Genomic DNA, 144,179 nt, shown 5'->3' on the forward strand with positions numbered 1-144,179 from the left:
ACTGCGATAGTCGAGCATGGAGCTCCGCTAGTCACCCTCCACCTCCAGCCACCTGTGTGCATGGGGCACTGGTACCCCTAGCTGCCTATGCTGCTGCCGGCCATATGTAGAGGGGGCTGCATGGGCCCCCTGCATCACAGGGCCCAGTTGCGGTCGCGACTGCTGCACCCCCTATAGTTATGCCCCTGACTTGTGTCTTTTTTCAAGCTGACTATGTATGTGTATGCTTATGCCCCGCCCCCTGCTGCCGTGTTACTGTAATTGGTAGACAGAAGGAGGAGCCAATGTTTCCTGCTGCCATCAATCTGTCCAATGAGGAGGAGACAGCAGCTGAAGCATTAAGGTGAAAAACCTTGAGACTTTACAACCACTTTAGGATAGCCAGCACAAGACTGGTAAGCTATAATATATTACATTTTTGTGATTGGGTTTAGTTATACTATATTTGTTTCTGCTATAAATGTAGCTGCTTGGCCAAAGTTCCACTGTTAAAGTGGTACTAACGATATCCTTATATAAAAAATATGAAGTTTCCATTGCTGACCTCCTTCTGAAATGGTAATTGCTTGGTTGTTATGTCGATTTGCTGGCTTCAGGGCATTCTGAAAATTAAAGTGACACTAAACTATATCATTATTCTCAAGAACAGATCCAAACACATCCACCATGTGATGGCCATGTCATCTATTTTACATGAAATTGTTTCTTACTCTTCTACCTCCTTGTAATGTCCTTTCCTTTTGCCCTTGACTTCTGTTTGGAATGAGTAGCGTTAATTTCAGTTATCTGCACTGCACTGGTCCATGCATACTACAAATTGCACGTGAATAAGAGAGGGTGCCTATGCTCCTACATACAGTGGGGCCATTAAACACAGACAAAGCCACACTCTGACAGGAAGTCAGATCACAGAAGCTGAATTTGGAGATTTGGAGAAGACTAGTGGCCGGTTTGCACTAGAACTAGGTGTGGGAAACCTGCATTCTGCACGCATTTAGGGCCGGAGCAACTAGAAGGGCAGTGTTTCACCACATATGGTGGCCCATCACAGTTGGTTACCCACTGGATTGCGCATGCGTGATGCTGCCATATGCGTTTCAGCCCTGAGTCCAAGTTCAAGCCCCACCATCCAAGTGGACATAGTGTTTGATTATATTTATACCGAGCGAAGCGAGGCCATGCCCGAAGTGTGGCGAGCGAAGCGAGGCCATGCCCGAAGTGTGGCGAGCGAAGCGAGGCCATGCCCGAAGTGTGGCGAGTGAAGCGAGGCCGTGCCAGAAGAAAGGCGAGCTCAAAGGCTCATGGGCAGAAAATGGCGTGTATGACGAATAGACCCTGGATGTCTTATAAAGTGATTCTGTCACCTATATGCTATCACATAGGAACTATTGGTCCCCTAGGTGATAGCAATAAAGTAATGAGTAGACAAAAATCCTTGGACCCGCTCAGGGCGCATTTGCCACCCCTCATTCGAAACACAGGTTGTATACAAACATTTTGGGCAGTCATTGCATTCCTGCGCGATTCATATGCAGGTCTGTGTGGTGCAATTTCAGCCCATTCATATTGAATGAAATTGCACTACACCACACCCAAAGTAGTGCATGCTCTACTTTTGGAAACTCACTGAAAACTATTCAGTGCAAGCAAATGCACTAAGTTTGTGACCTGTGTTTGGGGTGTCCCTAACCTAATATTGACACCTGCTACAGCCTGTAACTGCAGTGTGTTTTGAATATGATGTGGCAAATGTGCAAGGAACATAGGTTTACCACACCACCTTCAAGTGTGATCCAGCCCTAAGAGCAATAGTAGACATGTGCATTTCGTTTAGTTACGAATCGAAATTCGGATGAATTTTCATTATTCGGACATTCGGATGCATCCGAATTACAATGCTAACGAATTCAAACGAAATTCGAAAAATTACATTTTGCGACCCGAATTTGGGGCCATGTATCTCAGGGCCACTTATAGCTAGTATGCAAACACAGTAGAACTAGCACTACAACATATCCAAATTTGGGGTTTCTAGCTCCAAGTGACCCCGAGTTATGGGGCCCCAAAGTCGGGTCAAATTAGGTACGCAAACACAAAAGAGCTAGCACTACAACATATCCAATTTTGGGGTTGCTAGCTATAAGTGGCCCCGAGATACATGGCCCCAAAGTCGGGTCGCAAAATGTCATTATCTTCTGCAGAAAAGTAATATAAATTAAATAAGATGTGTGTGTTTTTTTGCACTGGTACACTGCAAGTATGAGAAGTTGATGTGACAAATATATATAAGTAACTAACCATCTTCAAAAATGTATAATTCAAATAGAAAAGATTAGAAAAAAATATAATTTAATAGAATAAAATAGAAAGAATATACAACCATCTTCTGAAATTCAAATTTCAAATAGAATAAATTTGTTTCGAATAGTATGAATTCAACATTTTTAATTAATTTATTTTAAATTTGGATAGAAAAGATTATAATAAAATAGAAAATAGACTAGAAAAATGATAGAACAGAACAGAATAGAATATATTACCGTATATACTCGAGTATAGGCCGACCCGAATATAAGCCGAGGCCCCCAATTTACCCCCAAAAAAACTGGCAAACTTATTGACTCGTGTATAAGCCGAGGGTGAGACATGCCTGTCCATCCCTGTGTGTGTGTCCGTCCATCCCTGTGTGTCCGTCCATCCCTGTGTGTCCGTCCATCCATCCCTGTGTGTGTGTGTCTCCATCCATCCATCCATCCCTGTGTGTGTCTCCATCCATCCACCCGTGTGTGTGTGTGTGTGTGTGTGTGTGTGTGTGTGTGTGTGTGTGTGTGTGTGTGTGTGTGTGTGTGTGTGTGTGTGTGTGTCCAGCCTACCTTTGTCCCGAGCCTCCGTCCCGTGCCTTGCCTCCTTGCCTCCGTTCCGTCCCGTGCCTTGCCTCCGTTCCGTTCCGTTCCGTCCCGTGCCTTGCCGTCGTGCCTTGCCTTGCCTTGCCTCCGTCCCGTCCCGTGCCGTGCCGTGCCTTGCCTTGCCTTGCCTTGCCTTGCCTTGCCTCCGTCCCGTGCCCTCTTCGGCGGCCATTGTAAAATTCAAAAGCCGCGCCTCCTCCTTCGCCTGTGATAGGCGGAACACTGAATTTCCCAGCAGCCTGTGTTCCGCCTATCACTGACGTCGTATCATCCTCGTCCGTAGTACGAGGATGATACGATGTCCGTGATAGGCGGAACACAGGCTGCTGGGAAATTCAGTGTTCCGCCTATCACAGGCGAAGGCGGAGCCGGAGGCGCGGCTTTTGAATAGAATGGCCGCTGTCTGTCTGCTCGACACGCTGATCGAGCGGGCAGACAGCGATGACTCGAGTATAAGCCGAGGGGGGCACTTTCAGCCTCAAAAAAGAGGCTGAAAATCTCGGCTTATACTCGAGTATATACGGTATATTTTATTCTGTTCTGTTCTATTTTTTTTCTAGTCTATTCTTTTATATTCTATTAAAATCTTTTCTATTAAAATCGAAATCATTATATACTAAATTCAAATTTCGGAAGATGGTGGTTTTATAATATATATATATTTCTTTCCAACATTCGAATGAATTCGAATTTGAATAAAAAAGACTAGAATGGAAATAGAGAATAGACTAGAAAAACAATAGAACAGAATAGAATAGAATATAGATACTATCTATTTCATTTTTAATTTCTTTTGCAGATTACTATTTGTTTCCATACGATCTCCTGCAGACTATTATCATCTATTTACATTTTTTGCAGATCTCCTGTAGACTATTAGTATCTATTTTGTTTTCTAACCAGATCTCCTGCAGACCATTAGCATACATTTTTTTAGCAGATCTCCTGTAGACTATTAACAGCCATTTCACTTTTTTTTTTTTTTTCAGATCTCATGCAGACTGTTAGAATCAATTTCATTTTTTTTTGGAGATTACTATTTATTGCCATCAGATTTCCTGCAGTATAATAACATATATTTCATTGTTTGCAGATCTCCTGCAGACTATTAGCATATATAGCTAAAGGAAATGGCTGTTCTAATGCAAAAAAAATAAAAAGAAAAATGAAATAGATGTCAATATACTGCTGAGATATGATGGAACTAAATGATGGATCTGATGGAAATAAATAGTAATCTGCAAAAAAAAAAGAAAAATGAAATTGATTCTAACAGTCTGCAGGAGATCTGCAAAAAAAAAGAAGTGAAATGGCTGTTAATAGTCTACATGAGATCTGCTAAAAATGAATAGATGCTAATAGTCTGCAGGAGATCTGCAAAAAATGAAATAGATGCTAATAGTCTGCAGGAGATCTTATTAAAACAAATGGTAATCTGCAAAAAAATTTAAAATGAAATAGATAGTATCTATATTCTATTCTGTTCTAGACTATTCTCTATTTCTATTCTAATCTTTTCTATTCAAATTCAAATTCATTTTATATGAAATTCAAATGTTGGAAATTATATATATATATATATATATATATATATAAAAACATCTTACGAAATTCGAATTTAGTATATAATTATTTAGATTTTAATAGAAAAGATTTTAATAGAATATAAAAGAATAGACTAGAAAAACAATAGAACAGAACAGAATAAAATATAATATATTATATTCTGTTCTGTTCTATCGTTTTTCTAGTCTATTTTCTATTTTATTATAATCTTTTCTATCCAAATTTTAAATTAATTCATTTAAAAATTTGAATTCGAAATTCGAAATTCAAATTTATTCTATTCAAATTTGAATTTCAGAAGATGGTTGTATATTCTATTTTATTCTATTAAATTATTTTTTTTCTATTCTGTTGTAATCTTTTCGATTTGAATTAGAAATTTTGGAAGATGGTTAGTTACTTATACTTACTTATATATATCTGTCACATCAACTTTTCATACTTGCAGTGTACCAGTGCAAAAAAAACACACACATCTTATTTCATTTATATTTATGGTATCAATGAAGTTGTCAGCATGCCTGATTGAAGAAGTCACGGATGTCAATTGCAAGGCAAGTGCATATGCTGTATGTCATTGTCCACTTGCCAAAAGTTGTGTATTGTATTTGTCCACTTGCCACAAGTTGTGTATTGTCCACTTGCCACGTCACCTGCCACAAGTTGTGTATTGTCCACTTGCCACGACACCTGCCACGAGTGCCACGTAACCGGCCACGAGTGCCAAATGGCCTGACACGAGTGCCACGTGACCTGACACGAGTGCCACGTGACCGGACACGAGTGCCATGTGACCAAGTTGTGGATTGTCCACTTGCCACGTCACCTGCCACCAAGTGACCCCAGATATGGGCAATATGAAAGTACTTTTCTGCAGCAGAGAATGACATTTTGTGACCCGAATTTGGGGCCACATATCTCGGGGTCACTTATAGCTAGAAACACCAAATTTGGTATGCAAACACAATAGAACTAGCACTAGATATAGATAATAGAATACAACATATTCAAATTTGGGGTTTCTAGCCCTAAGTGGCCCCGAGATACATGGCCCTAAAGTCAGGTCGCAAAATATTTTAGAATCCGGTTGAAATAGTTTCGAATGCGGTTGAAATAATTTCGAATCATGTTGAAATTATTTCAAATTCGGTAGAAATATTTTCGAATTTGGTTGAAATATTTTCGAATGTGACCGATTTTTCGAATTCGGCAGAAAACTAAACGAAATACGAAAACGAATTTAACTAATATAACTAAACAAAATTAATTAATTAACTAATTAAAACGAAACAAAACTAAACAAATTTTTTCCTTTTGCACATGTCTAAGCAACAGTAGGTATGGTTTGATTTAGAAATACATGCTTGAAAAAAAAAAAATAATATATATATATAATTATTATTTTTTTTTTTTTTACCAAAGTTTTGTATCCTTTTAAGGTTAAAGTGGATGTAAACCCCAAAAATGTTTATTTTATTTTTTTGTCTGGCACAATATAGAGTATGGGATTTCAGATCAGCTGTGCCCAGTCTTGCAATAAAGAGTTATTCCAGCTCTGAGCAATCCTTATATCTTTTTTCAGTGAAATAAAAAGGACAAACTGAAATCTTTGTCCATTCTTCCCCTTGCTGTGATTGACAGGTGATTTACATATCCTGTGCACTAGCCTAAGGCCGCGTACACACGGGCGGACTGTCTGGCCAACTAAGTCCGTCAGACAATCCGACAGACAGTCCGTCCTACTTTTGAATGAACGGACTTGACCACACACGATGAACAGACAGTCCGCTGAAAGCTTGCGCGATGACGTGTACAGCACGTACGACGGGACTAGAAATACGACGTCCAATACACTGCAATGCAACCTTCGGCCGTGTAAATCCTTTCTGAGCATGCGCCATACTTAGTCCGTCCAACTAGCCTACTCACGAGCGGGCTGTCCACTGAAACCAAAGTTGGACGGACAATATTACGGAAATTCCGAAAGACTTAGTCCGCCAGACTGTCCGCTGAAAAAGTCCGCTGAAGCCCACACACGAGCGGACTGTCCGCTGAAACACGTTTCAGCGGACCAAGTCCGTCAGACAGTCCGCCCGTGTGTACGCGGCCTAAGACATGCATTATTTTTTAATTCCCACCCCCACTCTTTTCTTCTGCTGCTCTGCAAGGATTGGCTGTTCACCACCTCAACATGATTTGGCATGCTCAAGTCATGTGGGAACTTTTATGGGTTTTGACTGGGTATTAGTGATCATAGCAGAAGTTCAGTGTAAGAAATACACAGGAGAAAATGCATGCTGATAAGGGGAGTGTAGAGGTGGGTGGGGAGTCTACTGACATCACGACTCCACCCACTGAGCCCTGGAAAACAGGCCCACCCACAAAATCTGCAGTTTTTCGGGTCTCATAGAAGACAGAGGGGAGATATTTGACAGATAAGTATACATGCAAGAGGCATATATATCCTAGATAACCAATATTGCAGTAGTTTAGAAAGGATGATTGTGGGTTTACATCCACTGTAATTTTCTACTGAAAGTGATTGCAAAGTATCTTTTTTTTTTTTTAGTAGAAAAATAACAAACATGTTATATTTACCTGCCATGTTGCAGTGGATTTGCACAAGGCAGCCTGGATCCTCCTCTTCTCTGGTCCCTCTTCAATGCTCCTAGCCCCTCCTTCCTGTCGAGTGCCCCCACAGCAAGCAGCTTGCTATGAGGGTACCCGAGCCGAGCTGCAGCTCTGCGTTTCCATTCAGACATGGAGCTGCAGTCGGCCCCCACCCCCTCTCTCTCCTGATTGGCTAACTGACTCCCATTGATAGCAGCGGGAGCCAATCAGAAGGGAGAGTCCATGGCGGACGATACTATCGGATCGGATACTGGATCGACCGATTATCGGTGCGGCCGATATTCACTTTTTTTAGAAGTGTCAGTCAAAAAACTGACTGATATTACTGCTATTGCTTCAAGGAGTTTTACTGGGGTGATGCATGCTGCTGCATGCACCACCCTGGTATCGTTCTTTAGAGCACACAGTCGGCTTTATTGTAATAACAACTGATGCAGCTCAGCAGCTGCTCGACTGTTACTACAAGCAGCGGGAAGGGACATCCCCCTCCCGCCGCTTTCCACCGCTCGCCCCACCGGCAGGCCCGAGCAACCAGATCCGCTGGCTGGCCAAAGACCCAAACAAAGCCGATGCTTCATTCGGGTCTCAGATCTAGTAATCTGGGAAGTGATGTCATGAGATCACTTCCCAGATTACTAGCATCTTAAAGGTGCCCGTTTTAAAAAATAAAGTATTCAAAAACTTTATTCCATGCATAAGAGGGTCAATGAGAGCTTCAGGCTTGCAGAGCTGAAGTTGTACCTCTGTGTGTCTGTGTAAGAACAACAGAATGCCTCAGTATCTGCTGCAAAATGCAGTCACTGGGGCTCCACTCTACACGGAAATCATGTGACCACCACTTCTTGTAGTATTGATTAATTTGTTGGTTGTTACATTAAAAACCACTTTGACCTACAGGTAAGCCTAGATTAAGGCTTACCTGTAGGTCCAAGCAATATCTCCTAAACCTATATTTGCACCATAGACAGCGGCGCGCAGGCGCACTGAGCGCGGTATTTCCAAGAATGGAACTGCCGCGCGTGTCGACTCCCGTGCGCATGTGCGGGAGTGACGTCATCGCGGCTTCGCCGAATGACAGCGGCAGAGCTGCGCGACCCCACCAACAAGATGGATGCGGCGGACTACAGGGGGCAGCGGCGACTTCGCTGGCTCCTGTGTCAGGTAAGTGACACATAATGGGCTACTATGCGATGCATAGTAGTCCATTATGCTTTGCCTTTGCAGGGAATGAAAGAGGAAGTAAACTCATCAGGGTTTACTTCCTCTTTAAGCCCCGGACCATTTTCCAGCTAAAGGACCAAGCCCCTTTTTGCGATTCGACACTGCGTCGTGGCTCCGAAAACAAAATTGACATCCTTTTTTTCCCAGAAATTGAGCTTTCTTTTGGTGGTATTTGATCACCTCTGCGGTTTTTATTTTTTGTGCTATAAACAAAAAAAAGAGCAACAATTTTGAAAATAATTTTTTACTAGTAATGGCAGCGATTGGCGATTTTTATTGTGACTGCGACATTATTGTGGACACATCGGACAATTTTGACATATTTTTGGGACCACTGGCATTAATACAGCAATCAGTGCAATTAAAAATGCACTGATTACTGTAAAAATGTCACTGGCAGTGAAGGGGTAAACCACTAAGAGGCGGTGTAGGGGGTTAAGTGTGTGTGTTTTTTTTTTAACTGTAGGGGGCATGGCTTGGCATCACTGATAGTCTTTCCCTATAACAGGAAACAGAAGATCAGTGACAGCCTCAGTAAGAAGCACGAGGAGAGGTTTGTTTACACTTACCTCTCCTCATTCTTCAGCTCTGTGACCCGATCGCAGGACACCGGCAGCGATCGGGGCCGCGGGTCCCGCGACCACGGAGCTGGGCAAGGCTGGGCACTTAAAAGGCAATGTACCTGTACGTGCTTGTGCTTATTAAAAATAAAAAAGGTGGAGTTGTGCAGGTCACAGGAAGTGAACAGACAGCAGCTTCAGCTGCCCACAGTTAAAATGGCTGCAGCCAAACTCAGTGGAGGGAGATTTCTGCAGCATATTTGGCAAGTACAGAATGCCAGTATATATGAAATAATATGCAAAGTGGTTGGAGGGAAGCTTCAAAAAGGCAAATATGTTTTTATTACAAATTATGTGAGCAGACTGCAGTCCCTATTTAAAGTAAAAGAAAATCCAAAATTTGGGGTTTTCCACAGAAAAATAATAGGAGGGGAAATCTTCCAATGGGGACATTTGTTTTGATGTCCTGGGGGTCTCCAAGGAATTCCCTTAATTTGAAGGGATTTCCTCTTACTTCCTTTTTGACTATGGGACAGGAAGTGAAGGGAAATCTCCACAATGGGACACAGATTGCGAAAAAATACCCGACAGGGGTTATAACCCTCCCTTCCTTTCTGCAAAATGAAAAAAAAAAGTTTTGCCTATAGTTCTACTTTAAGTAGAGTTGTAGTATTAAAAATTCACATATATTTAAAAACATTGCTATAGTTATTACGACCAACTGGTTGGGTGATGTGGGTTGGACTTCAAACAAATCTTTCTTCATCTCCATTACACAGTAGTTTACACAAGAAAGATAAGATTGTTTCGCTAACTGTTAAGCTCACAAGGGATACCACAGTTTTTTTCACTTGATGAAAATGTTCTGAAAAATGAAAACTAAAGTGCCAGAGCCAGCAGTGATCCTTGTATTGTGACGGCTGGGAAACCTCCCACATTAAGAATACAATAGCCCCGATTACCCCAGACGAAATCGAGAACGCAATAAAGGAAATGCCGAATGGGAAAAGCCCAGGACCAGACGGTTTTACCATCAGGTACTATAAAAAATTTAAGCAACAGCTGGTCCCAGAGTTATGTAAATTCTGGAATAAACTGGCAGATGAGGAGGTCCTGAGGAAAGAATCACTCTTGGCAAATATTACAGTTATCCCAAAACCCGGTAAAGATAGTTCTATCTGTTCCAACTATCGTCCAATAGCGCTATTGAACACTGATACCAAATTATATGCAAAGGTATTAGCGACGAGGATAAAAAAATCTACTCCCAGAATTGATCAATGGCGATCAAGTAGGATTTGTACCAGGTAGGGAAGGTCGAGATAATAGTCTCCGGACTCTGTTATTAATGGGGAAGGACAAAGAAACCAATCCCCCAATGATTTTAATTTCGATCGACGCCGAAAAGGCTTTCGATCGGGTGGATTGGTGCTTCATAATGGAAACTTTACAGAACGCAGGCCTAGGCCCAAAAATGTTGAAATGGATAAATAATCTATACACTCACCCATCAGCTAGAGTGGGGGTGAACGGGAGTACGTCGTCCGCATTTGACATGCTAAATGGTACAAGGCAGGGGTGTCCCCTCTCGCCCTTACTATATGTGATTGCTTTGGAGCCACTATTAGCAAAGATTCGTAATAATACTGATATAGGAGGAGTAAGATTGGGGGGATAAGAACATAAAGTGGCTGCATATGTGGACGACATACTCCTATACATGACCAATCCACGATCGTCGTTACCTGGTTTAATAAAAGAAATCAGAGAATATGATGCTCTTTCTAATTTTAAAATAAATCCAATTAAAACAGTTATTCTGAATGTAGGATTAGATATCCGGGAAGAGAAAAAGATACGACAAGAATTCCCCTTTACATGGGAAAAAAAAGAAATAACATATTTAGGGATTAAAATTACAAAGACACTTAGACACTTCAGGGGTTATATCAAGCTAACTATATTCCGCTCGTAAACAAAATCAAAACACTGCTAGGGAATATGAATAAAGGATCAATTACATGGATGGGACGAATTAACGTGTTGAAGATGGTGGTTTTACCAAAAATTACATATAAAATTCAAATGGTTCCGATAAATATTCCAAATAGTTTCTTTAAAATAATAAGAACTTTATTCTTAAAATTTATATTGCAAAATAAAAAACCTAGGATAAAATATAATTTATTAACTAGAAAAAAAAACAGGGGGGGGGGGGGGGATGGCACTACCAGACATCATATAGATACTATTTTGCAATTATTTTAGCGAGATTGGTGGAATGGACAAATACAAGCACTAAAAAGAAATGGGTAAAAATGGAGGAGACACTGAATGGTTCACAATTACAAAAAAATATTTGCATTCCACCAAAATTTAGATTAGTTAGTAGTAGGGCACATGAAATCACTTTAACGGCACTGAAAAAATGGGATATAATACAGCGGAAAAATAAATGGGTACATAATTCACCACTAATCCCTTTAGAGGGTACGTTTTTTTTCACTCCAGGATATGGTACACAATTAGGGAAACAAATGAAGGATTTACAAATAAAAAAGATATCACGCGGGACGGGAAATTAATGTCAAAACAAGACTTAATCAGGAAGCATAGTTGGCAAACTTTAAGGGATTGGGAATACCTACAGATTCAACATTTTATTAACTCTATCCCAAAACCAATAAGAAACGAAAATATGTTAACATCAATAGAAAAACTATGTACGGGGAAAACAGTAGTTAAACATTGTGTTTCACAGGTATATGATTGTCTCTCGGAAATAGAGGGCCAAGGTACTATACCACCCATAGTTAAATGGGAAAAAGATTTGGGCTTTAAAGTAGACGAGACCCAGATGATTAATTCCGTGCATAATTATGTATCAGACACAAGATCAATAGAGGCTAATCATAAATGCCTAATGAGATGGCATTTAACAGCAGATAAATTACACAGAATAGATCCCTCCAAATCCATGCTATGCTGGAGAGAATGCAAATTACCTGGAACAATATTCAATTTTTGGTGGGAATGCCCGGAGATAAAACAATACTGGCGAAATATAATAGATTATATAGAAATAATAACAGGGGAAAGAATACCTCTAGGCCCTGGGGAGTGTTTGTTCCAAGGGGCAGAAGAAAAAAACCAGCAAACAATTTTAAAAAAAGAATAAAAAATACGTTAGTTCCCGTTTTGCTCAACGCGACAAAAGCCATAATACCCAAAAACTGGTTACAGGTAAAAAAAAACCTATTAGAGAATGGATACAAAGAATAAAATACATCAATAATATGGAATATCTAAGTAAAATGGAGGAAAATAAAATGAAAAGATACTGGGTAATGTGGGAAAAGTGGAGAATATTTAAAAAGACGAAACATTATACACAAGCATTAACAGAATAAAAGGTAATGGATTCAGGGAGGGCCAACAGATTAGGGAGAAGAGGGGAGGAGGGGAGGGTTAAAACAAATAAATAAAATAGCCTAGTAAATATAAGGTATCTCAAATATAAATGTAAAAGCAATTAACGAGATGCCAGTTTTATTTTTTATTTTTTGTACGGCTTTTCTTTTTTGGATATGTAATAAACTTGGATAAGTAATGATAAAACAAAAAAAAAAAAAAAAGGAAAGAAAAAAGGGAAAAGAAAGACTGCCACAATGATGTTAAGTAAGAAGGATTCTGAGCGTCAAGCTGATTAGAATCAGTCAGTACAAAGTAACTTACTGAGATGGCAAAAAAAAAAAAAAAGAATACAATAGCCCCACCGAAGGGATTCCCCCTTCAACACAAAGTGTGAAAAAACTGCATCATCCATGGCCTGCTTAAAGCAAAAAGTGAACCTCTGCCTTTTAGACCCCCCCCCCCCTCCGGTGTCACCTTCAGATAACTGTATAATACAGGTATCTGCACCCACTTCTGGGAATAGACTCCTGCGAAGACCCCCCCCTGTCAGGAGAGCTGCCAATTGGCTCTCCTCTACTCGCGTCTGTCAGACTCGAGTGAGGAAAAGCCATTCAACGGCTTTTGCTGTTGACATTGTGATCAGCCGTGATTGGACACGGTTGATCACGTGGTAAAGAGCCTCCGTCGGAGGCTCTTTACCAAGATCGGTGTAGCGGTGTGTCAGACTGACACACTGCACCACCGATCGCCGCAATGCGCGCCTCCATGGGCGCGTGGTGGCTGTTATCCTGAAAGACGTCATATGACGCCTAGTCAGAATTGAACCACTTCCCGCCCGGCCTATAGCAAAATGACGGCCGGACGGGAAGTGGTTAAAGTGGTTGTAAATCGTGTTTTTTTTTTTTCATAAAAATAACAAACATGTCTATACTTGGATGCTTTGTGCAATCGTTTTGCAGCCCCAATCCTATACTTATAGGGTCCCCTTCCAGCGCTCCAGGCTCCTCTTCTTCATCAGATGCCCCCTCGGAAAGCCACTTTCCATTGGGGCTCACATGTATGCTTACTCCTGAGTCCCGCTGCTGCGTCCATCGACACAAACAGTGGGGCTCGGTGCTGCCCCCTGCTGCCATGTCACTGTAATTAGTTGACAGAAGCAGGAGCCAATGGCTATAAATCTGTCCAATGAGGAGGGAGACAGCGGCTGGAGCACCATCAAATCTATCAGAACTAAATGGAAATAATATGGCACAACCTGCCAAGAGACGGCCGCACACCAAAACTCACGGACTGGGCAAGTAGGGCATTAATCGTAGAGGCCGCACAGAGACCTAGGGTAACCCTGGAGGAGCTGCAGAGTTCCACAGCAGAGACTGGAGTATCTGTACATAGGATGACAATAAGCTGTATGCTCCATAGAGCTTTATGGCAGAGTGGCCAGAACAAAGCCATTACTTTCAGCAAAAAACAAAATGGCACATTTTGAGTTTGAGAAAAGGCATGTGGGAGACTCCCAAAATGTATGAAGGAAGGTGCTCTGGTCTGATGAGACATCAAAGAAAACACCATGTCTGGCGCAAACCCAACACCACCATTTTCAGCAGTCAGGACTGGGAAACTGGTCAGAGTTGAGGGAAAGATGGTGCTAAATACAGGGATATTCTTGAGGAAAACCTGTACCAACCTGTGTGTGATTTGATGCTAGGAGAGAGGTTCACCTTCCAGCAAGACAATGACCCCAAACACACTGCTAAAGCAACACTGGAGTGGTTTAAATGGAAACATGTAAATGTGTTAGAATGGGCTAGTCAAAGCCCAGACCTCAATCCAATAGAAAATCTGTGGTCAGACTTAAAGATTGCTGTTCACAAGCGCAAACAATTCAACTTAGTCACATAGTAGGTGAGGTTGAAAAAAGACACATGTCCAACCTGTGTGTGATTATATGTCAGTATTACATTGTATGAGACCACCGCCTGTACAAGGGAATTCCACATCCTTACTGCTCTTACAGTAAAGAACCCTCTATATCCGTGGTCATCAACCCTGTCCTCAGGGCCCAATAACAGGCCAGGTTTGCAAGATAACTGAAATACATCACAGGTGATATAATTTGCTGCTCAGTGACTGCAGTATTCTAGTCTGCATCTCCCCAAGGTAATACATAAAACCTGGCCTGTTAGTGGGCCCCGAGGACAGGGTTGATGATCATGACTCTATGCAGTTTAAGGTTAAATCTCTTTTCTTCTAATATTAATGAGTGGACACGTGTCTTCTTAAACTCTCTTTCACTAAAAAGTTGTATCACTATTGTGGGGGTCACCAGTATGGTATTTATAAATTTAAATAATATCCCCTCTCAAGCGTCTCTTCTCCAGAGAGAATAAGTGCAGTGCTTGCCAACTTTCTTCATAACTAATGTCCTCCAGACCATTAGCTTAGTTGCCCTTCTTTGTACTTGCTCCATTTCCAGTACATCCTTCCTGAGGACTGGTGTCCAGAACTGGACAGCATACTCTAGGTACGGCCGGACCAGAGTTTTGTAGAGCAGGAGAATGATCGTTTTATCTCTGGAGTTGATCCCCTTTTTAATGTATGCCAAATATTCTGTTTGCTGCGTTAGCACCAGCATGGCATTGCATGCCATTACTGAGCCTATCTTCTACTAGGACCCTCATTTGCCATGTAGTTGCCCACCCCATAAATTTGTTCCGATCTTTTTGCAAGGTTTCCACATCCTGCAGAGAAGTCATTGCCCTGCTTAGCTTAGTATTGTCCGCAAATACAGAGATTGAACAGTGTACCCCATCCTCCAGGTAGTTTATGAACAAAATAAATAGGATTGGTCCAAGCACAGAACCCTGGGGGACCCCACTACCCACCTCTGACTATTCAGCGTACTCCCCATTTATCACCACCCTCTGAACTCGCCCTTGTAGCCAGTTTTCAATCCATGTACTCACCCTATGGTCCATGCCAATGGACCTTATTTTGTACAGTAAACGTTTATGGGGAATGGTGTCAAATGCTTTTGAAAAAATAGGATTTTTGTACTCACTGTAAAATCCTTTTCCCTTCATTGACGGATACAGCTCCTTTAAATCTTGACCTTATGGTTACATCGCCACCTAGGCATGTAAAAACAGCAAAACTGCACAGCACTGCCCAGAGGGAGGTCCCACTGGATATAACCCCTCACTCTGCTTCTTGCAGCTCAGTTAGTCAAAAAGCAGTACAAACATAAATGGGGGGGGGGGGGGGGGGGGTGTGCGCTGTGTCCATAAAGGAACTTCAGAGTAAGGCCCCTTTCACACTAACGTCCCGTTCAGGCCCGCCTGTCAGTTTTTCAGGCGGACCTGAACGGGTGCTCCATAGAGCTCTATGGAGCGTCGGATGTCAGCGGTGACATGTCCGCTGACATCCGACCCGCTCCGATCCGAAAAAGTGTGACGGAGGAAAAAGCTATTTTTCCATCCGTCTGCGGATCGGATCGGGTGACGACGGGCACTGCGGTCCGTCGTCATCCGATCTCCCATAGGGGAGAGCGGCGCTGTGACAGGTCCGTCCCTGCGCAGTGTGCAGAGACGGAGCTGTCATCTCCCTGCTCAGCGGGGATCGGCGGAGTGATCCCCGCTGAGCAAACGGATATCCACGGGGCGGATCAGCACTGATCCGCCCCGTGTGAAAGGACCCTAAAGGATTTTACAGTGAGTACAAAAATCCTATTTTTCTCTTTTGTTCATTGATGGACACAGCTCCTTTAAATCTTGACCTTAGGGACATCCCCAAGCAATGTCAAAAAACGAGGGGTGGAAACAGCAATAAATAACTTTACCCACAACAAAGAGGAACGCCTCAACAGAGGAGTTGCCAACTTAAACAGCCTCCAGCAAAATCTGCGGCCAGCGTATGCATCTGAAGATGCGTTCACAACAACCTTGTAACTTAACCACCTCAATACAGTGCACTTACACCCCCTTCCTGACCTGACCAGACCAATTTTCAGCTTTCAGCGCTCTCACAGTTTGAATTACAATTACTCAGTCATGCAACACTGTACCCATATGAAACTTGCGTCCTTTTTTCCACACAAATAGAGCTTTAAGTGGTATTTATTCACTAGTGGGTTTATTTTTTGTGCTATAAATAAAACATAAATTTTGTGAAAAAAAAAACCTCTCTCTTTGTTTCTGTCATAAATTTTTGCCAATTAGTAATTTTTCTTCATACATTTTGGCCACAATTTATAGTGCTACATATCTTTGGTAAAAATAACCCACATTAGTGTATATTATTTGGTCTTTGTGAAAGTTATAGAGTCTACAAACTATGGTGCCAATCACTGAAAATTTATCACATCTGATCAGGCTTTCAGTACATCAGGTGTATCTCATTTCTTGAGACACTAGCAAGTCAGGAAAGTACAAATACCCCCCAAATTACCCCTTTTTACAAAGTAGACATTCCAAGGTATTAAGTAAGTAGCATGGTGAGCTTTTTTAAGTTGTAATTTTTTCCCACAATTCTTTGCAATAATTTTTTTTTTTTACAAAATTGTCATATTATCAGGTTATTTCTCACACACAGCATATGCATACAACAAATTACACCCCAAAATACATTCTGCTACACTTTCCAAGTACGGCGATACCACGTGTGAGACTTTTACACAGCCTGGCCACATACAGAGCACCAACATTGATGTAGTACCTTCAGACGTTCTACGAGCAAAAATGACGCATCTCATTTCTCAACCACCTATTACACATTGAAGGTCCTGGAGCACCAGGACAATGGAATTTCCCATAAAATGACCCCATTTTGGAAAGCAAACACCCCAACGTATAATCTGTGAGGCATAATGGGTCTTTTGAACAGTTCATTTTTTTCCAAAAGTTTTGGAATATGTGGAAAACAATGAAAACACATTTATTTTTATTTTTTTTTACACAAAGTTGTCAATTTTAAAAGATATTTCTGACACATAGCATGTATATAGCAAACATTACACCCCAAAACACATTCTGCTACTCCTCCCGAGTATGGCGATACCACATGTGTAGGACTTTTACACAGCCTGGTCACATAGAGAGGCCGAATATTGAAGTAGTACGTTCAGGCGTTCTAGGAGCATAAATGACACATCTCATTTCATTCCTACCTATCACACTTTTGAAGGTCCTGGACCAGTGAAATTACCCACAAAATGACCTAATTTTGGAAAGCAAACACCCCAACGTATATTCTATGAGGCATGGGCTGCAAATAGGTACTCGGGTACTCTGATGGGCTGCAGATAGGTACTCTGATGACCTGGTGACAGGTTCTCTGATGGCTTAGTGACTGGTATTTGGGTACTCTGAAGGGCGGGGACAGGTACTCAGGTACTCGGATGGAATGTGACGGGTACTCGGATGGACTGGGACGGGTACTCGGATGGACTGGCACAGGTACTCGGATGGACTGGCACAGGTACTCGGATGTGCCGTGACAGGTACTCGGATGTGCCGTGACAGGTACTCGGGTACTCTGATGGACTGTGACAGGTACTATGAGGGGTGGTAACAGGTCCTCTTTATTGGGGGGGGGGGGGCAATCAGTGTGATTGGTGTACACTGTAGGCGGTAACGAGATGTTACCACAATCCCCTCCTCACACACGATTGGTGTGAGGAGGAGAACCCGGTAACATCTCGTTACCGCGGTTTGTTTACATTTTAGCGATCGGTTGTGAAAGGATCACAGCCGATCACGTGGGTAAACAGCCAGCCAATGGCTGTTTAACAGCATCGGTGACGAGCAGTGTTCCCGGGGAACACGCCGCCACCGACGTGTTTGCGCGCACGTGCCGTGCACAATGGGGGTGTGACCATCTGTGATCAGCCGTGACTTCATCACGGCCGATCACGTGGTAAACAGCCATAACCAATGGCTGTTCACCCCCTCCGGTGGCGAGCGGTGTCTCTGACACGCAACAGGGATGCGTGCGTACGATCGCGCGCATTCCCTGTTTAAACAGGAGCCCATCATATGACGGCCTCCTGCCACAATAGGTGCGCCGCCTGCCTGTCATTTGACTGCCGGCGGTCAGAAAGTAGTTAAATGAAAGTGTGAATTACAACCTTACACAGCCACCTGCAAAAACTTGCGGCCAAAGCAAGCATCCGAAGATGCGCTCACGTCAACTTTGTAACATTTTGTGAAAGTGTAAACGGATGACCAAGTCGCCACCTTACACAACTGGGAGACAGACTGTTGATGTTGGAAAGCCCAGGAAGTTCCAATCGCTCTGGTGGAATGTGCCATGACGGGAAAGGCATAAGCCTGAACCACGATCTGTCTGATCCACCGAGAGATGGTGGTCGACGAGACCGCCATACCCTTGTTCGGACCAGCCACGGATACAGAGTCTGACCTCCGGAAAGGAGCAGTAGCAGACAGATAAACCCGTAGAGCCCGGACCACATCCAGGGAATGTAAGGCAACTTCCTTCAGATGTGTCGGCTTAGGACGCAGGGATGGCAGCACAATGTCCTCATTTAGATGAAAAACCGAAACCACCTTTGGAAGAAAAGAGGGCTGCAGACGTAGTACCAACTTATCCTTGTGGAGAACCAGGTATGGAGGCTTGCACGACAAGGCCGCCAATTCAGAAACTCTTCTGGCAGATGTAATTGCCACTAGAAATACTATTTTCTGAGAAAGAGTCAACAAGGGAATCTCCCTAATATTTTCAAAAGGCGGTTTCCGAAGAACCGATAGCACCAGATTCAGATCCCACGGAGGCAGAGGTGGTCAAACCGAAGGTGCTACGCGTGGAACCCCTTGCACAAATGTACTCACCAATGAACGAGTCACCAAGGGATGTTGAAAAAAAGACAGCCAAGGCTGATTTCTGCCCCTTGATGGTGCTTAACCACTTCAGCCCCGGAAGGATTTACCCCCTTTCTGACCAGAGCACTCTTTGTGATTCGGCACTGCATTGTTTTAACTGACAATTGCGCAGTCGTGCGACGCGGCTCCCAAACAAAATTGACGTCCATTTTTTCCCACAAATAGAGCTTTCTTTTGGTGGTATTTGATCGCCCCTGCAGTTTTTATTTTTTGCGCTATAAGCAAAAAAAAAAAAAAAGTGTAAATTTTGAAAAAAAATGCATTTTTTTTTACTTTTTGCTATAATAAATATCCCCCAAAAATATATATAAAAAAATATGCATAAATAAATTAATTTAAAAAAAAATTTTCTCCGCAGTTTAGGCCGATGCGTATTCTTCTACATATCACAATAAGCGATTGGTTTGCGCAAAAGTTATAGCAAAAGTTATAGCGTTTACAAAAATAGGGGATGGTTTTATGGCATTTTTTATTACTATTTTTTTTTTTAAATGGCAGCGATTAGCGATTTTTATTGTGACTGCGACATTATGGCGGACACATTGGACATTTTTGGAACCATTGTAAATGACACTGGTAGTGAAGGGGTTAACCACTAGGTGGCAGTGTAGCGGTTAAGTGTGTCCTAGGGGCGTATTTCTAACTGTGGGGGGGGGGGGGGGTGGCTATGTGTGACATGTCACTGATCTCTGCTCCGATCACAGGGAGCAGAAATTAGTGACACTGTCACTGGGCAGAATGGGGAGATGCTTGTATACATTAGCATCTCCCCATTCTTCCTCCCCGTGAGACGATCGCGGGTATCCCCGCGGCGATTGAGTCCGCGGGACACGCGACCCGACTCACGGAGCTTGCTATGCGCCCGCTGGCCCCCTCTTAAAGGGCAATGTACAGGTACACGATTCTGCCTGTATGGGCCCTTCTGCCGACGTATATCGGGGTGAGTCGGTCGGCAAGTGGTTAAAGCAAGTTTCTGATCCACTCCTCGCTGCAAAAACAGCAGGATCCTGGAAACGGAGTATGTGCGCGGACGCCACCGCATCTCCTCACACATGGAGATGTAGCCCTTCTATGTACGATGATAAATCTTCTGCGAAGATGAATTTCCTGCCCTCAGCATAGTGGAAATTACCGAGTCTGACAGACCTCGGTCCCTTATCACCTGGCTTTCAACAGCCATGCCGTTAAAACCAGTGACTGTAAAGTAGGATGGAGTATCGGACTTTGCGACAGAAGGTCCTCTTGCATTGGCAGCCGCCAAAGGAACCTCCACCACCAGTCATACTAGGTCGACGTACCAAGGACGCCGAGACCAATCCGGGGCAATCAGAATCACCAGAATACCCTCGGCCTCCACTCTGCGTAGCAGGCATGGCAGGAGTTTTAGTGGGAGGAGGCATAAATCAGCCGATAATGCCCCCATGGAGCCACCAACACATCTGACGCGTCAACCCAGTGGTCTCTTGTCCTGGACACAAACCTCAGCACCTTCCGATTGAGCCAGAGAGGCCAAAAGATCCACATCTGGTGTGCCCTACCTTAGACAAATGAGCCGAAATACATCTGGATGCAACAACCTTTCCCCTTGGTCCAGCATCTGACGACTTAGGTAGTCCGCCTGCCAGTTTTCTACGGCTGGAATGTATACGGCCGACACGTGCTGCTCTGCCCATTGTAGGATGTGAACGACCTCCCATGCTGCAGCCAAGCTCCTTGTTCATCCTTGATGGTTGACATACACCACCGACGTGGCGTTGTCCGACTGGATCCTGACTCTTTGACCATGTGGAGAGGCACCTCCTGATCGTCCAAAGCTTGAGCACATTGATCGGCAGGTGGGATTCCTCCCGCATCCAACACTCCCCCCAACCGGTCAGGCTGGTGTCTGTTGTGATCACCGCCCAATGGAGAGGTAGGAACGATGTTCCGGACCGAAAGGCCGGAGACCTCAGCCACCAGAGCAGGGAATCCCTGACTAACTGGCTCCGCCGAATTTGACAATCCAGGGATAACGGAGATTTGTCCCATTTTGACAAAATCTCTTTCTGCAAGACTCGAGTGTGAAATTGAGCGTACGGTACCGCCTCAAAAGTGGCTACCATGAGACCCAGGACTCGCATGCAGAAACACAGCGACGACCACCTGCAGTTCGCCAATAACCTCACCACAGCTTGAAGTATCAGCAGCTTGTCTGAAAGGAGAAAGACTCTCGCTTCTGAGGAGTCCAGTAGTAAGCCCAGGTACTCCACGTGTTGAGTCGGCACCAACACCGACTTTTTTAGGTTCAGTACCCAAACTCCTGAAGAGTTTGTATGGTGATCGCCACATCCTTCCTTAATTCTGAAGCTAAAGCTGCTCTCAGAAGGAGGTTGTCTAGGTAACACACGATTGCGATCCCACGTTGCCTTAACAATGCCAGAATTGGGGCTAACACCTTGGTGAAGACCCGGGGTGCTGACGCCAGGCCAAAAGGGAGAGCCACAAATTGGTAGTGCTCTTCCCCGACTGCAACTCTCAGAAACCTCTGATGCCTGAGGCATATGGGTACATGTAAGGCCGCGTACACACGCGGGGACTGTTCGCTCAACTTTGTCCGCTGAACAGTGTTTCGGCGGACAGTCCGCTCGTGTGTGGGCTTTCAGCGGACAGTTCCAGCGAACAGTCTGCTGAACAAAGTTTTTCGGAATTTCCGAAAAACTGTCCGCTGAAACTTTGTTTTAGCGAACAGTCCCCTCGTGTGTAGGCTTGTTCGTCAAACTAAGTTCCGCGCATGCTCAGAAAGGATTTACACGCCGAAGTTTGCATTGCAGTGTATAGGACGTCGTTTTCTAGTCCCGTCGTACGTGCCGTTCACGTCATCGCGCACGGTTTCAGCGGACTGTTCGTTCGTCGTGTGTGGGCAAGTCCGTCCATGCTAATTTTGAGCGGACTGTCCGCTGAAACTGTTTGACGGACAAAGTTGAGCGAACAGTCCCTGCGTGTGTACGCGGCCTAAGTATGCATCCTTGATGTCCAAGGACACCAGGAAGTCCCCCTGATCAAGTGCAGCGACCACTGAGTAAATTGATTCCATCCTGAACCTTTGCACTTTCACAAAGCTGTTGAGGGCCTTGAGGTCCAGGATTGGATAGACCCCCTTCCTTCTTTGGGACTACAAACAGATTTAAGTAGAATCCCTGAATCATTTCCAGCATCGGTACAGGTACTATTACCCCACGTAGTAGCAGGTCCTGTACTGCTCCAAAAAAGGCCCCCCGATGAGCCGGAAGCAGATGAAGGTTGGAGGGAAAGAATCCGTTTGGTGGATTTGCCATCACTTTCCACACCAGCATCCATTGTGAAGACACAATGTAGGGGAATCACTCGAACAGGAAAAATAAACTCAAACTGTACACCAAATATTTAAAAAAAAAATGTGGATTATCCGTGTCAAGGTGCTCGGAATGACAGGATAGATGGTGCCAGCGCACATAGCATTGGAATCCTACCAGGTCTCAAAATGTATGCATTTCAGGACAATAATCGTCTAATATACGTCTTGTCCAATGGGACAGTGTTCAAAAGGATCTTTGACTTACCAGTAAAATGTTTTCAGAGTACAGTACAACTTGGGTTATATACAGATACCTTGGCAACTGCACCCCCCCCCCCCCCCCAAAAAAAAAAAGAAAAAACAGGATTACAGCTTTCCTGTAAAATCCTCTGTTGTGTTTTTTCTTTTCATACATCAGGGGACACAGAGCCATAGTAGTTACTATGTGAGTTATAGGGCCACTGATAGGTAATGGACACTGGCACGCCCTAAGGCAAGACATGCACTCCCTATATAACCCCTCCCACTACCGGGAGTCCTCAGTTTTGTAGCCAAGCAATACAAGTGTATACCAGGAAGGGAGGGACCTCTGTGTCCCCTGATGTACATCAAAGAAAAGGATTTTACAGGTAAGCTGTATTAAAAATCCCGTTTTCTTTTCATACATCAGGGGACACAGAGCCATAGTAGTTACTATGTGGGATGTCCCATAGCAATGGCAACCGAAGGAAGGGAGACACAACAAAAGAGTAGGGCAAAAAGGAGACCAGAGTACACTGCACCCAAAGGCAATATCCTCATGACCTTTAACATTGATTCGATAAAATCTGGTAAATGTATGAACTGAAGACCAAGTTGTGGCCTTACAGATCTGAGCCATAGAGGCCTGATGATGCAACGCCCAAGAGGCACTAATCGCCCTGATTGAGTGTGCTTTAACATGAAAAGGAGGAATTTTCTTCTTTAAGCTGTAAGCTTGAACAATCACTTGACGAATCCATTTGAAAATAGTAGATTTTGGTGCCTGTCCCCTTTTTTGGGCCTTCTGGCAGCACAAACAAAACATCTGTTTTGCGAACCTGAGCGGTCGCCTTTAAATAGAGACTGATCACTCTTACTACATCAAGGGAATGTAGTGCCTTATTTTCCCTAGATTGAGGCACTGGGAAGAAAGAAGGAATAATAATATCTTGGTTTAAATTAAAACCTGTCACCACTTTTGGTAGGAATTCAGGATGAGGACGCAAAACCATCCTTATGCATGAACAAATATGGCTCTTTACAAGACAGAGCCGCTAGTTCCGATTTTCTTCTAGCAGAAGAAATGACAATCAAAGATTATCTTTCTTGTCAAAAGAACCAAGGGAATTTCCTGTAAATGCCCCTGTTGAAGACACTCTTTGTCGAAACGCGTCGGACCCGCATCTGGCACCCCACATTGCTTTTATCCTGTTCTTTTGTGATCACCAGTCATAACTTTTATCCATTTTTATGACCTTTTAATAAAACCTGATGGTTAATATTTTTTTGACCTGCACCATTTGGAGCTTTCTTTTTTCTTTGTCTTAATTTCTACAAACCCCCTCCCCCTTCATTTGGGGTTGGAATTCCAACTGAGCTACATCCGATTTGGATAACCTGAGGAACATTCCGAAGAACATCTTGAGAGACGCCCCCCAAGGTCCTCCGTCATTTGGAGTCTTCTTGATATCCGGTCTGACCACCACCAACCTACCATCTGGTCCTAGGTCTGGACCCTAAGCGCTTCCGACTCAACCGTCGTAAGACCGTGTGAGTCCAACATATCTGGTAAGAGTATTTTACCCACCTTCTAGATCTCTTCAGAAAAGTTGATATATTGGGTTGCACTCGACCAGTGAAACGTCTATTTCTTTTGAAGAAGTTTTATCACAATTCCTTGTGCACCAGTCACATTACAGAGGACTTTATTTACTATCATTTATGATTGTATACAGATTTTTTTTCTTGTGATTACACATTCACTTAAAGTAGCGCTACACTATTTGCTGTTCTAAATTGTTTTACTTTGTTTGTTTGAAGTGTTGGCAGCTGTTTTTTGCATGTTTTTTTTTGCTAGTTAGATACAGCGCGGTGTTTTCCATTTTTCTTTTTTCAATTTCCTGTAAAGGCTCAAAATGCTGATTCGGCAAAGCCGATAAGACCAAATTTAAATCCCAAGGATTTAGAGGTACCTTGATAAGCAGATTAATCCGTGTTATCCCCTGAATAAAGCTACGCACCAGAGAGTGGGAAGCAAGAGACTGTTGAAAAAACACAAGGCCGAGATCTGGCCATTGACAGTACTCAAGGCCAGCTTCATTTTTAATCCCATTTTCAGGAAATCAAGAATCCTACCTATGACATACTTCCTGGGGTGCCAACCCCTGGATCCACACCAAGCAACATATGCCTTTCAGACTCTATAATAAATGATTCTGGAAGCCGATTTCCTGGCATTAATCAAAGTAGACACTACCGAAGGAGATAACCTACGATCCTTTAGAATGTGGGTTTCAATAGCCAAACCTTCAAATTTATCATCCGTAAGGTAGGATGGAATACTGGACCTTGTGCGAGAAATTCTGGCCATAATGGCAGAGTCCAAGGGACTCCTACCGCCATCTTTATGATGTCAGCAAACCAAGATCTTCCGGGCCACCAGAATCGCCTCCTTTCATTCCTGCTAGATCCTGGGGAGAAGACGCGGAAGTAGCAGAACTGGAGGAAACGCATAGATCAGTGAAAACTGATCCCATGGGAAGACTAATGCATCTGATCCGCATGCTAGCGGATCCCTCATTCTCGACACAAAGTTGTCGACTTTGTTGTTGAATCTGGACGGGAATAGGCCCACGTCCGGAATACCCCATCTCTGACATATCTCTAGGAAGATGTCGGGGGTGAAGAGACCATTCCCCCCGGAAATAATGGTTGGCGACTCAAGTAATCCGCCTACCAATTTTCTATTCCTGGAATGAAAATTGCCAATAGGCAAGGAATGTTGTATTCTGCCCAAGCTAGAACACGATTCACTTCTTTTTGGGCTGCACAACTTCTCATACCCTCCTGGTGATTGATGTAAGCCACAGCTGTGGCATTATCGGACTGAATCCTGACAGGACAATCCCGTAGTCTGGCCGTCAAGATTCTAGGGTGATGTACTGCCCGAATATCCAAAATGTTGATAGGCAAGGTCCTTTCTGATTTTGACCATCTCCCCTGGACAGAATCTTCTTTCAGGACTGCTTCCCAGTCTAGAAGGCTGGCATCTGTTGTCACCACTTTCCAGGATACTGGCGGAAAGGATATCCCCTTTTGGAGGTTGCTGGATATCAACCACCAGTTTAGGTTCTGACGTACGTTGGGAGACAAGCATATTGGAAAATCCAAAGCCTGAATCTTTTTGTTCCAAACAGACAGGATGGTGTTTTGTAGCAGTCTTGAGTGAAACTGTGCGTAAGGGACGGCCTCGAAGGAGGCCACAATTTTCCCCAACAGTCTCATGCACAGCCGAATGGAAGGATTTTTCTTTGCTTTGACAAGTTGAATTAGTCCTATAATGAAACTCATTCTCGTCTGGGGTAAGAATACCTTCTTCTGTACGGCATCTATGACCAGCCAAAAGTACTGTAATCTCCTTGATGGTTTTAAGGAGGATTTTTCTAGGTTCAGTATCCAACCCAGAGATTCCAGGTAGTTTACAGCTGTGAACAGACTCTGGTTTAGACCTGAGACTGAATGATCTATTAACAGTAGATTGTCTAAATAAGCTAGGACCGTTATACCAGGATCTGCGAGAACACCTGTGGTGCTGTGGCTAGACCAAATGGCAGGGCCACAAGCTGAAAATTATGCTTTTCTATTTCGAAGCGCAGAAATATTGGCACGTGGAGATATGTATCTTTGATATCAATTGAAGCCCAAAACTCCCCTCCTTGCAGGATGGAAACAACCGATCGGATTGACTCCATGCGAAAGGATTGGATGTTTAAGTGCCGATTCAGATATTTGAAATCTAGAATGGGTCTTACCTCTCAGTTTGGTTTTGGAACCGTGAAAAGGTTTCAATAAAAACCTGTGCCCTGTTCCTCTAAGGGAACCTCTGATTTCACCAGCTGGGATAATAGATGATCCAGAGCTAGAAAGAGACTTCTTTTTCTTTGGATCCCTGGGAACATTTGATCTTAGAAAACGAGGAGACGGAAACTCTCAGAACTCTAGTTTGTAGCCTAGAGAAACCGAAGAAGCCACCCATCTGTCTTGACATTGTTCCTGCCAGATCTTTAAAAATTGCAGGAGCCTTCCCCCCACCCGAGCGAGCGGGGGCCCCCCTTCATAATGAGGCTTTAGCATTCTGCTTTGTGGGCTTTCTGCCCCAAGATCTCTTTTGACCCTGGTGCTGCCCTTGGGGTCTTCCCCTTGAACCTGGGGGTTGAGGCCATCGAGACTGCCTAGAGGCTGATGCCCCTGACACAGGTGAGGAAGCACGCTTAAAGGAGAAATGTTTGAACTTCTTTACTGGTAAAAGAGCTTTTTCCCCATTAGAGATCCTTTGGATGTATTTTATCCAGATAGTCTCTAAAATAGCCATTCACCATGAAGGGGGAACTGGCCAAGAGTTTTTTTTTTTTTTTTTTTACACGGTGCTTTGGCTAACCAATTTTTCAGCTACAGAACTCTGCGAGAATGCACTAATCCAAAGCATAAGCCATGAGGCTTTAATGATAGAATCTTCAAAACATCTACTGTGAAAACATAGTGCGTCTGATACACGAGCCCATTGCTGGGCCTGCTGATCAGGCAGAATCTTAAGTATCTCCACAAACTGTTCCTTAATGGACTGAGATAACCCAATTGCCACAAGAACCAGCTGCGCTACTGAACTTACTATATACATATTGGTTTTTGGGAAGAAGTTCCAACTTTTTATCAGTTGGATCCTTTAACATTAGCGCATTATCCACCGGACACGTGAGACTTTTGTTCACTGGGGCAATTGTAGCATCCATTGCTGGAACTCCCATTTCTTATAGAAATCCTCTTTCATAAGATTCAAGGTGGAGAATTTCTTAGGAGGATAAATATTGTTTATCCAGATGTTCCCATTCAGAATACATACTTTTTTTTTTAGCCATAAATGAATGGGAAAAGCATCCCCAGATGGGGGAGGTCTTAATGATTCCAAACCAGAGGTGGGTTCATCAAGAGCCTGGCTGCAGGCAGCAAAAAATATTTGAACGAACCAAACTAGTAAGAGTGCACAAGCAACCTGTCTTGTGATGCTACTTCCTCTATATTAGCATCTTCAGAGCTGGATATATTAGTATCTTCCAAATCTTTTGGAAGATCTTCCTGATCACCTGCCCCTTGAACCTCAATAAGAGGGTCCTGAGCACTGGATGGGGATCTGCTATGTTTAGACATTATAGCATCAATCTTTTCCAAATTACAAATGGTAGAAGAGAAAACCTCCTGTGTGACACATACAGGGACTGAAGTGTCTAGTGCAGCTGGAACAACAATCTCCCCTGACGGCTCAATCTCCCCGGCCACATCACATGAGGCCGTCATTCTTTTGGAAATGGATTTAGTTTATTGTGAAACCACTGACCCCTTAGAACCCATTAGAGGATTTCCTGGTCCCTTTTCCATTCATAGCCTGAAGCACAAAAACAGAGGCACTACCAAAAAGAATGTACACTGCTAGGTTATAGTCCAGCGCTATAAGCTGCCATTAATACCCAGCCTGGTAAAGTAATAATGAATCAAAGGGAAATGCCTGTGTCACCAACCTGAAGTAAGCCACCTCCTGCTCATGTGTCCCTACACGTCTAGCAGCAGCTACACACACACACACCGCGCTTTAAAAAAAAAAAAAAAAAAAAAAAACTTCCTCCACATGTAGCCAAGTTCTGACACCGCTAGCCCTGTGCTAATTTGCGTAAAAACCACCGCTGAGCGGCATCGCGTTTTTTTTTTTAAAGGATGCTTTTGCATATACAGTAGGTCGCCCAAAGGGGTTAATTTCAACATTGGGAGCGCAGGAGAACTAGTCTCTCCTTTTCTTACCGGAGGACTGCTTGTTGTGGCCGGAGGAGAGGAGGAAATAAAGGCTTCTGACAGCGCTGTTTCAATCATCAATACAGCCCCCAGTGGTGACACAGGCATGACAACATTATAACTTAAAAAGGAGAAATTCATAAGAAAATCTCCACTTACCTTTCTTCGCTGCAGGGTTATCTGAGATAAAAACCAATCTTCACCCTTCACGGTGGGCTCCGAAACCTTCAGGAACAGGGGAACCTACAGGTTACCCACAATCCTGGACCTGCAACAGCACCCTGCCAGTAAAACTTATGGCCTTACTACCAAAAATGACTGGATCCCAGGGTCCAGCACTCTAAAAAAAAAAGAATTCACAAGCAAAAGCTCGCTTCTTTGGACACGAGGCCCGGCTATCATTCCTTTGGCCCATGAAAGGACACTATGAACGGATCCGGTCAGCATTGCTAGACCCAGCAAGGATTGCTTCCAGTGGAGCTTTAGCACAGCACATCTTTACTCGTGACCAACACCTTAGACACTGGCAAAAAAACGGAGGACTCCCAGTAGTGGGAGGGGTTATATAGGGAGCGCACTTCTTGCCTTAGGGCGTGCCAATGTCCATCACCAATCAGTGGCCCTATAATCCACATAGTAATGACTATGGCTGTGTCCCCTGATGTATGAAAAGAAAAAAACACAATACTAACCTGTAAACTCCATATCATGGAGCACAGTACAGGTCACAGGCTGGATATTCACAGGTCCCGAGTTATATGCTGCTACCGTTCGGTGATCGGACACTGACAAAGCTTTATGTCAAAATGCTCAGAAGACGCCACGAATTGGCTGAAACGGGCAGGTAAAGATACTGGAGGAACCCTATCCATTATAATGTAAGCCCGACAATGAGTTGTCTTACCTATCCGATTTGGAAGCAGGGTGTTCCTTCCAAGACTCTATTGGCAAGATGAAAACTGTCCATTTACCAGAGAGGTCATAGCTTTCAGATAGACCGATAGCCATGACCACATTCAGACAAATGGAGAGCAATTTCTTTGGGATGCTTAGGAAGAAGGCATAAGGAAAGAATGACAAATGTCCTAACTGAAGTGGTAGGCCGATACCACCTTAGGTAGAAAAGTGGGTCCTGGATTAAAGATCAATTTGTCCTTGAAAGGATTTAGGAAGGGCTTATAAAAAGAGAAAGTCTCCAACTCTGAAACACATTAGACAGACCAGATAGCCACCAGGAAGGACACTTCCCTTGGCATTCCCCAATGGGCTCAAAGAATGGTTTCTGCAGGACAGAGAAAACCAAACTGAGATCTCACAGAAGCACAGGGTACTGTAATAGGGGTCTGATCCATTAGGCACATAAAAGGTTTTAACAAGTGAAGCAAAAGGTTTCTAAAATAGAGCGGACAAGGCCCAAGCCCATCCCCTAATAGTACTTAGAGGTAGTTGGTCTAGTGAAGTCTCTCTTGCAGGAAGGCCATAATACAAGTATTTTTCTGTCACTTCAGGGAATAAAAACTGGCACAACCCTTAGTAAAAGCATCTCACAGTGTACACAAACACTGGTTAGGCACACTTAACTCATTGATCGCCCTAAATGTTAACCCCTTCCCAGCCAGTGTCATTAGTACAGTAACAGTGCATATTTTGAGCACCGATCACTTTATTAGTGTCACTGGTTCCCACAGTGTGAAAAGTGTCAGTGCTAAAATTGCCCGCCACACTATCGCAATACCGCTATAAGTCGTTGATCTCTGCCATTACTAGTATTAAAAACAAAATAAAAATTTCAGTACACACACACACACACACACACACACTAGAGCTACACGATTCTGGCTAAAATGAGAACCACAATTTTTTTGCTTAGAAGATAGATCACAAGTCTCGTGGTGTACCATCATCATTTTTCACATTAAACAAAAAAAAAAAAAAACAAAAAAAAAAAAAAAAACACACACCTACACCACGACCTAACTTTACAGTTTAGTTTTCTTTTTAATTAATTGAAGTGTATTTTTTCCCCAAAAAATTGCGTTTGAAAGACCACTGTGCAAATACAGTGCGACATAAAATATTTTAACAATCGCCATTTTATTCCCTAGGGTCTCTACTAAAAAATAAATATATAATGTTTGGAGGTTCCAAGTAATTTTCTAGCAAAAAATACAGATTTTGACTTTGTAAGAAACAAGTGTCAGAAATCGGTTTAGACTTTAAAGCGGTTCTTCACCCTAAAGGGGAAGTTCCGCTAGTATTATCCCTCCCCCCCTCCGGTGCCACAATCGGCACCTTTCGGGGGGGAGGGGGGTGCAGTTTCCTGGATAATCCAGGTAACTGCACCCACTTCCGGCCAGACCGCCGCAGACCCCCGCATCGCTCCGCCCCCCCCCCCCCATTGTGTTCTGGGAAACACAGTTCCCAGAGACACAGCGGGGAACCAGCGCAGCGCGACTCGCGCATGCGCAGTAGGGAACCGGGCAGTGAAGCCCTCATGCTTCACTTCCCGATTCCCTGACAGAGGATGGCGGCGGTGGCTGCAGCGAGACGAGCGATCGCTCGTCATCTGCCGCCGACATCGCTGGAACCTGGGACAGGTAAGTGTGATATTATTAAAAGTCAGCAGCTGCAATATTAGTAGCTGCTGGCTTTTAATATTTTTTTTTTTAGGTGCAGCTCCTCTTTAAGTAGTTAAACTTCCTGCATTTACAAAGAAGTTTATCCCTTTGATCTAAGGAACCGTTACAATGTTATCTATTTGCGCAATGTTAAAAAAAACTTGGCAGACTGCCTGTTTTTTTTCTTTTGACAGCTGAGCAGAGAAGTCTGTTGCATGAAAGAATCAGGAAACTGCAATAGAGATCATGAGGAGGTTGAATCGAGATGAAGATTTTTTAACAATTGTGCAGCTCTAAACACACACAATTTTCTTGCAAAAAATCAATTTTTGGGATTTTTCCTACCAAAAATATGTAGCAGCATACCGTATTTATTGGTGTATAACACGCACTTTTCCCCCCTGAAAGGCGGGAAAAATCACGGGTGCGTGTTATACGCTGACAGCATACCTCAGAGGGGAATGAGTGCCGCCGGAAGTCAGAACTGTCAACTCCTCTCCACTCGGCTTTCACGTCACACCTCTGCCGCCGGCATTGGACTAGTGTTCATCTATCACAGGAGCTGGTCCAATGCCGATGGCAGAGGCGGGACTGTGCGATTGCTGACCGAGAGCCGAGTAAACAGATGACAACTGATTTCCTGCAAGGAGAGATGGTGAGCTGCATTGATGGGGGAGATGGGCGCAAATAAGGCTGCACTAAAGCTGCAGATGGACACTAATCAGGCTGGATTGATGCTCACTGACGATTTTGCTTCAAAGTGGTTTAAAAAAAAAAAAAAAAAAAAAAAATGTATATACACACACACATACACACACACATACATACACACACATATATACATTTTTTTTTTTTTTACCTGAAACTTTCCTTAAATTGGGGTGCGTGTTATACGCCGATAAATACGTTATTTGCCTAAATCTATGAAGTAATTTGACTTTAAAAATTTTTTATTGGATAGGTTTTATAGCAGAAAGTTAATTTTTTTTTGTTTTTTTTTCAAAATGAATGTCTTTTTGCGTTTATAGCAAAAAAAAAAAAAACAGGTGATTAAATACCACCAAAAGAAAGCTTTGTATGAAAAAAAAAAAAAAAATTATATAAAGTTCCATTTGGGTACAATGTTGAATATCCACGCAATTGTCAGTGAAAGTAACGCAGTGCCAAAAAGCAAAAAAAATATTGGCCTGGTCATGAAGAGGGGTAAATCTTCCCAAGCTGAAGTTGTTATTTAGGCCTCATGCAAACGGGACATTTAAAAAATGGAAAAGCTGCTGCCAGGAAAAAGCAGCATTAAAAACGCACGGTTAGTCATGTATTTGAATAGCACTTATGGGCATTAGTTTCCGTTAGCATTTTTTTAACTGAAAATACTCCCCATGATGTAAAAATGCCAAATGCGGCTAAACGCTTGTTACAGTGCTTAGCTGCATTTTTACAGCTCAACAGCCTCTACTCCTGGATGCACGGGCTGTCGTTTATTTAACAGCAGTTGTAAAAATGTCCTGCGTGTATGAGGCTTTAGGTTTGTCCAGTGCCAAGCTCTTCAATAGGGATCCGCAGTAAAAGCTTAACAGATGTTGTTGGTTTTCCTAGACACTATATAAATAAATGGTTTTAGCCAGTTTTTACACTTTTAACGACGGTAATTGGTGACATTTCAGTTGCAGCTAAATAGAAGTTTTCAGCCATCACTAGAGAATCACAAGTTTGTTTGAATTTAAAGAGGAAGTAAACCCTAATGGGTTTACTTCCTCTTTTTTTCCTGCAAAGGTAAAGCATAATGGACTACTATGCATCGCATAGTAGCTCATTATGTGTCACTTACCTGACACAGGAGCCAGCGAAGTCGCCGCTGATCCCTGTAGTCCGCCGCATCCATCTTGCTGGTGGCGTCTCGCAGCTCCGACCAATGACAGCGGCGCAACCGCGATGACGTCACTCCCGCGCATGCGCACGGGAGTCGCGCCTCGCAGCTCCGTTGCTGTCATACGGCGAAGCCGCGATGACGTCACTCCCGCGCATGCGCACGGGAGTCGACAAATTTGGCAAATCCATTCTTGGATTTGCCGCATTTAGTGCGCCTGCGCGCCGCTGTCTACGGCGCATGCGCCGTAGACAGCGGTGCCCATTTTCGGGCAAATATCTCCTAAACCATATAGGTTTAGGAGATATTGCTTGGACCTACAGGTAAGCCTTAATCTAGGCTTACCTATAGGTCCAAGTTGTTTGGAAGGGTTTACTTCCTCTTTAAAGCGGTGTTTCAGCTGTAAAAAAATTTTTTAAAGTCAGTAGATGCTAATAAGGAGACTTACCTTTCCAGGGAGCCTGCGATGTCCCTTGGCTCTCAGGTCCCAGCCCCACCATCCTCACTAAGGGAAACAGGGAGTGGAGCCTTGCAACACACAGTTCTCAGAACACAGCGTGCCCCATTACACAGAAGACAACACAGAAGACGAGAGAAGACGGAAGATCACTGCAGAGTAGGAAGGAGGCAGATCAGGAAGACTGCCTAGCAACAAGGATTTCTGGTAAGGTAAAAATTTTAATTTTTACACATTTTTTATTTTTTTAAGAATATTAATGCTCTTTTTTTTTAGGATGGCCTTCCACTTTAAACAAAATCCCATCCCATAATCATACTTATCTAGTTGGATGCGGCATCTGTCCTCCACTGTCTCTTCTCACCTCCCCGAGCAGAGAGCTGCCGCCCGTCAATCAGCAGCTCTCCGCTCTCACTGGAATGCTGAGCTGTGGAGGGGCTGGGAGCTGAGCCTCGCTGAGAGGCTGAGACAGTCAGTCAAGGCACCTGGCGGATCCAGACTCCCAGCGTCAGGATGACCCGGTGCCTGAACAGATTTCTGTGATGTCAGCAGAGAGTGGACTTCAGCCCACTCTGCTGAAAATAGGCCACAAGCTGGGTGAAAAGCTAAATTGCACTCCTGTGACCCATAGGAGAAGCCTAGCTGAATGAGCTCAGGCTGGACTTCTCCTTTAATATGTCTTTTGTACTGTATATCAAACATACTCAAATTTCCACTGGATATATGGTTGTCAAAATATTGAAATAGACCATTAAAAACCTGAAAAGTGCCATTTTCTCATGTTCATACTCATGATGGAGATATAACTGGAAGGTGTTACACTACAGTAAACAGGATAGAACTTTGGACAATGATCTGTTAAAACGATATCATACATTTACCTAGCGCTTGTCCATTGTGCTCAGGAAAACCCTTGAAAGGAATTAAAACCGTTATCTTTCAGCACACATTTATTAAATAAAAGTTTATTTGACATATTTCCCCAAAACAAAAAGGCAACTTCACATCTGTATAAAAAAAGACTTTCGCAACAACCTTTTGTGTAAATGGAGGTGAGAAATAGACTACCAAAATATTTGGAATCCAGTTTGGATGTGATAGCTTGTCTGGGAGATCTCAGTGACATAAATAAACAGTCTTGTCCATGGCTCTCAAGGAAAGGCTGTAGTTCATCGGAAACCAATGCAGTTTGTGTCCGGTTCTGCTTACTCCGCAGTGTTTGAACCAGCGTCTGAAAAAGAATCACAAGGTCACTGGTTACATTTAGTTCAACCCATGACAGCAGGTAGCGGCAAAAATCTACAATTGTACACTTAAAGTCCAGCTCTGGGAAAAAAGGGAAAGTTCTCTTGTGGTGAGGCAGCACAGGTTAGTTGCTTGTTTTGCCTAGAGACAGGAGAAACATTTAAGCTAAATAATAAAAAAAAAAAAAAAAGAGCGAAGATTTCTACATCCACACAAGCCAAGTGGCTGCAGAAATCCTCCCCATTGTGCTTGTATTCAAACATCAGGGACAGCTCCTCTGTCAAAGTAGACTGATCAGCGGCTGCAGACTGCTGATCAAGGAAGGTTTTCCAGCAGTGTGTACCTGGCTTTACTTGTGCCCCCGATGATGTAATTTATGGTGAACCGCGTAGGATGGAGCCGGAGGTTGTGACATTACCACGCATTCACGAACGCAAAAGGCATTGTGGGAACTGTAGTCTGGTTGATGCCAATTGTTGTACATGTTAGATCAGCATTCTAATAATAATAAAGAGTGTCAGTGAGGCGCATGTGAGTGGGGAGTGACAGATGATCCTTGTGTGCTGCTGTTGCAGGATCATAGCTGTACAAGTGCAATTTGACATATCTATCTAGATCTAGAGTCACACACACACACTGTGGTAAGCATATACATTTGTGCTCATAAGTATACATACCCTGTCAGAGACTTTGAATGAGAACAAAAACGTTTTTCACTTATTGCTAGTGTTTGGCTGAAGCCATTTATTAATCAACCGTGCTTACTCTTTTTAAATCATAATGGCAACAGAAACTAACCAAATGACCCTGATGAAAAGTTCACATACCCCTGTTCTTAAAACCGTGTATTGCCCCCTTTAACCTCAATGACAGCTTGAAGCCTTTTGTGGCATTTGTGGATGAGGCTCTTTATCTTCTCAGATGGAAAAGCTGCCCATTCCTCTTGGCAAAAAGGCTCCAGTTCCTGTAAATTCTTGGGCTGTCTTGCATGAACTGCACGTCTGAGATCTCCCCAGAGTTCCTCAATGATAACTGAGGTCAGGAGACTGAGATGGCCACTCCAGAACTTTCACTTTATTCTGCTGTAGCCAATGACAGGTCAACTTGGCCTTGTGTTTTGGATCATTGTAATGTTAGAATGTCCAAATATGTCCCATGTGCAGCTTTCTGGCTGATGAATGCAAATGTTCCTCCAGTATTTTTTGATAACATTGCATTGACCTTGCCATCAATTTTGACCAAATTTCCTGTGCCTTTGTAGCTCAGACATCCCCAAAACATCAGCGATCCACCTCAACGTTTCACAGTAGGAATGGTGTACCTGACGTCATAGGCCTTGTTGACTCCTCTCCAAATGTAGCATTTATGGTTGTGGCCAAAGCTCAATTTCGGTCTCATCACTCCAAATTACTTTGTGCCAGAAGGTTTGAGGCTGGTCTCTGTGCTGTATGGCGTACTGTAAGTGAAATACTTTGTGGCATTTGCGTAGGAATGGCTTTCTTTTGGCAACTCGACCATGCAGCCCATATTTCTTCATGTGCCTCTTGAAACAGTCACATCACGTTTTCAGAGAGTCTTGCATTTCACCTAAAGTTATTTGTGGGTTTTTCTTTGCATTTCAAACAATTTTCCTGGTAGTTGTGGCTAAAATTTTAGTTGGATTACCTGCCCGTGGTTTGGTTTCAACAGAATCCCTAATTTTCCACTTTTTGATTAGAGTTTGAACACTGCTGATTGGCATTCTCAATTCCTTGAATATCATTTTATACAGTTCAACTACCTTTTCCCACAGATCCTTTGACAATTCTTTTGCTTTCCCCATGACTCAGAATCCAGTGCAGCACTGGATGAAAGATGCAAGGGTCTGTCAGGAGTCCAGAAACTCATTGACCTTTTATATACACACACAAAATTACAAGCAGATCATAGGTGAGGATGGTTACCTTTAATAGCCATTCAAACCCCTTTGTGTCAACTTGTGTGCATGTTATCATCAGGCCAAAATCACCAGGGTATATCAACTTCTGATCAGGGTAATTTGGGTAGTTTCTGTTGCCATTACGATTTAAAAAGAGTAAAACGAAGTTGATTGATAATAAATGGCTTCAGCCAAACACTAACCATGAGTGAAAGAATGTTTTTGTGTTATTCATATTCTCTGAAAAATGGCCAAGAAATCAAATTCTGCCAGGGTATGTAAACTTATGAGAACAACTGTATGTGTGATGTTTGGTGTGGAATCTAAGAAGCAGATTTATGATCACAGAGATCTCAGTCTTGGCACATGAAGCTATTGGTGTTGAGACTATTCACTACAGTTGGTCTAAGAACTATTTTTAAGTTTTGTGGACTTATTTCTTTGCACAGTGTATTTACTTTAAACATTTTCTATATATATGCATATACTGTAGATCAGGGGTAATGAATTAAAATTAGAGGTCCGGTCGCCAAAATTTTCTTTGGGCCGAGGTCCGAATCTCAAGTCTGTGCTACGACTCAGAAATATTGTAGTAACTGTATATCTATCAAAAACATGAGAAATGTACAATTTCCTTAGCATTTCAACAATATTTATTGTCAAGTTACATCTGGTGATCCCAGATCAAGTTAAATCAGGTGTCCCCATCACAGTGCCCCTTTACATCAGGTGTCCCCATCACAGTGCCCCTTTACATCAGGTGTCCCCATCGCAGTGCTTCTTTAAATCAGGTGTCCCCATCACAGTGCCCCTTTAAATCAGGTGTCCCCATCACAGTGCCCCTTTAAATCAGGTGTCCCCATCACAGTGCCCCTTTACATCAGGTGTCCCCATCACAGTGCCCCTTTAAATCAGGTGTCCCCATCACAGTGCCCCTTTACATCAGGTGTCCCCATCGCAGTGCTTCTTTAAATCAGGTGTCCCCATCACAGTGCCCCTTTAAATCAGGTGTCCCCATCACAGTGCCCCTTTAAATCAGGTGTCCCCATCACAGTGCCCCTTTACATCAGGTGTCCCCATCACAGTGCCCCTTTACATCAGGTGTCCCCATCACAGTGCCCCTTTACATCAGGTGTCCCCCATCACAGTGCTTCTTTAAATCAGGTGTCCCCATCACAGTGCCCCTTTAAATCAGGTGTCCCCATCACAGTGCCCCTTTACATCAGGTGTCCCCATCACAGTGCTTCTTTAAATCAGGTGTCCCCATCACAGTGCCCCTTTACATCAGGTGTCCTCATCACAGTGCCCCTTTACATCAGGTGTCCCCATCACAGTGCCCCTTTACATCAGGTGTCCCCATCACAGTGCCCCTTTACATCAGGTGTCCCCATCACAGTGCCCCTTTACATCAGGTGTCCCCATCACAGTGCCCCTTTACATCAGGTGTCCCCATCACAGTGCCCCTTTACATCAGGTGTCCCCATCACAGTGCCCCTTTACATCAGGTGTCCCCATCACAGTGCCCCTTTACATCAGGTGTCCCCATCACAGTGCCCCTTTAAATCAGGTGTCCCCATCACAGTGCCCCTTTAAATCAGGTGTCCCCATCACAGTGCCCCTTTAAATCAGGTGTCCCCATCACAGTGCCCCTTTAAATCAGGTGTCCCCATCACAGTGCCCCTTTAAATCAGGTGTCCCCATCACAGTGCCCCTTTAAATCAGGTGTCCCCATCACAGTGCCCCTTTAAATCAGGTGTCCCCATCACAGTGCCCCTTTAAATCAGGTGTCCCCATCACAGTGCCCCTTTAAATCAGGTGTCCCCATCACAGTGCCCCTTTAAATCAGGTGTCCCCATCACAGTGCCCCTTTAAATCAGGTGTCCCCATCACAGTGCCCCTTTAAATCAGGTGTCCCCATCACAGTGCCCCTTTAAATCAGGTGTCCCCATCACAGTGCCCCTTTAAATCAGGTGTCCCCATCACAGTGCCCCTTTAAATCAGGTGTCCCCATCACAGTGCCCCTTTAAATCAGGTGTCCCCATCACAGTGCCCCTTTAAATCTGGTGTCCCCATCACAGTGCCCCTTTAAATCTGGTGTCCCCATCACAGTGCCCCTTTACATCAGGTGTCCCCATCACAGTGCCCCTTTACATCAGGTGTCCCCATCACAGTGCCCCTTTAAATCAGGTGTCCCCATCACAGTGCCCCTTTAAATCAGGTGTCCCCATCACAGTGCCCCTTTAAATCAGGTGTCCCCATCACAGTGCCCCTTTAAATCAGGTGTCCCCATCACAGTGCCCCTTTAAATCAGGTGTCCCCATCACAGTGCCCCTTTAAATCAGGTGTCCCCATCACAGTGCCCCTTTAAATCAGGTGTCCCCATCACAGTGCCCCTTTAAATCAGGTGTCCCCATCACAGTGCCCCTTTAAATCTGGTGTCCCCATCACAGTGCCCCTTTAAATCAGGTGTCCCCATCACAGTGCCCCTTTACATCAGGTGTCCCCATCACAGTGCCCCTTTACATCAGGTGTCCCCATCACAGTGCCCCTTTACATCAGGTGTCCCCATCACAGTGCCCCTTTACATCAGGTGTCCCCATCACAGTGCCCCTTAACATAAAATGTGCACATCAGGATTTCCCTTAACATAAAATAAGTGTCATGCTGATGGGCACATTTTATATTAAGGGGCACTCTAATGGACACAACAAAACATGCCCCTTAACTTAAAATTTGCCCATCAAAGTGCCCCTTTTAATATAAAATGTACCTATCAGTGTTGCTCTTAAAATAAAATCTGCCCATCAGCGTGCCCCTTAACATGAAATAAGGGTCACACTGATGGGCACCTATTATGTTAGGAGGCATTCTGATGGACAATTTTTATTTTAAGGGGCATGCTGATGAGTATATTTTTAATGTGCACATCGATGGGCATATTTTGTAGGGCACATTTTGTTGTACCCATCAGCGTGCCCCTTAACAAAATATGCCCATCGATGTGCACATTAAAAATATACCCATCAGCGTGCCCCGTAAAATAAAATTTGTCCATCGGATTACCCCTTAACATAAAAGGTGCCCATCAGCGTGACCCTTATTTTATGTTAAGGGGCACGTTGATGGGAAAATTTTATGTTAAATGGCACTCTGATGGGCACATTTTATTTTAAGGGGCACGCTGATGGGTATATTTTTAATGTGCACATCAATGGGCATATTTTGTTAAGGGGCACCTTAACAAAACATGCCCATCAGTGTGCACATAAAAAATATATCCATCAGCGTGCCCCTTAAAATAAAATGTGCCCATCAGAGTGTCCTTTAACATAAAATTTTCCCATCAGCGTGCCCTTTACAAAAAAAAGCCCCTTAAAATATGCCCAACAGTGTGCACAACACTGATCACTAATAGATAACTAATGTGCCCACATACCTTAACTGCAGGAGTGTGGGCACAACTGAAGCTGCCTCGCGCTGAGATCCAGGACCCGGGAACCGCGGGCAGCAGGGGGGCGGGGCGCGCACGTGACGTCACACCCCTACTGCCCGTGTCTCTTCAGCTCCGAGAGACGCGGCCAGGAGCAGGGGGCGGGCGCATGCGCGCAGCGTCACTGGTTGCTGGGGAAACCCGCGGTCCCAGCAAACCAGTGATTGCTGTCGCTTGCTACACTGGCGGCATGACGGTCCGGGCAGAAGCGCTGCTCGGTCCGGACTCGGACCGCGGGCCGCCATTTAGTGACGGCTGCTGTAGATATTAAAATTGGTCATATAAGATATATATATTATTGTGCGGCATATCCTTTAAAACATTATTTTGCTGTGTATTTTATCCTTCACATTTGCTGCTGCTTTGTGGTAGGCATGTTAGATAACCATTGGCATGGTATTTACATTACAGATTGGAATACTCAGCTTTACTTACCTGATCCTCCACTCCCCTGACAGATGGAGCTTCCCCACACTGTGGTGGTGTACTGTCCCCTGGAGTCCACAAATGCAATGCAGGGTTATGTATCCTGCATTGGTCTTGATGAAATCCGGACCTTCAGTGGCTGAAGCACGAAGGAGAAGAAGCTGCAGGTCCATAATTAATTTTATTCCCCCAGGACCTAAACAAGCAATTAACCCTTAGAGTACAGGCACTGGCCCACTGCAAGTAATGCTCTTTTAGTTGCATGGAACTGGGCTTTAAAGTGTACATAAAAAAATAGAAGTGGAAAAACAACCGAAAGCAGAAATATGCTTAGGTTATGAATACGTTACAAGATATAGCAGAAGGAATTTAAACAGTTCCGTCTTTGCAGATGACACCAAGCTATGCAGTGGAACAACGTCCTTGCAGGAGGTCTCCAATTTACAAGCCAACCTCAATGCACTGTCTAATTGGGCGACTATGTGGCAGATGAGGTTTAATGTTGAGAAATGTAAAGTTATGCACTTGGGGGCTAAGAATATGCATGCATCATACATCTTTTGGGGGGGGATCCATAGTGGAGAAGGATCTGGGGGTTTTGGTAGACCATAAGCTCAATAATAGCATGCAATGCCAAGCTGCGTTTTCCAAAGCGAGCAAAATCCTTTCCTGTATTAAGACAGGTATAGACTCAAGAGAGAGAGAGATCACTTTGCCCCTGTACAAATCATTAGTAAGACCTCATCTGGAATATGCAGTTCAGTTTTGGGCACCAGTTCTCAAAAAGGATATCGGGGAACTGAAGAAAGTGCAGAGAAGGGCAACCAAACTGATAAGAGGCATGAAGGAACTCAGCTATGAGGAAAGATTAGAGGAACTGAATTTATTTACTCTTGAGAACAGGAGATTAAGGGGGGATATGATCAACATGTACAAATATATTAAGGGGTCCAGATAGTAAACTTGGTGTTGAGTTATTCACTTTACAGTCAACAAAGAGGACAAGGGGGCACTCTTTACGTCTAGAGGAAAAGAGATTTCATCTCCAAATACAGAAAGGTTTCTTCACAGTAAGAGCTGTGAAAATATGAAATAGACTCCCTGCAGAGATGGTTCTGGCCAGCTCAGTGGATTGCTTTAAGAAAGGCCTGGATTATTTCCTAAGTGTACATAATATAACTGGGTACTAACATTTATAGGTAAAGTTGATCCGGGGAAAATCCGATTGCCTCTCGGGGGATCGGGAAGGAATTTTTTCCCCTGCTTTAGAAATTGGATCATGCTCTGCTCTGGTTTTTTGCCTTCCTCTGGATCAACTGTGGGTATAGAATTGGGTATATGGAATTGTATGATATTATAATTTTTTTTTGTGGTTGAACTAGATGGACTTGTGTCTTTTTTTCAACCCGACTATTACTATTACACGAGTCCCTCAACTGACTGACAAAGTGCAGAATTGAAATTTGTGTTACATGAAAACCATGCTCCTGCTTACTCAGTTATTTGGAGAGTGTGTTTTGGCAACAAAACAATTTGGCAACAGCCTAAAACAGGTTCTTAATTTCACATACCCCAAGCAGGCAGTAAGGTTACAATAGGTCAAAATTGGATGAAGGTGATTGGAAGAAAGGCCACACAGTGCATTGAAACAAGCACAAAGAATATAATCTATTCTATATCCATCTCATGTTTTTTCCAATTCCGCCAAAAAGGGTGTGGAAAGCTACCTAAGCCAAGCTGGCAAATTATAGCAGAAAGCTCAAGGTGCCTTTAAGACAAGTCAGTTATCCATAGCTCAGACCCAGACCGCTCAAAACGTGTACGTTATAAGCTTCATGGGCCGAGAGCCCTGATCCAACTCCTAAACCTTAGTGCTTGTCTGTCACCAACTCCACCTGTCAAAAAAAAAAAAAAAAAAAAAAGGAAGAAGAAGAAAGCACACAAACAGGAGGAAGGGGGCCCATGTCCCAACTCTGGAAGCTGGATTCACTTTTGCATATTGATGGAATGATTCCATACTGTATTATTGCCAAGGCTTAACTGAGCAAGCTGAAGTTAGAAGCTATGGTTACGATGCATAGATGCACCAGATTCTGCATGCACTTGTTTTAGTAAAGCTCCCTCACTGTGTGACTGCTTGCTCTCATGTGCTGGATGGAGTCTGGTAGGGAGGCGGACTTCAGGAGGCATCTGTCATTGTCCCCCAACTGCGCTCTGTGCCTTTAGGCTGGAGGAGGAGAGCAGTTGGATGCAGTAGCGTTGTTCTATAACAGCCGTCACTAAATGGCGGCCCGCGGTCCGAGTCCGGACCGAGCAGCGCTTCTGCCCGGACCGCCATGCCGCCAGTGTAGCAAGCGACAGCAATCACTGGTTTGCTGGGACCGCGGGTTTCCCCAGCAACCAGTGACGCTGCGCGCATGCGCCCGCCCCCTGCTCCTGGCCGCGTCTCTCGGAGCTGAAGAGACACGGGCAGTAGGGGTGTGACGTCACGTGCGCGCCCCGCCCCCCTGCTGCCCGCGGTTCCCGGGTCCTGGATCTCAGCGCGAGGCAGCTTCAGTTGTGCCCACACTCCTGCAGTTAAGGTATGTGGGCACATTAGTTATCTATTAGTGATCAGTGTTGTGCACACTGTTGGGCATATTTTAAGGGGCTTTTTTTTGTAAAGGGCACGCTGATGGGAAAATTTTATGTTAAATGGCACTCTGATGGGCACATTTTATTTTAAGGGGCATGCTGATGGATATATTTTTTATGTGCACACTGATGGGCATGTTTTGTCAAGGTGCCCCTTAACAAAATATGCCCATTGATGTGCACATTAAAAATATACCCATCAGCGTGCCCCTTAAAATAAAATGTGCCCATCAGAGTGCCATTTAACATAAAATTTTTCCATCAACGTGCCCCTTAACATAAAATAAGGGTCACGCTGATGGGCACCTTTTATGTTAAGGGGTAATCCGATGGACAAATTTTATTTTACGGGGCACGCTGATGGGTATATTTTTAATGTGCACATCGATGGGCATATTTTGTTAAGGGGCACGCTGATGGGTACAACAAAATGTGCCCTACAAAATATGCCCATCGATGTGCACATTAAAAATATACTCATCAGCATGCCCCTTAAAATAAAAATTGTCCATCAGAATGCCTCCTAACATAATAGGTGCCCATCAGTGTGACCCTTATTTCATGTTAAGGGGCACGCTGATGGGCAGATTTTATTTTAAGAGCAACACTGATAGGTACATTTTATATTAAAAGGGGCACTTTGATGGGCAAATTTTAAGTTAAGGGGCATGTTTTGTTGTGTCCATCAGAGTGCCCTTTAATATAAAATGTGCCCATCAGCATGACACTTATTTTATGTTAAGGGAAATCCTGATGTGCACATTTTATGTTAAGGGGCACTGTGATGGGGACACCTGATTTAAAGGGGCACTGTGATGGGGACACCTGATTTAAAGGGGCACTGTGATGGGGACACCTGATTTAAAGGGGCACTGTGATGGGGACACCTGATTTAAAGGGGCACTGTGATGGGGACACCTGATTTAAAGGGGCACTGTGATGGGGACACCTGATTTAAAGGGGCACTGTGATGGGGACACCTGATTTAAAGGGGCACTGTGATGGGGACACCTGATTTAAAGGGGCACTGTGATGGGGACACCTGATTTAAAGGGGCACTGTGATGGGGACACCTGATTTAAAGGGGCACTGTGATGGGGACACCTGATTTAAAGGGGCACTGTGATGGGGACACCTGATTTAAAGGGGCACTGTGATGGGGACACCTGATTTAAAGGGGCACTGTGATGGGGACACCTGATTTAAAGGGGCACTGTGATGGGGACACCTGATTTAAAGGGGCACTGTGATGGGGACACCTGATTTAAAGGGGCACTGTGATGGGGACACCTGATTTAAAGGGGCACTGTGATGGGGACACCTGATTTAAAGGGGCACTGTGATGGGGACACCTGATTTAAAGGGGCACTGTGATGGGGACACCTGATTTAAAGGGGCACTGTGATGGGGACACCTGATTTAAAGGGGCACTGTGATGGGGACACCTGATTTAAAGGGGCACTGTGATGGGGACACCTGATTTAAAGGGGCACTGTGATGGGGACACCTGATTTAAAGGGGCACTGTGATGGGGACACCTGATTTAAAGGGGCACTGTGATGGGGACACCTGATTTAAAGGGGCACTGTGATGGGGACACCTGATTTAAAGGGGCACTGTGATGGGGACACCTGATTTAAAGGGGCACTGTGATGGGGACACCTGATTTAAAGGGGCACTGTGATGGGGACACCTGATTTAAAGGGGCACTGTGATGGGGACACCTGATTTAAAGGGGCACTGTGATGGGGACACCTGATTTAAAGGGGCACTGTGATGGGGACACCTGATTTAAAGGGGCACTGTGATGGGGACACCTGATTTAAAGGGGCACTGTGATGGGGACACCTGATTTAAAGGGGCACTGTGATGGGGACACCTGATTTAAAGGGGCACTGTGATGGGGACATCTGATTTAAAGGGACACTGATGGGGACACCTGATGTAAAGGGGCACTGTGATGGGGACATCTGATTTAAAGAAGCACTGTGATGGGGACACCTGATTTAAAGGGGCACTGCGATGGGGACACCTGATTTAAAGGAGCACTGTGATGGGGACACCTGATTTAAAGAAGCACTGTGATGGGGACACCTGATTTAAAGGGGCACTGTGATGGGGACACCTGATTTAAAGGGGCACTGCGATGGGGACACCTGATTTAAAGGAGCACTGTGATGGGGACACCTGATGTAAAGGGGCACTGTGATGGGGACACCTGATTTAAAGAAGCACTGTGATGGGGACACCTGATTTAAAGGGGCACTGTGATGGGGACACCTGATTTAAAGGGGCACTGCGATGGGGACACCTGATTTAAAGGAGCACTGTGATGGGGACACCTGATGTAAAGGGGCACTGTGATGGGGACACCTGATTTAAAGAAGCACTGCGATGGGGACACCTGATTTAAAGGGGCACTGTGATGGGGACACCTGATGTAAAGGGGCACTGTGATGGGGACACCTGATGTAAAGGGGCACTGTGATGGGGACACCTGATTTAACTTGATCTGGGATCACCAGATGTAACTTGACAATAAATATTGTTGAAATGCTAAGGAAATTGTACATTTCTCATGTTTTTGATAGATATACAGTTACTACAATATTTCTGAGTCGTAGCACAGACTTGAGATTCGGACCTCGGCCCAAAGAAAATTTTGGCGACCGGACCTCCTTTAATTTTAATTCATTACCCCTGTTCTATAACATTAAGGCCCCTTTCACACTGACGATCCGTTCAGGCCCGCCTGTCAGTTTTTCAGGCGGACCTGAACGGATGCTCCATAGACCTCTATGGAGCATCGGATGTCAGCGGTGACATGTCCGCTGACATCCGACCCGCTCCGATCCGAAAAAGTGTAACGGAGGAAAAAACTATTTTTCAATACGTCTGCGGATCGGATGACGACGGACACTGGGGCCCGTCGTCATCCGATCTCCCATAAGGGAGAGCGGTGCTGTGACAGGTCTGTCCCTGCGCACTGTGCAGAGACGGACCCGTCATCTTCCTGCTCAGCGGGGATCGACGGAGTGATCCCCGCTGAGCAAACTGATATCAACGAGGCGGATCAGCACCGTGTGAAAGGACCGTTATAGTCCAACAGTCTCTTACTCTCTTTCTCTCCCATAACCATAGGTTCAAGACCACAGCTTGGAAAAAAACTTGTCAGCAGCGTGAAAGTGGTTGTAAACCCTTACAAACCACTTTGACCTACAAGCAAGCCTAGACTAAGGCTTACCTGTAGGTCCAAGAAATAGACGGTTTAGGAGATGTTTACCTGAAGACATGCGCCATAGACAGCGGCGCGCAGGCGCACTGGGTAAGCCGCAGATTGCGGCGATATTGCGCGAGTGTCGGCTCCCTGCGCATGCGCGGGAGTGACGTCATCGCTGCTCTGGCGATTCACAGCGCCGGAGCAGCAAGACCCACCAAGAAGATGGATGCTCGGAACTACAGGGGACAGCGGTGACTTCGCTGGCTCCTGTGTCAGGTAAGTGACACATAATGGACTACTATGCGATGCATAGTAATCCATTATGCTTTACCTTTGCAGGGAATGAAAGAGGAAGTAAACCCATCAGGGTTTACTTCCTCTTGAAATGGCACCCATGGTGCATTAATCATGGTTGCAATGCTTTCCAGGCTTGGAAAATAATAATAATAATAATAAATAATAATAATAATAATAATAATAATAATAATAATAATAAATATATTATATATATATATAAACACGTAATCAAGGATATTTTTGGGTTTTTACATTACTGTGGGTTCATTACAAAACAGCCCTGACCCATCAAGGCCACTAGAGCTCTGAGTGTATGATATGGTGTCTGATAAAGCCACAAGTCCTGTAAGCTACAAGATAGGGCCTTCATGGATTGGACTTGTTTTTCCAGCACATCCCACAGATGCTCGACTGCAGGGGTAGGCAACCTCGGCCCTCCAGCTGTGGTGAAACTACAAATCCCATTGTGCCTCTAGGAGTCATGACTGATTTTTAGGGTCTTGCAATGTCTCATGGGACTTGTAGTTTCAAAACAGCTGGAGGGCCGAGATTGCCTACCCCTGCTCAACTTGCTTGAGATCCAGAGAATTTAAAGGCCAAGTCAACACCTCAAACTCATGTTTCTCAAACCATTCTTGCAGTGTGGCAGGTTGCATTATTTTGCTGAACTGCCATCAAGGAATATTGTTTTCATGAAGGGGGTGTGCTTAGTCAGCAATGATATTAATGTAGGTGGTACTTGTCAAATCAACACCCACATTAATGGCAAGACCATTCTGCGCACCAAACTGCGATGCGATTTCAATACATCAACTACATGTTAACTTGCTGCTTAATGTATCCCACCCACCTTCAGATGCCTTTGATTGTAACGATACTCAATGTTATTCATTTAGCCTGTCAGTTCTAAAAATTATGGCTGATCGGTGTATACAGTGCTGGGAAAAAGTATTTTCACCCTTCGATTTTTTTTTTTGCATAGTTATCAGACTTAAAAGGATTCAGAGCATCAAATAAATTTAACTACTACAAAAAGATAACCCGAGTAAATACAAAATGCAGTTTTTAAATGAGGATTTGATAAGGGGAAAAATAAAAAAAAAAAAAGGAAGAAGAAGGGCTGTCCAAACCTTCCTGGCCCCAAGGGAAAAGGTAATTGCCCCTAAACCTAATAACTGGTTGTGCCACCCTTGGAGGCAACAACTGCAATCAAACATTTGCAATAACTAGCTATGAGTTTCACATTGCTGTGAAGGAATTTTGACCCACTCTTTGAAGAATTGTTTTAATTCCGCCACAGTGGAGGATAAACGGCCTGTTTAAAGGTCATGCCACCACATCGCAATTCGATTTTTTTAGGCCACACCAAAACCTTAAGGTTGGGGGGGGATGGGGGAGGGGGGTGTTTGAGCCAGAGGTGGGACTTGCTGGTGTGTGTTTCGGATCATTGTGCCGTCACATAAACCAAGTGAGCTTGAGTTCATAAACTGATGGCCGGACATTCTCCTTCAGGATTTTCTGGTAGAGGCCAGAATTCATGGTTCCATCAATTATGGCAAGTCATCCAGCGGCAAAGCAGCCCCAGACCAATCACACTACCATGTCGGACTGTTGGTATGATGTTATTTTTATGAAATGCGGTGTTCGTGTGATGCCAGATGTAACATACACCTTCCAAAAAGTTCTACTTTTGTCTCATCAGTCCACAGAATACTTGCCCAAAAGTCTTGGGGATAGTTAAGATTTTTTTTGGCACATGATATAAGCCTGTGTGTTCTTTTTGGACAACAGCGGCTTTCACCTTGGAACTCTCTCATGGATGCCATTTCTGCCCAGTCTCTTATTGTTGAATCATGAACACCAATCTTAACCAAGCCAAGTGAAGCCTTCAGTTCTTCAGATGTTTTTTTTTTTTTTTTTTTTTTTTTTAGGACCTCCTGGATGAGTCGTCATTGTGCTCCAAGACCCACACTTTCACACTAAAAGGCGTTTTTCAGGCGCTTTGGCGCTAAAATTAGCACCTGTAGCGTGCCTGAAAAATGCCTCATCTGCAGTCCCAGTGTGAAAGCCCGAAGTGCTTTGATTGGGGCTCAACCTCCCCTGCTCAATAGGAATGCATGGGCCGTGCTGCCGAAGTGCCTGTATACACGCTTTTATCCCCTTCTAGTGTGTTAAATACGCCCCACTTCCACCCGAACAGCAGCGCTAAAACTAGTGGTGTTTTACAGCTCCCCCCAAGTGTGAAAGGGCTCTTGGAGACCTCTTGGTAGGCCGGCTACTCCCCCCTGGCCCTATGTGCTTTTTCACATGGCCAGGGAGGTTTTTTTACAGCTTTCTTCCCTTCAACATTTAACCACTTGCCGACCGCCGCACGACGATGTACGGTCGACAGAATGGCACGGGCAGGCATAAGGGCTTACATGTACGTCCTTGCCTGCCCGCGGGTCGGGGGCCCGATCGGGCCCCCGCCCGGTGCCTGCGGCGGTCGGTATTCGTTCGGGAGCGATCCCGGATGAGGGGACGGCCATTCATTCATGGCCACCCCCTCGCGATCGCTCCCGACGAATGAAAATGTCCCGTGACATCACTTCCTCTCCTGTAATGTAAACACAGGAGAGGAAGTGATGTATTCTCTCCTCCGTGTCGGTATTTTTCGTTCCGGCACCGAGGAGAGAGCATCGGTGAGTTGCACAAGCACTACACTACACAGTAGAACATGCCAGGCACACTCACACCCCCCCTTTACCCCCCGATCACCCCCCAATTACCCCTGCCCCCCCAGTCACAGTGACACCAATTGCTTTTTTTTTTTTTTTGCATTGGTGTCATTTGTGACTGTAATAACTGTTAGGGCAGTTAGGGTTAGCCCCCTTTAGTTCTAAGGTACCCCCCTAACCCCCCCAATAAAGGTTTAACCCCGTGATCACCCCCCGTCGCCAGTGTCACTAAGGCTGGGTTCACATTGCAGCGGTTTATGAGAACGGATGTGATTCGCACCGCACTGCAGTGCAAATCACATCCGATCTCTGTGCGATTCGAGTTCAGCCATACAGATAGTATGGCTGAATTCGTGTCGCACCCGCCGCAAACTCGCACGGGACCCTTTTTTTGGTCCGCAGCAGAATCGGATCGCATGGGTGTTCACACCATGCGATCCGAGTTTGCAGATCGCACTGCGATATGCGAACTGATCTGGGGGTGTCATTAACATTTCACTGACACTCCCAGCAGTTCGCATAGGGCAGTGTGAACTGCCGCCGGGAGGCATGTGATGCGGGAACCCGCCGCGCATTCGTGGCGTTCCCACATCGCTCCAGTGTGAACCCAGCCTAATAAGCGATCGTTTTTCTGATCGCTGTATTAGTGTCACAGGTGATGCTAGTTAGGCAGGTAGGTATTTAGGTTCGCCGCAGCTTTTTATAGCGCCAGGGACCCCCATATACTACCGCATAAAGCCCCCTGATTGCCCCCTAGTTAACCCTTTCACCAGTGATCACCATATAACTGTTACAGGTGACGCTGGTTGGTTAGTTATTTTTTTTATAGTTTCAGGGCACCCGCCATTTATTACCTAGTCTCACTAGTGTACCCCTAAATTTAGGGGTGTCTACTTTCCAAAATGGGGTCATTTGGGGGGGGGGTTTGTGCCATCTTGGCATTTTATGGCCTTCAAAACTGTAACGCCCTTAGAAAGCCTGAAGGCGGTGCTTGGTTTTCGGGGCCCCGTACGCGGCTAGGCTCCCAAAAAGTCCTACATATGTGGTATCCCCGTACTCAGGAGAAGCAGCAGAATTTATTTTGGGGTGTCATTTCACATATGCCCATGGCATGCGTGAGCAATATATCATTTAGTGACAACTTTGTGAAAAAAAAAAAAAAAAAAAAAAAGTTTGTAATTTTCCCACAACTTGTGGCAAAATATAAAATATTCCATGGACTCAACATGCCTCTCAGCAAATAGCTTGGGGTGTCTACTTTCTAAAATGGGGTCATTTGTGGGGGTTTTGTGCCATCTTGGCATTTTATGGCCTTCAAAACTGTAATAGGTAGTGAGGAGTGAAGTCAAATATTTACGCCCTTAGAAAACCTGAAGGCGGTTCTTGGTTTTCGGGGCCTCGTACGCGGCTAGGCTCCCAAAAAGTCCCACATATGTGGTATCCCCGTACTCAGGAGAAGCAGCAGAATTTTGGGGTGTCATTTCACATATGCCCATAGCATGTGTGAGCAATATATCATTTAGTGACAACTTTGTGTAAAAAAAAAAAAAATAATTATTTTTTGTCATTATTCAATCGCTTGAGGCAAAAAAATAAAATATTCAATGGGCTCAACATGCCACTTATCAATTTCCTTAGGGTGTCTACTTTCCAAAATGGGGTCATTTGGGGGGGGTTTTGTACTGCCCTGCCATTTTAGCACCTCAAGAAATGAGATAGGCAGTCGTAAACTAAAAGCTGCGTGAATTCCAGAAAACGTACCTTAGTTTGTAGATGTGACAACTTTTGCGCAAACCAATAAATATACAATTATTGACTTTTTTTTTACCAAAGACATGTGGCTGAATACATTTTGGCCTAAATGTATGACTAAAATTGAGTTTATTGGATTTTTCTAATAACAAAAAGTAGAAAATATCATTTTTTTTCAAAATTTGCGGTCTTTTTACGTTTATATCGCAAAAAATAAAAATCGCAGAGGCAATCAAATACCATCAAAAGAAAGCTCTATTTGTGGGAAGAAAAGGACGCAAATTTTGTTTGGGTACAACATTGCATGACCGCGCAATTACCAGTTAAAGCAGCGCAGTGCCAAATTGTAAAAAGACCTCTGGTCATTTACCAGCAAAATGGTCCGGTCTGAAGGTGGTTAAAACATGCATTTTGAATTTACTCTGGTTACCTTTGTGTAATAAAATGTGTTTGATGAATGACTCATTTAAAATGTGATGAATATGAAATATTTATTTATATATTCCCCCCCCCCCCCCCCCCCACACACACATATATATATATATATATATATATATATATATATGCAAATACTTTCAATTTTGTGTATATATAATTTTTTAATTTGGAAGTCTAAAGTGTATATTTTAAGTTTTAAAATAAGAGCCTCATAATTTAAGTAAAAAAAAAAAATTAAAAAATTGCACTATTATAAACGTACTTTTCCCATCGCAGGCTACAATTTTTACTTTATCCACCTTCACCAGGTCAGTCACTTCTCTGAACTCGACATCATTTAGAACAAAGGTCCAGACGTTATCACAAAACCGATATGTATTTAATGATCCCTTAACAAAAAGGAAAAAAGATAAAAATTAATTGTCAGACATATTTTGCTAAACGTAAATGGACAGACTTAACTGTGAAAACACAGAAACAAAAGTGTACAGAAAAGCAGTGCTCTCAGCATACTGTTAATTGTATGCCACGTCCACAGCTCTGGCATGAACCAACAATTGATAATGGTGCCTAGAATGTGTAATAACCAAATGCATCTTGCATCATAAGTGGCAAAAGGTAAAAAAAAAAAAAAAAATTTTTATGAAATTCTATAGATTTAAAAAGCAGTCTTCCTAGAGAGTTATGCAAAGAGAAATTTTTCTAAACTTCTATGGTGTTCTACATATTAGGGAAACCCAAATGCATCATCCTCACTGCCTAAAACTGGGTGCTTTTTTACCCAGTTTTAACTCGCATGTGCTTCCTTAAATATTTTTAAGACGTAACGTGTAACTTATGAATTATCTCTGCAACTACAGTGGATATAAAAAGTCTACACACCCCTGTTAAAAATGGCAGGTTTCTGTGAAATTATTTCAGAACTTTTTCCCCCATCTAAAAGGATTTGTTAACCCATCGATCTAAAACTATGCGAATATATGCCAGCCCCTCTATTGGAGGCTGGCATAGCACACCATATCAGTGGTTTAAAAAAAAAAAAAAAAACCTGAGTGTTCCAAATACCCAATTTCAGCTGACTTCAGGCCTGTCACATGACTGGCGGACGCTTTATAGCTCCGATGAAACGGGCAGATCACATGGCCGGCCTGAAGATGGCTCAAATTAGGTATTTATTTATTTTTTTAACTACTGACATAGTGTGCTGTGCCAGCCTGTAGTAGAGAGGCTGGCAGTGATAATTTAAAGTTTTTATGTTAGAATACCCCCGGCGGGCGGGGGAGACAGGGTAAGGCCAGAGACAGACACAGAGGGAGATGACAGTCAGGAAGGAGGAGGTAAGGGGGGAGAGAGAAGAGAGCAGAGGGGACAGATACGCATGACAGAGGGACATACTTTGACCACGGTGATCAGCCCTGATTTTTGTGGTCTGTTCAGAGGGCACAAAGGAAGTGCCAGGTTCAAGTGTTTTTTTTGTTTTTGTTTTTTTAGTTTAAAGGGGGGGGGTAGCAGATTACACAGCACAAGCACTACGCAGTGTAATCTGCTTTAAGGGACCAGGAGTTGTATATATTTTGTGGGTTAACACTTTAAGATCCCTTTCACGCACCTTCAGGCTTTTTAGCGCAAAACATAGCGCCTGTAAAGTGCCTCTCAAGCCTGCCTAGTGTGAAAGCCCGAGTGCTTTCAGGCTGGGGCTGTGCACTTGCGGGACGGAAAGAAAGTCTTGCAAGCAGCATCTTTGGGCAGTGTGGGAGCGGTGTATACAACACCCCTAAACCGACCCTGCCATTGAAATCCATGGGCAGCGCTGCCAAAGTGCCTGCAAAGCGATGCGGCAGTGGCGCTTTAACCCTTTCTTTGGGGTTAAAAGTGCCCTGCTCCCGCCCGCACAGCTCCGCTAAAACTAGTGGCGCTTTACCACCAACGCTCGGGTGGTCCGACTGTGAAAGTAGCCTTAATGTGACCTATAAACTGTACAACTGAAATCTTTTAGGTGAAGGGAAGTAAAAATAAAAAATATAATTGCATAAGTGTGCACACCCTTACATTAATATTTTGTTGAAGCATCTTTTGATTTTATTACAACACTCATAACCAAAAACACTGAGTCTATCAGCATGGCACATCTTGACTTTGCAATATTTGCCCACTCTACTTTGCAAAAACACTCCAAATCTGTCAGATTGTGAGGGCATCTCCTGTGCACAGACCTCTTCAGATCGCCCCAAAGATTTTCAATCTGATTCAGGTCTAGGCCATTCAAAAACATTAATCTTCTGGTGAAGCCATTCCTTTGTTGATTTGGATGTATGCTTTGGGTCGTCCTCTTCACGTTCAGCTTTCTATCAGAAGCCTGACAGTTGTACGCCAATATTGACTGGTATTTAGAACTGTTCATAATTCCCTCTACCTTGACTAAGGCCCCTGTTCCAGCTTAAGGAAAACAGCCCCAAATCATGATGCTGCCACCTCCATGCTTCACGGTGGGTATGGTGTTCTATTGGTGATGCACAGTGTTTTTGTGCTAAATATATCTTTTGGAATGAATTATGGCCAAAAGGTTCAACCTTGGTTTCATAAGACCAAAACACATTTTCCCCACCTGGTTTTGGGAGACTTCAGACGTGTTTTTGCAAAATTTAGCCAGGCTTGGATGTTTTTTTTTTTTTTTTTTTTTTTAAATGAAGAAAAGGGGCTTCTGTCTTGCCACTCTACCCCATAGCCCAGACATATGAAGAATAATACGGGAGATTGTTGTCGCATATATCACACAGCCAGTACTTACCAGATATGCCTGCAGCTTAGAGCTGCACGATTCTGGCCAATTTTTTTGCTTAGAATAAAAAGATCACGATTCTTGTAAAATCTTTCAGATTATAAAATAAATAAAAAAATAAAATGGGCTAACTACGTTTTTTTTTTGTTAAAGTAATTATTTTAAAAACAAATGCATTTGAAAGACCACTGCGCAAATATAGCGTGATGGCGGTTCCAAGTAATTTTCTAGCAAAAAATAAATAAAATTATTTTAATTTGAACCCAACAAAATGTCAGCAAAAGGTGTTTAAGTGGTTAAACTTTTTTTTCCCTTCACACAAATCTATTCCATTGACAAATTGTTACAATGATTATACTTAAGTTCAGCTGATAAAGAATCTTTTGATTCTTGGCAGACTGCCCAGTTTTTCTCTTCCTTTCTTTTGAAGGCTGTGGCTTCAGAAGGGCAGAGAGTATTCTTTGCATAGAAAGAATTGTGAAACGTTTTAGTCAAGATCGTGAAAACTATTCTTGACAATTAATTGTACAGTTCTACTGCAGATCCTTTAATGTTGCTGTAGGCATCTTGGCAGCTTCCCTGAGCAGTTTTCTTCCTGTCTTTTCTTCAATTTTGGAGAGACGTCCAGTGCTTAGGCTGCTTTCACACTGGGGCGGTATTCAGGCGTTACAGCCTGTGTAGCACCTGAAAAAACCCGGCCCCTTTCACTCCAGTGTGAAAGCCAGAGGGCTTTCACACTGGAGCGGTGCGCTGGCAGGACAGTGAAAAAAGTCCTGCTAGCCGCATCTTTGGAGCGGTGAAGGAGCGGTGTATTCACCGCTCCTACCCATTGAAATCAATGGGACAGCGTGGCAATACCGCCGGCATAGCCCTTTTTCGACCGCTAGCGGGGGTTAAAACCACCCCGCTAGCGCCCGCAGACCGCCGCTAAAACAACGGTAAAGCGCCGCTAAAAATAGTGGCGCTTTAACGCCAACGCCCGCACCGCCCCAGTGTGAAAGGGGCCTTAGTAATGTCACTGTTGTGCCATATTTTCTCCACTTGATGATGACCGTCTTCACTGTGTTCCATGGTATATCTAATGCCTTGGAAATTCTTTTGTACCCTTTTCCTGACCGATACCTTTTAACAATGAGATCCCTCTGATGCTTTGGAAACTCTCTGCGGACAATGGCTTTTGCTGTAAAAAATGTGACTGAGAAAATGTCAGGAAACCTACTAGAACAGCTGAACTTTATTTGGGGTTAATCAGAGGCACTTTATAGGATGGCAGGCGTGTACTGACTCCTATTTAACATGAGTTTGCATGCGACTGCTTAATTCTGAGCACAGCTACGTCCCCAATTATAAAAGAGGGTGTGCACACTTATTAACCAGTTCCCTACCAACATATTGTAAAATGACAGCAGCAGGAACCATTCCTCCCTTCGGTTGGGCATCATATGACATCCTCGGCTTCCCGGCATTGCGGAGAGCGCACACTCGCTGCATCACTGGGGACCCGATGAGTGTTTTTCAGGTTGGGCTTGGCTCCTTAGTGTCAGTGACGGGAACCCTTAAGGTGTTGGCATACCAAGACATTTTGGACAAATGCCTGGTGGCCGCGATGTCCACCGGGCACCCGTGATTGCTCATCACAGAGCAGGGATGTGGATCTGTGTGTGTAAACACACAGATCCATGTCCTGTTAGGGGGAGAGGAGAATGGATCGTATGTTCTTTGTACAGAGGAATACCGATTGGTCTCCTACCCCACAATTAGAATCACTCCCTAGGACACACACATAACCCCTGCAGCATCCCCTAGTGTTAACCCCTTCCCTGCCAGTCACATTTATACAGTAATCAGTGCATTTTTTTATAGCACCGATCTCTATGTGAATGTCCCAAAATAGTGTCGAATCAAAAGTGTCCGATATATCATGTCGCAGTCATGATATATAATAAAAAAAAATAAAAAATGTACGCAGATCGCCATTAGTAGTAGTAGAAAAAAAAAAAAAAAAAAAAAAACACCACACAAAATCGAATGCCCATTTTGTAGGCGCTATAACTTTTGCGCAAACCAATCAATATACCCTTATTGGAACAAACTTGGTAGGAGCATAACATTTTCCAAAATGTCTTGGTATGCCAACATCTTAAGAGTTCCCTTCACTGGAACCAAGGGGCCGAGCCCAACCCCTGAAAAACAACCCACACCATAATCCCCTCTCCATCAAATGATTTGGACCAGTGCACAAAGCAAGATCCATGAAGACATGGATGAGCGAGTTTGGGGTGGAGGAACTTGACCGGCCTGCACAGAGTCCTGTGCCTCAACCCCCATAGAACATCTTTGTGTTGAATTAGGCTACTTTCACAATGAGATGATTTTACGGGCCCTACAGCGCCAAAAAAAAAAAAAATAATAAAAAAATAAAAAATAAAAAAAAAAAAAAAAAAAAAAAACGGCTCTCCTGTGCCCGAGGGCTTTCACACTGGAGCGGTGCGCTTGCAGGACGGTACAAAAAGTCCTGTATTCACTCCTGAAGTGCCCCTTCCCATTGAAAACAATGGGGCAGCGCTATGCCAGCAGTTTTAACCCTTTTTTGGCCACTAGTGGGGGTTAAAACTGCCCAGCAAGCGGCTGAATTGTGCCGCTAAATATAGCGCCGCTTTACCGCCGACGCCCACAAAGCCCCAATCTGAAAGTAGCCTTAGAGCAGAGACTGCGAGCCAGGCCTTCTAGTCCACATCAATGCCTGACCTCACAATTGTGCTTCTGGAACAATAGTTAAACATTCCCATAAACACCCTCCTAAACCTTGTGGACAGCTTTCCCAGAGTAATTGAAGCTCTTATAGCTGAAAAGGGTGGGCCAACTCAATATTGAACCCTACGGACTTTGGATAGGCTATACATAACGCAATTTTGTACAGTTAACTTTTCACGGATAGCCTACTCAAACTATGTATAGACTAGTCATTCATAAAGACTATGGCGTATTCAAGGATTTATTTATAGGACATGTTAAGAGACAAACCTTTGTATGGCTTATGTAAAAGGTCTGCCTTTCACTCAGTTTTAACTCGCATGCACTTCCAAAGATATTTATAGGACGTAACATGCCCAACTTGTAACTTATTCCTGCAACTATTTTGTATAGGCTATATATGACGCAATTTTGAACGGTTAACTCATCATGAATAGCCCATGTAATTCATAGACCTTGTATAGATTGGTTGTTCATAAAGACCATTTAGTATTCAAGGGTTTATCTAGATAACAAGCATCTAAAAGAGACAAACCATTGTATGTGGTATTAAACCCTAAAATCAAAAATGTATTATATTGCAGCTTACCAATCATTAGATGTGGCGGCTGTATTCATCTCTCCCCCCTCAGGTTTTCCCCTGGTGATCTCACCAGGAAGACACCTCCTGTATTATACAGACACCACTCTGGATGAATGAGCACAGGGGTAACATTCTGACAGCAGTATTGTCTGCCAGGGAGAAGGGAGCTTTAGGCCAGCCATAGACAGATCCAGCCGAATTTAGATCGGTCTATTTGCAGGCTGGTTGTACTGAAGTCGATTCATCGTACAATTTTCTTGCTTAATTACCCCATCAGCAGAGTCAAAGAGTGTTGATTGGGGAATCCCTCCAGCTGCGCCATTATATTCTGACAGAAGGTTTTCCAGTCATTAGAATACAATGGTCAACAACGAAATACACTGATTGACGTCAGTACAACCAGCTAGTTTTTTTTTCGTACGATCACTGCAGTCGGCTATAGCCTCCACCCATGATCATCATATTCTAACAGATGGGAAACCTGCCGCTGTCAGAATATAATGGCACAGCTAGAGGGATTCCCTCAACACTCTTCGGCTCTGTTGATGGGGTAGTTGAGCAAGAAAATTGTAAAATGTATGTTTTGCTTTAGAAGTAGAAAAAGGTTTAAATACAGCAAAAGTTGAACTCCATCTAATACTTTATAATCAGTTACAGAAAACTGTTTTTTACCTTTTAGGATAAAGGATTTACATTGATTTAAAAGCGGAGTTCCACCCAAAAAAGTGGAACCCTGACACCACAAGCCATATATATATATATAAAAAAAAATATATATATATATATAATGCGTTTCAAAATCAAACCAGAGACTGATGAAGCAATGAATAAACCACATAAAGACTTGTGTAGCAAACATGCGCCATCTACTGGCACAATTCCTAAATTAACAGTTTACACATTCTAAAATTAAATCTGCTGGCAAAGTCACTTTATCAATTTCCATTAGTTAAAGAGGAGGTCCAGCCTGGGTGGAAAAAAATAAATAAATAAAAAATTTAGTATGCATCGTGTGAAACTTACCTAAGAACAAAGCCCTCCAGCAGCATGCTGTCACCGCTGAAGGAGCTTCCATCTTCACCCGGTCTTCCTTCCATGGTTCGCAAACTCAGGCTGTGGGAGTGGCCGGAGCCCTGATGTCACTCCAGCGCATGTGTGTAGGAGCCTCTGTTTACAACACAGGACGCTGAAGGAAAAGTCACAGGTATGCCGTTCCTTCAGAAAGTATGCGCCAGTGACGTCACTGACTGCATCTACATAAATATCGCCTAAAATGGTGCAAGTTTCGGAGATATTTACAATACCTATAAGCAAGCCAGATATAAGGCTTACCTATAGGTAAAAATCATGCATGGGAGTTTACTCTAGAGGTCGACCGATATGGGTTTTTCTCTGGCCGATGCCGATATTTAGAAACCATGGCAGCCGATGTAGGATGCCGATTTTTTTGGGCCGACACATTAGGCCGATTTTTTTCTCTCTTTTTTTTTTAATCCCCCTTCATCTCATAAAATCTAACACACCTTTCCCACTGGGGCGTTTTTTTTTTTTTTTCAATAATGTTTTATTCGATTTTGTCAGATATACAATATAGATAACAGTATATTAATATAAACAAATGATTGAAAGCAGATTGGAAAACGTAGATCTTTACAAATAGCAATCTACGAAGTTGTAAAACAAAATAATTAAGTCTAACTTTGAAGTAAACGTTATGCTAAAATGTAACATTCAATATCAAGAGTTACAAAACAAAATAAATTGAGAGAAGAGAAGAGAAAAAAATAAAAAATAAATAGCATATATATATATATAAATACATATATATATACACATAAATATATATGAAAGAGCTTATTGTGAAAAAAAAATAAGTATCCAGTCACCCCAAATGGGAACTCACTGTGACCGGATACTATAATATAGCATAGGATCAAAGTGTATGAAAAGTTGGTCAAAGGAATAGTGTGTAGGTATGAAGTTAGGATTGGAAAGTAACTACATAAAGTAAACAGAAATTGTAACAAAACAATGTGTCTATCATAAGGATCTATCTGAGAGAGGGAAGGATAGTATCGTAGGAGAGAAGGTTTCTTGGAAGGAGAGTAAAATCCAGGAGTGTTGGCAGATATCAACAGGTGTAAATATGGTATGAGACTCCCTAAGGAGCTAAGTGTAAATACAACCGTTGTTTTCTAAAGTAAGGAAATACAATTATATATATTCAAACATAAAAAAGGTTAATAGAGGTGTGAAAAGGATTCAAGCATATTCATGACTTGGTAAAATCCATTTAAATGATGAATTAAATTATCTTCATCCATTAAGCAAAGCGTGATATTCTTGTGTGGTGGTAAAGTGTTGCCAACAAGACCATGTATGTATAAATTTGGAAGGGGTGTCTCTTGCTTGATGGATCAATTCTTCCATTTCAGCAGTTTTTTGGATGCGCTCTAACCAATCTTTTATTAATGGTGGGGTAGATGAGCGCCACTTTCTAGGGATACACATGTTAGCTGCCATGATCATGTGCATAGTCAATGAGTGCAGGTAGGTACGTTTTGGTTTTGCAGGATAGTGTAAAAGAAATTGTGCTGGTGTGTAGTCTAGTTTGTATGTGGTGATGGTTTGTATTAAAGCATGAACTTTCTTCCAGAAAGGTTGGATCTTGCTGCAAGACCACCATATGTGTAATAAAGAGCCTTGTTCATTTCCACAGCGCCAGCATTGTGAGGATACAGAAGGAAAAATATGATGGAGTTTGAGAGGGGTTCTATACCATCTGGTAATGAGTTTATAAGCATTTTCTTGTGCGTAAACATTCAGAGACCCTTTGTGTACAATTGTGTATATTGTTTCCCAGGCGTTTTTAACGTGCTTTTGGGCAAAAAATAGCACCTGTAAAATGGCTCCCCTGCAGTCTGTGTGAAAGACAGAGTGCTTTCACATGGAGGTAATGCGCTGGCAGGATGTTAAAAAAAAAAAAAAAAAGTCCTGCAAGCAGCACGTTTGGAGTGATGTATACCGCTCCTCCACCACTCCTGCCCATTGATATGAATGGGCACCACTGCTGAAGCGCAATGCAATGCGATTTGGCAGCGGTGCTTCACGGGCAAATTTAACCCCTTCTTCGGCCGCTAGCTGGGTTATATGTGCCCCACTAGCAGCCGAATAGCACCGCTAAAATGATGGTAAAGAGCCCCTAAAACTAGCAGCGTTTCACCATCAGCGCCTGCCTACTCCAGTGTGAAAGCAGCCTTCATAAGTGATGCAGAAAATTTCTTACATTTAAACATTTATTAACAAAACAAACCTCCAGTTTACTTATGTATGATTTAGATAAAAAAAAAAAAAATAAAAAAAAAAAAAAACACAAACAAACTATATATTAAATAAAAACAGGTAGTCAAAACTTTTGGACGAATTTTTTTTTTAAAATAGGCCAACTTTACTGTTTTAGTTTATTTATTTATTTTTAAATCATTCGTGTATTTTTTTCTCCCAAAAAACTGCATTTGAAAGACCTCTGTGCAAATGCCGTGACATAAAATATTGCAACAAGCATCTTTTTGCTCTTTTCTTGGCAGACTGCCCAGAGAGGAGGAAAGTCGCTTCTATGAAGACTCAGGCAACTTGCACTGACTTCTATTACAGAAGTCATTTGCAAGTCATGCTGTAGTTCTAAATCTGCCTTTTTATCAGCACAATCGGCCGATGCCGATTAAAGAGGAAGTAAACCCTGATGAGTTTACTTCCTCTTTCATTCCCTGCAAAGGTAAAGCATAATGGACTACTATGCATCGCATAGTAGTCCATTATGTGTCACTTACCTGACACAGGAGCCAGCAAAGTCACCGCTGTCCCCTGTAGTCCACCGCATCCATCTTCTTGGTGGGTCTCGCTGCCCCGCCGCTGTCATTCGGCGAAGCCGCGATGACGTCACTCCCGCGCATTCGCACGGGATCCGCCACTCGCGGCATATCGCCGTTGACTGTGGCGCGCTCAGTGCGCCTGCACGCCACTGTCTACGGCGCATGCGCCGCAGACAGCGGTGCCTGTCTTTCGGCAAATATCTCCTAAACCGTGTAGGTTTAGGAGATCTTTCTTGGACCTACAGATAAGCCTTAATCTAGGCGTACCTCTAGGTCAAAGTGTGTTGCAAGGGTTTACAACCACTTTAATTAAAAAACGGCAAATATCAAGCCAATACATCGGTCGACCTCTAGTACTCCCACTTTAAACGGCACAAAGATGCACTGTGGGTGATAAAGCAATACATATTCAGGAAAAAGCCTCCAAAATGTGTTGCTCACTACCTTATTTGACTAAAATGCCTGTTGCTGGTCTATATTTAAAATGTTGATGCTATTACATATGCGAGTTAGCAAGTTTGGTATAAACCAAAACGCTGCCGATACCTGGTCGTGTATGGTAGAGACACAATGGTAAAAATGCTTAACAGAGATGCAGATAATTATTATTATTATTGCTGACAAGTATAAGGATTGCTGCAGGTTAGAATAGATCAGTGGCATGGTCATTAAAGGAAAGGCAGAAGGTTTTTTTTATTTTTATCTTAATGCATTTCTATGCATTAGAATAAAGAGAAACTTGTGTACAGCAGCCCCCTGATACATACCTGAGCCCCCTCTCTATCCAGCGATTTACACAAGTGCCTCAGCCGCCTGGGACTCTCCCTCCTGATTGGCCAAGACGCAGCAGCGCCATTGGCTCGTGCTGCTGTCAAAGTCAGTTAGCCAATCAGGAGAGAGAAGGGGCGTGGCCAAACTGCAGCTCTGTGTCTGAATGGACACAGCAGTGGCTCCGCTGCCCCAATGGCAAGCTGCTTGCTGTGAGGCCATTTGACAGAAGGGAGGGGCCAGAGGAATCCGAGAAGAGGAGAACCCAGGCTGCTCTGTGCAAAACCATTACACAGAGCAGGTAAGTATAACATGTTTGTTATTCTTAAAGAAAAACACAAGACTTTAGGATCACTTTAAATGCAGAGTCCAGAACCTTTAGACATCTATAGGGCTAGGAAATGGATCAAAGTTGAGGATTTGGGATGACTGATCCATTTCCACACATCGCATAGCCAGCAGAGCACAAAACAAAACTATTAGCTCCCCAATCACACTATTCCTTTCAATTTCGGTGTGTTATGCATACACATTAATGTGCAGTATTGTGCACTGAAGCAGCCAGTTCATTAAGAATAGGTGGCCAATGCATGCCAATAGAAGATAAACAAGACTCTTTAAATGCAGTACACCACAATGCAACAATTGACATGTGTCATGTGTTACTGTGTGTTCTTGGTATAACATGATTACTACTGCAATACATAGATTTGCAGGCCAACCTTACTTTGAATATTAACTCTGCACCCGTTTCTTAAAGTGGGGTACCCCCTAAAAAAAAAAAAAAATTAAAAGTCAGCAGCTACAAATACTGCAGCTGCTGGCTTTTAATAATCGGACACTTACCTGCCCCAGGGTCCAGCGATGCGGGGGAACGAAGCCCCCCCCGCGCTCCCCGCTCCGCTCGCGGCGCCGTCATGCATACTGTGGGCACCCGGCTGTGGCTTCACAGCCGGGCACCCACTGCGCATGCGCGAGCGGCGCAGGGCGCCGTGATACGCCGTACAGTCACCTGGGACACATGACAGGTCCCAGGTGAATGTGCGGCGCGAGGGAAAGTGATGTCACCAGCCTGGGCAATGAGGAAGGCAGATTACGAGGGACCCCCTAGCAACCGGTATTTAGAGGTGAGTAAAAAATTTTTTTTTTGCCAATTATTTTTTTTTATTTTTTTAACGAATTTTAAGCACTTTTAATTTTTTTGGTGGCAACACCACTTTAACCTCCCAGTACCCCATGCCACTGTACCATCACTTTACCTTTCTGCCAGCCATTTCTTTCGGTCAATGCCTCTGCACAAACACACTTGTTCATTCGCAGCCACTGCACTCAAATGCATTTCTATATAAAAGCTCATTTAAAGAATAGGCATACTTTTGTTAGTATAAAATCTATTCCACCATTCACTCTCTATTTTATCAATACAAAGTGAATATTTTATGGAATAGTTTCCTATACATATATTTATACCATGATATGCATTACACAACCAATCATACAGATTTGGTGATACTATGGTAATTTATAGCTTTTTTAGCAGGTTAGCCAGATTTTTACCATTTATATTACACATTGATATTATGATTTTATTGATTATGACTTCTACATAAATTAGTACAAACATAATCCATAATTAAAAAACTTTCAAGGGGGCGTGGCCTGGCACCGGAGCGAGATGGCAGCTTAGGAGAAGAGCTCCGTCCTCCGTTTCTCCTAGAAGCCCTTGCATACGCTGAGTCCTCTCCTGAACAGCACTGAAAATGACGGGGAGAAGCCGCTCTACCTCCCGGTCTCAACAAGACCCGGCTGCGCCGCATAATAGGAACATACCGGCGATGTTCCGCTCGCAGACGGCCGAATCACAGGCCGCATCGCAGGCCGCAATGGCGGCCGCTTCCCAGGCCGCACCGCAGACAGCGGAGCAGAGTGGACACCTCCTGGCAGACCCGGAGCACTCGGCCAGCCACCAGTCAGGTAGGGGAGCTTCCCACATCTCACCCCTTCTATGCCTGGCTGACCTCCAACAAGTGGCAGCTGACATCAAATGTTCACTGACTGCAGCAGTCTCAGACTTGAAGGCAGAGATTAGAGCAGTAGCTGGCAGGCTGGATCAAGTTGAATCACACACAGCAACACATGGGGCGGCCATTCACCAACTGCAGCATGCATCCACTGTACAGGCACAGCACCTTATTGACATGCATAGACATATGGAGGACCTTGACAATAGGGGCCGCAGGCGCAACCTCCGCATCAGAGGGATCCCAGAAACAGTGGAAAGCCCCCATCTACAAGCTGCAGTTTGGGCGATTTTTAACACGCTTTTGGGCAGACCGCCGGACGCCCCAGTAGAGATGGAGAGGTGTCATAGAGCGCTAAGACCAAGAGGCAGAGATACTGATCCGCCTAGAGATGCTGTATGTTGCTTGGTCAACTTCGCACAGAAAGAAGAAATTCTGCGACTTGCACGTACCCATGCTAACCTAGAACATGAAGGTGCACGTATCCAGATATACCAAGATCTGTCCACTATTACCCTACAACACAGAAGGGACCTTCGGCCGCTTCTCCAGGTGCTCAGAGAACATCGCATTCCCTACCGCTGGAAATTTCCATTCTGCTTGCAAGCTACGGTTGGAAATCGCACAGCGATGTTGAGGACACCAGGTGACCTCCGGCAATTCTGTGATATTCTTAACATACCGTATGTGGAAGTGCCAGACTGGTATGGCACTTTTATGCAACCGGAACCCTGGATCTCCTCCCGGCAGGAAGTAACACCTCGAACCCAAAGGAGCAGACGACGAAGAAGATCCTCGTCCATTACCCCACCAAGACGACGGGGTGACATGGAGACGGAAGAGAGTCCACGTGCCTCACCATCTTCAGTACGGCGTAGAACTGACCGGCTGTAACACCAGGACTGGTTTGGTAAGCTGCTTCCCTGACTAGCTTGACTGAGCCCTTGTTCCTCATTGCCTCACTTTCACTCCCTCATCCTCCGGTATCCCTGGGCCCAGGGATTATACCTGAACTGATCTCTCCATCTGATAACTATCTACTTGGGGTTACGAGTTTACATTGATTAAAGTTCTTGGAGACTTACCGGGATTTTACTACACGGTCATGCCAAGATTTCGCTCTAGGTGGGGAAGGGGGAAAAGTCACTCAGCCCATGTACCAGATGTCACTGAGGTCAGGCGGCTTCAAGGAAGGAGACTTCTATGGGCGGCCGCTGCATCGCTGCGGATATGAAGTGTGCGTTCACTTCGCAGGCTCCCAGGCGTTTTTATCATCCTTTTGCCTTAGGAGTGACTTTTTTTTTAATGTTTGGTACGATGCAGAGCCATATCTGGTAGATGGGGGGGAATGCGATCCCCCCCCCTAAAGATCTGACCCGGCTACGGCCTATGCCCTTTTCATATGCAACACGATATGCTTATCGTTGAACCCCCACCCCCCCACCCCCCGATGTTCTGGACTTGGACTTCGTACAGTGACTATTCCTGGCTTTGTTCCCATTCACCCCTTTTCCCCTTTGCCTTTTTATATATATGTAAGCGTATAATTTTCTTTGCTTGTGTTGTTTTTTTAATATGCTGCTTTGTACATTACTATCTTTATCCCCTGGGATTACCAGGGACTTATACACCACATTGGGAAAATCAGTCATAAGTGAAGGCACCCCTCCAATTTAGGGCCGAGGCAGCGGGGAACGAGGGTCCATGTCGAATAGGTGAGGGGTAGATATAGTGGTAATCTGACAGGTTCACAGGGAAAATTAGCTGAAAAAGTTCTTCTCGTGTTTTAACAATAGCAATAGTACCTTACTAGCCTGCATAGTGTGAGGGTTGAGGCACACGCTGGATCACAATAAGAAATGGTATCCCGTCCCTTTACTAGAGTAGTTCCTAGACCCTTTAGTGGGGGGAACTACAGCATACGTCCTTGCTAACTAAATGGCTTTATGTTGTGGAGTAGGGTGCCGATGACGCTGAGTTGGAAGCTGGAAACCGTTAAGGAGCAGCTGTGAAATTCTGGTTACAGGTTAAATAAGCTACTGGATTGAGTGCTTGGGTTTATTGATTTTATTTGTATTGTTTTTGACAATATTCTACTTATGTTTTTCTTTTTTGTTGTTACCTCTCACATACACATGATTTTGGATGCCCTGAATTTGTGCTTTCCGATCTCCTGGAGCCCCCTCCCCATGGTTGGGGCTTCGGGACACCGGACGGCTGAGATGCCAGCCACAATGTATTATTCATCGAGGTGTGTATTGAACAGTCGGAAGTCGTATGCTCGCGGCTTCCACTGGACGAATCTGAAGATGGTTGGGCGCTCGCTGTCGGGACTCACCCCCCTGACTGGGGGTGGGTTGTGATGGTGGGTCCCACACATTCTTGGCGGGCCAATGCAGGGGACTCTCCTTTGGGAATTCACCATGCTTTATGGAGAGACGGGGGAAGGGCGTTAATACTGGTTCTGGTGTTAGACTTTCTCCCCTAGCCAGAGTAGGCTGGTTCCCCCTCTGGAAAGTTCCGGTTGGGACGCGTAACATCACTGTCCCGCAGGGATACCCTGCCTAGACAGCCTAGCAGGCTGAGGCTGTCTCCGGTTATCACCTCTCTAGTCCGAGTAGGTGTACTTTTGGTAGGAGAACTGTGCCCCGTATTTCTTCCTTGTGGAATACGGCGTCACCTCAGATCTTGGATTGGGGTCCACAAACCCCTGCCCGGATCTCTGTTTAAGTTCACATTATCTTCCCTACCCACCTGTCCCTCTTCCCCCCCTCCTTCCCTTTTCTACCCTCACCCCCCTTTTTTCACCCACCCCTATCCTCCCCCCCCTTCTGCCTCAGGCCCCCTCCGTCTGCCATTGGCGGGAACGCTTTCTAGTTTATAGTGTGGTACTCGAATACCCTTTGAGATGCAGTCCTCAGCTCCCCTGTCCCTCAAAGTGTACTCTCTAAATACAAAAGGTCTTAACGTTCCAGAAAAACGCAGTAGTTTATTAAATGAGGTGCAGAGGCAGAAAGCCCACGTTGTATTTATTCAGGAATCCCACTTCAAAACAGGGTCTGTGCCCCGGCTTTCTAATCATCATTACCCAACAGTGCACCATGCAACTTGTGCTGACTCAAAGACCAAAGGGGTAGCTATCTTATTGGCTAAGACGTTTGATTTTATTGCCACGGATAAGTTGGTAGACTGAGGGCAGATTCCTTTTTTTGAAAGGTACATGGAAAGGCAAGCCACTGACCTTGGCAAACATCTATTGTCCGAACACGAAACAATTACGCTTTCTGAAAGAAACCTTACTGAAATTGACCACGTTTATGTCAGGCCTTGTGATTCTGGGGGGAGACTTTAACATGGCACTCAATCCACTTTTAGATACTTCCACAGGCACATCGTCTATACCATTTTCAACTTCAAGACAGGCGAAGATACAACTTGCTTCCCTGGCGCTCCATGACACTTGGCGTACCCTAAATCCGACGGGGAAAGACTTTACGTTCTTCTCGGCCTCTCATAATCGTTATTCGCGCCTAGATTATCTATTCGTGGGCCAGAGAGACCTGGGTTACCTACACAAAGCTACCATAGAGCCCATGGTGATCTCGGACCACCATCCGGTCACCTTGATCCTCAGGTTCCCCCAAAGGGTTACATATTCAAAAACTTGGAGACTGGATGCATCCCTTCTCACAGATGTAGGAGATGTGGCAACAATTAAACAAGCCATAAGCGATTTTTTCCGACATAATGAAACGCCAGACGTTTCCCCTATGGTTCAATGGGAGGCACACAAATGCGTGGTACGTGGGCATTTCTTGGCTCTCGCTGCACAAAAAAAAACGGGCTCAACAAGCCCGAATTTTGGAGCCGACAGCCAAAATCTCACAGCTGGAAGCGCAGCATAAACGCTCGGGGGCAACTAAAGTTGCGGCTGAACTGGACGCAACTCGGATGCTCCTACGAGAGGAATTATATAAAAGAGCACGGAAACAGCATTTGAGATCGCAGAAGTTCTTTTATGAAAATAGCAACAAACCAGGTAGGCTCCTGGCACGTTGCATACAGAAACGCATTCTGTCTCATACCGTTCATCATATTGTTGATCATAAAGGGAAGGCTCATACGAAAAACGAGGAGATAACACGTCAGTTTCAGGAGTATTACAAAGGTCTCTATAACATACAGCAAACGGAAGATACTCTAGGCCAGAGAGGAGAGAGGGCGAACCTGATTGAAGATTTTCTTCGACAACACGGTCCCCCAACCCTATCGTATGAGGACCAACAAGCTCTGGAAGCCCCTTTTTCCTCAGAAGAATGGGTGGCGGCCCTAAAAGCCACGAAACCGGGGAAAAGCCCGGGGCCAGATGGCTACTCCTCGCAATACTTTAAATGCTTCCCAGACCTTCTTGGCCCACATTTCTTAAAGGCTTTTAACACTATGACAGACACAGTAGACCCCCCGCATAGCCTGTTGGCTGCTCACATTGCGGTAATTCCGAAAGATGGCAAAGACCTTACTAACGTTGCTAATTACCGACCGATTTCGCTCTTAAATGTAGACGTAAAAATTTTCTCCAAAATGATAGCTAACAGGCTTTCGTATCATGTGCCAGCATGGGTGGGATTGGACCAGGTGGGTTTTGTCCCTGGCAGAGAAGCCAGGGACAACACCATTAAGGCTCTAAACCTACACCATTGGTTGACTTCCACACGTAATGCAGGTTTTTTCCTTTCTATGGATGCGGAGAAGGCCTTTGACCGGGTGGCCTGGGATTATATGGACGCGGTCCTGGTGAGATTGGGCTTGGGCTCGCGCATGCGAGCTTATATTATGTCTTTGTATACAAATCCAAATGCCAGGGTCCGCGTTAACGGCCACCTGTCAGAGGCCTTCTCCATCCAGAATGGCACCAGACAGGGCTGCCCGCTGTCCCCCTTACTTTACATACTTACACTTGAACCCTTTTTGAGATCCATTCGAGCAAACCCGGACGTAAAAGGTATTGAGATTAATAACAGGGAATTTAAAGTGGCGGCGTTTGCAGATGACGTCCTGCTCTTCCTCTCTTCTCCCTTAACGACCCTACCGAATTTAATGCACATACTGACACAATTCCGATCTATTTCCAATTTAAAGATCAACTTTTCAAAATCGTTTGCTCTAAATATTACCCTTCCACCTGACGTTGTCACTCATTGCCAGAAGAACTTCCCCTTTGCTTGGAAAACTGACACTATCACTTATCTGGGTATTCAATTACCAAGTAAATGGGAAGACCTCTACAACCTAAACTTTCTGCCTGAACTCAGGAAGTTGAGTTTGGACTTAATTAAATGGGATGTGCCTGGTATCTCCTGGTTTGGACGTGCGGCGATCTTAAAGATGACGGTGCTCCCGCGTATCTTATCCAAAATGCAGACAATTCCAATCGGCTTACCATTTTCCTTTTTTGCGACATATAAAAAAACTCTGTAGAACCTTTCTGTGGGGAACTAAAGGGACGAGAATTCAGTGGGCTAAACTGGTACTACCAAAGTCCGAAGGTGGCATCGGGCTACCGGATTTACAGAGGTATCACTGGGCTACGCAGTTAGCCCGAATTGTGGACTGGAGAGTTCACATCAAATGTAAGGGCTGGGTGTGCCTGGAGCACCTAATGGTCGACTCTGACCTTAAGGTGATTCCGTGGCTAGCCAATACACATAGACCGACCGCTGTGCGTTCTCATCCTCTAGTTAAAGCGACCCTGGAGGTATTTGATCGGGTGTGCAAAGTACATGCAGTCTCAAACATAAACTGCGCCCTCACCCCTCTCAGAGGAAACCCTGCCTTCACCCCAGGGGTGGAAGGGGGGTTTCTCTCTCGGGAATGGCCACATGAGGAGATGCAAGCCAGGCATTTCTTCTCGAGAGGTAGACTCCTTAACCAAAGAGAACTGGCAGCGCAGTCGCCCAATAAATCTTTTCCCCTATGGCCTTATCTCCAACTCAAACATTACTTAACTAGTTCAGGCGCCAAGGGAAGTTTCACAAAATCTCCGACGACATTTGAAACAATGTGTATGGAGCTCTCCCCCCAGAGACACGTTATATCAGTACTTTATGCTTCCATGTTTCAAGAAGCACAGAGTATTCTAAAACCTGAACATGATTTTTGGGAAAAGCAATTAAATACCGAAATCTCACATACAAACTGGGAACGAATCCACCTTTATATCCATAAAGGCTCGCTAAATGTCCACACTCAGGAGAATGGATATAAAATCAGGACAAGGTGGTACAAAACGCCAGAGATTCTCCATAAATTCTTACCATCGGTCACTGACCGATGCTGGAGATGTGGCCAAGGTCAAGGCACTTTTTTTACACATATGGTGGAGCTGTCCTCGGATCCAATCATATTGGCAAAAAGTTCACGAAGTAACGTCTTCAGTATCTCTGCTCCCCTTGGAATTTACCCCAGCACAATACCTCCTTCATCACTCAAAAATAAGGAAAAAAAAATATTTCAAATCAAGTGCAATGCATATGATTAATGCGGCCAGGCTTTGCCTGCCGGTTCATTGGAAGTCCGTGTCGGTCCCCACATTGACTGAATGGATTTCGCGCATTGACCATATTGCAGGGATAGAGGAGCTGATATTTTCTTCTCAGGATAAAATCACCAAATACACGGCAATTTGGGAAGACTGGCACAAATTCCGTAAATCACAGGAATTCCAACAGCTAATAGCTCGCGATGATAGCAAACGTTAACGACTAAAGACCTTAATATGTACTTCTTGCTTTGTCCTTAACAAGGGGGCATGAGCTTGTTATTTGGTAAGGCGGAGGGGACAGGAGGCTACGTCCCCTCAACCTTCCCCCCCCCCACGTTCCCAATCTTTCCTTCCACCTTCCCCATCACCCCCCCTACCCACCCCAATTTAATTTTCTGAGCCCCATATCATCTATTTTTTTTTGATGTTGGGTTATACCTAATAGGGGGGGCTGAGTGCGGATCCCAATGTGAGTGGGACCGGCGGTCAGCACCCCCCTATGCGAGAAAGGGACAACTCAAGGTGAGGCTCTTCTTTGAGCCCACATGATTATCTCTACTTCATTGGGTGTACCCTAAATACCATAGATTTGTCTTTTATGAATGAAGGGCTTGTACATACAGCACAACAGTTGTACTTCTGAAATTACGTGCAAATTCTGCTTGTACTCTGACTGAAAATGAAGTTTTATGCTCTCTTCTGTAATGATGACATTATTCGCTTGTCTGTTGCGTTCTTGTAAAGTTTTATTCATGTCTTGTTTACCATTTTCTTAAATAAAAGAAAAATTGTTAAATTAAAAAAAAATAAAAAATAAAAAAAAAACTTTCAATATCATTATTTACCATAATGATAGCAATGTTTTAGCTGTATATTTACATTTGGGCATTTTTTATTATTATTAAAAACTCTAAATACAATAACATATTGGCATAAAACATAACAATTCCTTTACTTTGTGTTTTAAACTATGTACATTCTCACCAGATAGAACAAGTATAAAAAGGTTTCTCTTACCCTAAAGTTGACTCTGTTTCGGACTCGCTGTGCCAGTGCAGAATTTATCGCCTTGTCAAACTGAAGCAGTACTTGTAGTGCCAGCTGAGGGTTAATCTGCTGAGACTGGAGGAAAAAAAAAAAAATAAATATCAAAAACTTTATTGCAGCACGTATGCCGTATGCCTTTCTATTAACGCAAACAAGGATTTAAGACTCCAGACCTGCTTTTCACTACTTAAAATCTGACAAGTGTATTTTAAAAGGCTAAAAAAGGACTTGTAGGTCTCATGGGCTAAGAGTGCCTGTACCTCTGTACAGCTTTCTAACTAAAAGCCGTACAGAGGTACAGGCAGAGAGCTGGAGACAGTGTGCAGGAGCCTGACATTGCATCTGTGATCTGCGGATCGTCAGTGCAATGCTATGCAGGCTCATGAGGGGGAAAAAAAAAAAAAAAATAGGATTTTTGTACTCACAGTAAAATTCTTTTCTCTGAAGTTCACTGACTGACACAGCTCTATTAATCTTGACTGTAGGGTTATTACACCACCTTCAGAAGAGATGCCAAGGGTCATTGGAAAACACAGCCAAAGCTGATATTTGTCCCTTAATGGTGCTTAAAGACAATTTCTGGTCTACTAGCTGTAAAGAACAGCAGGATCCTGGAAATGGAATAGGTGCACAGACGCCACCCTTTCTCCTCACACATTGAGATGTAAGCCTTCCAGGTACGATGGTATATCTTCTGAGAAGATTTGTGCCCACAATATACCGTATTTTCCGGCGTATAAGATGACCTTTTACACTTAAAAAAACTGGGCAAAAAGCAGGGGTCGTCTTATACGCCGGGTCAGCTGCTGGGATGCCTTCTGGATGTCCGGTAATACTGTATGTAGCTTCGGCTGCATACAGTATGTACCACTGAGCCAATCCCAGTGAGCGATGTATTCAAATGAATACAGAGCCTGCTCGGATTGGAGTAGCAATCTCTGCCAATCCGAGCAGGCTACACACAGTAGCCTGCTCCGATTGGCTTTGAGAGTGAGAGAGGCGCGGGCTGATGATGTTACAACCTCCGCCAATCCCAGCAGGCTTTGTATTCATTAATAGAATACATTGCTCGCCGTGATTGGCTCCAGCACCATAAGGAGGAAGAAGGAAATGGCTCCAGCAAGAACGAAGAAGAGGGATATGAAGCGTCGGAAGCCTCGGAATGGGGGTCGTCTTAAACGGTGAGTACGGGCAAAACATTTTTAAAACCTGTACAGTTAGGGGGCCGTCTTATATGCCGGGTCGTCTTATACATCGGCAAATACGGTAGTTGAAATCACTGAATCTGACAGGCCCCGGTTCTTTAGCACATGGCTCTCAATAGCCATGCCGTTAAATCCAGTAATGGTAAAGCAGGATGGAGAATCGGACCTTGACACAGGTCTTGCAACTGTAGTCACCAGAGAGCGTCCGCAACCAGGCGTACTAGGTCAGGTACCAGGGACACCGAGGCCATCTGGGGCAATCAGTATCACTGGAATCCCCTCTGCCTCCACTCTGCGGAGCAGGCGTGATAATAGTTTTAGCGGAGGAAAAGCGTAGAACAGTTGGTACTGATCCCATGAAGCCACCAGCGCGTCTGAATCGTTTGCCCAAGGATCTCTTGTCCTGAATACGAATCTCGGCACCTTCCGATTGAGACGGGAGGCCAGGAGATCCACGTCTGGTGTTGTCCCACCACAGGCACAGTAGCCTGAACACCTCCGGATGCAACGCCCATTCTCCTGGGTCCAGCATCTGGCGACTTAGGTAGTCCGCCTGCCAGTTTTCTACTCCCGGGATGTAAATGGCCGACAAGGCCGGTACATGTCGCTCTGCCCACTGAAGTACGCGATCGACCTCCCGTGCTGCAGCCAAGCTTCTTGCTCCTCCTTGATGGTTGACATATGCCACCGCCGTGGCGCTGTCTGACTGGATCCTGATCAGACGCCCTCATAGTCTCATCAACCATGTGGAGAGGCATAGCCTGATCGATCGGAGCTTGAGCACATTGGTCGGGGGAGGAATCCAAATCGGCGATCAGAGGCCCTGGGTGGACTGTACTTCCAGCACTCCACCCCAGCCGATCAGGCTGGCGTCTGTTGTGATCACTGTCCAAGGTAGAAACGACTTCCCAGACCGGGCACAGGGACCTCAGCCACCAGAGCAGGGAGTCCCTGACTGACTGGCTCACCCGAATCTGCCGATCCAGGGATAACAGATTTGTCCCATTTTGTCAATATCTCCTTCTGAAAGACTGGTGTTAAACTGAGTGTACAGTACCGCCTCGGAGGCCACCATGAGGCCCAGGACCCGCATGCAGATGCACAGCGACGACCACCAGGTAGGGGGAAGGGAGAAAAGCTCTCGCTTCCATGGAATCCAGCAGTAAGCCTAGGTAAGAGCACCAACTTTTTTTATGTTAAACAGCCACCCAAATTCCTGCAGGGTTTGCATGATGATCACCACATGCTCCTTTAATTCTAAGGCAGAAGCTGCTCTCAGGAGGCGATCATCTAGGTAACCTACGATTGCGATCCCGCAGTGTCGCGACAATGACAAAACTGGAGGTGAAAAAGCCTCTTTTGAGTGGAAAATGAGGGCCCTTGCCTGTGGCGTGGCTCCTTAGTCTTCCTTGCCGGTGGGAGCAAGGTACTCTTCCCACCTGTGACATTCTTAATAATGTCATCCGAGGCTCCAAAGAGCCGCTCACCAAGGAAGGTTAGAGTCCTCAAGGCTTTTTTTTTTTTATTATTATTATAAAGATGCCTGGTCCGCAAACCAGCATTTTAGCCAAATCAGGTGCCGCAGCACCACTGCTGACACTGAAGCCCTGGACAGTAAAGGAAGCGTATCCAGGCCGCGTCACAAACGTACTTAAAGGCCGTACACTAACTGGTCTGCTAGTTCCACGCAGACGGGAGTAGCCTGCTGCTTCTCCAATTCGTGGTGCAAGTTTTGCCCATTCAGTAAGTGTCTGCGACACAAGTGCTGTGGCCAGTACTGGACGTATTGCTGACCCCACAACCGTAAAAAGGAACAGGCCACTGCCTCGGCCTTCCTGTCAGTAGGGTCCTTAAATGCAGGATTCCCCTCTACCGGAATCGTGGTTACTTTGTTTAACCTGGATACTGGGGTGTCCATGACCGGAGGAGCCGACCATTTTTTAAGAAGGCTCTCCTCAAAGGGTAGGCGCACCGCTATTCTTTTGGGGACCGAAAAAGGTCTGTTGCGGGCTTCCCCATTCCTTGTATATGAACTTATCGAAATAAATCAGTCAGATACGGAAACACCTTATGTGTACGGGCTGCCTTACGGAACCCAAAGGGGGCCGCTACTTCAGCAGAGGAACCTGCTGTATCCTGAATTTTCAGGGCATCACGCACAGCTGTGATAAGTGCTCCAACTAGTGTTTAGTCTTGCGCGGACCCGGACGGAGACTCATCCACACTGTCCGATCGGTCCTGGTCAGCGTCATCTGAAGCAACAGAGCAGGGGCCTCCAGTCTCAGTGGGGCACGAGTCTGTGCCAGAGCTCTCCACAGAGGGTGTGGGGGGCAGGGGCAGCTTTTTACCACCTTTGTGCCCACACACCGCCTCCACCCTGGCAACAAATGTTTCAAGGACTGCCGACAAAGCTTCCAAAAGGCACCACACTGAGCCGGTTGCAATTGCAGACAGTTCTGGGGAAGAGACACCAGTTTCTGAAGCCATGCTGACCCACCCTGTCTGCCACCCTTGGGGACTTAGGACAGGTGCACAATCCCACCCTCCTAGCTGCTGCAGACTGAGTCTCACCACCCCGACCGAGTGCTGTGCCATTCAGTTAGAGGTGCCTGTGTCCAGTATCAGCTCCTAGGTGTCCCAAGTGAAAAAAAAAAAAAAAAAAAAAAACTTGCTGTTCTGAGCAGCAGGGACCAGCGCTGAGAATAAAAACCACGCTTGGCTACAACAAAATGACAGCCGGCCTCCATGTATAAAGGACATAATCACAGAGAAAATGGCCTCTTACCATGCTTTCCACTGAGGCACACTAAAAATGTCTGACAAACAACTGTGCACAGTGAATGGACAGAGAATATGGCGACAGAACAGCGTTATGGCGATCAGCACATGCAGACCTCCAGACACCCAGCGGGGAGACCACAGACACCCAACGCAGCCCCCAATCTAAGGAGAGAGCCCCCCAGGGGAAACCTGGCTAAAGGGACACACACCGCTCAGCAGCCCATCATGCAGCATAGGGACAGGGAGAGGAGAGGGAGGAGAGAGACCCCCTAATCGACCTCCCAGGGAATGCCCAGCTGCTCAGGGAGCTGTACTTACCATCCGGACGAGCTGGGGACATCCCATCACAGACCCACTCTCCGAGCAGTACGGGGTGGGTGCTGGTCACGGCACACTGACAAGGACATCGGTAGTCCGGTCATAAGTTTATTACTAAAATCACATTGTGTATATATGGGAATCTCTTCTGCAATGGTTACTGGGCTGCTTTCAAACTGATTTGAAGGTGCAGCGCAGAACACCGGTGGGTTACTGGCATTGAGCCATAGACTTCTGTTATTACCTGCAGGTGTGGGAAGCTTTCAGAAAGTGCACCACACCTGCAGGATATAATAGAAGTCTAAGTGCAGCTAACCCGCAAGAAAGCCACAGGTGTACTGCACTGCACCTGCAGTGCAGGTAATCCACAGCATGTCAGTGTGAAAGCTGCATTAGGCCCCTTTGGCATGATCGGTCCAACCCAATCAGACCCTCCATTCACCTCTATTGAGTCGCAGATGTAAAACGGACTTGTGGCCGTATACACCCACCTACCTCCAATCCGGTCCACTAAAAAAAAAAAAAAAAAAAAAAAAAAAAAAACAGAAGGGGGATCCGTCCCATTCCATCATGGCAGATCAGATCGGATGGACCATAGAGTAGAGAAAGCCCTGTCTGTGTCTGCTCTGCATATGCAGGGTGGACATGGACTTGTCATCCACCCACTCCACCCATTGTGGGCCGCAACTGGTTACCAAGTGGCTTAAGTGGTCCTCTCTCTTTAAAAGGTTGGGCACCCCTGATCTAGATTATCCAGCCTGTCACCCAGCCGGCTGTTGATAGATCACAGGATCTTAACATCTTGCGCAAAGGCAAACATTCAGCAAAAAAATCCCAAGAACGATGGTCCCGCAGGGAGTTCTAGTCCAACTCCATCACTAAGCAGAAAAAAAACTGAGCTGCAGGAAGCAGGCTAAGGAGGTTATTACTAGAGGGACTGCCCCCTAGGCGGAACTGTAAAGTTTTGTTTTTTTCACATGTATAACATGTTCTGCCTTATCCTCTCCTGAAGGTAGCGTAATAAGCTTACAGTCAAGAGTAATGGAGCTGTGTCAGTCAGTGAACGAAATAATTTATTTATTTTTTTCAGGAGGGAAAAAAATAAATAAAAAAGTATGCGTGTTTATTTCTTTACAATCAGCCTTTAACCACTTGCTTACTGGGCACTTAAACACCATTCTGCCCAGACCAATTTTCAGCTTTCGGTGCTCTCACACTTTGAATGACAATTACTCAGTCATGCAACACTGTACCCAAATGAATTTTTTGTCCTTTTTTTCCCACAAATAGAGCTTTCTTTTGGTGGTATTTGATCACCTCTGGGGTTTATTTTTTGAACTATAAATGAAAAAAAGACCGAAAATTTTGAAAAAAAAAACGCATATTTCTTTGTTTCTGTGACAGAATTATGCAAATTATTAATTTTTCTTCATAAATTTTGGCCACAATTTATACTGCTACATATCTTTGGTAAAAATAACCGAAATTAGTGGATATTTGGTCTTTGTGAAAGTTAGAGAGTCTACAAGCTGTGGTGCGAATCGCACAAAATTGATCACATCTGATGTACTGGTGGCCTATCTCGCTTCTTGTGACCCGAACAAGTCAGGAAAGTACACATTCCAAGGTATTTAGTAAGAGGCATAGTGAGCTTTTTGATGTCATATTTTTCCCACAATTCTTTGCAAAATTAAGATTTTTCATTTTTTTTTTCTCCACAAAATTGTCATTGTAATAGGTTATTTCTCTCACATGGCATGTGTATACCACAAATGACACCCCCCCAAAAATTCTGCTACTCCTCCTGAGTATTACAATACCACATGTGTGGGACTTTTTCACAGCCTGGCCACAGAGAGGCCCAACATGCAGGTAGCGCCATCATGTGTTCTAGGAACATAAATTACACATCTAACTTGTTGACTATTTATTACACTTTTGAAGCACCAGGACAGATTCAACTCTTCTGGGAAGGCTGTCCACAATGTTTAGGAGTGTGTCTATAGGAATGTTTGACCATTTCCTCCAGAAGCACATTTGGGAGGTCAGGCACTGATGTGGACGAGAAGGCCTGGCTCAGTCTCCGATTCAATTAATCCCAAAGGTGTTTTAATCGGGTTGAGGTCAGGACTTCATATAGGCCAGTCAAGTTCCTCCACCCCAAACTTGTTCATCCATGTCTTTATGGACTTCGCTTTGTGCACTGGTCCAAATCATTTGGTGGAGAAGAGATTATGGGGGGGGGGGGTGTTGTTTTTCAGGGGTTGGGCTAGGCCCCTTAGTTCCAGTGAAATAAGTGTTTGCCTAATAAAAAAAAAAAAAAATATATATATATATATATATATATATATATATATAATGTGTGTAGGGGCTAGGTGTAAGGAATTCTGATAAATAAAAAGTGTGTGGTACTGTTAGTGTGAAAGAAAAACCATTCAGCTGGCTCTGTGTTATGGCTATCCTCCCCCCTCCCCCCTCCCCCGTTCAATGCATTCACACCCTTATTCATATTAGGCTTCCTTCAGCAGGAACAAATTCCAATTTTTTCCCTTTTTCCGGCCTCCCCCCTCTTTTTCTTTCACGCTAACAGTACCACATACTTTTTATTTACCATCAGAATTCCTTACACCTAGCCCTTACACACTTGTTATTTATATATTTTTTTTTTTTATTAGGGAAACACTTATCCATCACCACACCTTCACTCCAGAAGTTCCCTGGATGCCCCGGTCTCCGCTTGTGTTGCACCCCGTGGACTCTATTGCCGCCTGATGTGCCGCCTGATGTGCCTCCTCAGCTCCCATGCCGATGGTTGGGGTGGCTGCCGATCCTTTAAATCATGCTCTCGACTGCATGGCCACATACCAGTCACGTGCTCTCTCCTGATGAGCGGCACTAAGATGCGAAACGCGTTGAGCTATCAGCTGCCGTGTACTTTGGTACCCTGGTTTTTATATCACTTACTAAACAAATACAAATACAATTCATAACATATGGTCATGCAATTGCCATATTGTATTAATTATTCATTCTGTTCTTATTTCTGATGATTTTTGTATCTATAAGATGTGTATTTATAATCATGTTGTCATCAGCCATTACAGTTGTAAAAATCTGTATGATCAACAATATGTATTCTTTAATCATGTTTCCATAGAGAAATTAAAAATATTTTTATAATAGCTACTAGTGTGCATTATTTTAATCCTGTGCTTCATTTAAAGTCCCGAAAAACCTTCTGTTTATCCCCTATTTTGTAATTTATTTATTTTTTTACTAGTAATGGCGGCGATCAGCGATTTTTATTGTGACTGCGACATTATGGCGGACACAGCGGACATTTTTGACACATTTTAGGGTTCATTGTCATTTATACAGCAATCAATGCTATACAAATGCACCGATTCCTGTGTAAATGACAGTGGCAGTGAAGGGTTTAACCACTAGGTGGCAGTGTAGGGGTTAAGTGTGTCCTAGGGGCATGTTGCCAACTGTGGGGGGGCGTGGCTGTGTTTTACACATACTGATCTCTGCTCCAATCACAGGGAGCACAGATCAGTGTCACTGATGCTAGGCAGACTAGGGAGATGCTTGTTTACTTTAGAATCTCCCCGTTCGACGATCGCAGGTATCCCCACAGCGATGGAGTCCGCTGGACCCGCGATCAGACTCACGGAGGTCCTGACCAGTGCGCACTGGCAGCGGTGTGCACCCGATGGCATGGCGGCAAATTTAAAGGGATGTACCTGTACGCCCATTTTCCTGTCCATGCCATTCTGCTGACATACATCGGCATGCACCAGTCGAGAAGTGGTTAAAAAGAACATTTATTGTGGAGATCCACTTTAAATTTGGCCCATTAAAGTAACTCTGTTGTACCCTGTGCATATGAAAAAAAAAAAAAAAAAAAACACCACACCATCTTTTTTGCAGAGCAGCCTGTATTTCTCCTGAGGTTACCTATGAGTTCCTCTGTATCCCAAACAATTCCTGGGGCAGAAATCTTTCTTGAGCTACCCGACCTTGGTTTCAAGAGATACCCAAATTTTCCACTTCTTATTAAATGATTGAACAGTACTGACTGGCATATTCAAGGCTTTGGAAATCTTTATAAAGTTTCATTACCATGTTACGCAGGTCTTTTGACTGTTCTTTTCTGCTTAGCGTGGCTTAGTATCTAGCCTGCTTAGGAGTAGGACATCCATGTGAGAGCTAACAAACTCATTGACTGTTTATACACAGACACTAACTGCAATTTAAAAAGCCACAAATATGGATAATTAAACTTTAATAGCCATTTTAACCTGTGTGTGCTACCTTCTGTATCCGTACCAAGGCCAAACATTCCAGGGCATGTAAACTTTTGACCAGGGCCATTAGGGCAATTTCTGTTATGATTTTAACTCACCAGGTCGCATTTGTAAAAAGAATTTGCGTCCTGGCGCAACACAGCTGGGGTATCCCGTCTCTGTGTGGACCCCGAACTCCGCCGTGCGATTGCATTGGGCCGCGCCGGCCAGCAATTGAGGCCACGGCTTTGCGGCCTTCTAAAGTCTTTCCGTAGTCTGGCGCCATCTTGTGGTGGATGTTGAAATTACAACCCATCCAATAATGCTAATCCTAATGGAGCCTGTTTTTCACTGCCCGCCCATTTCCTTCCCAAAGTGAAGAGAAGGAAGTGATTGCGGGCGTCATCTTTGCCCAACGGTGAGTGTGGTAGCTGGTAAATAGCGAATATATAAAATTGTATTTTATTTTTAATAATAGCTTTTAATTTTTATTTATTTTTTAAAAGTAAAAAAAATTCATTTTAACCACTTGAGGACCGCCGTATTGCCATTGTACGTCAGCACAATGGCACAGGCAGGCATAATCACGTACATCTACGTGATTGCCTTCCAGCGGGTGGGGGGTCCGATCGGACCCCCTCCCGCTGGTTACGGCGGTCCGATTCGGTCCAGGAGCGCTCCGTGATGAGGGGATGGCCGTTGGTTTTCGGCCACCCCCTCTGGATCGCTCCTGGCCAATGAGAAGCTTCCTCCCCTGTGTATTGTTTACACAGGAAGGAGGAAGTGATGTCATTCTCCTCGGGGCGGTCTTTTTGACCGGACTACGAGGAGAACAGTAAAAGTAAGTGTGCACCAACACTACACTGACATGTAGGTACACACAGGCACACAAACCCCCCCCGATCCCCCCCCCGATCGCCCCCGGATCCCCCCCCCGCCCCCCCTCCCCCCCAGTCACAGTGTCACTGATTGCATTGATCATTTCTTTACTGATCAATGCATTCAGTGTCAGTTGTGACAGTAAAAACTGTCAGGACAGTTAGTGTTAGGTCCAGGGTAGCCCCCTATCACCCCCCAATAAAGATTTAACCCCCTGATTGCCCCTAGAGTTAACCCTTTCACCCCCTTTTGCCAGTGTCACTAAGCGATCATTTTTCTGATCGCTGCATGTGTCGCTAGTGTCGCTAGGTAGCTAGTTATTTTTTTAGGTTCACCGCCAGGTTTTTATATCGCTAGGTACCCCGATATACTACCCAATAATGTTTTTAACCCCCTGATTGCCGCTAGTTAACCCTTTCACCCCCTTTTGCCAGTGTCACTAAGCGATCGTTTTTCTGATCGCTGCATTAGTGTCGCTACAGTCGCTAGGTAGCTAGTTATTTTTTTAGGTTCACCGCCAGGTTTTTATAGCGCTAGGTACCCCGATATACTACCCAATAATGTTTTTAACCCCCTGATTGCCGCTAGTTAACCCTTTCACCCCCTTTTGCCAGTGTCACTAAGCGATCATTTTTCTGATCGCTGCATGTGTCGCTAGGTAGCTAGTTATTTTTTTAGGTTCACCGCCAGGTTTTTATATCGCTAGGTACCCCGATATACTACCCAATAATGTTTTTAACCCCCTGATTGCCGCTAGTTAACCCTTTCACCCCCTTTTGCCAGTGTCACTAAGCGATCGTTTTTCTGATCGCTGCATTAGTGTCGCTACAGTCGCTAGGTAGCTAGTTATTTTTTTAGGTTCACCGCCAGGTTTTTATAGCGCTAGGTACCCCGATATACTACCCAATAATGGTTTTAACCCCCTGATTTCCGCTAGTTAACCCTTTCACCCCTTTTGCCAGTGTCACTAAGCGATAATTTTTCTGAACGCTGCATCAGTGTCGCTAGTGTCGCTAGGTAGCTAGTTATTTTTTTAGGTTCACCGCCAGGTTTTTATAGCGCTAGGTACCCCGATATACTACCCAATAATGGTTTTAACCCCCTGATTGCTGCTAGTTAACCCTTTCACCCCCTTTCACCAGCGATCACAGTATAAGTGTCACTGGTGACGCTGGTTAGCCAGTTAGTTATTTAGGTTCCCCGTCAGGTTTTTATATAGCGCCAGGGACCCCCATATACTACCTAATAAAAATTTGAACCACCTGATTGCCCCTAGTTAACCCTTTCACCACTGATCACCGTATAAGTGTTACGGGTGACTCTGGTTAGTTTGTTTTTTATAGCATTTTATATTCAAATCCGGAAGGCAGTGCTTGGTTTTCGGGGTCCCGTACGTGGCTAGGCTCCCAAAAAGTCCCCCACATGTGGTATCCCCGTACTCGGGAGAAGCAGCAGAATTTATTTTGGGGTGTAATTTGACTTCTGCCCATAGCATGTGTGAGCAATATATCATTTAGTGACAACTTTGTGCAAAAAAAAAAAAGTTTGTAATATTCCCGCAACTTTTGGCAAAATATAAAATATTCCATGGACTCAACATGCCTCTCAGTAAATAGCTTGGGGTGTCTACTTTCCAAAATGGGGTCATTTGGGGGGGTTTTGTGCTATTTTGGCATTTTATGGCCTTCGAAACTGTGATAGGTAGTGAGGAGTTAAATCAAAAATTTGCACCCTTAGAAATCCTGAAGGTGGTGATTGGTTTTCGGGGTGCCGTGCGCGACTAGACTCCCAAAAAGTCCCACACATGTGGTATCCCCGTACTCGGGAGAAGCAGCAGAATGTATTTTGGGGTGCAATTCCACATATAACCATGGCATGTGTGAGCAATATATCATTTAGTGACAACTTTTTGTAAAAAAAATTTTTTTTTTTTTTTTTTGTCATTATTCAATCCCTTAGGACAAAAAAAATAAATATTCAATGGGCTCAACATACCCATCAGCAATTTCCTTGGGGTGTCTACTTTCCAAAATGGGGTCATTTGGGGGGGGATTTGTACTGCCCTGCCATTTTAGCACCTCAAGAAATGAGATCGGCAGTCATAAATTAAAAGCTGTGTAAATTCCAGAAAATGTACTCTAGTTTGTAGACGCTATAACTTTTGCGCAAACCAAAAAATATTCGCTTATTGACATTTTTTTTACTAAAGACATGTGGCTGAATAAATTTTGCCCTCAATGTATGACTAAAATTTAGTTTATTCGATTTTTCTTATAACAAAAAGAAGAAAATATCTTTTTTTTTCAAAATTTTCGCTCTTTTTCCCATTTATATCGCAAAAAAAAAAAAAATCGCAGAGGCAATCAAATACCATCAAAAGAAAGCTCTATTTGTGGGAAGAAAAGGACGCAAATTTCGTTTGGGTGCAATATTGCATGACCGCGCAATTACCAGTTAAAGCAGCGCAGTGCGAAATTGCAAAAAGACCTCTGGTCCTTAAGGTATTTATTGGTCCGAGGCTGAAGTGGTTAATTAGGGAAAAAAATTATTATTATTTGTAATCCTACCTGCTTGGCCCCTTTCACAAGGGCTGTCTGATCAGGTTCACCTGTCAGTTTTTCAGGCGGACCTGATCGAACCCCTAGCAGGGATATGGCAGTAAATAAGCGGGAATATGGCGGAAATAAAATAAGTCACATTCTTTTGTTAACCACTTCGTGCCCAGTGCGAACAATGTCTACAGCGCGGACACCAATTGCCGGGAGGGCGTCCCTGGACATCATCCTGTTTACTTCCCCTCTGCACGCCGCCATGGGCGCGCATCGGGGAAGTTCTGTGTTGGCCGTGTCCCTTGGATACAGCCAATCACAGATCATGCTAAATGGTCAATCACAGCAGCCATTTAGCACTTGAGCGGTGTGTCCAATGAGAGGTGATCTCATATGTAAACATATGAGATCATCTCTCATCGCCGGCTCTCCCTCCTCACACAGAGACAGCTTGTGAGGAGGGAGAGCTTTCATGCTGCAGCGTCAGTGAAACATGAGTGAACACTAACACAGTGAAACACACAACACACATGCCCACCTGTCCCCAGTGCCACCTGCCTTCTGTTATCAGTATCACGTGTCATCAGTGCCATGTATCAGTGCCATCTGTCATTAGTGTCAGCTGTCATCTGTGCCATGTATTACCATGTAAAATTCATGAAGAAAAATTAATAATTTGCAAAATGTTATCACAGAAACAAAGAAAATGTGTTTTTTTTTTTAGAAAATTCAGACTTTTTTCATTTATAGTGCAAAAAAAAAGGAAAAAAAAAAAAAAAAAAAAAGGTGACCAAATACCACCAAAAGAAAGCTCTATTTGTATTAAAAAAAGGACAAAAAAAATCATTTGGGTACAGTATTACATGACTGAGTAATTGTCATTCAAAGCAAGCACTGAAAGCTGAAAATTGGTCTGGGCAGGAGGGGGGTTTAAGTGCCCAGTAGGCAAGTGGTTAAAAGCACCACATAGTAAACAAACTCTACTAAGAACATAGTTAACCCTTTGATTGCCCTTGGTGTTAACCCCTTCCTACCCAGTGTCATTATTACAGTGACAGTGTATATTATCACTGATCACTGTATTAGTGTCACTTGAGATGTCAGTAGCATCTGTAAAGATACACATCAGGGCTACATAAGACAGGGCTCGACAAAACCCGGGAGCCAGGTCGCATTTGCGACTAGAATTAGCGACCTGGCGTCTGGGGCAGCACAGCTGGGGGTATCCTGTCTCTGTGGACCCCCCCGGCGTGATCGCGTTGGGCTGCGCCGTTGGCGGCCGGTAATTGAGCCCACGGCTTTGAGGCCTTCTGCGATCCTATGGTTCCTTCTGGAATCTGGAGCCCTCTTGTGGTGGCCGTTGAAATGACAACCAGCAATGCTAATGGAGCTTCCCCTGCCTGCCAGCCTATCTCCTTCCCTTTACTTAGAACCCCTAAACATTATATACATTTTTTATTCTAACACCCTAGAGAATAGAATGGTGGTCGTTGCAATACTGTCTGTCACACCGTATTTGCACAGCGGACTGACAAGCGCACTTTTTTTGGGGAAAAAAATAATAATTTTTTTTTTCACTGTTCTTTAAAAAAAAAAAAAAAATCCTTGTAATAGAAAAAAGCATGACAGGTCTTCTTGTATATGAGATCTAGGGTCAGAGAGACCTCACATCTCAAATTTACACTAAATGCAATTTAAAAAAAAATTGTCATTTGAAAAAAATTTAAAATAAAAATGTCCCTCTAAGAGCTATGGGCAATGACTTGGAGACAGGTGGAGGGCTGGGGGCTATCTTCCCCATGTCAGGCCAGGGACAGGTCCAGATCGCCGTCACGGACCTGGCTCCTAGATTCCAAGCAAATTTGTCAACCCCTGTTTTAAGCACTTCGGGCCCGTGCTATAGCCAAGAGACGGCTACAGCGCGGACGCTAACTGCCGGGAGGGGGGTCCCTGGACGTCATCCTGTTTACTTCCCCTCTGTGCGCCACCACGCATCGGAGAAATATATATATATATATATATATATATATATATATATATATATATATATATATATATATATATATATATATATATATATATATATATATATATATATATATATATATATATATATATATATATATATATATCCTCGGGAGGGAGGAGGCGGGACAAGTGCCATGCACACAGGAGTAGTATTTCCTGTTTACAGGCAACCTCTGTAATAGGAAGTCCCATCTCCGGCGCTGCCATTGGACAACTGTTCTGTCCATCAAAGGAGGAGGGACTTTCTCTTAAAGAGGCCGCTGTGTAAATGGGAGATTCTCCTGTAGGATGTCTTTGGGCTCATCCTGCCCCCTCCAAGGCTGCACTGATGGAAATGATAGGGCTGCATTCCTGGCAACAGTGGGGCCACATTCCTGGCACTGACCCTTATTTTTCTTCACAGTTCTTTATTTAAAATGTTACGGTTTTTTTCCTGAAACTTCCCTCTTGAATTGAAAGGGGCGTGCTATACGCCAATAAATACAGTATATCAAAATAATACACCTGAGTTCATCTCTTCACCACACACAACCACAAAGGCAAGAGAATTCTTGTTGGGCAGTGTATTAGTGCTCGAACAAACAAACACAGTTAGACCGAAATGTAATGGTTCAAAGAATGTCAGGCAAAATGGTCGGCCCTCAGACATGTTCACTTCATCAAATCTGGCCCTCTTTGAAAAAAGTTTGGACACCCCTGTCCTAGACACTACAACTGGGCATCCTCTAGCAAACACACTGGGCCATTCAAAGTGCATGTCTGCACAGAATGCTCGTTCCTTCTCTAGCTGCAGAGGCTGAGCTCATCCAGAGAAGAAGAATGCGCACTATGCATGCAGTTTGAACAGCTCAGAACGGCCACTACTAAGATTATCCAGAGAAGGAGAGCGCTCCCTGTGCAAGCATGTAGTCTGAATAGCCCAGAGCAGCTGCAAGGGAGACACACAAATGGAGTGTCCAGCCTAACCATTAAACAGCAGAATGCAGATCTAACAAGAGGCCTGTGTGTGTAATGGGAGGATGAGCAGCATTTGAAACAGAGCTGGCATGTACTAACCAGAGGATATGGAAATATATAGCTGGATTTTTGGAAACATGGCTGACAGTGAACTTACACTTTTAAAAAATATGTAATAAGCAGAAACTAAAACCAGCAAGCAGTTTTAATTTACCATATCAAATGTAAAAAAAAAAAATAATATATAAAAAATAAAATTCAAAGAAGAGGAAGACATGCAAATGTTAATAGACAAGTAAAATAATTTGCATAAGATTATCCAACCACCTGCCAGACACAAGGAAGAGCTCAGCAGATAGCATCTAAACTCAATGACAGCAGGCATTCTTCCATAAAACAGTAAAAATTTCACACAGCAATTAACTGAAAGTGGTTGTAAAGTCTCAAGGTTTTTCACCTGAATCATTTCAGCCCTGGAAGGTTTTAACCCCTTTCAGACCAGAGCACTTTTTACAATTTGGCACTGCATCGCTTTAACTGGTAACTGCGCGGTCATGCAATGCTGCACCCAAATTAAATTTGCGGCTTTTTTTTTCCCACACAAAGAGAGCTTTCTTTTGGTGATATTTAATCACCTCTTATTTTCTGCGCTATACACAAATAAAAAGAGCGACAATTTAAAAAAAAAAAAAAAAAAAAAACTTATTTTGCTATAATAAATATCCCCAAAAATGACATTTCTTCGTCAGTTTTGGCCAATATATATTCTTCTACATATTTTTGGTTAAGAAAATAAAGCGTATATAGATTGGTTTGCTTACATTTATAGCATCTAAAAACTATGGGAAAGATTTATGGCATTTTTTTTATAATTTTTTTTTTTTTTTTTACTAGTAATGGCGGTGATCCGCGATTTTTAGTGGTAGTGCGATGGACAACACATTTTTGGGACCATTGACATTTATAGAGATCAGAGCTACACAAATGCACAGATTACTGTGTAAATGACACTGGTAGGGAAAGTGTTAACACTAGGGGGCGATCAAGGGGGTTAAATGTGTGTTCCCTCAGTGTGTTCTAACTGTATGGAGATAGGACTGAGTAGGAGGGGAGACATTTTGCTGTTCCTACTTACTAGGAACAAACAACATGTCTCCTCTCCTCTGACAGCACAGGGATTTGTGCGTGTACACACACACACACACACACACACACACACACACACACACACACACACACACACCCCCGTGCTGGCACTTGTGCACGCGACCGCACTTGACCGCGGGCGATCACGTGCAGAGGGCGCGCGCCCTCCAAGGAGAGATAACACACAATATATATTTTACACATACATATTTTTTCACCTCCTTGTATTGTACAATACGAGAGCTCAAACCTCTCCTTTTCCCTTCATCTTTGTTTGAAGTGAACAGTGCAAGTTTGTTGCAGTCATTTGCACTGCTCTAGACACTCCCATAGTCCCTAGTCCATCTCAGGAGAGAGCAAGAAAGGGTGACTAGGTTCCTACATACAGTGGGACCCTGGAGAACAATCACCACCAACAGGTAGTCAGGTCACAGCAGCAAAAGTAAATTAATTTGGAGAAAGCTTGAGGGCAATAGAAGGTACTTTTTAAAGTTAAAGGGGTTGTAAAGCTTTGTTTTTTATTTTCTAAATAGGCTCCTTTAAGCTAGTGCATTGTTGGTTCGCTTACCTTTTCTTTCAATTTCCATTTGTCTCAATTTCTCACTTCCGGTTTCTCCTCAGTAAACTTCACACCATCATCCGAGTGGTGTTTAGTCAGCCAGAACAGCTTACTGAGAAGGAACAGGAAGTGAGAAATTCAAAGAAAAAAACAAAAAAAAACAAACACATTTAGAAAGGAAATCGAAGGAAAAGGGTAAGTGAACCAACAATGCACTAGCTTAAATGAACCTATTTAGAAAATAAAAAAAAATGAACCTTTACAACCCCTTCAAAGCAGAACTTTACCCTCTAAATCAACATGAACAGTTTTTAATCCATCTCCTGCTAGTCTCAGTAAATAGATAGAAAGGGGTTTATTATACTTGTTTAAAGCCTCGCATTCCAGGAGTCTTCATAGCCTTTCCTGTTTCTTTGATCTGGAGAAGGGGGAGGGCATGCTTTGCTTTCTCAGCTAAGCATGCCCCCCCCCCCCCCCCATCTGTCTGAGCTAAGGCAGATGGATTCCAGGAAGTAAATGCTACATGAATTATCTGCACTTAAAGAGGAAGTAAACCCTTCCAAACAACTTGGACCTATAGGTAAGCCTAGATTAAGGCTTACCTGTAGGTCCAAGCAATATCTCCTAAACCTATATGGTTTAGGAGATATTTGCCCGAAAATGGGCACCGCTGTCTACGGCGCATGCGCCGTAGACAGCGGCGCGCAGGCGCACTAAATGCGGCAAATCCAAGAATGGATTTGCCAAATTTGTCGACTCCTGTGCGCATGCGCGGGAGTGACGTCATCGCGGCTTCGCCGTATGACAGCGGCGGAGCTGCGAGGCGCGACTCCCGTGCGCATGCGCGGGAGTGACGTCATCGCGGTTGCGCCGCTGTCATTGGTCGGAGCTGCGAGACGCCACCAGCAAGATGGACGCGGCGGACTACAGGGATCAGCGGCGACTTCGCTGGCTCCTGTGTCAGGTAAGTAACACATAATGAGCTACTATGCGATGCATAGTAGTCCATTATGCTTTACCTTTGCAGGGAAAAAAAGAGGAAGTAAACCCATCAGGGTTTACTTCCTCTTTAAGATGGTTGGGGCTACAAACGCTAGAGGTTTTTTTAAAGTGATTTTATCCACTTAAAGAGGAAGTAAACCCTGATGAGTTTACTTCCTCTTTCATTCCCTGCAAAGGCAAAGCATAATGGACTACTATACATCGCATAGTAGCCCATTATGTGTCACTTACCTGACACAGGAGCCAGCGAAGTCACCACTGTCCCCTGTAGTTCCGAGCGTCCATCTTCTTGGTGGGTCTCGCTGCTCCGGCGCTGTGATTTGCCGGAGCAGCGATGACGTCACTCCCGCGCATGCGCACGGGAGCCGAGACGCATGGCATTTTCGTCATCGATGATGCCACGCTCAGTGCGCATGCGCCGTAGACAGCTGTGCCCGTCTTCGGGAAAATATCTCCTAAACCGTATAGGTTTGGGAGATATTTCTTGGACCTACAGGTAAGCTTAATCTAGGCTTACCTGTAGGTCAAAGTGGTTTGTAAGGGTTTACAACCACTTTAAGGACCAGGCCTTTTTTTCAGATTCGCCATTTACATGTTTAAAAAAAATTTAATTTTTTGCTAGAAAATTACTTCGAACCCCCAAACATTATATTTTGTTTTTTTCTAACACCCTAGAGCAGTGAACCTTGGCACCCCAGATGTTTTGGAACTACATTTCCCATGATGCTCAAACTACCACTACAGAGTGCATGAGCATCATGGGAAATGTAGTTCCAAAACATCTGGGGTGCCAATGTTCGCCATCACTGCCCTAGAGAATAAAATGGCGGTCATTGCAATACTTTTTTTTTTCACACCATATTTGCACAGCGATCTTACAAGCGCACTTTTTTTTGGGGGAAAAATTCACTTTTTTGAACAAAAAAAATAAAAAAATAAAATAAAAACAGTAAAATTAGCCCAATTTTTTTTTTGTATGTTGTGAAAGAATGTTACGGCAAGTAAATTGATACCCAACATGTCATGCTTCAAAATTGCGCCTGCTCGTGGAATTGCGTCAAACTTTTACCCTCAAAAATCTCCATAAGTGAAATTTAAAAAATTCTACAGGTTGCATGTTTGGGGTTAGAGGAGGTCTAGGGCTAGAATTATTGCTCTACCAATCGCGGCGATACCTCACATGTGTGGTTTGCTCGTTTTCATATGCGGGCGCTACTCACGTATGCGTTTGCTTCTGTGCGCGAGCTCGTCAGGATGGGGGGGGGTATTAAAATTTTTTATTTTTTTTATTATTTATTTTACTTGATTTCATTTATTTTTACACAAAAAAAAAAAAAAGGAATGAAAACACCCCTTGTAATAGAAAACACACACACACACACACACACACACACACAAACACACACACACACACACTAAAAAAATAAAAAACACACACACAATTAAAAATCATCAACTCAAAGTGGCCTGGGCAGGAAGGGGTTAAGAGTGTCCAGTATTAAAGTAGTTAAAAGGAATCAAAATATCCCAGGTAGTACCCTCCAGCCGAAAAAAGACCTTGAACTTTGAAACCTGCAGCATAAGGTGGTTAGTAGTTTAGCGGCCTAAGATGACCAAGTTGGTATCTTATCTGCGCAGCTTGTATCTCAAAAAGTGGACAGCAGCCCCCCCCAAGACACTAAACTCTACTAATAAGACTTGGGAACATTGTGTATGTATTTTTAAAGTATTTTAACCACTTCGCGACCAGCGCATGACAATGTACGTCCCTTTTTTGGTCGTGGGTAGCCGCGAGATCACCGTTATCGGCGGTGGGAGAGTTGGAGAGGCGAGCGGAATCTGTCTTGTCTGTGGTAAGTGAGTCTAATATGGCCCCCACCCGTCTCTATACCATAGCAGATCTCTCATTTAAGAGGACCTTGTCATGCTTTTCTCTATTACAAGGGATGTTTACTTTCCTTGTAATAGGAATAAAAAAGTGATCCAAAAAAAATTTTTTTTTTTTTTTTTTAAACAGTGTAAAAATAAAATAAGAATATATATATATTTTTTTTTTTAAACACCCTGTCCCGACGAGCTCGCTCGCAGAAGCGAAGACATAAGTGAGTAGTGCCCGCATATGAAAATGGTAGTAATTCTACCCCTAGACCTCCTCTAAAGGAAAACATGTAGAAATTTTTTTTTTATGTCGCTTATGGAGATTTTTGAAGATAAAAGTTTGGCGCCATTCCACGAGAAGGTGCAATTTTGAAGCGTGACATGTTGGGTATCAATTTACTCGGCGTAACATTATCTTTCACAATATAAAAAAAAAAATATAATAATAATATTATATATAACTAAATTTTAGTATTTTTTTTTTTTTATTCCAAAAAAGTCCGCTTGTAAGACCGCTGCACAAATACGGTGTAAAAAAAAAAAAAAAAAAAAAATTTGCAATGACCGCCATTTTATTCTCTAGGGTGTTAGAAAAAAAAATAAAAAAAAAACAATATATAATGTTTGGGGGTTCTAAGTAATTTTCTAGCAAAAAAAAAAATGGTTTTAAACATGCGAGTCTGAAAAAGAGGCTCATCCTTAAGTGGTTAATGAGGAATGTCACCCTTATCCTAAAAGTTATAACAAATGTACCTTTATAAATGTTTACTATTGACTAGAGATGTGAAGGCCCAGGATAAAAAAAAATTTAAAAAAATAAAACACCCTTTTCCACTTTTTTCCTGAAGGTTTTGTTTTTTCCCCCCGAAAATTGAAAAAATAAAAAATAAAAAAAAATTTGTGGAATATTTTATTTTAACCACTACAGCCCCGGACCAATAAACACCTTAAGGACCAGAGGTCTTTTTCCAATTTCGCACTGCGCTGCTTTAACTGGTAATTGCGCGGTCATGCAATATTGCACCCAAACGAAATTTGCGTCCTTTTCTTCCCACAAATAGAGCTTTCTTTTGATGGTATTTGATTGCCTCTGCGATTTTTTTTTTTTGCGATATAAATGGAAAAAGAGCAAAAATTTTGAAAAAAAAAGATATTTTCTTCTTTTTGTTATAAGAAAAATCGAATAAACTAAATTTTAGTCATACATTGAGGGCAAAATTTATTCAGCCACATGTCTTTAGTAAAAAAAATGTCAATAAGCGTATATTTTTTGGTTTGCGCAAAAGTTATAGCGTCTACAAACTAGAGTACATTTTCTGGAATTTACACAGCTTTTAATTTATGACTGCCGATCTCATTTCTTGAGGTGCTAAAATGGCAGGGCAGTACAAATCCCCCCCAAATGACCCCATTTTGGAAAGTAGACACCCCAAGGAAATTGCTGATGGGTATGTTGAGCCCATTGAATATTTTTATTTTTTTTGTCCTAAGGGATTGAATAATGACAAAAAAAAAAATAAAAAATTTTTTTTTACAAAAAGTTGTCACTAAATGATATATTGCTCACACATGCCATGGTTATATGTGGAATTGCACCCCAAAATATATTCCGCTACTTCTCCCGAGTATGGGGATACCACGTGTGTGGGACTTTTTGGGAGTCTAGTCGCGCACGGCACCCCGAAAACCAACCACCACCTTCAGGATTTCTAAGGGTGCAAATTTTTGATTTAACTCCTCACTACCTATCACAGTTTCGAAGGCCATAAAATGCCAAAATAGCACAAAACCCCCCAAAATGACCCCATTTTGGAAAGTAGACACCCCAAGCTATTTACTGAGAGGCATGTTGAGTCCATGGAATATTTAATATTTTGCCACAAGTTGCGGGAATATTACAAACTTTTTTTTTTTTTGCACCAAGTTGTCACTAAATGATATATTGCTCACACATGCTATGGGCATATGTGAAATGACACCCCAAAATACATTCTGCTGCTTCTCCTGAGTACGGGGATACCACATGTGTGGGACTTTTTGGGAGTCTAGTCGCGCACGGCACCCCGAAAACCAATCACCACCTTCAGGATTTCTAAGGGTGCAAATTTTTGATTTAACTCCTCACTACCTATCACAGTTTCGAAGGCCATAAAATGCCAAAATAGCACAAAACCCCCCCAAATGACCCCATTTTGGAAAGTAGACACCCCAAGCTATTTACTGAGAGGCATGTTGAGTCCATGGAATATTTTATATTTTGCCAAAAGTTGCGGGAATATTACAAACTTTTTTTTTTTTTGCACAAAGTTGTCACTAAATGATATATTGCTCACACATGCTATGGGCATAAGTCAAATTACACCCCAAAATAAATTCTGCTGCTTCTCCCGAGTACGGGGATACCACATGTGGGGGACTTTTTGGGAGCCTAGCCACGTACGGGACCCCGAAAACCAAGCACTGCCTTCCGGATTTGAATATAAAATGCTATAAAAAACAAACTAACCAGAGTCACCCGTAACACTTATACGGTGATCAGTGGTGAAAGGGTTAACTAGGGGCAATCAGGGGGTTCAAATTTTTATTAGGTAGTATATGGGGGTCCCTGGCGCTATATAAAAACCTGACGGGGAACCTAAATAACTAACTGGCTAACCAGCGTCACCAGTGACACTTATACTGTGATCGCTGGTGAAAGGGGGTGAAAGGGTTAACTAGCAGCAATCAGGGGGTTAAAACCATTATTGGGTAGTATATCGGGGTACCTAGCGCTATAAAAACCTGGCGGTGAACCTAAAAAAATAACTAGCTACCTAGCGACTGTAGCGACACTAATGCAGCGATCAGAAAAACGATCGCTTAGTGACACTGGCAAAAGGGGGTGAAAGGGTTAACTAGCGGCAATCAGGGGGTTAAAACCATTATTGGGTAGTATATCGGGGTACCTAGCGATATAAAAACCTGGCGGTGAACCTAAAAAAATAACTAGCTACCTAGCGACACATGCAGCGATCAGAAAAATGATCGCTTAGTGACACTGGCAAAAGGGGGTGAAAGGGTTAACTCTAGGGGCAATCAGGGGGTTAAATCTTTATTGGGGGGTGATAGGGGGCTACCCTGGACCTAACACTAACTGCCCTGACAGTTTTAACTGTTACAACTGACACTGAATGCATTGATCAGTAAAGAAATGATCAATGCAATCAGTGACACTGTGACTGGGGGGGGAGGGGGGGCGGGGGGCGATCGGGGGGGGTTTGTGTGCCTGTGTGTACCTACATGTCAGTGTAGTGTTGGTGCACACTTACTTTTACTCTTCTCCTCGTAGTCCGGTCAAAAAGACCGCCCCGAGGAGAATGACATCACTTCCTCCTTCCTGTGTAAACAATACACAGGGGAGGAAGCTTCTCATTGGCCAGGAGCGATCCAGAGGGGGTGGCCGAAAACCAACGGCCATCCCCTCATCACGGAGCGCTCCTGGACCGAATCGGACCGCCGTAAACAGCGGGAGGGGGTCCGATCGGACCCCCCACCCGCTGGAAGGCAATCACGTAGATGTACGTGATTGTGCCTGCCTGTGCCATTGTGCTGACGTACAATGGCAATACGGCGGTCCTTAAGTGGTTAAACAGTGTAAAAATAAAATAAGAATATATATATATATATATATATATATATATATATATATATATATATATATATATATATATATATATATATATATTTTTTTTTTTTTAAACACCCTGTCCCGACGAGCTCGCTCGCAGAAGCGAAGACATAAGTGAGTAGTGCCCGCATATGAAAATGGTAGTAATTCTACCCCTAGACCTCCTCTAAAGGAAAACATGCAACCTGTAGAATTTTTTTTTATGTCGCTTATGGAGATTTTTGAAGCTAAAAGTTTGGCGCCATTCCACGAGAAGGTGCAATTTTGAAGCGTGACATGTTGAGTATTAATTTACTCGGCGTAACATTATCTTTCACAATATAAAAAAAAAAAAAAAAAAAAATAATAATAATAATATTATATATAACTAAATTTTAGTATTTTTTTTTTTTATTCCAAAAAAGTCCGCTTGTAAGACCGCTGCACAAATACGGTGTAAAAAAAAAAAAAAAAAATTTGCAATGACCGCCATTTTATTCTCTAGGGTGTTAGAAAAAAAAAAAAAAAAAAAAAACAACAACAATATATAATGTTTGGGGGTTCTAAGTAATTTTCTAGCAAAAAAAAAAAAAACGGTTTTAAACATGTGAGTCTGAAAAAGAGGCTCATCCTTAAGTGGTTAATGAGGAATGTCACCCTTATCCTAAAAGTTATAACAAATGTACCTTTATAAATGTTTACTATTGACTAGAGATGTGAAGGCCCAGGATAAAAAAAAATTAAAAAAAATAAAACACCCTTTTCCACTTTTTTCCTGAAGGTTTTGTTTTTTCCCCCCGAAAATTGAAAAAAAATAAAAATAAAAAAAAATTTGTGGAATATTTTATTTTAACCACTACAGCCCCGGACCAATAAACACCTTAAGGACCAGAGGTCTTTTTCCAATTTCGCACTGCGCTGCTTTAACTGGTAATTGCGCGGTCATGCAATATTGCACCCAAACGAAATTTGCGTCCTTTTCTTCCCACAAATAAAGCTTTCTTTTGATGGTATTTGATTGCCTCTGCGATTTTTATTTTTTGCGATATAAATGGAAAAAAAAGAGCGAAAATTTTGAAAAAAAAAGATATTTTCTTCTTTTTGTTCTAAGAAAAATCGAATAAACTAAATTTTAGTCATACATTGAGGGCAACATTTATTCAGCCACATGTCTTTAGTAAAAAAATGTCAATAAGCGTATTTTTTTGGTTTGCGCAAAAGTTATAGTGTCTACAAACTAGAGTACATTTTCTGGAATTTACACAGCTTTTAATTTATGACTGCCTATCTCATTTCTTGAGGTGCTAAAATGGCAGGGCAGTACAAACCCCCCCCCAAATGACCCCATTTTGGAAAGTAGACACCCGAAGGAAATTGCTGATGGGTATGTTGAGCCCATTGAATATTTATTTTTTTTGTCCTAAGGGATTGAATAATGACAAAAAATAAATAAAAAATTTACAAAAAGTTGTCACTAAATGATATATTGCTCACACATGCCATGGTTATATGTGGAATTGCACCCCAAAATATATTCCGCTACTTCTCCCGAGTATGGGGATACCACATGTGTGGGACTTTTTGGGAGCCTAGCCGCGTACGGGACCCCGAAATCCAAGCACCGCCTTCAGGATTTCTAAGGGCATAAATTTTTTATTTTACTCCTCACTACGTATCACAGTTTTGAAGGCCATAAAATGCCAAGATGGCACAAAACCCCCCCAAATGACCATATTTTGGAAAGTAGACACCCCAAGCTATTTGCTGAGGGCCATGTTGAGACCATTGAATATTTTTTTTTGTCCCAAGGGATTGAATAATGACAAAAAATAAAAATAATTTTTTTTTTTTTTTTTTACAAAAAGTTGTCACTAAATGATATATTGCTCACACATGCCATGGTTATATGTGGTATTGCACCCCAAAATATATTCCGCTACTTCTCCCGAGTATGGGGATACCGCGTGTGTGGGACTTTTTGGGAGTCTAGTCGCGCACGGCACCCCGAAAACCAATCACCACCTTCAGGATTTCTAAGGGTGCAAATTTTTGATTTGACTCCTCACTACCCATCACAGTTTCGAAGGCCATAAAATGGCAAAATAGCACAAAACCCCCCAAAATGACCCCATTTTGGAAAGTAGACACCCCATGCTATTTACTGAGAGGCATGTTGAGTCCATGGAATATTTTATATTTTGCCACAAGTTGCGGGAATATTACAAACTTTTTTTTTTTTTTGCACAAAGTTGTCACTAAATGATATATTGCTCACACATGCTATGGGCATAAGTCAAATTACACCCCAAAATAAATTCTGCTGCTTCTCCCGAGTACGGGGATACCACATGTGGCAGACTTTTTGGGAGCCTAGCTACGTACGGGACCCCAAAAACCAAGCACTGCCTTCCGGATTTAAATATAAAATGCTACCAAAAAAACTGTTAGCGATCGCAGGGATCAGGCCTGACTCTGCGATCGCTGCAGTTATGTGTTTAGTGTTTTGTAAGTGACAGTGATCGATCGATACTGCACTTGGGTGGGCTGGGCAGAGGGGCAAAATGCAGGTGCTAGCAGGTATCTGGGCTGATCCTGCTAGCAATGCTTTTTTTGGAACCCTGAACTGCTGGGGACGCTAGTATAGATCTGATCAGATATTGATCTGTTCAGATTCTATACCACTACAGGAGGTTTATGCTTTGCGTGTGGGTGTTAGCGGTACTGGCACTAACCTAGCGCTGCCTGGGGCGACGCAGACCCTGACCCTAAAACCTAATTGATATCACCCGCCGGGTGATCAGGGGGTTAAACCTTTATTGGGTAATAAATGGTGGGTGCCCCGATGCTATAAAAAGCAAACTAACCAGAGTCACCCGTAACACTTATACGGTGATCAGTGGTGAAAGGGTTACCTAGGGGCAATCAGGGGGTTCAAATTTTTATTAGGTAGTATATGGGGGTCCCTGGCACTATATAAAAACCTGACGGGGAACCTAAATAACTAACTGGCTAACCAGCGTCACCAGTGACACTTATACTGTGATCGCTGGTGAAAGGGTTAACTAGGGGCAATCAGGGGGTTAAAATCATTATTGGGTAGTATATGGGGGTACCTAACGCTATAAAAACCTGGCGGTGAACCTAAAAAAATAACTAGCTACCCAACGACACTAGTGACACTAATGCAGCGATCAGAAAAACGATCGCTTAGTAACACTGGCAAAAGGGGGTGAAAGGGTTAACTAGGGGCAATCAGGGGGTTAAAACCATTATTGGGTAGTATATCGGGGTACCTAGCGCTATAAAAACCTGGCGGTGAACCTAAAAAAAAAAAAAAAAAAAAAAAAAACTAGCTACCTAGCGACACTAATGCAGCGATCAGAAAAATTATCACTTAGTGACAGTGGCAAAAGGGGGTTAAAGGGTTAACTAGGGGCAATCAGGGGGTTAAAACCATTATTGGGTAGTATATCGGGGTACCTAGCGATATAAAAACCTGGCGGTGAACCTAAAAAAAATAACTAGCTACCTAGCGACAGTAGCGACACTAATGCAGCGATCAGAAAAATGATCGCTTAGTGACACTGGCAAAAGGGGGTGAAAGGGTTAACTCTAGGGGCAATCAGGGGGTTAAATCTTTATTGGGGGGTGATAGGGGGCTACCCTGGACCTAACACTAACTGCCCTGACAGTTTTAACTGTTACAACTGACACTGAATGCATTGATCAGTAAAGAAATGATCAATGCAATCAGTGACACTGTGACTGGGGGGGGGGGGGAGGGGGGGTTTGTGTACCTATGTGTACCTATGTGTCAGTGTAGTGTTTTGGTGCACTTACTTTTAGTCTTCTCCTCGTAGTCCGGTCAAAAAGACCGCCCCGAGGAGAATGACATCACTTCCTTCTTCCTGTGTAAACGATACACAGTGGGAGGAAGTTAGTCATTGGTCAGGAGCGATCCAGAGGGGGTGGCCAGAAACCAATGGCCATCCCCTCATCACGGATCACTCCTGGAGGGAAACGGACCGCCGTATCCAGCGGGAGGGAGTCCGATCGGACCCCCCACCCGCTGGAAGGCAGGCACGTACATCTACGTGCTTGTGCCTGCCTGTGCCATTGTGATGACGTACAATGGCAATACAGCGGTCCTTAAGTGGTTAACATGATGAATAAACTATTTTAAAAAGTGGTTCTGCACCTTAAAAAAAATATTAAAAGCCAGCAGCTACAAATATTGCAGCTGCTGACTTTTAATAAGTTGACACTTACCTGTCCCAGGGTCCAGCGATGGCGGCGGCAGATGACGAGCAACCGCTCGTCTCTCTGCTGCCCCCGCTCCCATCCTCTGTCAGGGAATCGGGAAGTGAAGCGTTGCGGCTTCACTGCCCGGTTCCCTACTGCGCATGCGGGAGTCGCGCTGCGTGTCTCTGCTGGTCCCCGCTGTGTCCCAGAACACAACGGGGGGGTGGCCCCACCATCTGCGGCGGTCTGTCCCAGAAGTGGGTGCAGATACCTGGATTATCCAGGTAACTGCACCCCCCTCCCCTCTGAAAGGTGCCGATTGTGGCACCGGAGGGGGGGGGGGGGGGGAGGAGGGATCAGATTAGCGGAACTTCTGCTTTAAGACAGGGTGTTCAATTATTTTCCAAATCATTTTGAAAAAGAAGAAAAATAAAAAAAATGTACGATATCAGATTATTCTAATTTCTGTGCACCGAGTGAGGACAAGCAAGTCCGAGGCAGTTCTTCCTTTAGGAGGTGCTGTGCTGCTATTGTAACAAGAAAAAGGTTTCAGTTTTCCTTTTTGCATGTTAGTGGGTGCGTTTGGCTTGTTCTGTCCTCCTCATTATGCCTCAAAAGCATTGGAAGAAAATACAGAGCAACAAAAAGGACCTGAAAGTATATACTTAATTTAAAAAAAAAGGTACATTTATCTGATTCTGAATCCAGAAAACTGAATCATTTAGCTACATTAGTTTATTTTATTAAACTTTTGTGTAAATAATAATTGAATTACCAGTAATCTGGTTCTTCCCCCACCTCCAGCCATAGATTCGTGTATACGTGCAAAGTAGTCATTTTTTCATTTCCTACACCCCTCAGAAAAAATGGCGAGACCAACATCTAGCATATGGAGACATTTTCACATTACAAGCTCTTCTGAAAAGAAAAACGTAATTTGCAAATATGGTCAGATGAAATATGCATTTCCAAATGCTACCAGGATGACAAAACACATTCTTGTATGTAACAAGTGTCCTGTAGATATTAAAAAATCCTTCACGGATCAAAGTGAAGAGGACAATGATGACAATGCACATAGTTTCTCTCAACGTTCTCTTAACAGAAGGACTTTCAATCTTAACCACTTGCCGACCGGCGCACGCCGATGTACGTCGGCAGAATGACTTGGACAGGCAAATGGGCGTACAGGTACGTCCCTTTAAAATTTGCCGCTGTGCAGTTGCGCGCGCTGGTCGGAACCTCCGTGAGTCCGATCACAGGTCCCAGGGACTATCTCCACGGGGATACTCGCGATCGCCTCACGGGGAGGAAGAACGGGGAGATGCAAAAGTAAACAAAGTATCTCCCCGCTCTGCCTAGCAACAGTGTCACTGATCTCTGCTCCGTGTGATCAGAGCAGAGATCAGTGACGTGTCAGACAGCCACGCCCCCCCCCCCCCCCCAGTTATAAACAAGACCCTAGGAGACACTTAACCCCTTCACTGCCCGTGTCATTTACACAGGAATCAGTGCATTTGTATTGCACTGATTGCTGTATAAATGACAATGGTCCCAAAAATGTGTCAAAAATATCCAATGTGTCCACCATAATGTCGCAGTCACAATAAAAATCTCTGATCGCCGCCATTACTAGTAAATTAAAAGAAAAAGCCATAAAAAAAAGTCTCCTATTTTGTAAACACTAACTTTTGCGCAAACCACTCGCTTATTGCGATTTTTTTTTTTTTTTACCAAAAATATGTAGAAGAATACTTATCGACCAAAACAGAAAAAAAAAAATTTTAAATATATTTTTGGGGGATATTTATTATAGCAAAATAGAATGCTTTTATTTTTCAAAATTGTCACCATTTTTTTTGTTTATAGCGCAAAAAATAAAAACTGCAGGGGTGATCAAATACCACCAAAAGAAAACAATTTGTGGGGGAAAAAAAAAAAAAAAATGGATGTTAATTTTGTTTGGGAGCCACGTTGCACGACTGCGCAATTGTCAGTTAAAGCGACGCAGTGCCGAATCGCAAAAAGTGGTCTGGTCTTTAGCCTGCAAAATGGTCCGGGGCTTTAGTGGTTAAAAAGACAAAAAAAAAGCGCTAATGTAGCACTACTACTGACAGGCAGTAATTTAAAAAATAATTCTTTGCTTATCTTATTTTTTCCCCTCCCTATTAGTCTCACAGTGACCCCCCCCCCCAGGCCCCTTTCACACATGCAGATCCATTATACGAATTCCACTTGCTCAGCAGGGATCGATCCGTTGATCCCCGCGGAGCCGGCAGATGACAGGTCCGTCTCCGCTCATTGTGCACAGATGGACCCGTCAGATTTCCACTCTCCCTTTATGGGGAGAGTGGATTAAAACGGACCACCATCCGTCTGGATTTAGTGGAGCGGATGTACGCGGACATGACGCTTCATAGAGATGCATGGAGTGTACGCTTAGGTCCGCCGAAAAAACAAACAAAACTGGCAGCCGGACCTGAACAGTCCCCATGTGTGAAAGAGGCCTAAGGCTACGCATTCCACTAGTGTGGCTTGGGACTGAAAAGTCGCATGACAAGTCGTACCCCACGATTTCCAATTAGTACCGTTCAAATCTGTGTGACTTCAAAGTAGTCCCTGCACCACTTTGGTCTGACTGACGCAGCTTGAGGTCCACAGATCTCAAGAATACACACCGCAAAAGGTCTAGGGAACAATAAAAGATCAAAAAAAACACACACTGAAGTGAATTTTAGGACAAGCAAGAAATGCAATAAAATACCCAAATTTTTGCAAAATATAAAAAAGAGGTTGCACCGAGTAAATAGATAACCAACATGTCAAACCTTAAAGTGGATGTAAACCCGTAAATTTTTTCTTTTAATTTTTTTGATGTCATAATGTAGAGTATAAGCTTTCCTATCATTTGAGCCCAGTCTTGCCACAGTTAATCCAGCACTGAGCAATCCTCTTATTGTTCAGTGAGATAAATCTTGACAAACAGAGAAAAACTTTGTCAACTCTTCCCCCTTGGTGTGAGTGACAGGTGATTTACATATCTCGTGCACTAGCCTAAGAGACATGCATTATTTTTTAATTCCCTCCCACTCCTTTCTTCTGCTGCTCTGCCAGGATTGGATGTTCCATATCTCAGCATAATTGGGCATGCTGAAGTCATGTCGTTACTTTCCTGCCTTTTCACTGCACGTTAGTGATCATAGCAGAAGTTCAGTGTAAGAAATACACAGAATATGCATATTGACAAGGGAAGTGTAGAGGTTGGCGGGGAGTCTACTGACATCACGACTCCACCCACCGATCTCCAGACAACACACCCACCCACAGAATCTGCAGTTTTTCAGGTCTCAGACAGAGGGGAAGACATTTGACAGGTAAAGATACATGCAGGAGGCATGTATATCCTTATAGATAACACCTATGGCAGTAGTTTAGAAAGGATAACATTGGGTTTACATCCACTTTAAAGTTGTGTGCACCCATGAAATGGCAACAAAACTTCAATACCCTATATTTTTTTTTATAGAGAACGCTTCAAAAGCCCCTCTATAGGTATTGGGTTAGTGTTACGGAGGTGGTCTTGTGTTATAATTATTGCTCTCACACCGGTGTGCGCACGACGATCTGTAACGTGTATTGCAATTGACGTTTCCACATTCTAACACAATGTAGGAATTCTAAAGAATATAGAAACCTGAAGACAGAAGATATACATGCAAAACTCATGTAGGGAGATTTGTTTCATCCCTGTGTATCAGGCTGTTCACTTCACTGGGTATAGGAGAGGGTTTACATTCTCCCCCCCCCCCCCCCAATTACATACTTTTTCCCTATGTGATTATTTAGGAGACAGGTTTTCCTTTGGGCTCAACTTAATGTTTTGCAATGCAGATCATTGCAAAACATCTTTACATCTTTTACCGGCTAAGCTATCCGGAGACATGAAAAGGCTGACCCGGAAGTGACGTCATACATGTCGCTTTCCAGCTCACAAGAAGAAGGGGAGGAGAGCAGACAAGTGTCTGCTCCTCTCCAGCTGCCGGCACCCACCATGTCACTCCCAGTCCCACAGATGGGCAAGCAGAGCCCGCAAAGTATGGGCAGGCACAGCGGCACTAATACCAGAGGTGTTTGTGTGAGCATTCTGACAGCAGCACTGCCGCCTAAATGCCTTCACCTGTTAGGCAGGAGTCTGCCTGCCAGTTGAAACCCCCCCGTCAGGTCCGTATGATATACAGACCTGGCAGAGAAAGGGTTAAAATGGTAAAACCTGGGAAATAGTGCCAAATTATAGTACCTAAAAATGTCCATAGGTGGGGCTTTAAAAGCCTTTATAGGTTGTCAGTTTAGAGTTAGTGTTTGTAAAGTCACATAGTGAATTTACTGGTATCTCCTTTGGATTACACTGTCATTAACTATAGTGCATAGGTTTATTTTATTTTTTTTAAATGAAAAGGCTAAATACCTTTTATCCCTCCGCTGAACGTGACCAATTCATGTGAATAGAGCCGAACAACTGCCCCGAAACCACGTGCAATTCTTACAGTTGCAGACCAGTGGTTCATCTTTTTCAGGGTTAAAACGAGCGGTAAGAAGACATTTCCCAGCCGCCTGCCAACCGCCCTCTGAATAACGATCTACTGAAAACCACTCTCAGAAGGGCAGCAAGGGCCCTTTACTGGGCAAAGTTTAAACCTTTATAGTGGAACTAAATTCCAGTGTCACAAGCTGTAAGCAGGTAGACTCTCAACCTTCAATGTCTCTTCTGCAATTTAAAAAATAAAATAAAAAAAACAACACACACACACACACACACACACACCCTGCTTGCTGCATGCGCAGCTCAGCTTACATTGCTGACTTGGTCGCCTTGTGCCGGGATGACCGACTCCTGTGCAGGAATGATGTGAACCCTGCTGTGGCCAATAAAGATAACCGAGGACCGACACCCAGGAGACACAGTGGACTGTACCTGTGTAATGCGAGTTGAAACAGCCACTTCTTGTCCTCGTTATAAGCCTGTGTGCACAGTGGCAATGACTGGGGGATGAGAACACATCGCTGTCACCCTATAACAGGCAGGATCACCAGACATCAAGTTAATGAAATGTGCAGTTTTTATGGAATTACACTGTCATGTTTCAGGCTGTATACAGCTCTGTTCAGATCTGCACACATTGCAGGTATGTCAGTCCATGTATTTTAATGAGCTGCCCTATGGGAGAGAAACACAGGAACAGAAGTCCCTCACCCTTTGTTTTACCTTTTTTAAATTGCACTGCACCAAGTGAAAATGTACTACAGATGCCAATAAAGTGATTGCAGATAATCAGATATAACTTTTTTTTTTTAATATATTTACCTGCTCTGTGTAATGGTTTTTTACAGAGCAGTCTCAATCCTTCTCTTTTGGGGTCCCCTGCACTGATGTAATGCTTATAGGGATGGAGGAGTCGTAGTTGGTGATGTCATCCCACAGCCATTTAATTTTATATGGAGATTGTAATGACCAGATAGCCCGCACTGCTTGAGTGTCTCATTTGTGAGTACCTTGAATGTGTTTTTTATTGGAGAAATAAATACTTTTAAAGCAGAGAGCACTGGATCCCGCAGTTTTTTTTTCTTTTTTGTTCCCATCCATATCTGATATCCTTGAGGGAGAGTCAAGGCTTATTAAGCCACTAGGGAAGAAGAGGGGAGACAGTGGATCAATACGCCAGGTCAATCCACTAATTACCCCCAGAGGGGACCTGCTGTTCCTGACCCAAAGGTAAAACAGGGATCAGAACGCAAGGCGATTGGCCAGAGCACTTTGGATATCGGTGGGTGTCTGCAGTCGTCCTTGCTGCATCGTTCGGTCGGGGGGAGATGCTCACTCTTCTATCTCCCCTCATACAGGCTCGTTCCAGGGATCAGCGGCAGGTCGCTCCAGTCGGCGCTAGTGGTTGCAGTTCCTATGTGCGGGGGTTCAGCTGCGGTGGGTAGTGACTCTGCTGACGGTGCAGGTATGTCTGGGGCTGCAGCATGATGGTTGGGCAGGTGGCGGAGGGGGGGGGGGGGGTGTTTGCATTTGTTGGTCTGGTTTCTGTCAAATTTTTTTTACAGGTGTTAGGTCAATCATGTCTGTCATATTCATTTGTGTGTCTGTCAATCTGCTGCAGGGGTTCATTGGCGTTTCCACCCCACGCATAGGGTGTTTTTTCCTCTTTCTTCACAGGAGTATCAGTTGGTATACAGTTTGTTGGTCAAGGTGATTGAGAAGAAGAAAAAATAAAAAATAAAAAAACAAAAAACACACACACACACACACACACACACACACACAAAAAAATAAAAATAAAATAAATACAAAGGGGTAAGTAGCGGAGTTCATGTACCTATCCCTTTGGGGGTTCAGGGTTTCTGGTGTTGTTAGTAGGTCTATGGGTTGGCTGGGGGGGTCATCGTGGTTTTTGTTGCTCTGGGTCCAATCGGTGCTGGCACGAGCTGGGGTCATTTCTGTCGGGTTTAAATGCACATGGATTGGGGCGCACAGGTTTTCTCCTATGGGGTTAGGGCTTTCCTCAGCTGTGTGGCCACGGTTAGCCCCTCATTCGGGCTGCCACTCAGCTCTCACGGGAGGACCACGGCTCTGGGGGTCACGGTGGTTTCAGGTGTGGGGGGCTAGGGGTTGTTCCAGCCTGGTGGGTTTGGGTTGGCTCTTGGCCTCTTTTTCAGGGGCTCAGGGTCACGGTTACCACTGTTCTTACCCGGGGGTTTTCCCACCACAGAGCACGTTCTCTCTGTTCGGGTGGGTTTTTTCCTTGGGGTTCAGTTCTTTTTGGTTAGGGTAATGTCGATTGCATTTCATTGTTTTCAGGTCTTTCATCGTGGTGTCGCAGGTTAATTCTTCTGTTCTTTCAGGAACGTCAGGTGTGTTCGCTTGTTTCTTGCCCAGGGGTTAGTTAGGCGTTTACATAATTTGATCTGTCTCTTCAGATCCGTACAGGCTGAGGTTTCGTTTTTAATTGGTTGTATTTGCAATCTTCTCGCCTGTACTTTCATACGTCATACGTTGCACGTCACTTACATTCTTATTTCGTGCCTACCACGGTCTGTGGGTACTAAGCCCTGAGTTTTTTCGTTTTTAATTTCCTGTTCTAGTGCCACAGGTTGCTCAGGCTCGTGCTACACTCACGCAGGGGGGGTCGCGGTCACTAGCATCTCATGCGCTATGTTCTGTGTTATCAGCGCCACTCACCATTTCGGTTAGGTTAGGTAGGTTTGGGCATGTCAGGTTGTGCTTGATGTTTTGATTGGTTTTTCTACAGATTGGATCATGTCACACATGTCTGAAAGTGACGAATTTGCGTTCATCCCATCCACTCCGGCTAGGGCTTCGGAGCACGGCAGTACACCATCTTTGAGGAGTTGGACTGTTCCTAGGCTCATGGCTGAACTCCGTGGCAGAGGCATTCCTTTCCCAGCCTCGGCCAGGAAAGCGGAATTTAGACTCCTCTTTCCAGTTCCTTCCCAGCCACAGCCCGCCGCCAGCACGGATCAGGCATCCCTGGTCACATCACTGACGCAGATCCATGCAGTATTGAATACCTTGTCTACTTCTGTTCAGCTGTTGCAGGACAGGATGGATGTACTGGAGGCCCGTACAGCCAGTGCGGTGTTGCCGGTGGCTTCCCCTGGTCTGGTGCCGTCTGCAGGTAACAGCAGTGGACCTGTACCTTTGATAGTTCCTTCAGCTTCTGCCTTGTTGCCTTCAGTTTCTCCCGCTCACTTCATTCCGGCCAATCTGAAGAAGGACATCTTGGAGGGGAAAGATGTCAATCTGGCGTCTCTACTCATTGCATCGCAGGATGTGGTAGAGAACAAAGCTTATGCTTGCGGGGAAGTTTCGGTGGTCCTCAGGACCCGTGATCCCAGGCTTAACCGCAAGCTAAGCATTGCTGAATTTGTACTGGCTTTCGGTATTTTTAGGGATGTCATCTGCACGGTTAGTTCCGGCAGGAGGGAGGAGCTGGACCTCTACCTACACAAGGTGGTAGATTTGGCCCACAAATATGGCGGTTTAACATTCTATGATTATCATAGGTCTTTCTCTTCCAAAGTGGCTGCAATGTGGGCTCAGTTTCACTTGGTCACATGTTGGAGTAACATTGACACAGAGTTATTCTGTAGGCACTTTGCTAGTCAGAAATCTCCTACTTGTGCTGTCAATCAGCAGCCCACACCGCCAATTGGTGTCCCAATCTGGACGACCCAGGGGTTTCTGGGGCTCACAGGTCAGGTTTTAGTGGTCCTTCCTCTGGGCCTTCGGGGCAGTTTGACAAACTTGGCAGACCCATCCATTTGCTGGGTAAGGCTCAGCTTTGTAACATCTTCAATTATACAACCTGTAATTACAATCAACGTAGGTTGCTGCATGTGTGTCCCAACTGCTTTAGGGCTCATCCTAAAACCACTTGTCTGATCAAGCCATCCGGGGCGTCTTGACTGAGCCGGGGTCAATATTCCCAGGTTGGATTTCTGGTTGTGCCATCATCCTTCCCCGGGTTTCAGGCGGTTCTTGGTGGATGGGTTTTCGGAGGGGTTTCACACGGGTTTAATCACCCTCCCATTGCAGTCTCACGAATGTGCCAATTTGGTCTCTGCTGCCGACACTGCCGGTGTGGTGGACCGGCTGTTGCAGGATGAGCCGTCTAAGGGGTTTGTGATTGGGCCTTTTTTGTCCCCGCCATTCAGTATGTGGAGGGTCAGCCCCATTGGTGTTGTAAAAGGGAAATTTTCCAATAAATATCGTTTGATTTACAATCTGTCGGCTCCTCATTCTTCTCATATTCGTAGTATAAATTCTCTTATCCCATCTGAGGAGTTTTCCTTGCAGTACGCATCAGTGGATTCTGCCATTCAACATATCTTGCAGTCAGCCAGGGGGACATGGTTGTCGAAAGCAGACATCTGACGCTTTCAAGCTCCTCTCAATCAGACCATCTCTCTGGCAGTGGCATGGTTTCAAATGGCGGGGGCAGTTTTACTTCGCTACCAAGCTTACATTTGGCTCCAAGAGTAGCCCTTGGATTTTCAACAATTTTGCTTCTGCGCTCAATTGGATTTTGTCTACGCAGTTGGGGTGTGGCAAGGTTATTCATTACCTGGATGATTTCTTGCTGCTGGAGTTCCCGGCTCAGCCACCCAAGGATCTCTCGGTTCTCACCGAGCTATTCAGGGATCTGAATGTCCCCTTGGCTACCCACAAGGTCGAGGGACCGTCCACAGCGATTACCTTTTTGGGGATCACTTTGGACACTGTCCATATGATGGCTAGCTTACCGCAGGACAAGCTGGTGAGGATCCGCGAGTTCATTCACAAGTTGGTCAGGTCTCCGGTGTGCTATAAAAGAGCTGCAGTCGCTTTTGGGTATGCTCAATTTTGCCATGAGGATCATTCCTCTGGGCAGGTTGTTTGTGTCTAGACTCCTGGCCCTCCTGCCGCTCTTCCGAGAAGCGGATTCGGTAGTGTGGTTGAGGGCTGACGCTAGGGCCGATCTTCTCATGTGGGATCAGTTCTTGTGTGGTTGGAATGGGATTTCTTTGTTCATTCATGCTCCTACGTCAGTTTTTTTTCGGATGCCGCCGCTTCGGTAGGCTTCTCTGCTATTTTCGGGGACCAGTGGCTTGCGGGCCCCTGGCCGCCGGAGGTGGCAGACATTCCAGGTTTCTCACGGACTTCCGCTCTATTTGAGATTTTCCCCATTGTGGCCGCTGCCTGCACTTGGGGTGCCTCTTGGTCTGGGCAGACGGTTATTTTCTTCACTGACAACATGGCCACGGCGGAGATCATCAACAAGGGGAGGTCAGGTTCTCTCGTGATTATGGCATTCATGCGCAGATTGACGTGGTTGGGCCTTAAATTTAGTTTTCATTTCCAGAGGGAGTTTATTAGCAGGGTTTTTAACGGGGCTGCTGATGCATTATCTAGGGCTGATTTTCAGTGTTTCTTTTCGCAGCATCCAGAGGCAGATCGGAGGGGCATGCCAGTTCCGCCATTTGCCCTGCTGAGGTTGGATTAGATGCTCTAGGTGTTAAAGCGGCCGGCTTAATCAATGCATCATTATCCAGAAACACGCTCAGGGCTTACAGAACGGCTTGGAGGTGTTTCAATGGTTTCAGGTCCCTCTTCCCCTCTAATAGGGTGGGTGATGTCAGTTACATTCTGGCTTTCATGGCTTATTGCCATGATAAATTGTCTCTTTCCTTCAACACCATCAAATTATTCCTCGCTGGGGTCCAACATTTCTTTTCCCTGCTCCATCCTGAGTTTCCGTCATTTTTTGCGGCTCATCCTATTAGAGCGATGCTTAAAGGTATTCAGAAAACGCAGGGGAGGCCAGCTGTCACACGTTTGCCTATTTCAGGGCAATTGTTCCGGGGGTTAGCAGATTTACTTTCCCTCTCGCCCTTCGGGTTGGGTCCTAGTGTGGTTCTGAAAGCATCGATATACCTTTGTTTTTTTGGGTTCCGGAGGCCAGGGGAGGTGTCTCGTGCTGGGCGTCACACATCAGTTCTCCTGAAGAATAGTCTCATCAGGTGGTCGGATCATTATTCACTTCAGCTTACCAACAATAAGAACCGCCAGGTGGGGCAGGGGTTTGTCATTAAGTTTTACAGATCTCACTCTGACTGGTGTCCAGTGGAGGTGTTAGATCAGCTCATGGGCTTGTTCTCTGCAGCTCCTCCCGACAGCCCATTACTACCCTTTCCTTCGCAGGGCCTCTCCTCCAGTCAGTTAATTTCCCATGTTAGAATTTTGCTTGGTAGGTTGGGGCTCAACCCGAAACAGTTCTCAGGACACTCGTTCAGGATTGGCGCAGCTTCCAAACAGGGGGTCCCTTCCCATGTCATTAAGTTCATAGGACGTTGGCAATCGTCATGCTATACTAGGTACATTCCAGATCCACATGCTGAGGTCAGACGAGCTTTTACCATGTTAGGTTGATTATTTCTTGTTGGTTTCATTAAAATCACTTTTCATACCTAGTTCGTGTCTTTTTGCCCTCTTTTAAGTATACTCTCACAGGCGACCATGGCACACCTCAGGTCGCCAGGGTTGGGGGGTTTCATGTCCTTTCACTATCCAGACTGACTACAAGTTAGAAGGCTGGCCATTGGTTAGCCTGCATTTGCAGGAGGAGTGTGGGGCTTCTTAATCCCCTCCTCTCCCCCTATGATCTCGTCGGCTGCATTTCCAGGTTCCCTCCCACCCGTTCCCATTTTGTCATTTATTTACTCTTAGGGTATGCTCTCTTTTAAGTATACTCTCACGGGCGACCATGGCACACCTCAGGTCGCCAGGGTTGGGGGGTTTCATGTCCTTTCACTATCCAGACTCTGACTACAATATCATTTATGCACAGTTTGGTGAAGCAAAGTCTTTGATACAATTTGTTTTGCCAGCATTTGATATTGGGACTGTGTATATAGACTATTTTTCACTGTGTTCCATTACAGGTAAGGATGAGCTCAGGTGTGTTCACAAGCCGCATGTGCAGAGCCCGCCAGGAAGTCATCTCTGCGGAGCGCTAATCACAAGCAGCGAGACATTTCCTGATCTCTGCAGCCGCACATCAGGACAATGTCTCACTGTCTGTGATTAGCAATCTGCACTGCTGACTTTCTGGCGGGCGGCTTGTGAACACGCCTGAGCTCACCCTTAACCACTTCAATACAGGGCACTTATACACCTTCCTGCCCAGGACAATTTTGAGCTTTCATCGCTGTCGCACTTTGACAATTAGGTGGTCATGCTACACTGTAGCCAAACTAAATTTTTCTCATTTTGTACCCACAAATAGAGCCTTCTTTTGGTGGCATTTGATCACCTCGGCGGTTTTTATTTTTAGCTAAACAAATAAAATTAAAAAAAAAGACTTAAAGTTTTGAAAAAAAAAAAAATTTCAAGTTTTGGTTTTGTTTCTGTTATAAAATTTTGTAAATAAGCAAGTTCTCTTTCACTGATGGGCACTGATAAGGCAACACCGATGAGGTGGCACCAATGAGCGGGCACTGACGATGGGCACTGATAGGCGACACTGCTGGCCACTGATAGGCACTAACATGAGGCACTCACTGATGGGCATTCCTGGTGGCACTGGCAGTGCTGGGCATTGTCAGTGGGCACTGATTGGCAGCTGCCTGGGCACAGCATTTCCCTGGGGGTCTGGGGCATACCTGGTGGTCCAGTATGTTGGCATCCCTGGTGGTCCTTGGCGACATCCAAGGGGGGGCTGCGCTGATAAACAATCAGCACAGACCCCCCCCACCCCATCAAGAGAGCTGCCAATTGGCTTTCCTCTACTTGCGTCTGTCAGATGTGAGTGAGGAAAAGCTGATCACCGGCTCTTCCTATTTATATTGTGATCAGCTGTGATTGGACACGGCTGATCACGTGGTAAAGAGTCTCCGTCAGAGACTTTTTACCTAGATTGGTGTTGCGGGGCGTCAGACTAACACACCGCAACAACGATCATCAGCAGCTTAATATCCTCAGGAGAGTCAATCTGACGTCCGGTCAAGATATTGAAACCACTTTGCCGCTGGCATTCTGCTATATGGCAGACAAGTAGTTGATTATAGGTCTTTGATGTATGATTTTTTTTTTCTTTTTTTTTTTTTTTATAATAGTAGCACTGGGTTATAATTTATATTTAGTGTAACAAACACACACACACATACATACATATATACACACACACACAGATTTTACTGTTGTGGGTTTAGTAACACTTTAATGCCAAATGTGCATAAAACGCAATCTTTACCACGCTTTCCCAATTGGCTTATCTCCTGCCAGGAGAAAAGGAGTTTAGAGGAACTGGGTGAGTGCCCCGTTTGCAGGGGGCCTTCTATCTGTAGTACATTTGTTTCTAGGGCTGTAACTAACGATTATTTTCATAATCGATTAATCGGCCGATTATTTTTTCGATTAAAGAGGGATTCCACCAAAAAAAAATAAAAAATTAAAAGCCAGCAGCTATAAATACTACAGCTGCTGACTTTTAATAAATGGACACTCACCTGTCCCGGGTTCCAGCGATGCCGGCAGCCGAGGCCGATCGATCGCTCGGCCCTCGGCTGCTGCCGCCATCATTCTAGGTGAGGGAATCAGGAAGTGAAGCGAATCGGCTTCACTTTCCGGTTCCCTACTGCGCATGCGCGAGTCGCGCAGCGCAATAGGAATTCTCTGTGCTGTCTCTGAGACCCGTGTGTGTCCCAGCAGACAGCGCGGCAGGACAGGAAATGGCGTAGACTCCCACGGGAGTCTATGCCCGGAAGTGGGTGTAAATACCTGACAGGTATCTCCACCCCCCCTCCCCCCTGAAAGGTGCCAATTGTGACACCGGAGGGGGGGAGGGATCCGATCAGCGGAGGTTCCACTTTAGGGTGGAACCCCGCTTTAATCGGATAAAAAAAAAAAAAAGGGGGGGGGGAGAAATTATTATATATATATATATATATATATATATATATATATATATATATATATATCTCCACACACGCACGCACATGCACACCCACGTGTCCCCCTCAGTAAGTATAGATGACACATTCCTCCCCTCTCACATGGTGTCACTGCCCCACCTCCTCTCAGTGCTCCCCTCCCCCCCTCCGGTGTCTCGGGTTTTCTCACGGCTTCATGGTGACAGCGGCTCCTCCTCGGTGTGCCGGGGTGGTGTGGGGCGGAGTCTCAGTCCGGACCCGCCACACGTGACTCGGCCGACTCCTCCAAATGGAGCGAAGGGCACCCCGAAGCCGGGAGATGGATGCACGCATGTGCAGAGCCCAGCCTCCAATCACGGCAGCGCTGGAAAGCGGGGATGTGTGCGGGGACAGAAGAAGAGGACGGGGGGGGATGTGTGCAGGGACAGAAGAAGAGGACGGGGGGGGGGGGGGGGGATGTGTGCGGGGACAGAAGAAGAGGACGGGGGGGGGGGGGAGGGATGTGTGCGGGGACAGAAGAAGAGGACGGGGGGGATGTGTGCGGGGACAGAAGAAGAGGACGGGGGGGATGTGTGCGGGGACAGAAGAAGAGGACGGGGGGGATGTGTGCGGGGACAGAAGAAGAGGACGGGGGGGGGGGGATGTGTGCGGGGACAGAAGAAGAGGACGGGGGGGGGGGGGATGTGTGCGGGGACAGAAGAAGAGGACGGGGGGGGGGATGTGTGCGGGGACAGAAGAAGAGGACGGGGGGGGGGGGGGATGTGTGCGGGGACAGAAGAAGAGGACGGGGGGGGGATGTGTGCGGGGACAGAATAAGAGGACGGGGGGGGGATGTGTGCGGGGACAGAAGAAGAGGACGGGGGATGTGCGGGGACAGAAGAAGAGGACGGGGGATGTGCGGGGACAGAAGAAGAGGACGGGGGATGTGCGGGGACAGAAGAAGAGGACGGGGGATGTGCGGGGACAGAAGAACTCCATGACTCCTCCAGAATTCATTCACTTGGGCTGACAGGCTGAACGCCGCGCTGGGGGTGACGTCAGCGCGCAGCTCGCCGCCGCCGGGTGTACCAAGATGGCTGCCAGCTCCGAAGCTAGGCCGAAGCCGCTGTCTTTCCTAAGGCCGCGGCCCGCTCCGCGGATCACATGGTGCAGACCAACTAATCGATAATGAAAATCGTTGACAACGATTTCATTATCGATAATATCGATTAATCGTTTCAGCCCTACTTGTTTCTGGTACTTTTACGTGCAGGTCAGCCTATAATAAAGCTCAGTAACAGAACACCTCTCCAAATACAACGTTTCGTCCCACACCTCTCCCCACAATGTTGGCGCTGCTTAGATGGAATAGGATCTTTCTTACATATTTGGTGGTCTTGCCCCAAATTACAACCGTTTTGGAAAGAAGTTCATAGGGTGATCAAACAGGTTACCACCTTTGACTTGGCCTTCCGACCTTCACAATTTCTATTAGGCTTGCCCTCTATCCCCAAAAAACATTATTTTCGCTCACTACCAATGCACATGTTAAATGCAGCCAAACTTTGTGTACCGACCAAATGGCGAAACTCCGATCCACCCACGATCGCAGAATGGCTGGCGAGAGTCCGCAAAACTGCGGAAATGGAGGACTTGATTCATCATGCCCATGACAAACAAGAAAAATTCACCTCTACCTGGGCTTGTTGGTTCCACTTCCTTTCTACCCCTGATTATAAGTCGCTCACACATCATACTGGGTAGATGGTGCGGAGTCAATGGACAGACCTCCTATTTCTTATATCTTTCTTACTTTTCCTTTCCTGGATTCTTCCCCCTCCTGTCTCTGTTTCTGCTCCCTCTTACGATGGAGCCCTAACCCCAGTACTCCGGAGAGCCTCCTTCTCCCCTGAGGAGAGATTTAGATCCCCTCTTCACAAGACAACTTGTCTCTGAAGAGATTATCTCTATGCATGTAGCCGATAGTATCCTGGTTATACACCGCCCATTAAGATACAGATAAACTGTGGAGATAGCTTCCGGTGGTCTTCGGTTGTGATTATACTCACGCATCTTACGGTTTACATTAAGGAGCCTCACAGGGTGTCAAATTTTTACTTCTTTATTATGCTACTCCGTCCTTCTAGTTTAATTGAGGCCGTTCTTTTATACATACTCGGATTCAAAGCCGCTGCCTTTGATCTACGTGTAGGTTAACTAGCTGTAAGGAGACTAACAGGACCTTATGGTGGGGGGTTGGATCTGCCTCCGCTTGGACACAGTCCAGCTCCCTGTCGGGGTGTCTGGGTGGAGCCACTCCCCTCCCCTCCACCCATTTGAAAAACGAATTTTTTTACACACAACATTTATAGTTTGTGTCCTTATACTCCTCAAGCTGTCTAATGTAGTCTTGGACTTAGCATGCATAATACACGGCTGTTACTCCATGTTTGTATAAGTTGTACTGTTATAGCTTGTCAAAACGGTTCCTGTTACTTTGGCTTTAAGTTGTATTTTTCTGTATTTTTCTGTATACTTCAATAAAAACTTGTTAAAAAAAAAAAAAAATAAAGCTCAGTAAAGTGAACGCACGTTTAGGTGATATTCCAGTGACATCACAGATGCAAGCGTTCTGAAGGGACGGCACACGCATACCATCCCTTCAGTACTCTGTGCCGTGACGCCCACATGTGTGCGCGGGAGTGACATCACGGTGGCTCAGCCATTTAGGTGGCAGGAACCTGGAAGGAAGGTGAAGACAGAAGGCAATGAGTGGTGACAGCGTGGTGCTGGGTGGCTTTGCTCTAAGCTTAGTCTCTTATAATGTGATACAATCAGCACGTTATAACATTGCCTTGCAGGGACAATTTGTTCTCTTCTTTGCACAGTTTCTACCACTTTAACCGCTCCTCACGTATCTGCTATAGTACACAGGAGGGGGCTGGCAGTAAGGGGGGGGGGGGGGCACGTCCTCTGACCTGTATCAGCTCGTCAAGGCTCTCCTGTAGACTGTTGCCCAGTGTGGTGTTCCTGTACAGCTGATAAGCCATGATGTACGGCGGTCACACACGGCTCACCAGGCTCTCCTGTGCGGAGTACAGCACACAATTCCCGCCGCTTGTCGGGGCAGACTCTCGCTTTCCAACTGCCGTATACAGCCGGAGCAAAAACCGGAAGCTCTGTAACTCGGCAGCGGCGACTTCCCATCCACTGGAGGGAGGCGGAAGTGATGCAGAGGAACCGGAAATGGGCGGAGCACGCACAGAGCGAACTGGATAACACAGAACACCGGAAATAGTCACATTTGTTTGCTCGCTATGTTCTAGTAAAGAAAGTATTAGCGGTGTATTTACAGTGTACTACTACGCATGCGTCGATCTAACAATGTGTAATCACATGATCACTGTAGCAGGGATAGGAGAAGAGACGTTACAATTAACCACTTTCTTACTGAGCACTTAACCCCCCCTCCCGCACAGGCCAATTTTCAGCTTTCAGCGCTGACCTACTTTGCATGACAATTGTGAAGTCATAAACATTGTACCCAAATTCAATTTGTATAATTTTTTCGCACAAATAGAGCTTTCTTTTGGTGGTATTTAATCGCAGCTGGGGGGTTTTATTTTTGTAAACAAAAAAAAGAAAAAAGGAACATTTTGAAAAAAAAAATCATGTTTCATAGTTTGTTATAAAATTTTGCAAACAGGTATTTTTTCTCCTTCATTGATATGCGCTCATGAGGCTGGTCTGATTGGCACTGATAGGCACAGATAAGGTGGTACTGATGGGCACTGATAGACCCTGATGGGTGGCACTGATAGGTGCCACGATGGGTACTGACTGATAGGTGGCACGACACTGATGGATAGCACTGTTGATAAGGCACTGTGGGCATTGATAGGAGGCACTGGTAGGCTAGGGTGACCAGATGTCCCCGGGTTTCAGGGGACAGTCCCCGGATTGGGGACACTGTCCCCGGACCAAGTCTGTCCCCGGACCAAGTCTGTCCCCGGTTTTGTCCCAAGTCTGCGCCCGAAAAAGTGTTAAAACCATTGCAAAGCGCTGCTGCAGTGGTGCTTTTCTGGCAGTATAGCCGCGCTGCCCCATTGATTTCAATGGGAAGGAGTGGTGTATATGTATGTATACACCACTCCAAAGATGCTGCTTGCAGGACTTTTTTTTACTGTCCTGTCAGCACACCAGCCTTTCAAACTAGAGACACAGCAGCGGCTGTTTCAGGGCACTTTGCAAGCGCTATTTATAGCGCTGTAGTTCCTGCAAAGTGCCCCAGTGGGAAAGGGGTCTTAATGCAAAAAAAAAAAGAAGAAAATACATAACCCAATTTTAGTAAAATATAAAAGATGATATTACGCAGAGTAAATAGATACCAAACATGTCATGCTACAAAATTGTGCATGCCCACGCAATGGTGAAAAACAAAGTAAACTTTACTATCCATAGGCAACGCTTTAAAAGCCTTTACAGGTTACCACTTTATATCTACAGAGGAGGTCTAGTGCTGGAATTACTGCCCATGATCTGACGTTCGAGGCGATACCCCGCGTGTGGGACGATCATTGTGTGCGTGCGGGACAGATGCATGCATTCGCTAGCATTGGGGGATAGGGCACTTTAATTATTATTATTTTTTAATTATTAATGTATGTATTTATTTTTACATTGCTGCTTTACTTTTTTTTTGATCACTTTTATTGTCACAAGGAATGTAAACATCTATGTGACAGCAATAAGCATGTGACAGGTACTCTTATTGGAGGGATCTGGGGTCAATAAAAGCATTCAAAACACCAAGATCGGCATTTTTCAATAATTACAATTTTCAAAAAATGGCGTCGTTGACATCCAGGTAAACCGGAAGTGATGTCATGTCATCACTTCCGGGTTACTATAGCGGAGAACTGATCAAGGCCAATTCCGGCTTTGCATGGGACTCTGACTAGCCGGCGGATGTCCTGACTAGTAGTTCAGGTCTCCCAGTGGGGCGGGAGAATCCGAGAGCTGCGGCGGAAGGGGAGGAGGATGTCACCTCTGTGTGCTTGTAATAGCAACTGAATAGTTAGCCACTCTGGTTACTATTACAAGAGAACCGACTGTCAGCTCTATAAAATGGCATTGAGGTGATGCCTGCAGCTGCAGGCATCACCCGGTAAAACCACTTGAAGTCAAATGACGTACCAGGTACATGATTTGGTGGTAAGTGGTTAAAGGTTCGATTAAAAAAAAAAAAATCATACTTACTTGCTCTGTCAGTGCTTTTGCCCAAAATAGCCTCCTCGGGTCCCCTGCCAGCGCTCCTGGCACCTCCCTCTTGATCAGTGCCCCCAATAGCAGCTGCCTGTTATGTGGGCACTGGTGTGTGCTCACTCCCTATGCATCCATAAGACATTGGCAGCAGTGGGAGCTCCCATGCACAGCGCTGGAATGAGAAGGGACTCAGGTGAGTATTGGGGGGGGGGGGGGGCTGCTGCACACAAAAGGCTTTTTACATTCATGCATAGAATGCATGAATGTAAAAAAAAAAAAAAAAAACTTCTGCCTTTACAACCCCTTGTATAACTAAAGGCAAAACCAGGGCCGATCCTAGGGTCCCAGATGCCTGGGTGCAGAAATATTTCTGGTGCTCCACATAGGCGAGGTTATCTTACTAACTCCTCCCCTTTACAAAGAAGGATCACTATGGTACATGTAAATTAGAAAGACTATGGCACATGTAAGGCAGGAAGACTATGGCACACGGAAGGCTGGAAGACAATGGCACATGGAAGGCTGGAAGACTTTGGCACATTGAAGGCTGGAAGACGTTGATACATGGAAGACTATGGCACATGGAAGGCTGGAAGACTATGGCACATGAAAGACTATGACACATGGAAGGCAGGAAGACTATGGCATGTGGAAGACTATGGCACATGGAAGGCTGGAAAACTATGGCACATGAAAGACTATATCACATGGAACGCTGGAAAACTATGGCACATGAAAGACTATGGCACATGGAAGACTATGGCACAATGAAAGCTGGAAAACTATGGCACATGGAAGACTATGGCACATTTGGAGAAAAGAGCAAGGGGACACACAGGACTGCATTGTCTTCAGAGGCACAGGCACTCAGGCAGCAACATTAGGCAGGATCAATCGCTGGTTTGAAATCTCCCGCCCACACCCCCTTCCCAGACACAGATTGGCTGCATAAAGGGATTGTGGGCGGGTACAGGAGGGACATGGGGAGGAGGTGGGGCAGACCTAGCCAACCTCCTCCTCCCTCCTCGTGCGGAATATACAGCGGGCGCCGGGCGGGGAATTGCAGTGCACGCGGGTGGGGATGAGCACACTGCAGCTGACGATGCCCTGGCACTTTGGCGCCCCCTCTGCGATGCCTGGTTGCAGTGCACCTGCCCAGGATCAGCCCTGGGAAAAATATATCTTTTTTTTTGTTCTGGATAGGGTGGAGGGATTAGATCACCGGTCAGATTTTAATTGTATTGCTATCTGGGCACCCAATAGGGAAATTCTTCCTCTATAATTTTCCTGTTAATCATGATCACAGAGAGTGAAGGTATAAGAAAATCCCAAATTTCTGGTTGACATCAGAACAGGAATAGAGGGGGAAATTTCAAAGGGGACACTAGTTCTGGTGACAATGCAGGGTTCCCTTGCTTTGGAGTAAATTCCTCTCACTGTTAGGACCTGGGCTTGAACTTGGGACCTCTGGTGTGTCTGGCTGCTCTGCTTGCTGAGCCACCTGGAATGCTGGACAGCTCCTTGGACAATTCCTTGGATAGTTCCTTAGACAATTCCTTGAATGATCTTGTCTTGAATCTTGTTTGCCTTGAACCTTGAACCCTTTGCTCCTCCCATGAAATTCCTCATTTAAGGCATGTCTCGGCACTTCCTGGTTGCCAGAATATTGTTCCTTCACCGGCCAATATCTTGCTCCTGTCTCTCCTGCTGCTGACCGTATATTTTCTACCATTCGTTACTGACATTTGGCTCGTCCCTTGACTACGCTTCTGCTGAATCACAACCAGCAACTATTTGTTACCGACTTTTAGCTTGTTTCTCAACTACGCTTCTGCTTGATCCCTACCTGCTATATCTGCTACCAGACCCTGGCCTGCTCATCTGGTGGGGCTATCCTGAGGATCGTGACCTGGCACTAACACACAGCAAAGCCCATCTCCACCATCAGGAGCTATGGTGAATACCAGTTAGTGCTTAGACACCGCACCTCAGGTGAACCCGTGTCAGCAGCCAGGGTGACCTGTGTGAATACCTGCTCTTCTGCTATAGCTACTGGTCTCTGAGCGAGACTCCAGACTGTGACACTCACTTCCTGTTTTGGTTATGAAACAGGAAATGAAGGCAAACCTCCCCAACAGGAAACAGATGGTAAAAAAAATTGACAGGGGTTATAACCCTCCTCCCACATACAAAATGAAAAAAATGTTGCCTATAGTTCTTTAATCCCACATTGCACACAGGGCATTTGTGCATTTGGCCAGCACTCCTAAATGCCTGTCCTCCTGGCAGCAGGCAGAAAAACCAAACATGTCAAGTGCTTGGGCATTAATTCATTTCATTCTGGCCATTGAAATAAATTAATGCTCACATGCATGATACAACTAGCATTAACAGGCGCTTAAACACATCAAGCATTTTTTTTGCCAAAACACTGCTGCTCCTGGACGCACTAGCAGTGACATTTTTCTTTCTGCCTTAACGCCTATATTTGCAAAGAACACCGGATAACATGGAGGGACATTTAGTGGTAGTAAAAAAAACAGATGCCCTTAAAAGCAGCATTTTTTTAATTGCTCAGTGTGCATGAGACCATACTATGGAATGAGCGGGTGACATCTAAGTCCATAGGAATGTCTTATCCCATCCCCACCCCCAGAGCAGCCTGTATTCCAGAGATCTTTATATTCAAACCTCATTTACACGGACGCACTATAGCATACGCCCAAGCAAGGGCCACGTTTACCAACTTAGGGATGTACTGCTGTTCTATGCATCCCCATACAGGAAGTTCCATTCATGCCAACTGGGACACAGGCACTGCTCCAAATTTAACATCCGCGTAGGTGCAGGAGCGGGGCCTTCAATGCAGACAGCCAGCCTCAGGCCATGAACCTATATGGATGTCAAATTGGGAGCAGCAACTGTGTCCCAGTTGACACCAATGGAACTGCTGGAACGAGGATGTATAGAACAACTGTACAAACCTGTGTGGAGGGGGTGGTGTTACAGTGGTTGTGGTGGGCAGGCAGATGTTAGTCTGGGGTGGTAGTAAGATGTCAGGGGCTTTGGTTGAGTTTGTGTGGTGGGGGAGGTGTCAGTATTGGCTGGTACTTGAATGCTGAGTGATTCATATGATGTAAGTATGGGAATCGGATCAGGTCTTACTGTATGTCACTCGCCCCATGTTTCTGGGTCAGTACACTTGAACTACAGAGGATCATCATGACAGCCAGGAGCGGCAAGCACAGAGAAATTTACCCCACTCTTGTCCAACTTCATTGTGTAACGACGAGATTCTTAAAGTGCCTGCTCATTACTTAATTAGATGTCATCACACGGGGAGGAATGTTTTAGGCTGGGTTTACCCACATCCAATTCACATGACAGGAGAGTGTGCCCCACTCGCAATGGAGCCAGTTAGCACACCTGCAGGGCTGCCGTAGTCTGCATTTGGAAAGGGTCCTGTGTGTCTTTGGTTCTGATTCTGGTGCAAATTCAGGCAAAATTTCAGACCTGTTTCGCACCTGAAATGGTGAACAGGGACCATGGACTCTCTAATATTTTTGCCAGCCTGCACTCTTCACATACTTGCCAACTGTCCTGTGACATTCTCGGGATTTAGACCTTTGTCCCAGTCTTACTGTTTACTGGGAAATGTCCCGGGAAATTAATGTTTTCACATTTTTTTGCCGCGGCCGCCATTTTACTGAAGCCAAGCTATCATGAGGAAGAAAGAAGAAGCGTAATCCAGGCTCCGCCTCTTGGTTCTTCCCTTTGGCTGGTCTTCTATAATGGAGCGTAGGCCAAATCACCTGCGGCCCCCACCCAAGGATGTAAGGAGGGACTCTGCTGGCTGGGGACACCTGATGTAAGGAGGGACTCCGCTGGCTGGGGACACATGATGTAAGGTGGGACTCCGCTGGCTGGGGACACCTGATGTAAGGTAGGACTCCGCTGGTTGGGGACACCATACCAACCATGGTTCTATGATGATTGAAGTGCTAACACCAGGTGTTTGGAGTATCTTTATTAGAGATGGCCTTTCGGTTCGCCCGGCGGTCGGTTCGCAGCAAATTTTGCTCGTTCGCGATTCGCCAAACCGGCGGACTTCTGGCGCTGTTCGGGGCGGCCATATTTGTTTACATATTAAGAACTTTGACCCATGACACATCCATCATGGGGTACAGGACAGTCAATTGAGACACATTCAGCACATGGACAATTGGACATTCCCCCTACCTTATAAATAGACCTGATCTGGCAGCCATTTTACATTCTGTCTTTTGTCAGTGTAGGGAGAGGTTGCTGTGTGAAGCAGGGACAGACTGTAGTGACACAAATCGCTAGCTATTAGGTCCACAAAAGTCCTTTTAAGGACTGGTATAAGTGTACAGTATATAGGGCTCTGGTGCACTGCTGCTGACTGCTGTGCAGGTGATTGCTGAGTGCACTGCTGATCGATTCTGAAGCTGTCTTTTGTCAGTGTAGGGACAGGACGCTGTGTGGAGCAAGGACAGTTCGTTTAATCACTAGCTATTACTATTAGGTCCACAAAGGTCCTTTTAAGGACTGGTATAGGTGTACAGTATTTAGGGTTCTGGTGCACTGCTGCTGACTGCTGTGCTGCTGATTGCTGAGTGCACTGCTGACCAATTCTGCAGCTGTCTTTTGTCAGTGTAGGGACAGGACGCTGTGTGGAGCAGGGACAGTCAGTTTAATCACTAGCTATTACTATTAGGTCCACAAAGGTCCTTTTAAGGACTGGTATAGGTGTACAGTATATAGGGTTCTGGTGCACTGCTGCCGACTGCTGTGCTGCTGATTGCTGAGTGCACTGCTGACCGATTCTGCAGCAGACTTTTGTCAGTGTAGGGACAGGACGCTGTGTGGAACAGGGACAGTCAGTTTAATCACTAGCTATTACTATTAGGTCCACAAAGGTCCTTTTAAGGACTGGTATAGGTATACAGTCAGTAGGCTTGTGCAATTCGTTTCGTAACGAATCGAAATTCGGCCGAATTTTGCATCTTTCAGACATTCGGATGCATCCGAATGTCCGAATAAAAAAATAACAAATTACAACGAATACGAAAGAAATATAACGAATGAATTCGACATGATTCGAAATTATTTCAACCGCATTCGAAATTATTTCAACATGATTCGACATTATTTCAACTGCATTCGAAAATATTTTGTGACCCGACTTTAGAGCCATGTATCTCGGGGTCACTTGGTGCTAGACACTTCAAATTTGGATATGTTGTATTGCTAGTATTATTGTGCTTGCATACCAAATTTGGGGTTTCTAGCTATAAGTAACCCCGAGATATGTGGCCCCAAAATCGGGTCACAAAATCGGGTCGCATTCTTTGCTCTATTAACTAATAACAATTTGGAGTTTCTAGCACCAAGTGACCCCGAGATACATGGCCCTAAAGTCGGGTCACAAAATATTTTCGAATGTGGTTGAAATAATGTCGAATCATGTTGAAATCATTTCGAATCCGGTAGAAATATTTTCGAATTTCGTTGAAATATTTTCGAATGTGGCCGATTTTTCGAATTCGGTAGAAAACTAAACGAAATCCGAAAACGAATTTAAGGAAGTTAACGAATATAACTAAACGAAATTAATGAATTAACGAATTAAAACGAAACGAAACTAAACGAATTTTTTCCTTTTGCACATGTCTAACAGTCAGTATATAGGGTTGTACACTTATAATATACTTTCTTTCAAATATACAAAGTATATTATGGTGCACTGCTGACTGCTGTGCTGCTGATTTGTTGCCCGATTCTGCAGCTGTCTTTTATCAGTGTAGGGACTGAGGGACAGTTTGGTGTTCTGAGCAGGGACAGTCTGCAAATCACTTGCTACTAGGTCCACAAAGGTCCTTTTATAGGCGTACAGTATATAGGGTTGTACACGTATAATATACTTTCTTTCAAATATAGACAGCATATTATACTTGACTGCTGAGCTGATTGCTGCCCGATTCTGCAGCTGTCTTTTATCAGTGTAGGGACTGAGGGACAGTTTAGTGTTCTGAGCAGGGACAGTCTGCAAATCACTTGCTACTAGGTCCACAAAGGTCCTTTTATAGGTGTACAGTATATAGGGTTGTGCACGTATAATATACTTTCTTTCAAATATAGAAAGCATATTATACTGCACTGCATGCAGTGCTGCTGACCGATTCTGCAGCTGTCATTTCTCAGTGTAGGGAGGGACAGTTTGGTTTTTGGAGCAGGGACAGTCTGTAACTCACTAGCTACTAGCTAGCTACTATTAGGTCCACAAAGGTCCTTTTAAGGACTGGTATAGGTGTACTATTTGGTGTGCAGTATATAGGGGTGTACTACACATATAAAATACTTGCACATATAGAAAGCATAGTAGAGTGGTTCAGCAGCGATACTACAAATAGTGACAAACGCAATAAAAAAAAAGTATTATAACTGGTGTGATAGACCAGTGGCCCCCAAAAACAACAGATTGAAGCGGGGTGTTATATACCTTCTTCCACATACATACTGCACTTCTCTAGAGACTTTTGTCACAGGGTCATTAAAAAAAATGACAGGCAGAGGAAGAGGCAGGCCCTTCCACAGGGGTGGTAGGGGTAGGGCAGGAGCAATAGACTTGAGCCAAAGTGGCAAATTGCAGAAGGTGCCTGCGATTACGTCAAAAGGATGCACCAGACTTGGTTGAGTAGCTCACTCAGCCTTACTCTTCTGCACCCTCCTCATCCTCTCGATCTGCACCCACTTCTTCACTCTCCGCTGTGTGCACCCCCAGAGACACTACCACCAAGGGAGGAGAAGCAGGCAGAACTTAGATTGCACAGGAGGGACAAAGCAGACTGCTAATGTATCAGGAGCGAGGCATCAACCATGTACGGTCACATCTGGCGCTCCCAGGACGTCGGCACATGGCTCCGCAGTGTGGGCTTTTTTTATCGTGTCCGCTGCTGACAATAGTGTTGCCATCTGCAATCTTTGCAGTCAACGTATAAGTCGCGGTTAGCCCAACACTCACCTAGGGACGACCGCCTTAAGAAGGCACATCAGCTGCCATCACCGAGCCTAGTGGGAGCAACGGAACCCACAAAGCCACACTCCAGGCTCTCACTGTCCAGCCTCGTCTTCTTCTTCTCCTTCTCCTCACAATTGTCCTCCACTCCACCTTCCATCATGCCATCCTCACGTTTTTCTGGAAAAAGGCAGGCTTCCGTGGGCCAAATGTTGGAGCGTAAAAAAATGATGACGCCGGATAACCCTCTTGCCCAACGGTTGACGGCTGGCTTGTCAGAACTGATAGCCCTACCAACTACTGCCATATAAACTGGTGGACTCGGAGGCCTTTTGAAAATTTGTGGCCATTGGAACACCACAATGGAAGGTCCATGGAAGGAAGTATTTTTCACAGAAGGGCATCCCAGAGCTATATGGCCATGTTCAGCGGCAAGTGAATGTATCTCTGGCACACAGTGTCGGTGCCAAGATACATCTAACCACAGACACATGGTCTAGCAAACCCGGGCAGGGAAAGTATGTCACTTTTACTGCCCACTGGGTGAACCTTCTGACGGCCGTCAAGCATGTAACCCGTGGCACCCGTGTAGATTTGGTTTTACCGACATGGATTGCATGCAGGCCTGCCTCTTCTTCTCCTCCTCCTCCATCCTCCTCCCTCTCCTCCTCGGCTGACTCCTCCTTTTCTGCTGCTAGCGTCTCTTCCGCTGTGCCGCCCAAGCTCCCCAGAACCTATTCGACATGCCAGGTGAGCCGTTGCCATGCTGCCCTGCATCTGTTGTGCCTGGAAGCCAAGAGCCACACTGGCCCTGCACTCCTTTAAGCTTTGCATTCACAAGCAGATCAGTGGCTAACACCGCTCAGTTTGACAGTTGGTAAAGTGGTGTTGCTTGCGATTGCCCGACGCAATGGAACTCAAACTTCTATATGCTTGATAGGCTGCTCCAGCAGAAATGCGCAGTTAACGACTACCTACAACTACGAACTCTGCGGCAGAACAGGTTCTAGGGAGCTTGTTTTTTTTTTCACCGCGCCAGTGGCTGTTCATGCGCGACGCATGCAGACTTCTGTGGCCATTTGATGAGATTACCAAACTGGTCAGTCGCAGCCATGGCGCCATCAGGGACATCGTACCTTATGCCTTCTTTATGGAGCGTACATTGCGTCGTGTCATTGATCAAGCCGTGGAGGAGCAGGAGCTGGAAGATGAGGAAGTCACAATGCTGGATGAATTCCCAGGGGGGCCTACTCTATATGAGACAAGTCAACAACAGGAGTCTGAAGAGGAGTCAGAGGAGGATGGTGCCGGGGTGGATGAGGAGGAGCAAGAAGAGCATGCTTTAAACCTTTCTGGGATCCCTGTTGTTGTGCGTGGATGGGGAGAGAACGAGGAGGATGACATTATCCTGGATGATGAGCAGGAGCCAGGCCACCAAACCGCTTCCAGTTTAGTGCAAATGGGGTCTTGGTGCTCCAGTGTTTTAACAGGGACCCCCGTATAAAAAGCATAAAGGTCAAGGACTAGTACTGGGTGGCAACGTACTTAGACCCCCGGTACAAACACAAAATGGCGGAAATGTTACCACCATCACAGAGGGCTGTCAGAATGGAGCACTTACAGACCTTGCTTCGACAACTGCTGCATTCTGCTTTTGCGTGCGCTGGCAGAGGAGGAATTCCCACTCCCAGAGACAGAGTTGCAGGTACCAATCCAACAGCGCCTGCAAGAAGAGGGCGGTTTGAAGATGTGTTGGTGACTTCTGATATGAATGATAACAAACAATGTAGCGCTACATTGTTTGTTATCATTCGTTATTTTGACTTAGTTTGTTTGTATGTTAGCTGCTGTTTTGTGTTATATCACAATTTTTTGTCACTTATATAGGGAGTGCAGTGTTTTCCCCCTCTTTTTGACTTCTGATATGAGGTCATTCTTTCAGCCGACCCATCGACAGGTCTCATCCGGATCCAGCATCAGGGAACGCCTAGACCAGTAATGGCGAACCTTGGCACCCCAGATGTTTTGGAACTACATTTCCCATGATGCTCCAGTACACTGCAGAGTGCCAGAGCATCATGGGAAATGTATTGCCAAAACATCTGGGGTGCCAAGGTTCGCCATCACTGGCCTAGACCGACAGGTGTCCGACTACACCGGGTTAACGGCCGATGTGGACGCTCTGAGGAGTGATGAACCCCTGGACTACTGGGTGGGCAGGCTTGACCGCTGGCCAGAGCTTGCCCAAATTGCAATGGAATTGTTGGCCTTCCCCTCGTCCAGTGTCCTGTCAGAAAGGATGTTCAGCGCAGCAGGGGGGGGTCGTGACTGATAAGCGCACTCGCCTAGCTCACGACAGTGTTGACTACCTCACATTCATAAAAATTAATGAGGCATGGATCTCGGAGGAATTCAACACATGTGACCAGTAGACCATGTATATGCATAACTCTATAAACAAATCGAGCACACAGACCTTTTTTCTACCTTTGGCTCACTTCCTTGTACAAAAAAAGCACACCGTACTAATGACCCTACCCTCCTGTTTGAAGAGGTTGAGCGGTGTCATATTTTTGGGTCCCGCAGCGAGTATCTGGTATCAGTGCTGCTGTCAGTGCTCTCTATCTTGGTGCTGGTGTGGTGTCAGTGCTCTCTATCTCGGTGCTAGTGTGGTCTCAGTGCCCTCTATCTCGGTCTTGGTGTGGTCTCAGTGCTCTCTATCATGGTGCTGGTGTTAGTGCTCTCTATCACGGTGCTGGTGTGGTCTCAGTGCCCTCTATCTCGGTGCTGGTGTGGTCTCAGTGCTCTCTATCACGGTGCTGGTGTGGTGTCAGTGCTCTCTATCTTGGTGCTGGTGTGGCCTCAGTGCTCTCTATCACGGTGCTGGTGTCAGTGCTCTCTATCACGGAGCTGGCGTGGTGTCAGTGCTCTCTATCTTGGTGCTGGGGTGGTCTCAGTGCTCTCTATCTCGGTGCCGGTGTGGTCTCAGTGCCCTCTATCTTGGTGCTGGTGTGGTCTCAGTGCTCTCTATCACGGTGGTGGTGTCAGTGCTCTTTATCACAGTGCTGGTGTCAGTGAGGGAGATAGCAGCGGAGAAGCCAATCAGCAGGCAATGCCAGCACCATGGCTGAGGATCAGCACTGGACTGGTACCTCTGGACCACCGCAGTGGAGCCCTGCATAGGTGGGGGTAAGCGCCGGGCAGAGGGAGGGGCTCAAGCACAGGTTGGCACACTGGGACACTGGCACAGGACTGCGCTGCCCTGACTGTGGTACTGATCATCTCCTGCACCCACTTCATAGCCTGCCCTGACCTTGCCTCTCCTCCATTGCCTTCATGCGCTCCTGAATTGTCAAAATTTCACAGATAAAAAAAAGAATGATTGTCATTGTCGATCCCAGATTCACTTAATACTTTTGTTATGTCAGTGTCCATGTTGTGGGACTATGTGTGCACAGCTAGTAGTATTTTGTGGCTGAAAATATGACCTGGAGTTTTTTAAGGGTCGCCTGCCATTAAAGTCAATGGGGTCCGCCGCAAACTTTTCGGTTCGCAAACTTTTGGCCGTGTTCGCATTCGCAAAATGTCCCGTCAGAAGTTCGTCCATCACTAATCTTTATCTGCCGATTGTTGAACTTTCTGGAATACACCTATTTTTATTGGTATAGGATCTGGGCCTACTGTCCCTCCATCCCTCTTTCTTTCCTTCTTTCTCTCTCCTTCCCTCCCTATTTCTTTCTTTCTCCCTTAATCCCTCATTCATCTCAGACTCTAACCACACCCCCTTTGAACCATACCCCATTTAAACCACACCCATTTTCAGTTTAAACCATACCCATTTTTTGTTACGACACGCAGCGCATTTTTCTTTCTTCAATACGTCCCACCTTCAAAAGAATGTCCAGCCCCCTAATTATAGCAAGACCCTGCCTACAGACAAAAAAGTGTCCCTATACTATTTTTTTCAATGTTCGCAGCTATGTCTTCAGTGTAGTTATTAGATTGCAATAAAATATTTTTACAATCTCTGTGCGTTTCTTTAGCATTAGTGGGCATTTCTATTGATTTATGAAAGGTGTATCTGCCTATATGAGCCCATTCACACTGTATTGTGAAATTAATATGCGTGTTACAGTGATGTTTCTGCAGTAAACATGAATGCACCGTAAGTTTGTGGATGTGATGTCATTCTTAATGGCCCCTCAATATACCTTCCAATAGATATGCTGTACGTTGCAGCATAATGTGTGTCAATACAGTAAAGTACATTGCGTTATGCTGACATAAGAAACATTGTACATGCACCCTTTTTTTTAACACACTGTTACAGTGGGTATAGATAAGAATCATCCCTCGCTCCTGAGCCCAGCTCTGTGTGTCTATAAGACACACAGAGCTTGGCTCAGCCCTGACCCTCACTTCCTTAATCACTGGCTGTGAGTGACAGCAGCGGGACCCATTTGCTAGATTAAGCCCTGGAGGACAAGGTTATCTCCGAAAAGGAGTACAAATTTTTATTTAGAAATTTCTACAGTATATCATATTTTTACCATTTGCCCAAGATTCATAAAGATCTGGTTAATCTCCCATGAAGACCAATCATTGCCACCATAGACAGTATTACCAATGGTGTACCTATGTACATAGATCAGTTTTTGCAACCTCTGTTACATGATAAGCAGGCACAGTTCATTGCTGACTGCACAAAATGTTGCCTGGTGCATAATTATTTGGGGCTTACTACCTACAACCCATGGCATTGCTATGGGTGCCATTTTTACACCCAGTTATGAACATCTTGCTTTGGGTCTGTAGGTCAGGAACCAGTCCTGGAACAATAACCCCTTTTCTGTTCCAAACTGTATTTTATGGTCATTATATTGACAACATTTTAATCATATGGGACTATATTCTGTCTTACCCTTTGTTAACCACTGTAATAATAACCCCATTGGCCTCAAAATTTCTCATGCGTCTTTGAATCTCATACTAAGCCATGATGAGCATACCATTATCTCCAAAAATCATTTTAAGGTGATAGATGCCAATGCCTATCTTCATGCGCACAGCTGCTACCACCCTAAATAGAAAGTCAATATTCACAAAAGCTAGTATTGTCGATTAAGGAAAAACTATACTTGTTTGAATGACTATATTGTAAAAAGTGAGATATTAACCATAACATTTTTGGATAAATTATATGAATAGAATTTATTTGACTAAGTACCCCAGGCATTAAATTTATTACACAATTCCATTATCGACAATAAGGAATGAAAACACTGACACATCCTCCTGTGGGGTGACCCCCAACTGTGTCCCCTGCCCCCATCAAAGCCTGGAGCAGTATGCCACAAGCCCCCCCCCCCCCCAAATTAAAAGGAAGGTTGCCCCTAGTAAACTTAAAGTGATTGCAAAGTATTGTTTAAAAATAAATACTTTTTTTTATACTTACCTCCTCTCTGCAGTTGGCTTGCACAGAGCAGCCTGGATCCTCCTCTTCTCGGGTCCCCCTTCACTGCTCCTGGTCCCTCCCTCCTGTTGAGTACCCCCACAGCAAGCAGCTTGCTATAGGGCCACCCGAGTAGAGTCACAGCTCTGTGTGTCCATTCTGGCACAGAGCCCCAATCCGACCCTAATTGGTTAACTGACTGATTGATAGCCGCAGGAACCAATGGCGCCTCTGCGTTTCTTCAGACAATCAGGAGGAGAGTCCCGGCGACTAAGACACTCGTGGCTATCGCTGGAGAGAGATGGGGCTCAGGTAAATATATAGGGGGTGCTGGGAAGGCCTTAAAATAAAAAGAAACTTCTGTCTTTACAACTCCTTTAAGACCTTGAAGCATCTTCCTTACAGTAGCTGTGGCATGTTTAGTTCCATAGTTGAGATGTACTGTAGTAATGCTGTATCAAAGGGCAAAAATTTTTTTTTCAAAATTGAGCCACCTAGCAGATAAAGGCCTTTTACCACTGCTCTACATAGTTTGTTGTTTACAGTCTCCAATGCCCTTGTAGCTTGCTCTACGTGGGGCAAATGATTAGGGCACTCCGTAGTTGGTTTGGTGAGCATAGACACTTTATTAAAAATGGAAAGGATGATCATAGCGTCTCAGTCATTTTTGGAAAATCTATACATCCTCCATCACAGGTCTAAAGGAATGGTTTCTGGGAGTAACTTTATACCAAGCAGCCCTCCCCTTGCACAGCACTTTCGTAAGCTCTATGAGAAGGAAGTGTTTTGGATTTTTGGAAACTAGACACATTATCCCCCCCATGGCCTTAATGAAACCTTGGAGCTTCACACTATATTGTAAATATATTATAATTATACAGGATTTATATAACACCAACAGTTTGCTCAGTGCTTTACAGCATAAGGCAGACAGAACAGCCACGATAAAATTTAATAAAGGAGGAATCAGAGGGCCCTGCTCATTATAGCTTTAAAACTAAGCAAGGGTTAAGTGATACAAATGGTAACTGTGGGGGATGAGGGGATGGAGAAATTTAAAGTGCATTTGTTAGGTGGGGGCAGGATAGGCTTCTCTGAAGAGAAGGGTTTTCAAGGATTGTCTAAAAGTAGACAGAGTTGGAGTTAGTTGTACAGATCGGGGTAGAGAATGCCATAGGATGGGAGAGGTAGATAGAGAGCAGGAGGTCTTGGGAGGGCAATTAGGTTGGTACTTTGAGTCTAGGTTAGTGATGTCGCTGGGGACAGAGTTGTGGATGGCTTTGTAAGTTGTTAGTACTTTGTATTTTATTAACTGGGTGAGTGGAAGCCAGCAGCATTCATGATGGACTGAAGGGGGGATAGCCTATGTAAAGGTAATTCCGCGCGGAGGGAGTTGCAGTTGTCAAGATGAAAAATGACCAGGGAGTGGATTAGAAGCTTTGTGGTGTCATTGGTTAGAAAGGGGCATATTTTGCAGATGTTGCGGAAGTTGAGGTGGCAAGATTTGGACAGTGATTGGATGTGAGGTATTGGAGGGAATAATGGGATTTTTATATACAGCTTACCTGTAAAATCCTTTTCTTGAGAGTACATCACAGGACACAGGAGCTTCATTACATAGTGGGTTATATAGGCACCTCTGGTGATTGGACACTGGTTGACCCCAATTAAGGAGAATTCCTCCCCTATATAACCCCTCCCATCCGGGAGGCACCACAGTTTTGTAGCAAAGCAATAAGAAACCACGTAAAACCCAAGAGGGGCGGGAGCCCTGTGTCCCGTGATGTACTCTCAAGAAAAGGATTTTACAGGTAAGCTGTATATAAAAATCCAATTTTCTTGATCATACATTACGGGACACAGGAGCTTCATTACATAGTGGGATGTCCCATAGCAATGCTCAGATTGAGGGGAGGGAGACACAGATCATAATTATAGACCGCCAGGGACCGGAGGACCTAAACTGCAGCCTGCAGTACACTGCGCCCGAAGGCGATATCCTCTTGCCCTCTGACATCCACCTGATAGAATCTGGTGAATGTGTGGACTGATGACCAAGTTGCAGCCTTACAGATCTGAGCCAGGGAGGCCTGGTGATGCACTGCCCAAGAAGCACTAACAGCCCTAGTAGAGTGCGCTTTCACCCGAAAAGGAGGAATCTTCCCCTTTAAACCATAGGCCTGAGAAATAACTTGTCTGATCCACCTTGAGAGAGTGGATTTTGACGCCGCCTGGCCCTTTCTAGGGCCTTCCGGCAGAATAAATAAGCAATCAGTTTTCCTTATCTGAGTAGTTGCCTGAAGATAAATACTGATTGCTCTAACCACATCCAAAGTATGTAAAGATTCTTCTTCTGTGGACTGAGGGTCCGGAAAAAAGGATGGTAGGATTACATCCTGATTCAAATGGAAACCCGAAACCACCTTAGGTAAAAAGGACCTGTTGGGACGCATGACAACCCGGTCCTTATGGATAATTAAATACGGCTCTTTGCTGGAAAGAGCTGCCAACTCTGATACTCTTCTAGCCGTAGATATGGCTACCAAGAAGACCAGCTTTTTAGTCCGGAGAACTAAAGAAGCCAGATGCAAAGGTTCAAATGGTTGCCCCTGTAAGGCCGAGAGAACCAAATTCAGATCCCATGGGCATACCGGAGGTTTAACTGGCGGTTTTGTCCGCATGGCCCCCTGGATAAAAGCCCGTACTAGGGAATGTGATGCAAGCGGCTTTTGAAAAAATACTGACAGGGCCGAAATCTTCACCTTGATAGTGCTTATGGCCAAATTCATTTCTAGGCCTGACTGGAGAAAGGCCAAGATTCTGTTAATGACATACTTTCTAGGATGCCATCTCCTGAATTCACACCAGGAAACATATGTCCTCCAGACCTTGTAATAAATAAGCCTGGAGGCTGGCTTTCTGGCATTGACCAGAGTAGAAAGGACTGGCCCCGAAAGGCCACGGTCTCTCAGAATGTGGGTCTCAGCAGCCAAACCGTCAATTCAGACTGCGTAAAGCAGGATGGTAGATTGGACCCTGTGAGAGCAGATCTGGCCGGAGAGGGAGGGTCCATGGCCTGCCTACTGCCAACTTCATGATTTCCGCGTACCATGGTCACCTGGGCCAAGCCGAAGCCACCAAAAGGACCGACTTTGTCTCCCTCTTGACTCTTCCCAGGAACCGCGACAGAAGCGGGCTCGGGGGGAAGGCATAGATCAGATTGTACTGATCCCAGGGAACTGTCAGAGCATCTGACCCCTGAGCAAGTGCATCTCTTGTCCTTGACACAAAGTTGTCCAGTTTCCTGTTGAACCTGGATGCAAACAGATTTACGTCCGGAGTACCCCCTTTGTGACATATGTTCTGAAACACGTCAGGGTGCAGAGCCCATTCTCCTGGGCCCAACTGCTGGCGGCTGAGAAAATCCGCCTGCCAATTTTCCACTCCTGGAATGAAGACTGCAGAAAGACATGAAACATGCTTTTCTGCCCAGACAAGTATGCGATTCACCTCTTTTTTGGGCCACCAGACTTCTGGTACCACCCTGGTGATTGATATAGGCCACTGCTGTGGCATTGTCGGACTGAACCCGAACCGGGAAACCTCGCAGTCTGTAAGACCACTCTATGAGTGCCATGTAAACTGCCCGGATCTCCAAGATATTTATGGGCAGCAGTTTCTCGGTCGCAGACCATTTCCCCTGCGAGCATGTTTCCTCCAATACAGTTCCCCAGCCTGTCAGGCTGGCATCTGTTGTGATAATCTTCCATGGAAGAGGAAGAAAAGTTTTGCCCTTCAGCAAATTCTTGGTTTGTAACCACCAGACAAGACTCTTGCGTGTCCCTGGGGATACACGCATAGGAAGATCCAAGGATTGGGGCTTCCTGTTCCAAGCCGCAAGGATGCATCTTTGCAGAGGCCTTGAGTGGAACTGGGCGAATGGGACGGCCTCGAAGGAGGCGACCATTTTCCCTAACAGTCTCATGCACAACCGAATGGGGGAAGATCTTCTGCCCAGAATCAGGCGCACCAGATCCCCAATGGCCAAGGCTTTTAGCCTTGGAAGAAAACACCCTGCCCTGAGCGGTGTCGATGATCATACCCAGGTATTCCAACCTGGTGGCCGGTTGTAGGGACGACTTTTCTAGGTTTATGATCCAACCTAGGCGTTCTAGGTGTTCTAGCGTTTTGGTGACGCTGTGACTTAGGAACGCTGCTGTTTTCTCCATGAGAAGCAAGTCGTCTAGATAAGCCATGACGGCTATGCCCTGAGCTCTTAGGTTTGCTAAGAGAGGGTCCAGAATCTTTGAAGACTCGAGGGGCCGTAGCAAGCCCGAACAGCAAGGCCACAAATTGAAAATGGCGCTGCTCTACCGCGAACCTTAGAAATTTTTGGTGTGCGGAAAAAATTGGCACATGGAGATATGCATCCTTGATATCTATTGATGCCATGAATTCTCCCCCTTGCAGGGAGGGGACCACAGTGCGGATTGACTGCATTCGGAAGGACTGGATGTGTAAAAAACCGGTTCAGATCCTTCAGATCCAGGATAGGTCTGACACTTCCATTTGGTTTTGGAACGGTGAAGAGATTTGAGTAAAACTCCGAACCCTGTTCTTTCGGGTTCACTTTTACTATCACCCCCTGGGATAGTAACTGATCTAAGGCCAGAAATAGCGGTTTTGCTTTACCGGATCCCTGGGGATCCTTGACCTTAGGAAACGAGAAGGTGGAATCTCCTGAAACTCTAGCCTGTAGCCCAGAGATACTGAAGAGATCACCCACTTGTCCTGGATCTCTTCCCGCCAGGCTCCTGCAAACTGCAGGAGCCTTCCCCCCACTCTGCCGAGCGGGGGCGCCCCTCCACAAGGAAGCTTTTGGGCTCTGCTTGGCAGGCTTTCGCCCCCAAGTCTTTTTCTGCCCCTGGGCTCGGCCTTGAGCCTTTCTATTAGAGGAGGACTGAGAAGGCCGTCGCCACTGCTTAGAGCTTGATGCTTCGGGAGAGAGAGCACGCCTGAATGAAGGACGCTTGCTCCTTTTGACTGGAAGGAGAGTAGATTTATCTAATTCTTCTCCAAACGTTCCCCTTTAAACGGGAACCCAATCAAATGCTTCTTGCATGACAGCTCAGCTGCCCAATTTTTTAGCCATAGGGCCCTTCGCATGTGAACCAACATGAGAGACAAACGTGATGCTTGTTGGACGGAATCCAAAATCGCATCAATTATAAAACACAGAATGTGAGGCAATTCTGCATAATTTTCTACTTCCTCACTGGGAAGGAGCCCAAGCATCTGCTTAACCTGTTCCTTGAGGAACTGACACAACCCCACGGCTGCGACTGTAGGTTGCACCACAGTGCCAGCCATGGAAAAGGAGGCTTTTAATAAGGTTTCCAGCTTTTTATCAGTTGGATCCTTGAATACCTGCGCATTATCCAATGGACAAGTCAGGTTTTTTTTTTTTTTTTTCACACAAGAAACAGCCGCATCGACAGATGGGACCCCCCACTTCTTGGTGAAACTTTCCTCCACAGGATAATGCATAGAAAACCTTTTAGGAGGAGCAAACAGTTTATCGGGATGTCCCCAATCCTCATACATCAATTCATCCATTAAGGGATGAATTGGGAAGGAATAGGCAGTCTGTGGGGCTTTCCTGACTCCCAGGGAAGAAACAGAGGATGTAGCGACTTCAGCAGCAGGCATTCTGAATGTGGTACGCACCAATTCAGTATAATACTGCACCTGCTTTCTGAGAGCCTGGGAGGAGGGGGCTATCTCCTCTTCCTCTGACTCATCCGACTGCCCATGATCCCTATCCCAAGATAGGGATCCCTCCTCATTTTCAGAAGAATCATCTGAGAGAGGGATTTCAGCAGAGGGAGGGGATCTACCCCTTTTCCTGCTATCTTTCAGGGAAGCAGAAATAAAATTCATGATTCTCCCTTCAAAACCCTCCAATGTAGCCCTAAGGGAGTCCTCAGTGACATAAACCGGGGCTGAGACATTAGGAGAGGCTGCAAACCTGACAGGTGCACTGACTCGTTTTGAGAGGCTGGCTCCAGTCTTGCAGGGGGGATGGTAACTTACAGGCACTTTTGGAACCCCTGGACCTAGGCGGTGATTTACCAGTGCCTTTGCTACCTCCCCCTGAGACCCTCTTACGAGGAGACATAGTCCTAAGCTACAAAGCAGAGGTACTAGTACAAGTGCAATCACTGTTGTGCTTAAAGTCTCACAATAATATATATGCTTAAACTGCACAACCTGATGCTGAGTAGGTGTCTTAGGTTTGCCTGGATCCAATCCCCACGGATGCTTACTGCCCACAGCTCCTGTGTCTCCAATTACAGCCCCCTGACGCTCTGGGCTTTTTAAAATTGCCGCCTGGCGCCTGCGCAGTACAGCGCCGTGCACACTGACGTGCACGGCTCGCAACCACCCCCCCTCCTCCATTAGGCCGGGAACGCGCCCGGCGCGCGTGCACGAGGACCGCGGGATCCAGGGGGGGAAGGAGAACCCAAACGGAGCTGCGTGGGACCCCTGTTACCTTGTTGTGGCAGGGACTGCAATGGAGACGTGAGTCAGCTGGAGAATCAGGCTTCACTGAGCGTGTGTAGTGAAAGGCATGTAAGTATGCATCAGGCTGCTCTTACTCCCTCTAGTGGTGGAAACCAGGTAAGACATACAACTACTCATAATGAAGAAATCCATTCATATATTTATATATACAGGATTAACTTCCCTTACCTGTCCTCGCCGCAGGAATTGCTGAACCAGACAAATTCCAGCCTTCACCCATCACGGCGGGTATTGTTAGCCAACCTTCAGGTTTATCTGGGGCTCTTTCTCGGAAGAACCTCCTACCCGGGCCATGTAGAAAGCTCTGCCAGAAACTTTTGTGCGCTCTGTATAAACAGTACACCAAGTCTGGTTTTCCCAGAGCCCAGTCTTCCAATGGAGAGGACTTACAGGCAAAACCTCGTTTCTTCGACTGACGAGGCCCGGGTACCATACCATCTTGGGAGTCAAATATCGGCCCGAGGTATGGATCCGGTTTGTTGTAGCCCTTAGGCCCTCGCAGGGACCTGCATAGAGCTAAAGTTTTACGTGACCACCACCATAGACACTGGCGAAAAAACTGAGGTGCCTCCCGGATGGGAGGGGTTATATAGGGGAGGAATTCTCCTTAATTGGGGTCAACCAGTGTCCAATCACCAGAGGTGCCTATATAACCAACTATGTAATGAAGCTCCTGTGTCCCGTGATGTATGATCAAGAAATACTGTTTTCTTGTTTTGTTTTTTTCTTGTTAACCTTTCATTCATGCGTTAGCCCCTTCCTCCTCTTTTCATTTAGTTTGTTTATACAGGGGGTCCCCTAGTTACAAAAATCCGACTTACAAACAACTCCTACTTACAAACGGAGGGAGACAACAGGAAGTGAGAGGAAATATATGAAGGGAAATTCACTCCTGTAAGAGTTATTATGGGAAGAAGGTGTCTCCAATGATGCTTTATCACCAAGGCTTGTTCACACAACACATTTTCAAAATCCAATTGTAATTGGGACAGAATGAGGTAAAATCTTCTGAGCTGGAGCTACACTTAAAAAATTTACCTGTTCCAACTTACAAATAGATTCAACTTAAGAACAAACCTACAGACCCTATCTTGTTTATAACCCAGGGACTGCCTGTAAAAGTTTTTGTATACATAGAATTTATCCATCTACATATTCATTCTACTATCCATTCACTTATTCACCACAAATTTATAATTCATATTATCCATTCCCTCATCCATTTAAGCCATGCCATAATAATTCACCATCTAACATTTGATACTTTTGTTATTATCCATCCTTCATCATTGTGGATTAATATGTTTATATTGATTTTTTTTCCTTTTTTGTGCGTGCATTTTTCAGGTTTTTTTTAAATCTTTATTGCTCAGTAATTATTATTATTTCTAGTATATCATTATAATATATCATTCTTCTACTACAATTACTGCCATTTTCATGAACCGCTTCTTTCAGCCTGTTAAAATAGTTATATACACATGATTGGTACTTGCACTCCCTCTGCTGGTGTTTTTTGGCAATTTCTCTTTATACACTGAATGTACAAAAAGACCCAGGAAACACGTTGAAGTAATTTGTACAATAAATATTATTGTACCTATATATTAATTTGTCTATCCCTATAACTAGCTAGTCTTAATTCTGAGCACGTTATTGTTGATATCACAATAGTACAAGGTTAGCTATGAAATCAAACACATGGTTTATAAGCAGGGCTGGACTGGGACAGAAATTTGGCCCTGGACTTCATCCAGACCGGCCCACTTACATTTTGAGTGTCCTATTACCAGCCCCCTTACATCAGAGTGTCCTATTACCAGCCCCCTTACATCAGAGTGTCCTATTACCAGCCCCCTTACATCAGAGTGTCCTATTACCAGCCCCCTTACATCAGTGTCCCATCAGCACCCCCTTACATCAGAGTGTCCCATCAGCACCCCTTACATCAGTGTGTCCCATCACCAGCCCCCTTACATCAGAGTGTCCCATCAGCACCCCCTTAAGTCAGAGTGCCCCATCACCAGCCCCCTTACATCAAAGTGGCCCATCACCAGCCCCCTTACATCAGAGTGTCCCATCACCAGCCCCCTTACATCAGAGTGTCCCATCAGCACCCCCTTAAGTCAGAGTGCCCCATCACCAGCCCCCTTCCATCAGAGTGGCCCATCACCAGCCCCCTTACATCAGAGTGTCCCATCAGCAGCCCCCTTACATCAGAGTGGCCCACTGAGCCATCGGCCCACCGGGAAACTCCCGGTAGTCCCAATGGCCAGTACATGCCTGTTTATAAGTAATAAAGTCTTATTTATTTCCCAAGGAGTTAAGAAAGCCAACATAAAATACTAGAAAAAGATATTACAAACATATACCAACAATACACATCATATTAAAATATTAAAGATGCTCATCACAAGGCTCTCCGTGAGGCAGGCTCAAGATGGTGGAGAGCCATGTGGCCCAGATGACCCACAGACCAGATCTCTCCCTCACTCAGTCTTTTATACTTTGATTGTACACCATTCAAACCTAATGCCATCCCATTTAGACTTTCGACAAATCAGCATTTATTGGGGCAGTACTTCTCAACAGATTATATTACGGTTTGTCCTGCTGTACTTTGGCCTCTAGGGGACAGCATTTGTTTATGAATCGCCACTGTCCGACCTTGGTCAAATCTTCATATACATCTTGGTCTTTGATCTTCTGTAGCTTAATCCATCAGTCATCTTGGCAGCAGTATCTCTCTGTGAAGCTTTGTTTGCAGACGTGCTAATCAAGCACTTCAATCTTTATCACACCAGGTGTTCTGGAGCCAGGCTCTACTCCCCTGCCAGGAGGCATGAATAAACACCCTGCTGGGCCAACTTGCAACTTCGGCCACCTGGCTGTATCAACCAGGAAATAAACCTCCAGAAATGTGACAAAATTAGATCACGTTGCTATCCAACACCCATTCTTTAAAAAAAAAAAAAAAGGATTTTTGTACGGCCCGTAAAATCCCTTTCTCTGAAGTTCATTGACTGCCACAGCATCTTCATCTTGACCTTAGGGTTATATCGCCACCTTCAGGAGAAGGCTAGGCAGAACAAGTAAAAACAGCAAAAACTGCACAGTACCGTCCAGGGGGCAGTCCTACTGGCTATAACCCCTCACAGTGCATCCAGCAGCTCAGTTTGTGTAACGAAGATCCTGCCAGCAGCGATCAGCCCGGACCTTCCGCCGCGCGTCCGCGGGTGCGCGTCTGTGCGCGGGCGCGGTCGTGCGCGCGTGTGTGCGCTCGTTGGCGCCAGGCGGGCTATTTAGTCCTGTTGGTCACATCCAGTTCTTGCTGTCTGATCTACAGCGTGCTAGTACCCTGATCCTGAGAACCTGCTTCCTGTGACCTGTTGACCCGGCTTGTTTACCTACTGCTCCTGCTATCCGACTGCATCTGACCTCGGCCTGCCTGACCTCCCTTCTGTTTATCCCTTCGGTACCTTGCTGCCTGTCCGCTTACTGACCCGGCTCGTCCGACCATCCACCTGCCTGATCCTCGGTACTTCTGCTGTCCGCCTGACCTCCGACCCGGCTTGCCTGACGACTCTGCTTCCAGCCTTCTGTTCCGGTGCCATCCGCTGCCCATCTCCTGTACTGGTTCCAGCATCTGCCTGAAGTCCTACCTCTGCCAGAACTCCTGCACTTGTGTCCGGCTACAACCTCTCTGCCTGCTGTCCTGCTTCAGCTTCCTGCACCTGCCTGCTTTCCAGCTCCCCTCCGATCCAGCATTCCTTACCCAGCTGTTGATCCTGCCAGACACTCGTGCTCCTCTTGACTCCTGAGTCACCTGTATACACTACCAGGGCTCTCGAGTCGGAGCTGCAAGAGAGGTCTCCTTCTGCAAGTCGGGCTCTACCACCAGGTACGTGACAGTATCAGACAGCCATGTCCGAGCCCGCGCAGGGAGCCTCTCCCATGGACGAACTTTGTCTGCATCTGGCTGGCCTCACCCAGGCTGTTAAGAGTCTCCAGGAGGGTTACACGCGTTTGGAGGAAAGGGTCCAAGCTCTCACTTCGCCCACAACCGCTCAGGGGTCTCTTCCGTCTACTGCCGGCTCAAGCACCCCTTCTCCGACGGTGGTAATGCTGCCTCCCGAACCAAGGGTTCCCATGCCTGAAAAGTTTTCCGGGGAACGAAGTAAATTCAGAGCGTTCCGGAACTCTTGTGAACTGTACTTTGCCCTTCAGCCTCGCACCTTCTCACTTGAAGCCACCAAGGTGGGATTCGTGGTGTCCTTACTCCTGGGAGATCCTCAAGCTTGGGCTCATCGTTTACTGGAACAGAAAGCAGAGGTCCTAACCAACCTGACCACCTTCTTCGATACGATGGCCCAGCTCTACGAGGACCCTCAACTCTCCGCCACGGCCGAAGCCGCCCTGCATACCCTTCAGCAAGGGCGTAGGGCCGTAGAGGACTATGTCGCTGAGTTCCGCCGTTGGAGTACTGATACGGACTGGAACGATGCGGCCCTTCGCTACCAGTTTCGGATGGGGCTCTCAGACCCACTGAAAGATGAACTGGCCCGTGTGGGAATCCCACAAACTCTGGATGCCTTGATTAACCTGGCCATCCAAATTGACCGACGGCTAAGGGAGCGAAGAGCTGAAAGAGGTCCTGGGCTCACTCGCCCCACCTGGATGCTGCCTCGGGTACCTAACTACTCTCATCCGGCTCCCATTCCTGGTCCTGTTCCAGCACCTGATACCTCTGAGCCTATGCAGCTCGGAGTCCTTCGCCCTGCTCTTACGGTGGAGGAGCGCCAACGTCGTCGGGTCAACAATTTGTGCCTCTACTGCGGAGAACCCGGGCACTACGTCAGGAACTGTCCGGCCAAGCTTCGTAAGTGCATGTCTGTCTCGTCTGGCTCTACTACTGCTTGGCTTAAGACCTCTTCTCACCTCGCCCTTTCTGTCTCGTTGCAGCTCCCAGGAAAGACTTTGCAGGTCCCCGCTATCATTGACTCGGGGGCTTGTAGTTGCTTCATGGACTCTTCTTTTGCCAGTAAACACCAAATCCCTTTGCTGTACAAGGCTCAAGGACTCTCCATCTACCTGGCCGATGGCTCCACGATAAGATCTGGACCAGTTACGCAAGAGACTACCCCCATTTCAGTTTCTGTCTCTAACCTGCATCAGGAACTGCTCCGCTTGGACATCATTCCATCTCCTTTGTTTCCAATCATCCTTGGCATGCCATGGTTGCAGGCCCATAACCCTGCTATTAACTGGGTCACTGGGGAGATCACGTTCTTTTCTCCTTACTGCCAGCAGTACTGTCTCCTGAAAAATTCTGGCGAATCTTCTACCCTACTATGTCTGGATTCCGATTCCGAGCTTCGCCAATCCGTTCCCGAAGTATACCACGACTACCTAGATGTCTTCAGTAAGAAGGGGGCAGAAAAACCCGGAAAGATGGGCCCGGTTGGGCATCCGGAGGGGGGGCAATGTCACGAAGATCCTGCCAGCAGCGATCAGCCCGGACCTTCCGCCGCGCGTCCGCGGGTGCGCGCGTGCGCGTCTGTGCGCGTGCGCGTGGGTGCGCGCGGCGGGCTATTTAGTCCTGTTGGTCACATCCAGTTCTTGCTGTCTGATCTACAGCGTGCTAGTACCCTGATCCTGAGAACCTGCTTCCTGTGACCTGTTGACCCGGCTTGTTTACCTACTGCTCCTGCTATCCGCCTGCATCTGACCTCGGCCTGCCTGACCTCCCTTCTGTTTATCCCTTCGGTACCTTGCTGCCTGTCCGCTTACTGACCCGGCTCGTCCGACCATCCACCTGCCTGATCCTCGGTACTTCTGCTGTCCGCCTGACCTCCGACCCGGCTTGCCTGACGACTCTGCTTCCAGCCTTCTGTTCCGGTGCCATCCGCTGCCCATCTCCTGTACTGGTTCCAGCATCTGCCTGAAGTCCTACCTCTGCCAGAACTCCTGCACTTGTGTCCGGCTACAACCTCTCTGCCTGCTGTCCTGCTTCAGCTTCCTGCACCTGCCTGCTTTCCAGCTCCCCTCCGATCCAGCATTCCTTACCCAGCTGTTGATCCTGCCAGACACTCGTGCTCCTCTTGACTCCTGAGTCACCTGTATACACTACCAGGGCTCTCGAGTCGGAGCTGCAAGAGAGGTCTCCTTCTGCAAGTCGGGCTCTACCACCAGGTACGTGACAGTTTGTCCAAAAGCAGTACAAACATAAATGGGAGGGGTGGGTGCTGTGTCTGTCAATGAACTTCAGAGAAAAGGATTTTACGGGGGAGTACAAAAATCCTATTTTCTCTTTCATTCATTGATGGACGCAGCATCTTCATCTTGACCTTAGGGACATCCCCAAGCAGTGTAAAAAATAAAAACGAGGGATGGGTACCGCAAGAAAATAAACCCAACCATAACAATCAGAGCTCCTGCAAAACCTTGTGGCCAAAGCAAGCATCCAAAGATGCGCTCACATCAGCCTTGTAAAATTTAGTGAAAGTGTGAACGGACGACCAGGTCGCTGCCTTACACACCTGGGAAAACGGACACTTGATGTCGGAAAGCCCAGGAGGAACCAACTGCCCTGGCCAAATGCGCCATGACAGGAAAGGGGGGTGCCCGCCCACTTAAGGCATAAGCCTGAATCACGATCTGTCTGATCCATGAGAAATGGTGGCCGACAAGATCGCCAGGCCCTTCTTCGGACCAGCCTCTGATACAAACAGCAAGTCCGACCTCTGAAAAGGAGCCGCAGCAGACAGATACACCCGCAGAGCCTGGACCACGTCCAAGGAATGCAAAGCAACCTCTTTGGGGTGTGACGGCCGAGGACATAAGGACGGAAGCACAATGTT

The 144,179-nt window shown here is 45.0% G+C and overlaps 1 protein-coding gene across 1 annotated transcript; it reads right to left on the reverse strand.

Moving 5' to 3' along the window:
- Positions 1–34,459: 34,459 nt before the first annotated feature.
- GTF2A2 (general transcription factor IIA subunit 2) lies at positions 34,460–116,212 on the reverse strand. The gene is made up of 4 exons (XM_077473409.1): positions 115,957–116,212; positions 72,000–72,104; positions 51,927–52,053; positions 34,460–34,758 (listed from the first exon to the last, which is right to left on the reverse strand). The coding sequence occupies exons 1-4, from the start codon at positions 116,026–116,028 to the stop codon at positions 34,733–34,735; spliced, it is 330 nt and encodes a 109-aa protein (XP_077329535.1). The 5' UTR covers positions 116,029–116,212; the 3' UTR covers positions 34,460–34,732.
- Positions 116,213–144,179: the final 27,967 nt, after the last annotated feature.

Source organism: Lithobates pipiens, unplaced genomic scaffold, assembly GCF_037356315.1.
Source record: "Lithobates pipiens isolate NorthernLeopardFrog02 unplaced genomic scaffold, aLitPip1_a1.2 Scaffold_8, whole genome shotgun sequence".
Taxonomy (NCBI): Eukaryota; Metazoa; Chordata; class Amphibia; order Anura; family Ranidae; genus Lithobates; species Lithobates pipiens.

Excerpts from the sequence above, each read along its gene's own strand:
- GTF2A2 (XM_077473409.1), bottom strand. The coding sequence starts at position 116,028 with ATGGCTTATCAGCTGTACAGGAACACCACACTGGGCAACAGTCTACAG. Across the intron at positions 52,054-71,999 it reads GAAACAGAGTCAACTTTAGG|GGATCATTAAATACATATCG; the intron begins GTAAGAGAAACC and ends CTTTTTGTTAAG. Across the intron at positions 34,759-51,926 it reads TGTAGCCTGCGATGGGAAAA|ACGCTGGTTCAAACACTGCG; the intron begins GTACGTTTATAA and ends ATTCTTTTTCAG.